This window comes from Phytophthora cinnamomi (genome assembly GCF_018691715.1).
Source record: "Phytophthora cinnamomi strain GKB4 chromosome Unknown Contig27, whole genome shotgun sequence".
NCBI classification, from domain to species: Eukaryota; Oomycota; class Peronosporomycetes; order Peronosporales; family Peronosporaceae; genus Phytophthora; species Phytophthora cinnamomi.
The window spans coordinates 1,405,072-1,542,528 of NW_027150960.1; the positions used below are offsets into that span (position 1 = coordinate 1,405,072).

The 137,457-nt window shown below is 58.4% G+C and overlaps 30 protein-coding genes across 31 annotated transcripts; 13 read left to right on the forward strand and 17 right to left on the reverse strand.

The window, feature by feature from the left end:
- Positions 1-3,068: 3,068 nt before the first annotated feature.
- IUM83_04171 (Argonaute4 (AGO4)) lies at positions 3,069-6,899 on the forward strand (the record flags this gene model as incomplete). Its single annotated transcript, XM_067928226.1, has 2 exons — positions 3,069-5,720; positions 5,820-6,899. The coding sequence occupies 2 exons, from the start codon at positions 3,069-3,071 to the stop codon at positions 6,897-6,899; spliced, it is 3,732 nt and encodes a 1,243-aa protein (XP_067793800.1).
- A 1,827-nt stretch (positions 6,900-8,726) lies between these two features.
- On the reverse strand, positions 8,727-10,712 carry IUM83_04172 (Serine protease family S33; the record flags this gene model as incomplete). The annotated part of the gene is made up of 1 exon (XM_067928227.1): positions 8,727-10,712. One exon carries the CDS (start codon positions 10,710-10,712, stop codon positions 8,727-8,729), a length of 1,986 nt encoding a protein of 661 aa, XP_067793798.1.
- Positions 10,713-10,959: 247 nt separating this feature from the next.
- IUM83_04173 (uncharacterized protein) lies at positions 10,960-11,705 on the forward strand (the record flags this gene model as incomplete). 2 transcript variants are annotated; one of them, XM_067928229.1, is made up of 3 exons in its annotated part: positions 10,960-11,245; positions 11,310-11,348; positions 11,449-11,705. In XM_067928229.1, the coding sequence occupies 3 exons, from the start codon at positions 10,960-10,962 to the stop codon at positions 11,703-11,705; spliced, it is 582 nt and encodes a 193-aa protein (XP_067793841.1). The 2 variants fall into 2 exon arrangements, with proteins under 2 accessions (XP_067793841.1, XP_067793842.1); XM_067928228.1 differs by having other exon boundaries at positions 11,302-11,705.
- A 191-nt stretch (positions 11,706-11,896) lies between these two features.
- On the reverse strand, positions 11,897-13,606 carry IUM83_04174 (DEAD-box ATP-dependent RNA helicase 5; the record flags this gene model as incomplete). The annotated part of the gene is made up of 1 exon (XM_067928230.1): positions 11,897-13,606. One exon carries the CDS (start codon positions 13,604-13,606, stop codon positions 11,897-11,899), a length of 1,710 nt encoding a protein of 569 aa, XP_067793766.1.
- Positions 13,607-13,824: 218 nt separating this feature from the next.
- Positions 13,825-18,037, forward strand: IUM83_04175 (CCR4-NOT transcription complex subunit 7; the record flags this gene model as incomplete). The annotated part of the gene is made up of 3 exons (XM_067928231.1): positions 13,825-15,617; positions 17,677-17,703; positions 17,773-18,037. The coding sequence occupies 3 exons, from the start codon at positions 13,825-13,827 to the stop codon at positions 18,035-18,037; spliced, it is 2,085 nt and encodes a 694-aa protein (XP_067793802.1).
- Positions 18,038-18,120: 83 nt separating this feature from the next.
- Positions 18,121-21,536, reverse strand: IUM83_04176 (coronin-like protein; the record flags this gene model as incomplete). Its single annotated transcript, XM_067928232.1, has 4 exons — positions 18,121-18,225; positions 18,293-18,423; positions 18,499-21,428; positions 21,508-21,536. The coding sequence occupies 4 exons, from the start codon at positions 21,534-21,536 to the stop codon at positions 18,121-18,123; spliced, it is 3,195 nt and encodes a 1,064-aa protein (XP_067793801.1).
- Positions 21,537-21,724: 188 nt separating this feature from the next.
- On the forward strand, positions 21,725-23,917 carry IUM83_04177 (PPR repeat protein; the record flags this gene model as incomplete). Its single annotated transcript, XM_067928233.1, has 1 exon — positions 21,725-23,917. One exon carries the CDS (start codon positions 21,725-21,727, stop codon positions 23,915-23,917), a length of 2,193 nt encoding a protein of 730 aa, XP_067793733.1.
- Positions 23,918-24,018: 101 nt separating this feature from the next.
- IUM83_04178 (putative triacylglycerol lipase) lies at positions 24,019-25,326 on the reverse strand (the record flags this gene model as incomplete). The annotated part of the gene is made up of 1 exon (XM_067928234.1): positions 24,019-25,326. The coding sequence occupies one exon, from the start codon at positions 25,324-25,326 to the stop codon at positions 24,019-24,021; it is 1,308 nt and encodes a 435-aa protein (XP_067793803.1).
- Positions 25,327-27,677: 2,351 nt separating this feature from the next.
- Positions 27,678-28,472, forward strand: IUM83_04179 (uncharacterized protein; the record flags this gene model as incomplete). Its single annotated transcript, XM_067928235.1, has 1 exon — positions 27,678-28,472. The coding sequence occupies one exon, from the start codon at positions 27,678-27,680 to the stop codon at positions 28,470-28,472; it is 795 nt and encodes a 264-aa protein (XP_067793804.1).
- Positions 28,473-28,551: 79 nt separating this feature from the next.
- On the reverse strand, positions 28,552-30,105 carry IUM83_04180 (Major Facilitator Superfamily (MFS); the record flags this gene model as incomplete). The annotated part of the gene is made up of 1 exon (XM_067928236.1): positions 28,552-30,105. One exon carries the CDS (start codon positions 30,103-30,105, stop codon positions 28,552-28,554), a length of 1,554 nt encoding a protein of 517 aa, XP_067793664.1.
- A 266-nt stretch (positions 30,106-30,371) lies between these two features.
- Positions 30,372-31,214, reverse strand: IUM83_04181 (Major Facilitator Superfamily (MFS); the record flags this gene model as incomplete). The annotated part of the gene is made up of 1 exon (XM_067928237.1): positions 30,372-31,214. The coding sequence occupies one exon, from the start codon at positions 31,212-31,214 to the stop codon at positions 30,372-30,374; it is 843 nt and encodes a 280-aa protein (XP_067793663.1).
- Positions 31,215-31,252: 38 nt separating this feature from the next.
- Positions 31,253-32,178, reverse strand: IUM83_04182 (Major Facilitator Superfamily (MFS); the record flags this gene model as incomplete). The annotated part of the gene is made up of 3 exons (XM_067928238.1): positions 31,253-31,268; positions 31,357-31,812; positions 31,907-32,178. The coding sequence occupies 3 exons, from the start codon at positions 32,176-32,178 to the stop codon at positions 31,253-31,255; spliced, it is 744 nt and encodes a 247-aa protein (XP_067793662.1).
- Positions 32,179-32,372: 194 nt separating this feature from the next.
- On the reverse strand, positions 32,373-34,502 carry IUM83_04183 (Choline/Carnitine O-acyltransferase; the record flags this gene model as incomplete). The annotated part of the gene is made up of 4 exons (XM_067928239.1): positions 32,373-34,061; positions 34,132-34,242; positions 34,316-34,412; positions 34,471-34,502. 4 exons carry the CDS (start codon positions 34,500-34,502, stop codon positions 32,373-32,375), a joined length of 1,929 nt encoding a protein of 642 aa, XP_067793661.1.
- A 334-nt stretch (positions 34,503-34,836) lies between these two features.
- On the reverse strand, positions 34,837-35,879 carry IUM83_04184 (YdcF family protein; the record flags this gene model as incomplete). Its single annotated transcript, XM_067928240.1, has 2 exons — positions 34,837-35,196; positions 35,277-35,879. 2 exons carry the CDS (start codon positions 35,877-35,879, stop codon positions 34,837-34,839), a joined length of 963 nt encoding a protein of 320 aa, XP_067793830.1.
- A 164-nt stretch (positions 35,880-36,043) lies between these two features.
- Positions 36,044-37,662, forward strand: IUM83_04185 (sporangia induced TRP protein; the record flags this gene model as incomplete). The annotated part of the gene is made up of 2 exons (XM_067928241.1): positions 36,044-37,439; positions 37,529-37,662. 2 exons carry the CDS (start codon positions 36,044-36,046, stop codon positions 37,660-37,662), a joined length of 1,530 nt encoding a protein of 509 aa, XP_067793660.1.
- Positions 37,663-38,022: 360 nt separating this feature from the next.
- Positions 38,023-38,982, reverse strand: IUM83_04186 (serine/threonine-protein phosphatase PP2A; the record flags this gene model as incomplete). The annotated part of the gene is made up of 1 exon (XM_067928242.1): positions 38,023-38,982. The coding sequence occupies one exon, from the start codon at positions 38,980-38,982 to the stop codon at positions 38,023-38,025; it is 960 nt and encodes a 319-aa protein (XP_067793659.1).
- Positions 38,983-39,391: 409 nt separating this feature from the next.
- Positions 39,392-40,880, forward strand: IUM83_04187 (uncharacterized protein; the record flags this gene model as incomplete). The annotated part of the gene is made up of 9 exons (XM_067928243.1): positions 39,392-39,636; positions 39,722-39,751; positions 39,834-39,900; positions 39,971-40,057; positions 40,121-40,189; positions 40,259-40,356; positions 40,424-40,502; positions 40,590-40,713; positions 40,783-40,880. The coding sequence occupies 9 exons, from the start codon at positions 39,392-39,394 to the stop codon at positions 40,878-40,880; spliced, it is 897 nt and encodes a 298-aa protein (XP_067793658.1).
- Positions 40,881-41,265: 385 nt separating this feature from the next.
- IUM83_04188 (uncharacterized protein) lies at positions 41,266-42,695 on the forward strand (the record flags this gene model as incomplete). Its single annotated transcript, XM_067928244.1, has 4 exons — positions 41,266-41,850; positions 41,933-41,977; positions 42,054-42,273; positions 42,352-42,695. The coding sequence occupies 4 exons, from the start codon at positions 41,266-41,268 to the stop codon at positions 42,693-42,695; spliced, it is 1,194 nt and encodes a 397-aa protein (XP_067793657.1).
- Positions 42,696-42,729: 34 nt separating this feature from the next.
- On the reverse strand, positions 42,730-44,368 carry IUM83_04189 (Basal body-orientation factor 1; the record flags this gene model as incomplete). Its single annotated transcript, XM_067928245.1, has 2 exons — positions 42,730-42,737; positions 43,243-44,368. 2 exons carry the CDS (start codon positions 44,366-44,368, stop codon positions 42,730-42,732), a joined length of 1,134 nt encoding a protein of 377 aa, XP_067793656.1.
- A 248-nt stretch (positions 44,369-44,616) lies between these two features.
- Positions 44,617-45,624, reverse strand: IUM83_04190 (sideroflexin-like; the record flags this gene model as incomplete). Its single annotated transcript, XM_067928246.1, has 1 exon — positions 44,617-45,624. The coding sequence occupies one exon, from the start codon at positions 45,622-45,624 to the stop codon at positions 44,617-44,619; it is 1,008 nt and encodes a 335-aa protein (XP_067793860.1).
- Positions 45,625-45,904: 280 nt separating this feature from the next.
- Positions 45,905-47,040, reverse strand: IUM83_04191 (Elongation of very long chain fatty acids protein; the record flags this gene model as incomplete). The annotated part of the gene is made up of 4 exons (XM_067928247.1): positions 45,905-46,226; positions 46,341-46,649; positions 46,748-46,878; positions 46,951-47,040. The coding sequence occupies 4 exons, from the start codon at positions 47,038-47,040 to the stop codon at positions 45,905-45,907; spliced, it is 852 nt and encodes a 283-aa protein (XP_067793861.1).
- A 1,792-nt stretch (positions 47,041-48,832) lies between these two features.
- IUM83_04192 (RxLR-like protein) lies at positions 48,833-49,697 on the forward strand (the record flags this gene model as incomplete). Its single annotated transcript, XM_067928248.1, has 4 exons — positions 48,833-48,911; positions 48,993-49,080; positions 49,241-49,546; positions 49,622-49,697. 4 exons carry the CDS (start codon positions 48,833-48,835, stop codon positions 49,695-49,697), a joined length of 549 nt encoding a protein of 182 aa, XP_067793862.1.
- A 163-nt stretch (positions 49,698-49,860) lies between these two features.
- Positions 49,861-50,610, reverse strand: IUM83_04193 (uncharacterized protein; the record flags this gene model as incomplete). The annotated part of the gene is made up of 3 exons (XM_067928249.1): positions 49,861-50,141; positions 50,220-50,441; positions 50,517-50,610. The coding sequence occupies 3 exons, from the start codon at positions 50,608-50,610 to the stop codon at positions 49,861-49,863; spliced, it is 597 nt and encodes a 198-aa protein (XP_067793863.1).
- A 69-nt stretch (positions 50,611-50,679) lies between these two features.
- Positions 50,680-51,905, reverse strand: IUM83_04194 (Dual specificity protein phosphatase 12; the record flags this gene model as incomplete). The annotated part of the gene is made up of 5 exons (XM_067928250.1): positions 50,680-50,752; positions 50,828-50,994; positions 51,079-51,555; positions 51,627-51,698; positions 51,771-51,905. The coding sequence occupies 5 exons, from the start codon at positions 51,903-51,905 to the stop codon at positions 50,680-50,682; spliced, it is 924 nt and encodes a 307-aa protein (XP_067793857.1).
- Positions 51,906-52,247: 342 nt separating this feature from the next.
- Positions 52,248-53,249, forward strand: IUM83_04195 (D-isomer specific 2-hydroxyacid dehydrogenase; the record flags this gene model as incomplete). The annotated part of the gene is made up of 1 exon (XM_067928251.1): positions 52,248-53,249. The coding sequence occupies one exon, from the start codon at positions 52,248-52,250 to the stop codon at positions 53,247-53,249; it is 1,002 nt and encodes a 333-aa protein (XP_067793858.1).
- Positions 53,250-53,779: 530 nt separating this feature from the next.
- IUM83_04196 (D-isomer specific 2-hydroxyacid dehydrogenase) lies at positions 53,780-54,802 on the forward strand (the record flags this gene model as incomplete). Its single annotated transcript, XM_067928252.1, has 1 exon — positions 53,780-54,802. The coding sequence occupies one exon, from the start codon at positions 53,780-53,782 to the stop codon at positions 54,800-54,802; it is 1,023 nt and encodes a 340-aa protein (XP_067793859.1).
- A 396-nt stretch (positions 54,803-55,198) lies between these two features.
- IUM83_04197 (LRAT-like domain) lies at positions 55,199-56,419 on the reverse strand (the record flags this gene model as incomplete). The annotated part of the gene is made up of 1 exon (XM_067928253.1): positions 55,199-56,419. The coding sequence occupies one exon, from the start codon at positions 56,417-56,419 to the stop codon at positions 55,199-55,201; it is 1,221 nt and encodes a 406-aa protein (XP_067793874.1).
- Positions 56,420-60,598: 4,179 nt separating this feature from the next.
- On the forward strand, positions 60,599-61,870 carry IUM83_04198 (D-lactate dehydrogenase; the record flags this gene model as incomplete). The annotated part of the gene is made up of 3 exons (XM_067928254.1): positions 60,599-60,807; positions 60,882-60,987; positions 61,070-61,870. The coding sequence occupies 3 exons, from the start codon at positions 60,599-60,601 to the stop codon at positions 61,868-61,870; spliced, it is 1,116 nt and encodes a 371-aa protein (XP_067793872.1).
- Positions 61,871-62,855: 985 nt separating this feature from the next.
- IUM83_04199 (D-isomer specific 2-hydroxyacid dehydrogenase) lies at positions 62,856-63,977 on the forward strand (the record flags this gene model as incomplete). The annotated part of the gene is made up of 1 exon (XM_067928255.1): positions 62,856-63,977. One exon carries the CDS (start codon positions 62,856-62,858, stop codon positions 63,975-63,977), a length of 1,122 nt encoding a protein of 373 aa, XP_067793856.1.
- Positions 63,978-89,431: 25,454 nt separating this feature from the next.
- On the reverse strand, positions 89,432-92,556 carry IUM83_04200 (putative transmembrane protein; the record flags this gene model as incomplete). The annotated part of the gene is made up of 2 exons (XM_067928256.1): positions 89,432-89,474; positions 89,567-92,556. The coding sequence occupies 2 exons, from the start codon at positions 92,554-92,556 to the stop codon at positions 89,432-89,434; spliced, it is 3,033 nt and encodes a 1,010-aa protein (XP_067793882.1).
- Positions 92,557-137,457: the final 44,901 nt, after the last annotated feature.

The following is a 137,457-nucleotide window of genomic DNA, read 5'->3' on the forward strand; positions in this document are numbered from 1 at the left end:
TGCGGGGGCTCAAACGCTTGTTTGAGCTCCTCTTTAACACTTCGTACGTGCTGAAGCACGTAGGATCGGAGAGTCGGCGTCCATACGCCCAACTCCTTGCGCGTCCGCCAAGGCAGGACATGGCGAACGCGACCTTCGACAGCGGGTCGACGATGCGTCGAGCCGCTATGGCTGTGTCGAGTTCGACAAGCCATCGGAGGAGAGGCTCGCCCTCTCTTCCCACGTAATTGCTTACGCTCAACTTTAATGGTTGAGCACGCGGTGTCGTCCCTGACGACGCCGTCACTGAGAAGCAGCGTCACGCTGCTCCTTCATGATGAATCCCAGAGCAACACCATGTTGCTCCGTCGGCGATAGCGTACGCAGCATTGTAGCTATCGCCGCTTCTCCAATGACTGTTGACAGTCGTTGGAGGGCCTCCACCCTGGGTCAGACAGGTGGGGGCAGTCAGCGCGTGCAACATGCGTTGCAGGCGTGTTGGAGCTCTCCATGGGCACCTCCTTGCTCATGTGGTTCTCGGCTCCGCGTTCGTACGCCGCGTACGAACGTCAAGCAGTCGGTCGTTGGACGGACTACAAAGTGCTACCAGGTGTAGTGGGTCTAACTTGACTCACTACTTTTGCTTACACGTTGCGCAACGTGTATGAGGAAGCGTAAGTACTTAGTATTTACTTAGGTTAATTATATTTGAATACACAAATATAAGTTAAGTAACAAAAGGATTCCAAGTGACTTAGATTAGGTAAAATGAGAACTGTATTGTTTGTAAATTGATCTTCCTCTAAAATCTGCTAAAAACTGTTTATCATCTATGAAAGGGTTGGCAGCCGCTGGCTGTCAGAGCCCCGCTAATATGCATGTCTCTGATTGGTAGAAAGATGCTGCTTTCTACCAATAGGATCTTTTGGGTATGTGTGGACCACTCACTGTGGTGGTCCACTTCAATGTATCCATTGGTGTGTCTTACACCAAGGTGAGGAAGTATCCAAAACTTTTAACAGATAACCTATCTGTTAAATTCACAAGTGGCTTGCAGCCACTTGTGCGTGTAACCCCGTTACAACTTTAGTATGAGGCACGATATCCAGCTTCGGCACCCCAACCTGCGGCTGGTAAATGCGAGCAGGAATCGGCGTGGAAGGGAAATGTGGCTTCCAATAGAGTTGTGCGAGGTGGCACCAGGACAGCGCAAGAGAGGCTTAAACAGCCTCGAAACGGCTGACAACACAAAGCAAATGCGCAGCTTTTACAATGCTTCTTTGGAGACCGTAATTGAGCAGGTTAGCCCTATTGGTTTCAATGATAAATCTCACCTGAGTGCCTCTGGGGTGAAGCTAGGGTCCCCATCTTGCGACAGTGAATGCTAGAGTAATTAGTCCTCCAGAAGTGCAATTCACGAATGCGTCGAGCCGCCCAATGAACGCTACGTGGAATCTACGAGGCAAGAAATTTGTGGAAGGAGCTATCCTTCGGAACTGGGGTGTTGTGATCTTCAGCAGCATTGGCGAGGGCAACGTAAGAACTTTTGTTTGCAACTTGGTGGGCATGGGAAAAGAGTGCCGGCTGCCCATCGAGGGTAGAAGCCCATTCGTGATTCGCGCGGATCGGAATTGCGGTGTACGACTCGGAGGGCTCATACAAATGTGTCTTGAGTAGCTAAAAGAGCGCAACAAGGGCACATCACAACTTATCATGGTGGTTAAGACAGCAAGTGTGCTGAATCCTACGGCAACATCAAACGAATGTCTGACACTGTCTTGGGAATCCCGTGCCAATGCCTTGTCTCGTCGAAAATTCTCACCGCAAAGCCGCATTACTATGCGAGTCTTTGCCTCAACATGAAACTGGGTGATACGAATGGTGTAGAGCGGGACCTACTGCCTTTCGCGAATACAACTGCTCTATTAGCGGAAACGTGGAGCAAAACCGAAGGTGGTGGCGACCGTCAATCTCATCAATTGTTGCCTCGTTAGATTGTTACTCAGCAAAGCATGTGACGCGTGCGGCAGAGCAGAAGGAGCCTGGTGACATCCAGCTCCTCTCACAAATGCTTCACGGTTTGCTTTTGACGTGCTGCCAGAACACGGGTCAGAAACCGAAGCATGCTATATATTACCGCAGCGGCGCGAGCCAGGATCAGCATTTTGACATTTTGCAAACTGAAATGAATGCATTGCGCAAATCATTCAAGCTGCTATCGGTGGACTGCAAACCTCTCGTTACGTAAATTATGGTGAACAAGCGCCATCACATGTGCGCTTCTCCGATGCACTCGACTGACGACACTTTGACACGGGGGTCGTTGATTCGCATGGATTTGATTTCTACCTATATGGGCATCAAAACACACTAGGCACAGCCGCTCCCTGCCACCACACTGTACTGTACGATGAGAACGCTTTGTCACCCGAAGAAGTGCACCGCCTCACGTTTCACCTAGGATTCATGCTCGGGCGTAGCACACAATCCACGTCTTTCGTTGCGCCAGTATACTTCGCGTGCTTAGCGGCCCGCCGAGCACGCTGCTACTCGAGGGAAGTACCTGATGGCTCGTACAATTACAAACTCGAATTCACAGATACGCACCATTTCATCAAAAACAGAAAGTGTTGTTCGAGTAACTATGCACAGAAATTACGTGAAGTGGAGTCAAGTAGGGTAAGACGGCCTATGCTTACTACGAATGAAGGCAGAGGTGAAGTACTAGCAATGCTGTCTGACGGAGGGTATCTCGATCAACTTATAGCTGAGGAAGGAAAGGTTTTGCAACGCGCTTGCCACTCTTTCACTGCAAGGTCTTAGCATATGCCCTTCAATTTTTTCGATGGATCAACACGTGATCGGGGACGCGTCTTCAAGGGCAGTCAATCCTTCCTGTGATCAACACGTCCCAATTGAAGTAGTGCTCCCGAGGCGATTCCTTTGCTGAGATCGCTTAGGTGTTGTATTATTCCCATACAGTTAGACCCCTGTCCTCTCCCTGCTGACGGATCTCTGTCGGAGAGAGTTTATCGTTTTCATGTTGATTCTTCACCTTCCGGTCACTTTTAAAAACGCCAAGCACACCGATGGGCTACGGGTATGAGTCTCGCGGCAATGGCAGCGACGGGGGATACGGCAGCTCCCGATCGTCGTCTGGGTATGATGATTTGAACCGCAGAGGAAGTTTGGGGGGCGACTCCACTTCCAGCTCGAGCTTGCGTGAATATGAATCAAGTCGCGGTGGCAGCTATGGGTCCGGTTCCGGTAGCTATGGCGGCGGAGGTGGATACAACTATCGTAGCCAAGGCGATTCCTACAGCGGACGCTACAGCGAGTACGGCTACAATGATCGCAATATTTCTTCATCTAGTGGACACGGTGGTGGGCGCGACGATAGTGCTCGAGGCTACGGCGATGGTCGCGATGACAGATCCCAACGTGGTTATGGTGGCAGCTACGAGAACCGCCAAGCCACCGGGGGTAGAGACTATGGTGGCGGTTCTCGCTCGGACAGCTACGATTATTCTTCGTCTGGGAGGTCTGCTGGTAGATACGACCAAGGCCGCTCTTCATATGAAAGTCGCGGATACGGAAGAGGTAGTAGCGGCGGCAACCAAAGTAGTGGATTCGACGGACGCTCGCAGCAGTACAGCGGTGGACATTATGATGGCTACTCGCGTGGAAACCAGGGCAGTCAAAGTTATTGCGGGTACTCTGGAAACGATGGTGGCGCTTTCAAGCGAGAGAACGATGAGCGCAACTACGGAAGCTCTCGCGGCCAACACGACCGCGGTTACGGTGGAAACTCGCACGGAGGCTTCGCAAGTGGAGACACCAGGAGCTACGGCGGAAATGGTGACTCCAAGTACGGTGAGAACCGAGGCCTAGGCAGAAGCTGGGACTCGAGCTCGCACGACAACCGAAGCTACGACGGGAATCGCGATTTCAACTCACGCGAGTCAAATTCTCGTGATAACCGAAGTTACAGCGGAAGTCGTGGTCCCAACTCGCGAAATGCAAATTCTCGTGACAAACGAAATTATGGTGGAAATGGCGACTGGAACTCGCGCGACAACCGGAGTTATGGTGGAAATGGCAGTCAAGACAACCGCGGTAGTGATCGAGACAATCGTGGAGGGCGTGGGGGCGACCGGTTTGGACGTGGAAGCAATCGCTACGGTGGCGGTGGTCGGGGGCCCGTTGAGCGCGGCCCAGGCATTGGCGACATCCACGGCTGTGGCTATGAGTCGATCGGTGACTCCATCATGGACCCGCGCGTGCAAGACTTATGGATAGGTAGGGCTCCTCCGATTGATGTCAACCCTGAGGACCCGGAGCTGCAGATGGAGACGCAGATTTGCCGCCGCCCGGGATTCGGCACGGAAGGCAAGCGGATGAATATGAACGTGAACTACTTCAGCATTTCATTAGACGCCGCACCGCCGGAGATTTTTAAGTACCATGTCGACGTAGCGCACACACCCCAAGACGAAAGCATGCAACGTCACGAGGAGAAAAAGTTGGAGTCAGAACCTCCTCGCTTCCAGCGACCTCTTCCTCGCGCACTCGTACGCAATGTGATCAATGCAGCGCTTCGCCAGTACGAGTCGGAGTTCTGCGGGATCCGAGTGGTGCATGACGGTATGTCGGCGCTGTACTCACCCACGAAGTTCGAGTGGAATTCGCGAGACTTCTTGAGCGTAAATCCCGATGCGCCTACCAATGACCCGCAGACTGGAGATGGCAGACGTCGTAGAGGACCGCGCTCGTTTATCGTCAAGATGAAGCTGGCAGAAACCATCTCGGTCGGAAGTTTGGAGGCGCACTACAACAGCCCCGACGAAAATGTCATGCCAGTTCTCCAATCACTTGACGTGGTGGCGCGACACCTTGGGGCTCAACGTCTCATCTCGGTCGGGCGGAACTTCTTCGGTATGAAGAAGACCCATGAACTCAAGGGTGGAAAGGAACTCTGCTGGGGTTACCACCAAGCTATCCGCGTCGCGGAGAAGAAGCTGCTCATGAATGTTGATCAGGCAGCCACGGTCTTTTACGAGCCTTGCGAGCTCATGAAGCTTGCAATTTCTGCCCTGAACGTGCGCTCCCCAACGGCAGTTCGTGATCTCTCCGAACGAGATATGAAGAATCTTGCGCGGGCGCTGAGCAAGGTTGAAGTCATGCCGATGCACCGCAAGGACCGAAAGCGCGCCATCTTCGGCGTAAGCCCGGATCGTGCGGACCGGACGATGGTCGACATCAAGGGCGAAGCCATGAGTGTGGCCGAGTACTTTTCACGAAGGTACAACCTTCGCCTCCGGCACCCGAACTTGCCTCTCGTGAACGTGGGCAGCAAGAAGGCCGGCCGAGAGAACTGGTTGCCCATCGAGCTGTGTGACGTCGCGCCGGGGCAGCGCTGCCCAAACATCAACGATCTGGACACGGCCGAGATCATCCGCAAGACCAGTCAGCCGCCCAGCGTTCGTCGTGAGACCATCCTTACTCAGATCCGCCAAGCGGGCTTTGAAAATGACCCGTACCTCGCTGCCTTCGGGATGAAAGTGGGCCAGCAGCTCGAGAAAACGGATGTGCGTGTGCTAGACGCTCCCGACGTGCAGTACGCGAACGTGTCGGAGAGACCGTCGGGCGGTCAGTGGAATTTGAAGGACAAGAGGTTCGTGACTGGCGCAGTGCTCCGGAATTGGGGAGTGGTGGTTGATGCCAATGCGGATGCTCGTGAGGTGAACAACTTCATTGGAACGATGGTGGACACAGCGGGGAAATGTGGACTGGTGATGGAGTGTCGTAACCCCCTTGTGATTGATCGGTCTGGCGGCCAGCGTGGGGAGGTGGAGGACCTCATGAAGACCTGCTACCGAGAGTTGGAAAACCGCGGCAACGGACCACCTCAACTGATAATGGTGATCAAGCAGGACAAAGGCTCCGTCTCCTACGGTAGAATCAAGCGCACCTCCGATACAATTCTGGGGATCCCCAGTCAGTGCATCGTTGCTACAAACTTGCGTCGCGCCAACCCTCAGCTCTGCGGCAATGTCTGCTTGAAGATGAACATGAAATTGAGTGGTAAGAACTCGGTCTTGCGTGAGCCACTGCCGCTGGTGAGCTCGTGCCCAACAATTGTGATCGGCGCCGACGTGGAGCACCCTCGCTCCGGCATGGGCTCTCGCCCATCAATTGCTTCAGTCGTAGCCTCGATGGATGCGTACTCGGCGAAGTACATCGGGCGAGTGGCGGCGCAGAAGGCAGCGAACGATATCCAGCAACTCCCGCACATGCTGCGAGATCTCTTCTTGTCGTTCTATCGGAGCACTGATCGTCGTCCCGAGCGTGTCATCTACTACCGGGACGGCGTGAGCGAAGGCCGCTTCTACGACATTTTGCAGAGCGAAATGCGCGCGCTGCGCAGGACGTTCAAGATGCTGTCGGACGACTACAACCCGCCCGTGACTTTCGTGGTGGTGAACAAGCGTCACCACATGCGAGCCTTCCCTGTGGGCCCCGGAGACGTCGATAAGAAGGGCAATGTGGTGCCAGGTACGGTGCTTGACACTGGGGTAGTGAGCCCCCACCGGTTCGACTTCTTCCTGTACGGCCACAGCGGTATCCAAGGCACCAGCGTGCCCTGCCACTACACGGTGCTACATGACGAGAACAAACTATCGGCCGACGACTCGCAGCGACTAACGTATCACTTGGGCTACACGTTCGCGCGGTGCACTCGCTCGGTGTCTTTCGCGACTCCGGCATACTACGCGCACTTGGCTGCAGGTCGCGCACGTTTCTTCCTGTACGAAGGATCCTCGGACACGGTGTCGTTGAGCACCAACATGTCGAACTCGTCCACCTTCGATTTTGCGGGGCTGCACAAGAACATGCTGGACTGCATGTTTTACGTATAGGCGCGTTGATAGCGAAGGAGGCGCCAACGTGGTGTCATATTGTGGTTTTTGGTGTGCGTTGCAGGCGGCGAGTGGTGTCAGCAGAATGGAGGACAGTGAATAGTTGCCGCACAGCAGAAGGCGCAACGCATTGCATGTGAAGTTGTGAGTCATTACCGAAGTATTAAACGTGCTGCAGGGTAATGAAATGACTCAACCAGCCTTCAATAAGTGTAGATAGATATGCACAATGGTCAACCGCCTTTGGGTATGCGTCTCCTCCAAGTACCAATAGCTGGAGCTGCAGTATCGTTTGCTGCACTATCGCAAGCTGCTAGCATCGGCTCCCCTGACGATTTTCTCTTCGGTTCAACGTTAACTCAGGACAAGGAGGATGTTTTCTTGAATGTACGAGAAGATGCCAAGGTGGTTGTAGATTTGGGAACGTCTGCTGTGCCACTGGAAGTGTCTTGGTCACGAGTTATGCATTTGGACCTTGAAGGTTGTCGAATGCACCCCAGCTCGATGGCGTTGCGATATACTATGTAGTCCCTGCTGAGCGAACTGGTGACTAATGGAGCTCAACCTGTTGTGTCGCTTTTCGGTGGGGTCTTGCCCTTAGAGCTGTTCGCGGAGCTGGATCCACCAGGGTGGCTTGATGCGGGCGTTGCGAGCCATGTTGGTGATTTTGCTCAGCTCGCCTTCGAAGAATTCGGATCGACGGTGAAGTACTGGAGCACTTTTGACGAACCTCAGTCTATCACCATGTCCTACCCAACCTCTACGAGGAACGAAGCTGCACGTAATATGCTTCTTCCGCACGATAGAAATGTAGCGCGCTTTCGTAACTTGCAAGCTGCGAGAACCAGTGTGCCTGTTGATGCACGGATTGGAATCGGGTTGGATGTTGTTGGTGGAGCAGCCGGATTCGACTGGATTCTCGGCCACTAATCATCGGCATTTAGCTGATCATCAGCTTGGACAGGTTGGTAGGAAAACTCAATAATTCACTGCGAAGAAGCTGCGCTCGTGAAAGGATCCTCCGGCATGTTCGTATTAGGTAGGAAAGCTCAATAATTCACTGTGAAGAAGCTGCGCTCTTGGATCCTCCGGCATGCTGGTATTATTGAGTCACGAGCATCATTTATCGGGAAACCGCGAAGTGATCGATTGGGTTCGCCGTCGAGACCAACTCGCCGAGATTATGAGGCGCTCCGATTCTCATTGCAGGGGCAAGAAAAATCAACAACGACAACATCAAGTGACGTGCATTCAGCAGATTTGCTTCAATTCACAAGGGAACGTCCTCTCTGAAGGAGGTTGTGGCGGAGTGAGCCCGTTTCGCAACGGAAACAAGGAAACAAGATCCATAGCGAAGAGTCTCCGGCCTCCAACACGCCAGAGATCTCACTTCGAGAAATCACCACTAACAAGTAAGACAAACAAAAATTACGTTCGCTTCCATCTACCCGGCTTGTCGCCTATCAAAGTTCTTCAAGCCGTCCAACCATCGCTTCCTCCTGCCATATTGTGCCACCGCACATTTGGGGCTTACTCTACAAGGTCGATTGTTCTGGAGAAGGGGCTGCAACGAGATCCACAACGTTATGCCGAAGCTTGAAGCCCCAATTATTGATTTCATGGGAGTGCTGTACAGTATTCTGCAGGAAACAGCCTGGTCTCTTAGTGTAATGCTTGGAGTCGTGCTTGCTGGAGCGGGTGCAACGATCACTGTTTCTCATTCATTGGGCATCGAGATACGGCGTTGCACACCTCCAAACGAACGAACCCCATTGCTCGTTTGATAACGCAGTGGCAATGAATGAATCTATTCGTCTAGTGCCGACTTTACCAATCTGAGCTTGAGGTTTCATACAGATCTTGTGAACCGAAAAGTTCCTGCGAATCCACCGTCATGTCGGAGAATTTCAGTGGCTTCAGATCTTCTATACAGCTTGTGTCTACGTTCTTGAGTACACCATTTTCCTTTACATAGGATACCAAAATGAGTACGCCACAGGTCGTGCCGCCGTTGTTCATGGGTGTTGTGAACGTGGTGCAGTGGCCCGCGTCGTCGAAGTTCACCAGCATGCGCTCGCCGCTCATCGTTTCATACTCCAGCTCGCCGTACATACGGCGCGTTTGCAGATCCATTCCGCCAGTCATTAGCAGCGCAGTCACACCGCCAGGAAGCTCGCCAGTCTTGTTCCAGTACTCATCGCGCTCGTACACCAGAGGCCGGGCCTCAGGAAGGTGGATCAGCTCCTGGCATGCGTGCTCACGGCTGCCGGTGAACAGGCAGTAGTACGGGAGGGACAGGTAGTTGTCGGACGCCATCGTGGAGCTTTCATACCACTTGAGAAGCGTCGCCTTGTCGGGAGTCGGGCTTTCCCACATCTCTGAGAACACGATGAGGTAGTAAAGCATATCCGAGTCGTACAGCAACGTCTCCGGCTCGGAGTCACCGAACCCCCCGTCGTCATCGGCAGAGCCGAGTCCTTCAGCGAAGTACGCAAGAGCGTCGGCATCTTGCTTCGTGCAGCGCGACGCCCGATAAATCACCGCGGGGATTGCGATCCGCGTGCGATCGGACATGAGGTACTCGCCGAAGGTAGAGCGCAGCAAGTAGGAGGGTTTTTTGCCGGTCTTCGCCAACGCGTCGGCGCAGGCATTGATCCCCTTTTTGCCGTTGGCCACAGCAGCATCCAGCGTGTCATACAGCGCGTGCACGAACGCCGGAAGGTCGGTTACGCCGGGGAACTTGCTCTTGCAGAACTCGTCGGCCAGGCACGCAGCGAGGAACCTGTCACCCACGACTCCGACGTCATGGTCCCAGTTGGAAAACGTCGACCGTTTCTCCACTGTGTCGCCGCTCTCGGACACAATCCCATCCACCGAGAACCCCTTGACACTGGGCGGGGCGAAGTGCACCAGCCTCTCGACCAGGTACGTGCCGTAGCTGAGGCCGTACACGAAGACGTCCTGGTCGCTCAGCTCGTAGTCGATGATGGCGGCCAGGTCTTTGGCCGCGCTCGTGACCGAGAAGGCCGCCGTCTGGTTGTCGATCTGGAAGCGAATGTCGTCCATGCAGGCGGGCAGCTCGTCCAGGCGGATGGCGGAGCCGCCGGGACTGCCCAGAGCGCCGGCCTCGGCTGCCTGGCACTCGAGCCTGGCGCTGCGGCCCGTGCCTCTGTGGTCCATCGTGTAGACGCTCACCTCCCTGTCCAGCTGCAGGTACATGGTGTCCATGAGCCCCTCCACGCCCGTGGACGAGGCCCCGGGGCCGCCCTGCAGCACCCACAGCGCCTTGGCCTTGCCGCCGCTGGGCGCGGCCGTGGCCTTGACGCGCTTGACGAACACGTCGACGGCGTTGTCGCTCGTGCACACGCCGGCGTAGCACATGGGCACGCGGAACTCGGCGCACTCGTACTGCGGGCTGCTCTTCGGTGCGTGGCCCCTGTTCCTGCCGCCGCTCTGCTTGCGCTGGCCGTGGCCGTGCGTCTCCGTCCCCTGCTGCTGCTGTTCCTGCTGCTCCTGCTGCTTCCAGTCGCCGTGCTGGGCGAAGAGGCGGTCGAACGACTGCTGCAGGAAGGGCAGCGACGATGCCGGAGCTTGCGCAGCGCTGGCGGTGGCTCTCCGGCGTGTGGAAGTGGAGCTGGGGCCGGCGCCAGAGCCGGCGGTCTCGAGGTAGTACTCGTCCGGGTGGCCCCTGTTGGTGCTGTCGCTCTGCAGCGAGCTCTGCGTGCACGGGTACCAGCCGTTGAGCTGCACGGGCGGCTCGGCGGCGGCCACGCTGAGCGTCGCGGCCAGCAGCAGCGTCGGCAGCAGCTTCATCGGTCGATCGGATGTTTGGCGGATTGGCAAGTGAGACGATGGGCTGGTTTCAGCGTTTTGGATCTATATAACGACCGGTAGAGGTCAGGCCAGTATGCGATTGTGTAGAATCAGGTGGGACGGTACCCATCGAGTATAGCCGAGTATAACTGATGGCAGGGAAATATCAGATTTTTTGAGCGATAATCCAGTTGTACCAGTTGGAGCGGTACACTTGGTCCTACCACAAAAGTATCCGATCGGACCGATGGACGTGCCCTCGTGGCACCCGGCGAACCAGAACGCCGATGCGCTGCGGCGGCTGGCGATGAGCGGCGGCGCGCCCGCCAAGCGCTCCGAGTTCACGGTGATGGCCGGCTCCGACGTGGACGCGTCGACGGAGGCGGAGCGGCAGCTGGTGGCCAGGGAGGAGAGCGCGGTGCGGCTGGGCGGCGGCCGCGGCCTGCTGGACCCATCGGACCGCCTGTACCTCGTGGAGCAGCGCGAGCTGGAGCAGGCGGCCAAGGGCCGCGAGCAGCAGGAGCGGGAGGCCGGTACGTTGCGCTGTACTGAGAATTGACATTGCGAGCGGGGGCTCACGGGTGCGCAGCGCTGCAGGCGTTCCGCTCGAACGCTCTGAGGGCGCACAAGGCGGCGGTGGCGCCGGAGATCGCGGCGGTAGCTGCGGCCGGTGGCCACAGCAAGCTGCTGTCTGCTGAGGCGAAGCCCGTGGTGGTCATCAAGGCCAAGAAGCGAGCTGCCGCCGCGGCGACGGAGAAGGAGAAGAAGGACGCCAAGGCGAAGAAGGCCAAGGCCACTGCGAAGAAGAGCCTGGGAAGCTCCGCTGGTCCAAGAGATAAAGCCAACAGGAAGGGTCGAGCATCTGCAAAGATTGATGAAGGTGGAGAGGGTGGCAAGAAGGGTGGTACACCATCGAAGACGAATGCTGCTACCAAGTCTCTGGCGTCGGCGCTGTGGCTCGCGGACTATTCGAGCAGCAGCGACGACGAGTGAGGCAGAAGTGCTGGCACGTGAGGCGCTGCGTGTTGAGAACTGTGCAAACCATGTATTTTTAAGGGCACCTGCGCGCGAGCAGCACGGCGCAACTAATCAAAGCAATCTACAGCGAAATAGATGTCTCCCTCTCTCTCCACCACGTCTGTCTACTTGGTACCTATTCTATCGACGTCGACAGTGCCATCAGCTTACTCGCCGTCGCTGTCGAAGGTGATCTTGGTGGCCTTCTTGTTGACATCAATATTCTTGGCGAAAGCGCCGTACAGCTTGTGCTCTTTCTTCTTGACGTGCGTACCGAACTTGGTCAGGTCCTTTGGTACCTCCTGGTTGCTTTCGCGCAGCAGGTTCACGAGCTCGCCAGCACGAGGCTTGTCGTTGGCGGTGAAGAACGTATGGGCAGTTCCCTTCTTACCACCACGACCAGTACGGCCGATGCGGTGCACGTAGTCCTCAATCGTAAGAGGGAATGAGTAGTTCAAGACGTACTCGACACCGGGGATATCCAGACCACGAGCGGCAACATCCGTGGCGATCAGCAGCGGCACCTCGCCCGACTTGAACTGCTCAACAGCCTCCGAACGCTGCTGCTGGCTACGGTCGCCGTGGATGGCAATACAGTTCCAGCCACGCTGGTGCAGCATACGCTCGACGCGGTCAGCCTCCTTCTTGTACAGAACGAACAGCAGGATACGGTTCTTGCGGCTCGAGTGATATTTCTGCAGCAGTGCGTGAGCACGGGCGTCACGGGCACGGTCGTCAATGACCTCGACAATCTGCGTAACGTTGTGGCTCGCAGCCAGCTCGTCCGAGCCGATGGTCACCTTCACAGGGTCGTTGAGGAACTCGTGCGCAAGCTTCTGAATCGACTGCGGCCAGGTAGCACTAAACATGGCAATCTGACGCTCCGGGTGCGTGCTGCCGATGATGGCGCGGATGTCCTTCTCGAACCCCTCGTCCAGCATACGATCAGCCTCATCCAGCACAACAAACGTCACCTTGGACAAGTTGCACGAGCGCTCCTCCACCAGGTCTTTGAGGCGACCAGGGGTAGCCACAACAACGTGGACACCGTCACGCAGCGCCTTCTTCTGCGTCTGCTTGGGCACACCGCCATAGATGCAGATGCTCTTGAGTCCACACTTCTTACCGGCCTCAGAGATCACCGCCGAACTCTGCATGGCGAGCTCACGCGTCGGCGCGACCACGAGCATGCGCGGACCCGGGTGCTTGGGGGACACCGCGGGCTGGGCCGCAATGTGGATCAGACCGGGAATGGAGAACGCCAGCGTTTTGCCAGAGCCCGTCTCGGCAATACCGATGATATCGCGTCCAGACGCCAGGATGGGCCAGCACTGGCTCTGGATGGGCGTGGGCTTGTCGAAGCCCTTGGTGGTCTTCATGAACTTGGACTCGAAGGTCACGTCGTCGAAGCTGAGCACGGGGCGATAGAGGCAGTTGTTGCCGCTGAGGATCATCTGGTTGGCCTCGTGGAAGGCCGAGACCTCCTCGTTGGTCATCTTGGCCGTGTCCCTGCCCTCCGTGTAGAAGGCCTTCTTGAAGCTTCCGTCCGCGGCCGCCGGCTGCTGGTACGGGCCGCTGGAGAAGTCCGTGTTGGGTGCCGCGTTCTCCTCTTCGTCGTCGCCCTGGCTCTTCTTCACCTTCTTGCTCTTCTTGTCCTTCTTGTCCTTCTTGTGCTGCTTCTTGGGCTTCTCGGGGCTCTCGGCCTCCGCCTCCTCGCGCGCGCGCTTGTGCTTCTTGTGCTTCTTGTCCTTCATCGGTTGCTCCTCCGCCGGGTTCTGCGCTTGCTCGGCGGCGGCGGCCTCCGCGGCCTTGCGCGCGGCCTTCTTGGCCTTCTTCTCGGCCTTGCGCTGCTGCTTGGTGTCGCTCACGTCCGTCATGGTGTCTCGATGTCCGTTCGAGTCTGACGCGAGTCACACAACTCGGCGCATCAAAGCACAGCCAGTGCTTTGAGCAGATGGCTACATCGCAGCACGAATATGTGTGCGCCACACCAGTGTATCCATCCAGGTTTTATACCGAGGTTTTTTCGTTTCAAACGCTTTTTAGGGTTTGGCCGCTCACGCCGCGCGGGAAAACCTAGAGTGCGGACGCCCCCATGGCCGACTCCGACGGCGATGACTCGGGCTACGAGCTGAGCCTGAGCGCGCCCGCCGCGCGCCGCCGAGAGACCATCACTCGCCAGCTGCAGCGCGAGATCCTGCGCGAGATGGCGGCCGACAAGCCGCAGGACCGAGGGCAGGAGCGCGACGAGCACGAGCGCAAGACGGAGGAGGACGACCCCGAGGCGGTCCGCAGACGCACGCTGTCGCCGTCCAAGGCCGCGCAGCTGCTGCAGGGCATGGCCTCCGTCTCCAGGCGCGACACGGTCAGTCCACACGCGCTCAAGGCCGTTCTAGAGCCGCAGCAGGATGGCAGCGAGCAGGTAGAGCAGGTAGAGCAGGCGTCGGAGAGCGGGAGGACGGAGAACGAGGAGCTGCTGGGCTCTCCGCCCGCGTCGGCGCGTAAGACCAAGCAGAGGAGCCCGTCGCCGGGGCTGGAGCGCAGGAAGAGCGCGTCCAGTGACAGCTTCACGGACTGCATGTTCGCGCCGAACCTGCTGGAGCAGGACGCGGCCAGCCGGGCGACGCTGGACCCGGCGGAGGCGGCGTCGGTGGTGGCGGCGCTGCAGAAGGAGGTGCGCAGTCTCGGCAGCTCGACGCTGGAGATGGAGGACACCGACTCGGACAGCGACAACCAGAAGGCTGCGGCTGCGGCTGCGCAGCTCAAGCAGTCCAAGATCAAGGCGCCGACGCCGCTGAGCGAGTTGGTGAACAGGAAAAAGACGCCGCCGTCCACGAAGCAGAGCAAGAACTCGCTGGCTTCGGCGACGGAAGGAAAGAAGAGCAAGCCACCGTCGCCAGCGAAGGAGGCCAAGAGCAAAAAGACGCCGTCGCCAGCCAAGGAGGCCAAGAGGAACTCGCCGCACCCGGCGAAAGAGATCAAAGACGGGAAGTCGCCATCACCGGCGAAGGAGTCAAACAGGATATCTCCAGATCAGCCGAAGAAGCCTATGCGGAAGAAATCGCCGACTCCGACAAAGAGCAACTCCGACCGCCGGGCTACTGTTGACCCTAGCGACGTACTCATGATGCTAGAGGACGACTCACAGCAAGAGGATGGGCGTCGACAGACGATTGACGAAAATGGGTTACTTGAGCTGGCGAATGCACTGGAATCTCCGTCAACTGGTAGCAAGGGCTCAGCGCGTAAGCAAAGCGAAGAAGTTTCGCGCAAGCGAGCTAATGATTCGGATGTGCATGCAGGAAGCCCGGAAAAGCGTGCACGATCGAATAGCGATAATAACCGCGATCAAACGATGGAGTCGATGGAGATCGACTCGCCCGTGCATGCCAAGGAGACGTCGCCTTCAACTCGGCAGGCAGCATCGAGCAACAACCAGACACAAGAGGAACTCCCGTCATTTGGAATCGCAAAAGCCTCGCTGGTTTCGCCCCCTCCAACAGGAACGCGGGCGAGGACTCCGCTGAAGGGCATTTTAAGTGCTCGAAAAGGAAAAAGGAACGTCTTGCAGACAACACCGACCAAATCGGTAAATTTTGGGCCGTCGCAGGGTGCTGAGTTCAACCATGGATCCCCATCTACGTCGATGACTCCCATGCTGGCTAAGGATGCCTCGCGGCGTTACCCATCGGAGCCGCCAGCTTCATCGGAAGAAGAGCCCGACGATGCCGAGACGTCGTTGAACTCGTCCATTCTCGATGAGGCTGATTCATTTGACGAGGAGGAGGAGGAGGAAAGGAAAGAAAGCATCCCGCCGAAGGTTACGCAGGTTAAGAAGTCGGGATTTGACCTGCTGGGGTCGCGGAGAAATAGTCTTATGGCATCCAAGTCAGTTGATAGAAGCCGTCGCCGACAGAGTCTTCGAGGCTATAGCCCGCTCGATAGTCAAACTGAAGCTCGACGACGCAGGCGCCAGACCATCAATATCGCTCGCCAAACTTCGTCTAAGCCAACGCCTTCATCTACTGCTGCGGAAAAGCCTGTTTCGAGCTCGCAATCGTCGTCGTCCGCAAGAAATAACTCGTTTTTACGAGCGACGGACGTGGCCGAGACTAGCCGTATGCCTTATGCAGACTCGTCAGCATCGTCCGACGCTGGAGAGGACATGGAAATCACGGGCGATTACTCAATTGTACTGGGGCGCGATAGTGCAGCACCGAGCAAACCGGCGTCATCATCTGCAGGTATGCCTCGAGATGAGGACACGGCGGAGTTCAGTTTGGGACATCTTCTCGCCGAATCATCCGTGTACGAACTAACCAAGTCCGCACCTGAACCTGATGAGCATGATCTTCCTGGGACGTTGGGTGACCTGGCTAGCGAAGTTGCGGACGTCCCTTCTAGTCAAGATAGCCAGACTGCTGACGCCTCTCAAAGGTTGAACGACCAGGACAATTCACTTGACCCAATTCTGGAAGGCGACGAAACCGTGGCTTTCTCTCGGGGCCAGAGTATGATGAGCCTGGTATCCAGCGACGACAGCGACGAGGAATACGCTGCCCGGCGAAAGTCTGTTAACGTAAACCTGACACCGCAGTTTGAACGGGCTAGTATTAGCGCTGAATCCATGCAAATTTCTCAAGCCCCACCAACACCCGAAGCACTTTCGGTTCCCTTGATCACAATGGAAGAACTTCTTTCATCTGTTACGTTGGACGAAGAGAAGGCAGTCGTGGAGACGGACGGATACTTTTTTGGAGAGGAAGCCGAGTCGACAGACGATCAGATCTCGACGAGTGTCAAACTCGCATGTGCGTATGATACGTGCTTGGACGTTATCAAACGGCACAGTCAAGATATTTCTTCGTGGTCTGCGTCTGTGGCGGAAGAGTTATCATCACTGTTGCACATCAAGGCTCCTGGCGTTTTCAGTTCAGAGAACCTCGATGACGCGGGTCGTGAGGCTATTCGAGAGCTGTATGGAACAGAGGCAATGATTGCTCGAAGTGGTTGGTGTCAGCTGCAAGCTCAGATGGAAAAACAACTGACAAGTAGTTTGTCTCTGGGTGCGGATGCGTTAGCAAATGACGTGAAAACGCTAAAAAGCACAGTATCCAGAGACACATTGAAACGTCAAAAGGAGCTAGCTACGATTAAGGATATGATCGATCGCGAAGAGCAAATGGCCCTCCTGCTTGATGCAATTGAGGAACAGCAGGGGGCTCACGACGAGTACGTGGCTGCTGTGAAGGATCTCGAAAAAGAATGTTCATCGTTGTCGCTAGAGGAATCTGTACTGCAGAGTCGTTTGAAGGTGCTTGAGGGACGGGCAGCGGAACTAGAGCCAGTGACTTCGGCAGCGGCAACACTTTTTGAGCAGGAAGTGTTGGCAACGGAGGAAATGCTTGCGATCCAGGAGAGCATGACTGTGTGGAAAATTAGAGAAGCAACAGCTTCTTTACTCCGCATCAGTGCTCGTTTTGAGGATGTGCTTTTTGACGCAGAGGTCAATGTGGATGTCCATTTGGGATCCCCTTCAACGGGTGGGGCGTCGACTTCAATCAAAGTCAATGAGTTTCTCAAGCAGAGGGAACAGAACACGTATCTCCCTATCGAAGGTGACGTAGTTCTCGTGCTACAGCGGCTACTGCTAGATCCACTTTACATTTCGCGAATTGCTGATGAATCCGAACTGGGAGAAGGAAACGATGGCCGCGTATGCTCCAAGGTTCAGGTTCTCGAGCATTTCATCGTCAGGTCTTTCCGGTTATTAAAGGAGTTACGCGAGCTCTCGACCCATTTTGCAATGCGCTTCGTGCACGATGACAGTACCCTCTGGATTGATTTCCTGAAGTTCCCGTCTACTATAGCGCGTATGAAGGACGAAGGTGCCCAGTTCAGCGTTGGGTTTTCTCTCCTTCCTGTGTTTCCCTATACCGACTATCAGACTGATGTTCAAGTCCCTCACGGACAGGTATGTTCTGGTCATTCTGGTTATCGCCCTGAGTTCATCTAGATTGACTGGCTTGCTGTTTTCATTTAGCTTTCCACCGAAGACGTCACAAAGGAAATCGATTTGGTACCCAGAGAAGCGCCGAAATATTTCACTCGTGTTTGTCGGAGGCTTCACGAGAGTTTTGTGCGGTAGCAAGGACGAGCATAGGTTTAGTGGCAGCGTGCAATGGGCCGTGAGATCGCAAGCCCAGCCACGCCAAGTTATCTATTGTGGAAAAGGGTTACGACGGAGCGGGGAGTGGTACAACATGAGCAAAGAGGACGTCAAACTTTTTTGTGCGGCTGGGTTGTAAAGTATAATCAAAATTGCCGTGAATGTGCGTCGTCTCGTTGGGTCGTGCATCGACGTGCTCGCGTTCACTATGCGTCATTTTGTTCAGTCGTCCCAGTCATCGTCACTGTCGTCCTCTACAGTCTGCGATGCAGAGGGGTTTATCGCAGTATGGTGGTTGGAGTGCAGCGTTGGCTGCGCGGCAAGTGTCTACAGAAATCGAAGCAGCAAAACCCGTCAGCTCTCGCGAATTGTCGTTCCTCCTCAGACCACTTACACTGAGCCGTGCAAACTGTGCAGCTTTCTGGCGCTCCTTCTCCTCCTCTTCGCGCTTGCGGGCTTGGAAGTCCAAGGTCTTCGGACGCACAGGTGTAGTGTCTATCGGCTTCTCGGAAAGCGGCACCATACCTGCAAGTAGCACGAAAAGTGTTAGCAATCTCGATACCACATCGTATTTGAGCGCGGGATACTGCAGAAACATACCATCCGGCCGAAGCGATTCGTATACTGGAGCAATAGATTCGCCCGCAAACCACTGTTCGGCGGTCACTGTTGGCTCCTTCTTGGGGACCAAGCCATAGACATCGTCTTGGAAAAACTCCTTGAGCTTCTGCGCACGCGGGAGCGAAAACGACACGCGCTCAACGACATTGGGCGTCGCTACCAGCAACCGCGCCAACTCGACATCGCGAACATTGCAGGTTGTCTTCGGAAGGAGAGAAACTCCACCGATGGTATCGGTGCCGGACATCATAAATGGTAGGTTCGCTTGCACTGTAGCTGCGACCGGGTCCACTTCATAACTCCAGATGTGACGGCTTCCAGTGCCCACGAGGAAGAGCAGGTGCGAGCTGGCGTCGTACAACGGTAGCGGTGTAGTGGTGCTTGCCGCACTCGCTGCGGGCTCGACCAGCACGGGCACACCAAGAGGCTCCAGCAAATTGCGCGAGTCCCAGAAACTGATCTGCGTCTCGTTGCGCGCGTTGACGCCGACTGTCAGCAGACGCGTTGAGTCTGTCCACGTGACAAACTGCGGCTTACTGCTCTCGTGGCCGCAGCCCATAGAAACCAACGCATGTTCCGACTGACGAGGATCAAACACGCGCACAATTTTGGCTCGACTTGCAGTGGCGAGCAGAGCGCCATCATTGCTGAAGGCCATGTTCCAGGTAATATCGTCCAGTTTGCCTTCCAGGCACAACTTTTCTTGGCCAGCTTCAAGATCCCAGAAGCGCAACGAGAGATCCTGGCTTGTTGAGCAAAGCACATCGGCCGACGCTGGATTGAACTGTAGAGCTCGAAGACCCTTAGTGTGTCCTGACAGCGTCAATGTCGGTGTGCTTGGCGCTTCGAATGCATCAGGTGTGTTTTGCGAGTCCAGAGACCAGAGCTGAATAGTTGAGTCGGTAGACCCTGTCGCGAGCACGTGGTCATGGAACGGGTTGAAGGCGAGGGAAGCTACCTCGGCCTTCTGCCCGTTAATTACTGGCGCAGCTCCATGCTGTGCTTTTCCAGTCGCGCCAAGTTTCTCTACCAGCACGGGTCCGCCTGCGCCAGCAATGGGGGCTGCCCAAAATGTCGCGTTTGCAGCGATCACAGGAGAAGCTTGAGTCGAGAATGCGACGCGCTTGTCACCAAAGTGGAAGACGTCGTTGCGCGGGGCCTCCTTGCCCTGCAGATACTTCAACTTGTGTCCGTACTTCGCACCAAGACGCTGTGCTTTGTCTGATAGCTCGACTACGTCCGCGATAGTCATTGATCCTGCGTCAGTTGATGGTACGTCAGGTGTCGGCGCAGCAGTGGCTGGAGCAGGGGTCTCTTCAGGGTTGTCTGTTGAAGTGTCAGCCGTGTTCGACGAGGCTGGAGAAGACGTTGTCGTGGTGGTAACATTGCCGATAGCAGCAGTCGTGGAGGAGGAGAACGATGAGTTCCACTGCATGGGTGGGGGAGGGGGAGGGGTAGTTTGGACCTTCGGTTCTGGCTCATTCCACTTCCTAGTGCTCGATCCCCAGCCTGTTTTCACATCGGATGCAGTTTTTGATGGTGCATTCGACGATGCCGTCGACGACAGTGCTTGGCCCCAACCTGAAGTCTGCCACCCATTGGCCGCAGGGGCACCGTTAGCTGCTGGTACACCCCAGCCCACCGCTGCGACTGTACTCGTCGCAGGTCGTCCAAACACGCTCCCGGTCGTATCTTCAGCTCTTTTGACTGTCGGGTTGACAACCTGTACCTTGGGCTCCTCATTGAGTCCCTGCTGCCACTCCTCAGCCGTCATCGCGGCTTGAGGCGCCAACGTGTCCGGGTACAAGTCGCTCTGGAACGTATGCGTCGCCTCCTTGCGAGGCACCCGATAGCTCACGACCTCGCAGCTTCCCCCGACGCTGCTCCCACTCGCAGTGAGGTTCAGCACGCGGGCCACTTCACACACGTTGGTATCGCACGCAGCCTTCGGCAGCAATGTCGCCGCCAAGGTCATATTCCCCAGAGCACTATGATCCAGTGCGTGCACGTACGGAGCACGCGCCAAGTCTACCTCGAACAGCCTGGCACTGCGGTCTCCTTTGCCCAGAACGTAGAGCAAGTCCAAGTCCGCATCATACAGCGGGAACAACTGCCCCACTCCGCCGGCATCCAGTCGCTCACGGTGCAGACACTTGGCCAACTGCCTCGGGTCCCAGATTTTGAGCTCTCGCTCCTGCATCCGGTCGCTTCCACACGTGACAAAGTGTTGGGTGCGGCCGCACCACACCACGCTCAGGTGTCTTTTGCCCGTGTGAGCAGCTTCAATCACTGGAGCCGACGCTTGGTCTGTTCTCGGGTCCAGCATCCGCACGGCCTGGTCCTGGGTGGCCAGCACCATGGCGCTGCCGTCCCAGCTCCACGCCGCACTACTCAGCGTTGCGTTATCCCCTACCCCCACTTCCCAACTCAACTGCTGCGTTTGCAAGTCATAAATTCTGAGAGACCCGGGCCGCGAGTACGTGGCAACAACCGAGTCCGCGGACGGGTGTGGCGCAATTCCAGCCACGATCCCCGCAGTTGCCTCTTGCGGCAAAGTTGCCGCGGGGGTCACCAAATCCGCCGTTAAGGGCTCCGAAATGGGCAACTTCCATATTTTAACGGTGGCATTGGCGTCCCCCGCCGACAGCAGCAGCTCCTCGTGGAACGGCGAGAAGCTCAGCGCCGTGACGCGCCCCGTGGGGTGCGCGCGCACCAGCGGCGGCGTGGCGAGCGCCTCCTTTCCCGTCTGCGCCAGCAGCTTGACCTGCACGGCGCCGCCGCCGTCCATCTGGTGCGCGAAGGCGAAGCTCGAGGCGGTGGCGGCCAGCACGTTGCCGTCCACGGCCACCTGCAGCTGGTCGAAGCTCTGCTCGCGCGGCAGGCGCTTACACTCCACATTGCGGAACTTGCTGCGTAAACACGTATTTTGTTTAGAGATAAATATGGGTAAGCTGTTGCCACGGAAATGAACCACCACCACCAGCGCACCTCGTTCGGAACGCGAATCGAGGCGCCATGCTGGACGAAGCGGAGCGAGAGGGGGGGCAGCAAAAACTGGGATCAGCTTCAAGCGCAATACTACGTACCATGTAAACCGCTGGGGTGGTGTTAACCACACGAACCATGTGGTTATGGTCCCCACACCAAACTTAACGCGGGCGTTTGCAGCCGTACGTCAGTCGCGTCCAGCACCACCGCAACTGCCATGCTGCGTCGCTTGTGCCAGCGCGCGGCAGCCTCGCAGCCCCGCGCGCGCCTGGCGAGCTCCTCCGCTGTATCCGCGGACGTGCGGCCTCCCAGGCGCCATCAAAGTCTGCGCTGCAGCAGCCCGCGCCGCCACTCGGACGCGAATCGGACGCCAAAATTACGCTATAAGGATAAATACGTGAACGCGCTGCTGTCCCGTAAAACGTCGCCCGACAGCTTCGTGTTCGCGTGCCGCGCGCTCCGCTGCCAGGACGAGACCGCGTTGCTGGCGGCCACCGACCCGCGCGCCTGGAACCAGGCGCTGCAGCGGCGGCTGGACGCGCGGGACGAGCGCGGCGCCGCGGAGCTGCTGGGGCTCGTGGCCAAGTTCGCCCCGGAGAACGCGAGCGAACCGGTGTGGGTGGACCTGTTATTTACGGTGTTGCGGCAGCGGTCGTCCCATGCGTTCCGGTCGGACGAGATCCACGCGCTGCTGGGCCAGCTGAGCAAGCGATACGGCCCGCGCTTCGTGGCGCGCGTGCTGGTCCCAGTTGTCAACGGCTGCGCCAACAACAAGTTGCTGGCGGCGGCCCAAGAGCTGCTTCTGTACCAGCAGCAGCTGTGGCCGGAGATCCGCGCGTCCGACGTGGCGTTGAATTGCCACGAGCCGTTGATGCCGCCGCCAGTGGTGGGGACTCTGCTGGGCCAAATGACGGCGGACAGGCAGTTCGAGCAGGTGCTGCAGCTGGCAGAGCGGTACTTGGCCAGTTCGGAGTTCGACGCGGCGAGAGATTTCCAGCAGCAAGGCTTCCTGGAGCTGTTCCAGGCGAGCGGCGAGACGCAGCGCAGTCCCAGGAAGATTGTGCGCGCGTACTTGGACTACGTGGAGCGCGCCGTGCGAGCAAGAGACGGAGACTTCGAGGCGGTCAAGGAGCTGGTGCTGGAGCGAGGCTTCGCGGCTGCCATTCAGTGCTGCGTGGCCACGCAGGAGTTCTCGCTGGCGCTGCACTGCTATGCGGCGATGGAGAACACGCGCGAGAAGCTTGTTGGCTGTGAGGAGCTGACGACGGATTTGAGCGACAGTGAAGAGAAGTGTCGTGTCGTGGATGAAGTGATCCCGGCCGACGAGAACGTCTACGTGAACGTGATGAAGGCGTGCATGGCTCTCAAGGACTTCTCAACGTTGAAAGAGGTCTTCCGTGTGATGGCGACTCGCGGTGTCGCCCGCAGTGCTGGTTACGGATCGGCGATCCGTTACTGCCATAAACACTTGGACCCGAACTTCCTGGAGGAAGTCCTGGACGAGGTGGTTGCGACAGAGGAGGAGCTTGCGGGTGCCTGGATGCTGGAAGTGGAGAACTATAACGACGCACTGGGCTGCTATGCGGCCACCAAGAAGTTCGAGCTAGCCAAGGAGCTCTTCTCGCAGATGCTGAGCAATCCGTTCATCAAGCCCGACCACATCACGATGCTGGAGATGGTGGAGAACCACCGCGACGCCTCGATTGAGGAGATTTATAACCTCATGGATGCTTTTCTCGAGTGGAAGCTGACGCCAAACCTCCAGGTCTTCACGTCGCTGCTGTCTATCTGTATGCGGAGGCGTGAGCTGGGCGATGCTACAGCACTCATCGAGGCGATGGAGCAACACAATGTCGTGCTCGACGTCAAGGCGTATACGTCGGTCGCTTTCATCCACGCGTCTCACGGTGACCTGAAAGCCGTGGTGGGTGTCCTGCGCGATATGGCTAACCAGGACATTGCCACCGACACTATGTTCTTCGATTATGTCATTAACGCGCTGTACGGATCATGCGGAATCGACATGTGCTTCTCATTGTTCCGTGAGCTGAGCCAAGAAAACTTGCCCATTCCGGAAGGGCTGTACGTCGCGCTGATCGAGTTGGGCACTCAGATCGGACTGATTGAACGTACGCTGCATATTGCGTACAACATGGAGTGCGAAGGGTTCCAGCTCACGTCGGATCAATTGCACGAGTTGATGATGCGGTGCCAGTCCGACACTGAGATCTCGGAGTTCGTACGGACCTTCTCTCTGTTGCACCAAGGCACACAACCCGAGACGCCGCGCTTTGAAGTGGAACTGTACGAAGACCTGATATCAATGCTGACGCAGAACAACCGCAAGAACGAAGTCGCGAAAGTGCAGCAGCTGGCCAAGGCTGCAGGACACGACGACCTGATCCTCTAGAGATGGCGCACTCCAGGCTTATTTACCTATAGAACTGTGGTTTGACTCTTATATTTGAGTGCATTCTAGCGATGGTGTTGTGTAGTGCGTACCAGTTCGTTCTAGTATCCGACGCCTACGTACGTCTCGAGTTGATCGAGCAAAGATTGGTAGATCTTTTCGTTGGCGTTGACGGCCCAGGTGAAGTCCATGTGGCTGAAGTCGCTGATCCTCACGTCGTAGACGACCGTGGACAACGGCATCGCGTTCCGGAGCTTGTCGATGTCGACGGCAGTAGCCAAGATGTCGTTTTCGCCTCGGAAGAACCCTGTGCGCGGGTATTTGATGTTGGCGACAGGGAACGCCGGCGGGTCGAAGGTGCCGTATTTGGCCTTGTTCTTGCAGATGTGCCTGGAGCAGAGCTTGATTCCAAGCAGGCGGAGACAGCTGCAGCCGTAGTTGTACGCAGAGAAGGTGTCTTTGCGGATACTCTGGGCGTAGTGCGCCATGTTCTTGACGGAGGTTCCCGCCGGCATCTCCGAGAGGTACACCCCAACGCGTGACGAGTTCCAGTTTTCAGAGTCGCCCGACACCAGAGCAAGAGCAGTCTCACACAACTGAGGGTCCAGCGTGCACGCCGAAGCTCCGATGATCTCCTGCAGCACCTCGTTCTGCGAGAGGAACTCGACCTGCCCCAAGATCTCGAAGATCTTGTCCAAGTAGATCTTCGCCACGAACTTGAGCGCCTTGGCTTTGGTGTTGCTTAACCAGGCAACGGGTGCCAGCGCCGCGAAGTACGACACGGACTGTGCCAGCGTCTGGTTCTCGGAGAACGCAACGAAAGCTTGCGTCGTGCCCTCGGAGTGGCCTACCAGCGCGACGGTGTCCTGGCCCGAGACTTGCACAACGTGGTTGAGCATGGCTGGGAGGTCGAACCTGCCCATGTCTTGCCAGCTGAAGTCCCAGAACTCGTCGTCCTCGGTGGTGTACTTGACGTGGTGGTCTGAGTACGTGTTGCCGCGATTGTTCCCGAGCCAGACGTCGTAGCCGGCGTCCGCGAGCACGAAGGCGAGACTTTGGTTCCGGAAGTTGCAGACCCACGAGAAGCTGCTGTCGAGCAGGCCATGCTGCACCAAGATGGCCGGCTTGTTGTCAACCGCAGCCTCACCGGATTGACTCTCCGCGTACGACTTGGGCAGGCGGTGCAGCGTGAGGATATACCCGTCCGCCGTGGTCACGTTGTGCGTCTCCGCCGCGTAGCCGCGCGCTTTGATGAGCTCCACGGTGGACTTGCCCACATCCGGGTCCAGCCTCACTTCCTCGACGTCCGCAGCTTGTTCGAGCGAGAGTACGACGGGTGTCGTTAATGCGAACAGTATTGCACACTGGAGCAGGAAGCGTGGGGTACGCAGAGAAGAGCTCTGCGTCATGGTAGCGAACACTGGAGTGTTGCTGGGGAGCTGGAACCGCGCGTGCTCGGGGCAGTGGAAATCCCAGACTGGAGCGGGTACGGTCTCAAAAGTATTGTCGTTGACACAAGTGCATGCAGATGGTTGAGCAGCGACCATGATCTGCAGGCGTCAGTCATTGCCGTTGGTGTACAATAGTTGCAGTGGTTCCATTGGCGGTCACCAACGTGTGGAGTCGAGAGCACTGGGATACAGAGGGGACACGACGACTTGCACCGAAAGCCGCGACTACCGCGAGTCGAGGTACACACTGAAGGCGGAGTGGTATGCTCCACGGCAGCGTGAGTGTTAGACGCGCTTGTAATGCCTACACATCCGACAGACTGCAATTTGGCGTCGATTGTCTGTGCCAACTCAACTCACTCACGTGAGCCTAGCGGTGTGACGCCTACATTGTGAGCACCGGATCGGTGAGTTTCTGCGATTCAAGAACCGAGACAACTCGGACGGGTTGCGTGCGATGCGGACATTGTGAGTTCACTGTGCGTGGCAGCAGCTCCGCCGGTGCCGTGGTCGTGAGGCGGATTATCACATGCAATACACAACATTCGCTTTTGACCGCGGGGTGACTAGGAGCAGCATCGATTGATGCTAGTTCTTTATGCCTCTATCGAGGTGGAGATACCCGTCTCACTATCAGAGTCTAGACTTTTAGGCCAGCGCTTGTCATCCTGGAGCGTCTTCTTCGCGGTGACGGTGCGATACACGCCGAGAGCCAACACGCAGCTGTTGATAACGAAACAAACGCTGCCGAGAACGTAATACGTAACAGCTATGTTCGTGTACTGCGCGCCATCGTCCGTGCGGTTGATGTATTCGGGCAAGTAGAACCAGCTACCGACGATGAAGCACAAGGAGCCAACGAGTGTGCTGAGCGCTGCCACGGTCCCCCAGCAGAAGATGTTCCTGATCCTGAAACCAGAAATGCGCGGGTCCTCGTGAGTGGTGCAGATGAAGAGAATCTCTACAACAGCACCGAAGCAAAACAGGATGCCCCGTTGATGAACGCCCAGCACCCGAGCTCTGGAGACTTTGGGTACCATGACGGGAGGAAGTAGAGCGCGCCGAGGACGAAAATCGAAGCTGCCATGTAATTGCACAAGGCGGTGAACGCGCGGAGGACTTGACGCAGCTGCGTGCCGTGGTTATAGCGGATGTTCTGGATGAAGTCGAGGTTGGCACCCGCGAAGAAGTAGAGACAACCGATCACGAAGCCCCAACTGGCAAACAGGACGGCGTTGCCGTTCCATTTGGCCGCGTACTCCGGATAGAAGTAAATAGAGCCGAGCAAGAAGAGCAGTGATCCTAAGAAATACGCCATCGCGCGCGACACCTCGAGTCACTTTTCCCACGTTTCGAGCTGGTGGTTTCCGGAGAGCAGTACCTGCGGCTCGTGCTGCGGTACTATCTTGACCATGACTTCCATTTTGCGCGGACTGTTGTTTTGCATGATGTGAAGATGGTTTATGGAGGGTATGCTTGATCACTTGGGCCACGAATCCAGAAACGAGTGAGCCCATGACGCGCGAGTTACAAGTTTAGAGCAGGTAAGACTGTCTTGAGCGCAAAGTTGAAGACCCAGAAACTAAGCGAGACCAATAAAAACTCGCAAGCTGCTTCTCAAAATTGCTGAACTGGTGTCAAGAGATCAAGCTGTGGCATGCGACAGCCTGTTGGCCCCAAAGCAACAATCTGCCGTCAAGAGATCTTGCCAGTCGGCAGATCGTTGGATCTTGAAGCGATCGAAACAAATGTATCGACTGTCGAATCCAACACGCGCAACCTAAACGCTTTGGAAAACCCAGACTGGCGTGTTGCATCGGAACGTGTATTTGAGGATATCCGAGACCCCGCACTGAATGCTCCTGTGCAATAGCTGTCGAAAAGTACATGTATCCATGTATAAAGTGCCAATCCTTAAGTGTCCCGTAACTGTGGCAGAGCGGATATCATGACCGCGTACAGCACGCGAGTTGCTGCACCAGCGGACGCTGAACCTCTTGTCCACCTCCAGCTGTCACCCTGTCGTCCGGGTTGCCAACAAATTCAAGACAAAAAGCTTTCAATCTTCCGACCTTGGGTCAGCACGCAGGTCGTGTTGCTTGATCTGCTGACTGCGTTCCGGCGTGTTTTGGTTGCCCTCGCGTGTCCGCAGAGCTCTGCAGGGCAAACACGGCTTTATCCCCAAGGTCTCCCTCCAACAATCCCGTCTGGTCCTCTCGCGTGTCATGTTCCCTGTTGTCCCAGCCTAATTAGTAAGCATTCATTGCTGAATTTCTCGCCCGACGACCGCACCACCGCCCACAACCAACATGCCAGGAATCACCCCGCGGAATTCGTATTACTCGCTGCAGATAACCCCTCGACTGCCGGCGCCGGAGGTGCTGCTTCCGGAGAACCACCAGCTCGAAACATGGGAAAAGTGGCTCGAGGTGTCTCGCGTGTTGGCCTATTTCGTGGGCTCGCTGCTCTTCCTGCTGGGCTCCATCTACTTCTTCCCCAAGTACTCGGTCGCGTGGAACGGCAAGGGCGGGCTCTTCGGTAGCTGGGACTTCGTGATCGGCTGCGTGCTCTTCTGGGTCGGCGCCAACCTCGACTTCATCCAGGCTGTCCGGTACAACCACCGCACCCTGCTGCGCCAAGTGCTGCGCGCGTTCACCGCGCTGTTCAACTACATGGCCACGTCGATTTTCATCCTAGGGGGGCTCTACTTCCTCCCTTCCTGGTACACGAAGGCGCCGGAACTCGGGTGTTGGGCATTCATCATCGGATGTGTCCTCTTCTGCATTGCCGCCGTTGCAGACGTCCTCTTTATCTGCATGACCCACGAAGACCCGCGCGACTCCGGCTTCCGATGCAGGAACATGTTCTGCTGGGGGACGCTGGCGGCGCTCGGGACGTTCGTCGGTGCGCTGTGCTTCATCATCGGCAGCTGGTACTACATGCCCAACTTCATCAACCGAGTCGATGAAGGCACGCACTACATGAATACGGCCATTACGTATTACGTGTTCGGCAGCATTAGCTTCATCGTCAGCAGCACTGCGATGGCCCCCGACGTGTATCGGGCCATTAATGTCAGCAGGACCGACAAGGTCGAGAAGTAAGTTAATTGAAAGTGCGTGTTGTATGTGCGCGAAGCACAATGTTCCCTACAACTTCGAGCATCGAGCATTTGAGCTTATCCTAGATCTCTGCTGGTGCAGTGAACACGAACCCTCCCTTCCTTTGCCGTCTTTTGACTGCCACCATGGCCATTGCCCAGAGAATCACCGCCCAGACCATCCACAGCACCGACAGCAGCATGAAGTTTTTCAGTCCGTTCTGGTCCTCGCTGCACAGCGGGTTGAGCACTGCGTCGCCGTTGTCCTCCACGGTGCCGCAATTCGGGGCCCATTTGTCTCTCACGATGCCCATGACAATCGGCGCTGGCACGTCTCCAAAGACGTGAATGATCACTGCGTTGGCCGAGATGGCCATCGATCGCCGCGAAGACGGGAACAGCTCGAGCACAGCCACCATCTCGGGCCCCCACAGCGCACACATGCAGAAGAGCGCAATGGTGAAGCACGTGAGGAAGGCGCCTTTACTGTCTGAAATGAAGCACATGATGAGCGCGAACACCTCGGCGATGGTCACGTAGAAGAAGAGCGACGAGACGGCCACGAAGCACCTCTTCCCTGGCACAGTCGTGTGCTTCGTGTATCGGTCGAGCACGTAGCCGCCGAGCGGGGTGCCAATGAGACTGGTGACAGCCACAATGCCCCCGAAGATCAGCGACGCCGAAGTCTCGTCGGAGAAGAGCCCCAGCCCGATAAACACGTCCGGTCCGAACGCATTGAATACTCCGAGCGTGAACGTGTACGCTCCATGGGCCAGCACCACCAGCAGGAAGGGGACGTTCGAGAGGATCTCCCACCACGTCTGCAAAAAGGACTCGGCGCCGTTGAACTCCTCGGGCGACAGCATCTCGGCGCCGAGTTTCTCTTCCAGCTCGGCGGGTGACAGGTCCGCCCCATTCCTCTCGACGGTGTCGTGAGACTCCCGGGACAGCGACAACACCTCGCTGGCGAACTCGTTCGTGGACACGAGCGGCTTCCTCAGCGCGACGGCGTCGTCTGTCGGCGGCACGACGTTGAGCTGGTCGGGCACGCAGCACAAGCAGCAGAAGACCAGACACGCCATCAGAATGGCCTCAAGGTAGAACGCCCCCGCCCACGTCAAGGGCGACTCGGCGAACAACGAGCCGTACACGAAGCCGATGGCCGTGCCCACGATGACCGAGGCCAGGTAGATCCCCACGTAGAACGACCGACGCGTCGGTGGAGCGTGGCGATCGATGAACGGCGGTGCCACGCATTGGAACGAGGCCTCCCCGACGCCGCTCACCACTCGACCGACGATCAACAGCGCGTAGCTGTTGACGTGCTCCGAGATGGCGCAGATCACGATGGCCACGATCCAGATACTCGTCCCCAGCGCAATGATGCGGAATGGTCGATGGCTGAGCGCGAAGTACCCGAAGACGATGGACAGCACCGAATGGCCGATGATGAAGGCCGACGATAGCAGCCCGAAGTACACGGACTGGTCCGTGACGGCCACGCCCAGCGACGAGGTGATGAAGTGCCGGAAGCTTTGGGGCGCTCCGGGGATGATGCCCCGGTCGATGTAGTTGAGCAGGTTCACGAGACACAGCAGCACGATGAGCCCCTGCGACTGGATCTTGCAGGCCTGCATGGTGCTGGCTGGCAATCACGTGACAGCCGGCGCGCCGATCGAAGAGTGACGTGAGTTGGGGGGAAGTGCGCTGGCCCCGGCGTGCATCGCTTCCGGCGGTAGCAGGAGGAGGAGCAGTCAATGTCAGGACAGCTGTGGGATGGCTCAGTTGAAGCTGTCGATTAGTCCGGCGGCCCTGATCTGTCCGCGTTGAACCTGCACTTGGCTAGACCCGGCGCAACGTTCAACATGGGCAGGAAGGCGTGCTTATACGTGTACTTGTCTGTCTAATACTCGGCCGGCGTGGTGAGCTCGAAGCCACCGTGCTGCTGTCTCCGCTTGATGGCGACCGCTGCTAGCGCCCAGAGCAGCACGGCCCAGAGCATCCACAACGTCGAGAGCAGCATGAAGTTCTTGAGCCCACCCTGGTCCTCGCTGCACAGCGGGTTGAGGTCGGCGTCGCCTTCCGAACCCGCGACGGCCCCGCAGTTGGGCGCCCAGGCGTCCCACACGACGCCCATGACGGTCGGCGCCGGGACGTCGCCGAAGACGTGGATGATCACGGCGTTGGCCGAGATGGCCATCGAGCGGCGCGACTCCGGGAACAGCTCGAGGATGGCCACCATTTGCGGCCCCCAGAGCGCGCACATGCAGAAGAGTCCGACGGTGAAGCACACCAGGAAGGCCGCTTTAGCTCCTGCGAGGAAGCACATGATGAGGATGAACACCTCGGCCAGCGCCACGTACACGAAGCTCGACACCATGGCCACGAAGCAGCGTTTGCCAGCTACATTGGTGTCTTTCGTCTGTCGGTCGATCAGGTAGCCCCCTAGAGGCGTGCCTAGCAGTCCACCCACGGCCACAATGATGCCGAATACCAGCGACGCCGAGGTTTCGTCGCCGAACAAGCCCAGTCCGACAAAGAGGTCGGGGCCGTACGTGTTGAAGACGCCCAAGGTGAACGTGTACGCGCCGTTGCCCAGCACGAACAGCAAGAACGGGGTATTGGAGAGCACGTCCCACCACGCGCGGAAGAACGACTCCTTCCTCACCGCCAGCTCCGGAGTCGACCGATGCGACGCCGGCGACATCATGAACTGCTCCACTCCGCTTGCATTCATCGACCGCATCTCGCTTGGAAGCCCTTGAGTCGACACAAGCGACTTCCTCAATGCAACGTCGTCCTGCGGAGGCACGACGTTGAGTTCATCCGGCACGCAGAATAAGCAGCAGCACACCAGAAACACCATCAACACCGCTTCGAGATAGTACCCGCCTGCCCATGTGAGCGACGAGTCCGCGAACGCCGAGCCGTAGACGAAGCCAATGGCTTCGCCCACGAACACCGAGGCCAGGTAGATGCCAACGTACAACGATGCACGCTCTGATGGGGCGTGGCGATCGATGAATGGCGGTGCCACGCATTGGAACGAGGCTTCACCCGCCCCACTCAGCACTCGACCGACGATCAACAGCGCGTAGCTGTTGACGTGCTCCGAGATGGCGCAGATCACGATGGCCACGATCCAGATACTCGTCCCCAGCGCAATGATGCGGAATGGTCGATGGCTGAGCGCGAAGTACCCGAAGACGATGGACAGCACCGAGTGGCCGATGATGAAGGCCGACGACAGCAACCCGAAGTACACGGATTGGTCCGTGACGGCCACGCCCAGCGACGAGGTGATGAAGTGCCGGAAGCTCTGTGGCGCTCCGGGGATGATGCCTCTGTCCAAGTAGTTGAGCATGTTGATGAGGCACACCAACACGATGAGCCCCTGTGACTGGAACTTGCAGGCCTTCATGTTGATCGAGCGGATACCTGCCTCGCTGCCTATCGCGTAATGAGCAACGCCGGACTCGGACAGAGTCCATCACAGACAGCACCACATAGGCACCTCGGCCGGGGGTCCCGTGCGTCTCCGTGTAGCCATTTCCACGAATGCACGCTGCTGCAGCGCGAACGAAGATCGAGAGCCAATGGAGGTCTGCCACGCCACGATTCTGCTCGGAGCAGACTGCTGATACCGTGGCTTCCATGTGCGCGTTGCACCGATGGGCTTCCTTTGGCAGATCTGCATCGGGGTCCTGCATTTGATGCTCGAACACTGACATGCTCTGGTAATATTTGGCGACTGCAAGTTCTTTTCAACGTTATCCTAGAAGCCGATTCATGAGTTGTAATCGCGCGACAACTACTAGACTAGTGACGAAATGAAGAGCGCTTCAAGCAATAATCATGCACAATCGACCAAGGTAACTGGCCGCAGTTTGATCCGTGAACCAGCTCAGATCTTGCACATAGGGTTTGCCGGCTCGTGGTGGCGCTCGACAAGTCCATAAATGTCCTCGAACGCCTGGAACAGAGCGCGTTGGAACTCTGGTGCAGTGACACGGGGGAGTGGTGGGCCTGGGAGTTGCTTGTCACGGTCGCTTGGGTCGAACGAAGTGATCATGAAGGCGAGAAAATCGTTTTCGCAGCCGTAGCAGAGCCCGATGCCGTGGGGTAGCATCGGCACGAATCCGCCCCATAGCCACGGATACCCGGATACATTGCTCGTGGAGAGCACGAAATTGCCACCTCCCCCGCTCTTTGCGTAACTCGGATCGGCAAACAGAGCAGGTGGAGATCCCGTCTTCTGCATTCCTGCAATCTGCAATCCGAGTAAATGGCGGTCGATACCATTGCCAGATAGTGCTTCAAGCGAAATCTCTTTGTGTCGTGCCATCGCGCGCTTGAGCTTGTCCACGACCTCTGATTCATCGACACCAGGTTTGTCCTGCACCTGAAGCCATGCGAGCACCTCTGTTGTCACCGTGCGAATGGTTTCCGTGCGTCCTTCGATAAACATGCGAGTGTGCCCACTTTCATACGTTGGCACGACGCGACCAAAAAGTCTGTAGCCTGCAAGCTGAATGCCCATTTGGACGAAGGTGTCGGGAAACAGCTTCACCGTACGCAGTTTGGTCTTGCCTATGGATTTGTTTCTGACTACCACCATACGCAATTTGGCTCCGTCGCGCTCAAAGTCAACCAAAGCTGCTGGGATTGTGTTTGCCACGATCTCCTGAGGTAAGTGCCAGCGCAGCAATTCCGGCGGAGTCAGGAACTCCAGTGAATGGTGACGGCTCTCGATGAACGTCTCATAGCCGCCATCGCGGTTCAAATAGCGCTCGCCTAGCCAGCGAAACATCGACTGGAGCACCGTAGCGTCTGCATTTGCGTGCTCCATGTTGGCCCCCACTATGCCGTTGGCAAAGACAATGTACTGGAAGCTCTTGTCAAACCAGCGGTTGCCAGCGTTTGAAGCGGCACACTGTCGTGCTAGCTCCGACGGTGTTTCGGGAGACGCTGACTCCAGACACAGCGCAAAAAGACTCGATTCAATATTTTCAAGGCTGCGCTCGTTTAACTGGTCGAACTCGACCAGAGCTTGTCGCGCCTCGGCCCACTTGTCACGCCTCATCGCCGTCAGGGCCCCCACAAACTGTGGCGAGTCATCTTCGTCGAATGTGGCACGCTTCCCAGCAGAAAGCGCATTCAAATACGCGGAGTGCCGCAGAATATGTAAGAGCTGCACCTCCAAGTCCCCAATGGTCAAGATCTCGCCCTCAGCATCGTACACGCGCAACATGAACACTCTTCCTTCGCAAAACACGGTGATGTGTCGAACGGCGGCGGGTTCCACGCGCTTGAATCGGTCAGTCGGCTTCTCGGGGATACGACAAGTCGAGAATAGCCGTCGGAACATGTTCATGCAGAGTACATGCCCTCCCATCGTCTCCGGCGGCACCAGTTCGCGTTTGAGTCTCTCCAGATATTCGCACGTGTAGCGCACAGTCTCGGCAGCTCGTCTGGCCTGGGACACGGGCCGCTCAAAATCTTGGAACGAGCCGAAGCCTGTCACCATATTCACGAACAGAGCGTTGGGCGTCGGATCGCTTAGATAAGCCACTTGTTCCCACCATTCCGCCATCTGCAAGGCAAGCAAGGGCCTTCAGCGTATATTCCAGTTGTGATGCTTCAAAGTGGTTCGTGGTCCTTACCCAGTTATCGTGCTCTTTGGCACGTTGCAGGAGCTCCGCCTGCAGAGCTTCGCCTTGACCTCCAGGCTTCTCGAACTCTTCCACGATCTGCTTGGTCTTCTCGAGCTCCTCCTGTAGACCGACAATTTAAGTGTATAGGTAGACTTCGCACTGCTCCTTTTGTTATCGTAGTAGTTCTGCAAACCTTGGTGACGAGTGGCTCCAGCGAGCGCAGATACTTGTCCAGCGTAGCGCGCAGCGGGGGCAGAGGCAGATGGGGCAGCGACGCCTGCAATGCGTAACTGGAAGACACCAGTGAACACTAAAGGCAAATAGTAGAGACTAGAACGGCATACGCACGTCGAGGGGCTGCGAGTTGGGCGAGGTGTCATGGCGCTGATCTTGAAGAGAATTCGGGTGTGCCTTTTGGCTGGCGAAAGCAGGAATGACAGTCTGTTCCAACTTCAACGAGGTGGTAGACGATCTCAAATCGTTCGCTGGGATCCGTTCTTCGCAGGTGTTGACTTCCATTCGACTGCAAGTTCATTTTCAACTAAGAAACAACCTAATGCACATAACTACTTTGCTGCGCGGCGAAAGAAGGCGTGCCAGTATGTCACCTGTCGCCTTGGTTCAGCAATTCGGCGCCGTTCGTGGAACTTGACTCAGCAGCACTCGAGTTTTAGCAGCCTAGCATCGGCCGGAGTGCTGTGGCGTTGCAGCCCCCTACGCTATAGGGGACGCGCTGGGCGATCGACTGCTCGAGCTGTCGGCGCTTCGGGTGCTCGCGATGGAGCTGCGGCGCTGCTTCTTCATCGCTCGGAGCACGTCATCCAGCGGCTCTCGCACGTTCTCCATCAGGCGCAGCTCGGCTGCCTCGCGGTTCGCGCGCTCTGCCTCACTCAGCACGTCAAAGGCCGTATGGTACGCCACGGTGAACGTCATGTCCGGCACGGCCCCCAAGATGCTGTCGACGATGAGCTTGACACGCGGGATCTGGAAGCTGGACGTGACGACGTGCACGCGCTCGATGCGCAGGTGCCGCAGCGACGGGATGAGCTGGATGACGTTGTCAATCACCGTCGTCTGCAGCAAAACACCAATAAAAACTCTTAAAAACCAGAGCGAGTATCCCCTTCACACCAGCAAAAAGGCTCCCCACTCACCGCGGAGCAGTCCATCATGATGTGGTGCGGCGAGATGCCCGCCTCCACCAGCTCGTTGCGGATGGCCTCGGTCTGCACGAGGCCCTCCCGCTCGTTCTCGCCTCCCGTCGGCACGAGGTAGCAGAAGGCGTTGGCTTGGTGCTGCGCGTAGGCCTTCATGGTGTCCCAGTAGAGCTCGGCGGCCCTGGCGATGCGCGTGGCGCCCAGCGGCGTGAGGTTCCCGCGCCGGTCGAGCGCGTCGCCCAGGATGAGGATCACCTGGCTGTCCGTCGTGGCGTGGAAGGCCACGGCGTCGGCGTCCTCCGGGATGCTCTTGAGGTTGGGCGACACCGCCGGGTGGCGCGGCGTGTGGCGCTGCGGGTACACGCCGTCCAGCATGAGGCCCTCGCGGAAGAGGTCGAGCCCCGCGGCGGCCAGCAGCGCCAGGCTGTTGCTGCGGCTGCCGTTGCGCGGCTTGGGCTTGCGGCGACTGAGCCTCGAGCCGCCCAGCTTCTTCTTGCGGCCGCTCATCGAGTCCAGTGGCAGCACCGTGCCCTCCATGCGCGGGCAGGCGACGTCCACGGTCACATTGGACGGCCCCGCGCTGCGGAAAGTGGCCGGCATGGGGGCAGAGAGCGGCAGATCAGGTCGCGCCGAGGTGAGCTTGAAGAGACGCGGAGAATGGTGGCCTGGGGTGCGCCACACCAATATGAAGGCCCTTGTACCATGATGCTGGTACATCGCGAGGTGATCTTGAAGCGACGCATACTGACGGTGCCATTGACACCATGACGGACTTCGACGCGCTGGACCAGGTGGACCCGTTCTACATGGCGCTGCTGCGCTCGCGCCAGCGGCGGTTCGCGGACTGCATCGACATTTGCACGGACATCCTGGCGCAGAACCCGTACGACCAGGCCGCGTGGGTGACCAAGACCAAGGCCATGACCATGCAGAACTTCATCGACGACTCGGAGCTCGAGGAGGACGGCGCGGCCGACCTGCTCATGGACGACAACGTCATGGCCTCCATGCCGCGGCCGGGCACGTCGCTCAACCGGCCCAACTCGCGCGCAGGCACGGGCGACCCGAGTCTGCGCCCCATGACGTCCACCGGCCGTCCGCTCAGCGGCTTCGCGCGGCCCGGGACGAGCTCGAGGCCGGGCACGGGCAGCATGTCGGTGGACCGTGCGCTGCAGGGCAACCGACCAGGCACTTCCCGTCCAGCGACGACGCTGGGGCGGCAGGTGCGGCTTGGCACGGCGTCCATGCAGGCGTCCGACTCGGGCGTGTTCATCGACGTCAACCGCCTCGACTTCAAGCGGTACGCCAAGCGGCCGGCGATTGCCAAGGCGCTCGTGGACTACCTGCTCTACTGCGAGCACAACCCGAGGAAGGCGCTTGAACTCGCGGCGGAGGCGACAGTTGCCGCCGACTACAAGGACTGGTGGTGGAAGGCTCGTCTTGGTAAGTGCTACTACCAACTGGGGCTCTTCCGAGACGCGGAGAAGCAGTTCGAGTCGTCGCTGCGCAACCAGGACATGGTGATCACGTTCTTGGAGTTAGGCAAGGTGTACTTGCGTCTGGACCAGCCTAACACGGCATTGGACAGGTACGAGAAGGGTAAGACCAAGTTCCCCGGGGACGTCCAGCTCTTGGTTAGCATTGCGCGCGTCCACGATATGCTCAACGACGTGGAAAAGAGCGTCAGCGTGTACAAGGAGGTACTGCAGCTGGATGCGTCCAACGTCGAGGCAATCGCGTGCTTGGCGTCCAACTACTTTTACACAGATCACCCGGAGGTGGCGCTGCGCTACTACCGGCGCCTGCTTCAGATGGACGTGAACACCGCCGAGCTCTGGTGCAACATCGGACTCTGCTGCTTCTACGCGTCGCAATATGACATGACGTTATCGTGCTTTGATCGCGCGCTGTCACTTGCCTCGGACGACTGCATGGCCGACGTCTGGTACAACATCGGCCAAGTCGCCATCGGCATCGGCGATCTTGGGCTTGCCTACCAAGCTTTCAAAATCGCCGTGTCCGTGGATAGCAACCACGCCGAATCGTACAACAATCTTGGCGTACTCGAGCTGCGCAAGGGTAACCTCGACCAGGCGCGAGCCAATTTCCAGCTCTCCGAGACGCTCGCGGACTTCATGTTCGAGCCCAGCTACAACCGCGGTAAGTCGTGTATGCTCTCTGCTTGTCTGTCATGTGAGGTTCCTCACGGCTCTGCTACGATTTGTGTTGTCTGCTTCAACGTCGGACAGCGCTGCTGGCGTACAAGGTCGGCGACTTCCACGATTCGTTCACCAAGGTCAATCGCGCGCTTACAACGAACCCGACGCACAGCGACTCGCTGGAGCTCAAGAAGCAGCTGCAGCAGTTCCTCACGTTGCTCTAACTGGTCTGGAACAATGCACAAGAGGGCAGGACAAGGAGACGCACGAAATCCGCAACAGCCAACACAACAACCAACTAAATCGTGCATATATGAAGAATACCGTCATGCCCTACCTCGTGAACAAAAAGGCCTGGGAGACAGAGAAGTAGGGCAACACCTCGTCAGGCGAAATGACACTAGCCAGAGCCCTCGCACCTCCGTCCACAAGCTGCTTCTTGTCCTCGGATTGACCACCCACCTACCCTACTACCTACCTGCTTCGCTGTTCCGGCATTTCTTGCTTTCTGTCCTCCTCGCTCGCTCGCTCGCACCCTCGCTCTTCTTCCTCCCGGGCCGCCACTCACACCTGTCCCCACTCGTCTACAGGAAGTAGTCGGGCGTGCGCTTCTTCTCGTTGAAGCTGCTGTCGCGCGGGGCTGGGTCGAACTGGATGAACTTGCACGTCTCGTATACCTTGTCTCCGTTGCGGTCGGCCATGACCTCGTCGATCTCCATGAGCGCGGCCTGGTTGCCGCAGCGGTAGCAGTAGTTGGGCGCGCTGAAGATGGTGACGACGCCGCGGTTGTGGGTCCACTGGTAGCCCTCCATCACGAGCTGGTGCGCGCGCGCGATGAACGTGAGCCCGTTGCTGCGCTTGAACTGCTCCGTGATGTCCTGGCCGAACGTGTAGCCGGCGCCGCGGGGCGAGATGCCCCATCCGCAGCGGTCGTCCGGGTCGGACCACACCAGGTCGCACATGGGGCCCTCGTGGGGCACCTCCTGCACGCGGTCGAGCGCGCGCGCGTGGTCCAGCGTGTCGATGGACGGGGACAGACCGCCGTGCATGCAGAAGACGCGGTTCTCGATGAGCGCCGTCATGGGCAGGTGGTCGAACAGGTCCGTGAAGTACTTCCACACGTTGGCGTTGCCGTACTTGCGCAGGCACTCGTCGTAGAAGCCGTAGACCTGCGTGATCTGGCGGCTCTCGTGGTTGCCGCGCAGGATCGTGATGCGCTCGCGGTGGCGCACCTTGAGCGCCACGAGCAGCGCCACGCTCTCGAGCGAGTAGTAGCCGCGGTCCACGTAGTCGCCCATGAACAGGTAGTTGGTGTCCGGGCAGGCGCCGCCTATCCGGAAGAGCTCCAGCAGGTCGTAGAACTGCCCGTGGATGTCGCCGCAGACCGTCACGGGGCAGCGCACGGGCTGCACGTTGGACTCGCCCGCCAGGATCTCCTTGGCCTTCTGGCACAGCTCGTAGATCTCCGTCTCCGTCAGGTTCTCGGCGCGGCGCAGGCGCTCGATCTGCGCGTCCAGCGCCTTCATCTCCCCGCGCGAGTCCATGGTCGTCTGCGAGCGCTTGGTGGTTCTTGGTGTGGGAACCGCCCCCCCCTCTGGGAGGCTGGCTTGCGAGATTGGGGATCTACACCCTGTCACAACGCATACGCTCCGCCAATGACAGTGCAGATACAAGTATAGAACACAGTTTCGACCAATGCCATCAAAAATAAAAATGTAGGATGCAGTCTACGTGCTGCGTGCAGTGGTGCCAGAAGCTAGAGGCGATAAGATGCGCCAGGTGCAAGCTGCAGCACGCATTTCTGCCCAATGAGACGCGAGTTGAAGAGACCCGGCTAAGAATAGGAGCTGCAACGGGCGTTGACACTGGCAATAGCAGCTCGCTCGGAGCGAGTGGCCTGCGCCGTGTCATTCCGGCAGAAACCACCCGACAGCGGAGGAGCAGAGCGAAGACATGTCCAGGAAGCACCACTACGTGCCCAAGCGCGAGGCCACCGACAGCTTCGAGGAGCTCTCGGCCAAGCTCACGGCCGACCTACGCAACCACGTGCGCTTCATGGCCGACTACCCGGTGCTCTCGGACGACTGGATCCAGATGGCCGAGCAGATCGGCCGCATCGGCCACATCACCGAGATGGAGCGCCAGCTGCCCAAGAAGCACGACGCCACGCTCTGGGAGTGCGAGGAGATCGCCCTGCGGTCAGTGCGGACGGCCGAGCTCTAGGCGGCGTTGTGGTCTGTAGATGCTGGTGCTAACGTTGATGATCTACGTATTTGTATGCAGTTATCTGCTTGAAGACGGGAAGTTGAATCTGTAGGTGTCCAAAAAGATTGAGATTTTTTCTTCCTCTGCACACGGCACCGGTGCTGACGATGGCTGGATGACGCTGTCGCAGGTGCCTGCGCAATCTCGTGGACTACAATAACTACCTCAAGCGCATGATCGAGCGCGGTCCTGTCAAGGTCGGATATTGCGGTGAAGTTTTGTTGCAGCTGACAGCCATGGGGCTTACTGAGAGCTTAATCGATGCAGACCGAGACGATGGCGACACTAGAGAAGTTTGAGCACGGCATGGGGCTCACATTGAAGAATGCGTGGCTTCACGCCGAGGCAGTGCAGGTGAGGATACGATGTTTTTGGGCGAGCAAGATGACTTCAGCTGACGCTCTTGTCATGCCACAGACTACTGATCTTCCGCTGTTGATCGAGTATATCCACGATATTTTAATCTATTGCCTCGAGCGCCCAGACGTACGTGTAGCTATGGTGGCTTGAACTGTCGTTCTGAGCACTAATCCTCATGGTTCGACGTCTGTGCAGTACCTACCAAACAAGAAGATGGACAACTGCCAAGAGGTCACAGTCATTCACTTTTTGCTAGGACTGTGCAGGCAGCTCGACTCGATCGATGAATCACGGTAAGGAGCGGTTGCTGGCACGAGTAGAATGAAGCAGGTTGTCACTAAACTGTTGTGCTATTCACAGAATCATGCCGTTGTTCGCTGAGAAGCGCATTTTCGCGCTGCTGGCGATGCATTTGAGTTCTCACATCAATCTTTTGAACGTACGACGAGCTGCTGCCAAGCTTTTTGTCATACGAAAGGATGTTCACTATACATGCTGACTGTGTAACGATTATTCGTCTTTGTAGGCTGCGGATATTGCCGTGGGCGCCGAGGTACTAGCGCTCATCTGCAGTACGGAGGACTTTGACTCTCACGACGACTACTACGTCGACTCCCCCGAAGCCGAGTCCGCTCTGCTATCCCTTTACGGTGCGTCTCAGTGAGTGTATGCTTTGTTTCGATCTACAACCAAGTTCACCGTTCCACCTCACGCTGCAGACGACTACCTCGAGGAAGCTACGGAAGACCTCGACACACGCAAACGATTGCGTCCGCTGCTCGACGCGGTTCGACAGCTCAACTACAACCGCAAGTAGCTCGCTCTCCGAACAAAAAACATCACACACAACCCGTCGTCGCGTGTGGGGAGGGATCAAACACCGCATCCTAGCAGCCACAACGTCGCTCCATCCCCTCACCAACGATGACTATATTGCATACCAAACCATGAAATGAATCCACGCCTTGAAGTTGTCCCTGACTCGTCACATGGCGGCGTTCCTCCATCTGGTACACTGTACCAGTCCCATCCACCGCCCACTAATCAGGTTAGATTTGCGCTTCTGAATCGAACGCACCAAGCAGCACAGCCAGAAGCGTCGCCGGACTTGCGGCCGCGCGCGGCCTCCTACCTCGCCTCCTGCACCCTCCTGCAGCCTCCCGCCGCCCTCCAGCCGCACGCACAGCTGCTGCACCCGCGCCATGATCGCCGTCGCCGCCGCGGGCAGCAGCAGCACATACGAGCCGACGGTGTACACGCTGCTGCTGACGGGCATGTGCCTGCTGCTGGCGCTGTTCCTGCTGACGCGGCTGCTGGTGGCGCTGCGCAACAGGAACAAGCTGTTGGCCTGGTCCACGGGCTTCCACGTGCTGTGCCTGCTCTGGACGGGCGTGCGGGCCGCCTACTGGATCATCATGTCGACGCAGTCGAGCATGCGCTACTTGACGCTCTACCTGCTCTACTGGTCGCCCACGCCCATCCAGTTCGCCAACTTCTCGCTGCTCATCCTGTTCTACATCCAGGTGCTCACGGGCCCGGACTGGCGCTCGCGCTGGCGCAACGTGTGCCTGCCGCTCTACCTGCTGCTCACCATGACCATGACCACGTTCACGGTCGTCTGGGCCTTCAACTCGTCCAACGACATATCCAAGGCCGCGCGCCGCGGGGACGAGTACGACCAGGAGTTCTCCCGCGTTTCCGACGTCAGCGTGCAGCTCAAGTACTCGGCCTTCTCCTTCTTCCTGCTCAGCGTGCTCTTCGGCTTCTTCGGCTGGAAAATGGCCAACGTGCGTGCAGTTGACGAGGACGGTAGTAGAAGGAGTGGCGGGCTGATGAAGCGTGTGTCTATAACATATTATGTTGCTGCAGGTGGAAAGCTGGAAGCGAAGGAGATTGTTGATTTCGAGACCACGGGTAGGATTTTCGTGCCATATCCACAGTTGTTCCATGTGTTGTTCTGACATCTTGTTTTTTTGCGTGGTGTGAGCAGAGCCTTGCGGTAATCAACTCGCTGTTGTGCGTTATCTTCTTCACACGAGGAATTCGGGATCTGGCCACGTCTCAGAGTTGGTTCCTAAGCATATGGAACAACCTGGACATGAACGGCCGCGTGACGACGGTCGCCTACTTCGTCTTCTTCTGTTTTTGGGAATTCCTGCCCACAATATTGCTGCTCTGTTTGATTTCGTCGAAGGCTGGCGGCGTGGGAGGTAAGCGACGAGGATGCGATTGCTGGAAGAGATTGGGAATTGTCAAGAATGAGCTAAATGAGGTTTCTCGTCGTGTAGCTCCAAAGCATGGGCCTGCGTCGCAGAAGCTCCCCGATTACGGCATTTTCCACATTATTAACACGGGCGAGGGCAAAGTGTTGGCTGCCAGCCCACTTGGCGCAAGCGCCTACAGCTCCTATGGAACCCGTACAGAAGGCTCAGTTGGAGGCTTCGATCGAGAGCCCGAGCGTGAGCGTCCGCGGTGGACGCACGGGGGTGACCTCTTTCAAGACCCCCTACGCTACGACTCGGATGATGGACCGGTACCTTCACCACGCCACTTCTCGGATAGTTACAATAGTGATGCAAGCAACGGCAACTACTACTACGAACGAGTACCAGGTTATTCGTCGGGAATATAAGTATGATTTAACTGTGCACGTAGTTTTGATCAGCCTAGTCGGCTACAAGCAGCACAAAAGGAGTGTGCAAAATGCTTGACGCAATGGTAAATCTATCTGCCTTTACTTGTGTTTGCTCTAGTCGGTGCACGCGGGGCGAGCGGCATTCCGCTCAGCGACATACTCAAAGAGTCTTCACCCATTGAGTAACCATCAGCAGTGCCTCGCCCGTTTCGTTCTGAGTGTGGCTCCGTGGCGAAGTAAACGGCTGTGGAGCGGTGCTTTTCTCTTTGGTTTGGGCTCCTCGAGTGTTTAGGCGGTGTCTCGATCGTTTCCGGTGGGCTATCCTGCATGTCGACGAAGCTCTGTGAACGGTTGATTTTTGCAAACACGAGACGGAGGACTCGTTCACGGTCTTCCCAGCCGAGCTGACGTAAATCCACCTTCTCGGTAAAATGTTGAGGTGGGCCAGGAGGCATCGAGTTTTGCCGAGGTGCCGGGCTGTTTGGTGACGTGAGCTTTGGGAACCGTAGACTGGGTTTGATACCATTCGAACAATTCACCTCACGATGGTAGTGTTCGACCTCGCTGTCGAGTTTCTCTTTGCGTTCCCGTTCGATCTCTCGCTTGACGTGTTCGAGCGAGTCAAGGAAGAATTGTTCAACGTCCGTGCGCTGGTTCAAAATCGTTTGAGCTAGTCGCCTCAGGTTTCGCAGCTCACGGTTCTTGAGTCGCAGCAACTTTCGTAAGCCTTCAACGTCCAGCGTCAATTCCTCGCGCTCTCGTTCATGACGAGCAGCATGAGCATGAGCATCCCAGGACGCCGCAGCCAAACCCGCACCAAGTTTTTGCTCGGCCTCACGCAGACTAGAACGCAACTGAGTGAGCTCTCGAGCTTGTCGTTGGGCCTGTTTGGCAAACTCGGCCTCTTTTTGAACCTGGAGTTGCAGCTCGATGTTCAGGGTCTTGGCCCGAGCTTCGAACTGCTGCTTTTCTCGCTGCAGTTCCTCCGTCATTTGCAGCTGAAATCGTAGCTCCTCACCCATGCGCTTGTTGTCCGTCACGATCTTTCGAGTGTCTGCGTCAAGTCCATTGCGCGCGTCCTCTTTGGCCTGTTGTTTGACAACCTCAATCTTTTTCTCGTGTTCCTTTTGCAGGCGAGCCTTCTCCTCAAGGAACTTTCGTTCGAGAGCACCGGACGTATCACGTGCCTGCTCTCGCTCCAGCGTTAATTGGGTCTCGAGGTCCTTCAACTTGGTAGCGATGCTGTCCTTCATCTCTCGAAACAGTTCCAGCTGATGGAGCTCTTCGCGCAAGTAAAATATCTGCTCAGATGCAGCCTCCTCTTTTGCAACAGCTTGTTGCGTGAGGTGCTGTCGCTCTGCATCGCGCGCTTGCTGCATCTGCTCGAGTGCCAGTGCATGACTCAACCGCGCCGCGGCGAGTTCTTCGCCCAGCTTGGTGAGCTGCTTGTCTCGGGTCTGGATCTCCTTCTGGAAGTAGGCCACGAACTCGTGCGTTTCCTGTTCGCGTTTGTCGTGCCTCGCACGCAGCTCCGCATCTTCATCCTGCAGTTGTGCTACGCGGGCTGCCATCGAAGCCAACTTCTGCTGATCCACCTGCTTGTTGAACAGCTCGGTCGCTTCATTGGCTTTTGCTGAAACAACCGCGGCATTTGGTTTCTCGGCCTCCATGCTACGCTCCACAGACATCAACAAACTCAGTGTCACGCGCCGTCACTGGCGCCGCAATGAAAAACTATCCTTGGCCTGCTTGTCTGGTTCCGAGGAAGCACTCAACATGGGACTATTTTGGAGGTGACCAGTATGTCTTGAGGCCGGCCTGGAAGAGAAGCTCCTCGGATGACCACATGAGCTTGAGGTGTATTATATCAGTCTTTATGGTTGCATTCCCCCACATTGTCTAAGGTTGGACGACGCCATCAGATGCCTTTGTTGTACGTCACGACGCGCACCGGTTGTCCGTCCTGCTTGCGCGTCGCGTGCTGCAGCTCCGGTTCCAAATACGTGGCATTGAGTTGGGCCGTCTGGCGGAATAGGCCGAACGTGAGCGGCACCGAGAATTGAATCGCGCAGCCCACGAGTCCCAGCAGCGTCGGAACTCGCAGCCACCGCGTCTTGGGCCTCGTGAACAGGCTGCAGTGCCCCTCGATCCTCGATATCACGAGCGGCGGCAGCAACAAGATGGGCGCCGCGGCAAAGATTCTCCCCGCGGCACAGGACGCGACCGCGAGCGCCCCGCACCGCCTCGACTTGCCCACGTAGTCTCCGTTCTCGTCGTACACGTGGACGCCCTTCACGTACTCGCTCTGCCGCATGACCGCCATGTTGAGTAGGTCCGCCGCCGCCACGGCCGCAAAGGGTCCCATGCGCGCGACGGCGGGGGCCCACTTGGCATCCGTCATGCGGCTCGCGAGGCGCCGCACGCCCAGCGACGCGCCTACCGAGCTGGCCGTGGCCCCCACGTAGGCCGCGAGGCGCTGCTGCGCCGTGTCCTCGTTGGAGGCGTTGCGGTTGGCGTAGTAGTGCAGTGCGTTGTACGTCTGGTTGAGCCACTGCGCGAAGACGGTGGTCTTGGTGCTGTTGGCCAGCAGCATGGCGCCGTCCATGACGACGTTCATGGGCACGATCATGGACGCGCGCAGCGGCGCGAACACCGGCTCGCCCGTGTCCGGGTGCAGGATGGCGTGCGTCACGTACTGCGCGTGCTCGAGCGCGGCGGCGTCCACGGGCTCGCCGCGCCGGTGCGCCGCCACGAGCTGCTGCGCGTCCTCCAGCGCTTGGCGAGACGTGAAGGCCGTGCGGAAGTCCAGCATGTAGAAGGTCTTGCGCACGCGGCCGAAGTACGTGTCCTCGTTCGGGTCCGCCAGCTTGATGTGCGTCTCCGGCGCGCGCACGGCGGCCGCCAGCAGGTCCTTTTCGCCCTCCATGGCGCAGCAAGTCAAGGGAGGAAGGGGGCAAGTGCTCGAGTGGCGATGGCCTGATGAGCTGGTCGAGCATATTGGGGGGATGGGCGCCAAGCTGACGTCGACCTGCGTCGACCGCGTGCAACTTCAACTTGGTGTGCGACTGGTGTGGCGCGCGCGCGCAAAGTACGGCACAAAAAGATCTTGCCGACCGAGATGGGTGCATCGATGCGGGTATCAATCAAGCTTCTTATCATGCGTTGGGTGGGGCAAACTACTACTACTTCAAGTACAATTCTGGGGCTTACTGGGTCTTCTTGGCTGCGGCGGGCTTCTTGGCGCTGCGCAGCAGGTAGCGCTCGATGAAGAACTTGAGGAAGAGCGCGAAGTAGCTCGAGTACATGATGATGCCCCACTTGAGGTTGTCCGGGTCCACGCTGCACGTGGCGCCCTGCTTCATGTAGTACACGTTGAGGCCGCACACGGCGACGCCTACGCCCATCTGGCTCAGCTGGAAGATCGTCACGAGGCGCGCCCAGCGCGGTCGGTAGCCGCACGCCGTCAGGAAGTAGTAGAAGTACATGATGGCGTGCACCGAGTAGTTCATGGCCACGAAGTACAGGCCGCTGCACCCGTAGAAAACCACCAAACGAGTCAGCACAAGGAGCAGAGAGAGAGAGAGAGAGAGTAGAGCGAGCAGTGCAGTGCACCACCAGAACGTGGACAGCGGGGTCACTCACCTAGCCGAGAGCGTGGCGAAGGCGTGCCAGCAGAAGAGCAGCACGGTGATGTGGTGGTACCAGTGCAGGAAGATGAGCGGCTTCTTGCGCAGCACGATGAAGGCCGTGTCCACGAGCTCGGGCACCTTGGAGAAGATGAAGAGCATGACCCAAAGCGCCACGGGCCCGTGGCCGTAGTGCGGCGTGGGCGGCGCGCACACCGAGTGGTACACGCCGCGGCGGTAGATGGTGTTGATGAGGAAGGGCACCGTCCTGGAGGCGCCGATGGCGCTGAACACGGCCAGCGCCAGGTTCCAGAGCGCCAGCGGGCTGCAATTGAGCACAACAAGGTCAAGGCGTATCCATCGTCAGTTTCGCGGCGGCATACAAACTCCAAGAGAGCGAGAGTCAGTCAGTCGGCAACGTACACTTTGAGGTTGAAGGGCTTGAGGTCGCGCATGACGCGGCGCCCGGCGAAGCACAGCACGCAGTAGGCGGCGCACAGCGCCACGGCCATGGGCAGCGACTCCTTGCAGAAGCCCGGCTCCCACGAGATGGCCTGGCAGCAAGGAAGCAGAGATTATTAGCGCGCCGGTTCAGATCGAGGCGATCGAGGTAGACACGCGCGCACCCAGTCGCGCTCGAGCTGGGACGGGTACATCCAGCGCAGCGCCGGCACCTCGTCGTGCAGCTTGGGCGTGCGCGCGAAGGTCGTGTCCATGCTTTCTTCCTTTCCGCGGTCTCTTGCTGCTGCTGCTGCTGCTGGCGAGGCCTCCGAGGGTTTTTGAGTTGTGCGACGCTCTTCGGCTCGCGGCGCGCCCGTTTGTGCTGCAACCGCCTTCCTTTGGCCTTTGCCGACGGGTTTGGAGCATTTTTCGCAGAGCTCACCCACTGCAGGTGGAATTTTCCGATATTTCCGAAAAGCATACTGGACGCAGGTCACCGTTCCCGACAAAGGCGGCCCGATTGCGCGCCAGCATTCGTTACAAACACGACATGAACTGCAACCTGCACGCGGACAGGCCAGCACCGAGGCCGCCCGCGTTCGGTGCTGGGGCTGCTTGGCTCGAGCCGCACGCAGCTGGGGATGGCTGCACGCGCTCAGCGGCGGCACCCGCATCGGGAAATTGCATGTACATCTCGTCAGAGCGGACGTGCGGCTCGGTCGTACCGCGCGGAGGTGGTCAGCAAGAGCAACATATCTTGCTTGGGTGACCGCGCTGCACATGTATTATGTTGTACACACTGTCGAAGCTGCTGACTTTGCACGTCCAGCTGCATTGGCATTTTTCCTGACTGAAATGCACGACTGCTGCAGTTGGGCGCGCCAATCAATGGATTTCGCGGGCCAGCCGACTCGGTTGGACATGTACTTGTATGAGCATGTATGTGTAGCCAAGCAGCCATGTCAAGCAGGACTCGGCGAGCGCAAAGCAGGCGCGCGACTTGGCGCTGGGCGATGCCACTTTCCCTCCTCTCGGGAACGCGCTCTCTGCATTTCGCACGCATTTTGCCTGGCAAGGTTGAGAGATGCTTACGGTCCTCGCCTGCGAGCTGATGTTGTGAATAGTAAACAGCCGTGCTGCGAGCAAAGCCAGCGCGCCTCGCATAGCGAACGTAGTTGAGTCTTTACGCACAGAGGAAAACTTACTTGCACACGTGCACAATTTTCGAGAGAACGAAGCGCTGAGGTCTACTACTTAGTGAACAGGGTGAGCACAAGGGTCATTCACCGACCTCGTCGAGGCGTGTGCGAGTGCTCGAACTCGATAATTTATCTCCATATATTGGGTTAGTCGCGGACAACGTCAGGTCCACTCACTTTGCTCCGCGATGACTCGCCCTGGACTGGTCGCAGTGGACATTTTTGTCGCTGCTAGCAACCGGTACAGGTAGAGGTTAGCGCGAGGAGCTACGATCGGGCATTTGTTGCCGCTTCTTATCCCAGCAAAGTTTCGAGAACCATAAAACGTAGCGATTAACAAACCTACCTTTTCGTGACGAACCTGTGACTTATGCCAGCAGAATAAGACGTGTCTTCTCACTTTGGCGCAGGTGTGCGGCGAGCACTCGATGCATGCACGAGAGTGCCTCGAATTGATCCTTGCCGCCTCAGATTACACCTCGGTACATTTCTGTCGCACGTGTCCTGCAAACTATGTACGTAAACGTACACATCCTACACCTGTCAGGAGTTATATCAGGAGTTATATTAATACGGTATGCGAGTTATATGCGAAGCGCCGCAATATGTGTGAAAAGACGGCTCCGACGAAAATGACGCGGCCGTCGGCGCTGGCAGTGCCGCCGCTGCTGCTTCTTCTCACGACGTCGACGCTGCTGCTGCTGCTGCTGCTGCCGCCGCGCCACCATGCCCAGGCCCAGGCAAGTGCGCGCTCGCCTCGGGCGGAGAGAGACGGAGGGCGTAAACACATCGTCTGCTCGCGCGGATGATCAATTGGCTCGATTGATCATCGCGGCTCGGTATCTGCTATGCACGTCGTTCGAGTGCGCTGACTGACGTGGCCGGCGTGGTCTGGTTCTGTGTGGCGGTGAAGGTGGCGCTGCCGAAGGTGCGCCAGGTCTCGGCAGGTGAGCGCCTCGCCGCTGCAACGCGCGACACGCCCATTGCCGAAGTCGCCTGCCACTGACGCTGCCGCCTCTGTGGAGCAGGATGCCTGGCTGAGCAAGTCGAGGCGTGCCGTATGGACTGCCCCGTGCAGTACCAGGACCCGCGGCGCTACATGTGTCCGTGCTACAGGTAAGTGCGCGACTGCTGCTGCTGCTGTTTCTTGCTCCAATGCGTGCGTGCTGGCGGTGGTGGAGATGTCCGGTTGCGCGGTGCGACCACCGCGGGCCGCAACGTGCACTCCTTCTGCGCGCGGTATCTGCGTTCCTGACGATGGGCTTGTGCTCCGCAGCAAGCTGGGCCAGTGCCTGGTGCGCATCGGCTGCAGCATGAAGCAGCGCGTGGACGTGGCTGCCTTCTGCTCGCGGCGCGGTTACTGCAAGGACGGGTACTGCGAGTTCCGCGCCGGGGACCTCACGCCGCGAGGCGACACCCGCCCAGAGGTCTTCGAGCTCACGTCCGTGGAGACGCCCGGAACGCCGTGCGTCGACAACTGCTGTCCCTCGTGGACCAACTGCACGCAGAACGCCTCGATGCTGACGATACGGACGCCCGGACGAATCTACCGGGAAGAGGAGGTGCTGCTTCCGCCTCGAGAGTGAGTTCTGTGAGCAAGTGGTGCGTGCTATGGTCGAGTTCCTACTGACGTTGATCTGGTGTGGTCGTGTTGCAGAGGTGACCCGAGACTGGGCGTCAACCAGAACTATGATCGAATGCCGTACAGCATACCGCTTGCGAATCTCCCGTAGCGGACAAGTTTGCATTGCGAAAGGAGCACTGGCCAGGCTCTCAGTGGTTGAAGGTCGGTTAATGGCTTCCACTTCTATTATCTCTTTCATATGTGAAATCCGCGATTTGCGAGAGTTCCGGTGGTCCATGCACAACGCAAGTCTTTACAACCTTATGTGCATGCTACATGGCGCCTACGGTCCATTGTGCTATGAAGGTATCAATTTCTTCGCTTGCTTGGCACAACCGCGCAAAGTCTTCGTAAGCGAGGGTCTCGTGCTCGCCGTAGAGAGCCTTGGTCAGGTCTTCGAAGAACGCTAGATGCGGCAGCTCCTCAGTGGAGGTGGCAACAATGCGCAGCAACTTCGCAGCGCCCACAGCGACTGTCCGGAACAGTAAAGTTGCTTCGTCCGCCACCATCAGCCCCTTGCGGTGCGTGGATAAGTTGAACAGCTCGAAGATCGCTGTTGGTCGAGTAAGATGCGTTAATCGGACTGCGGACTAGCGCTATCTATGCGAGGGCATGCTAAAGCAGCACAGACCGTTTTGTTTGGCATCCCGCGATAGCTGTGGGGCCACTAGAATGAGACTGGCAAAGAGCTCGCACGAATCTACTGCGCGTCGGTTCTTGAGGTCAAATACAGCAAACGCCTGCACGATTGTATCCTTTGCGACGCTAGGGACAAGCGCTTTCAGTTCGTCCACGCCTACGTGGAACTCGCGTTGGGACAGAAGGGTGAACCGTTTGGTGGTTTGCTCATTGACTGCAGCGGGAGCACATACGAATCAGCAAAAACGAGCGGAAGCTGTTGCAGGTTAAACATGTTGGCGCCACGCACTCGTTCGTGCCACCTCCAGCACAGCTTGAGCATTCAGCGAGGGTGAATTGGCCAAGAGAGTGCCAGCGTTCGCGCTGCTAACCGCCCCGCCCATGCTGTGATGTGGCGCGTGAGCCGTCGCGGCGGCTGTTTATTCGTTCCGGTGGTCTGGCACAGGAGAGTCTCACAACACGCGCGTCTGTATTCGGCTCGGAACCAACTGAAACGCCGGGGTAACGAAGCACTTGCAGTTGCATCTGAAGCAAGGGTGTCATGTGAGGTTAGTTATCAAGAGAAACTCACTCGAACACTGATTACTGTGGGAAACGTACTTGACACCGATCCAGTTCCACGAGCCCAGCTTGGCCTTGCACGACGGGCAGAGCAACTTGCCATCATTGTTTCTGACGAAAGAAGGTTCCTTCGTCATCCACTGCATGGGCTCTACGAAAATCCCAGCGCAGGGTCCGCTGGCCGTGTCCGAAGTTGTGTGGGATAACTACGCAACAGAGCACACAACGACATTTGTCAACCTCCTCCTCAATAGTACAAGGCTAAACGAGAGAACTCAAACTTGGCGCACCTGATTCCTCGTCGTGCCCAGAACGTAATTGCACTTCCTGCAGCACAAGGAGCTTCCTGGGCGTGTGAGCTGCGGAGTAGCAACAATATCGGGCGTCCCCATCTTCATCCGCTGTCGCCGCGCCACCATCGTGCGCAGCTCGGCGTGTGCAGGCGTGGCGCCCATGATGTCCGGGTCGTTCCCCATCCTCTGGAAGAGCTCTAGCTGGCGCAGGAAGCCCGGGTTGATCGAAATGCACGGCCGAGCTTTCTGCACCACGTCGTACGCCTCCAGCAGCGTCAGACTCTGCGTCGCCATCAGGAACGCCACGCAGATCGAAGCGCTGCGCGACTGGCCGTACACGCAGTGCACAAGCACGGCTGTTGGCGCCTCCGGCCGCATCAGATGTTTCCTGAGGAACGCGATGCTCTCGTCGAAGTGCGGCAGCAGCAGCTCCTCCTCCATGTCCAGGATGTCGATGAGCAGCGCGTCGCACGGCTGGGCCAATACACTCCCAGTCAACGTCCTTGCAACCCGTAATACCATTGCAATTACCCCATTGCGGCTACCTTCTCGACGAGGTTGCCGGTGCCCAATGAGATGACTGCTTGGACGCCATTGGCTTCCAGGAACGCCGCGTCCTGTGCAAGAGTCCGTCAGTGAAGCAACGTCAAGGGCTACGATCTTGTCGCGCGTGATGTATTGGTTGATACCTGGGCTGCTCCAGCTTCGCCGAGGAACAAAGGAAGGCCACCGACACGCGCCGCCTTCGGAAATCCCTCGAGCAGCGGGTGGTGGTGCTGGCGCTCGAGCAGCAGGCTCACGACGGGGAGCTCCGCTTGGGGCATGGCTACTGGAGCGTAATGCGCCGAGTGTCTCAGTCGTCACAGTTAGACGGCCGCATCGCTGTTGTCGACGTTTTAGCAGCAGGGCTAAGCTTTATTAATCAACCTAAACCACCGACTTGCCACTAAACGCATTGCTTGTCATCTGTAAGACCGGCGCTGCGTTTCTCTGCAAAAGACGATCGTTGAAGCAAGGACGCCAGTGGATCCAAAGCGTTGATACCTTTGACCTCATAGTGAGGACAAGTGAGCCCCCTGCTTGTCGGTCAACAACTGGTGCTGCGTCATTCTCATTCCTGAATTTGCCTCGAGTCGAGCAACAGCCCACAACACCCACCGCCAGCCATGAAGATCGCCTTCTTCTCCACGCACAGCTACGACATCGAGTCGATGGAGCGCGTCGCCAAGGAGGACGGCATCACGCCCGCCCACGAGCTCAAGTTCTTCACCCCGCGCCTGGACGCCACGTCCGCCAAGCTGGCCGAGGGCTGTGAGGGCGTCTGCATCTTCGTCAACGACGTGGCCGACGAGGCCGCTCTGCGCGTGCTGGCCGCCGGCGGCACCAAGGTCATGTTCCTGCGCTGCGCCGGCTTCGACATGATCGACCTCAAGGTGGCCAAGGAGCTGGGCATGCCCGTCATCCGCGTGCCGGCCTACTCGCCGTATGCCGTGGCCGAGCACGCTGCGACGCTCATGATGACGCTGAACCGCAAGATCCACCGCTCGTACAACCGCACGCGCGAGCAGAACTTCCGCCTAGCGGGTCTGCTGGGCTTCGACCTGCACGGCAAGACCATTGGCGTCGTGGGCACGGGCAAGATCGGCGCGCTCTTCGCGCGTATCGCCGCTGGCTTCGGCTGCAAGGTGCTGGGCTACGACGTGGTGCAGAACCCCGAGGCTCTGAGCTACGGCGTCGAGTACGTCAGCCAGGACGAGATCTGGGCCCGCGCCGACATCATCTCGCTGCACTGCCCGCTGTTCCCGTCGACCAAGCACACGATCAACGCCGAGAGCATCGCCAAGATGAAGGACGGCGTGATGCTGATCAACACGAGTCGTGGCGGCCTGATCGACACCAAGGCTCTGGTGGACGGCCTCAAGAGCGGCAAGATCTCTGCTGTGGGTCTCGACGTGTTCGAGGGCGAGGGTGACTACTTCTACTCGGACCGCTCGGGTGCCATCATCGCCGATGAGACTCTCGCTCGGCTGTTCACGTTCCCGAACGTGATCATCACCGGCCACCAGGCCTTCTTTACCAAGGAGGCCCTGGACAACATCGGCCACACCACGATGGCCAACATAAAGGCGTACGAGGCCAAGGAGGAGCTGGTCAACGAGGTCAAGTAAAGTCCGCCGTCAGTTCGAAGTCGATTATGACTCAAAACACTATGAAGCAGAGATTTTTTTGTCTGCTGCGATTTCAATTTTTCTAGTCGTTGAATAAGGCTCAGAAACAGGAGTACAACTAAAATGGAAATACAACTTTCCTCTTGGTGTTGCAATGCGAGACTTTCGAGTGAGACGAGCCCGGTCAATGATGTTGTTGAAGTCGTTGAAGTTTTGGCTCGCTTCAGCTCGATACCGCGAGGGTATGATGGATGAGAGCCAACGTCAGCGGGTAACATGTTGCAGTCAGAGAAGGTGAGGCAGCAGCGCTACCAAGAAATGCGGCTCCGAGAAGTAGTGTGAGACCGGATGAATCATCGCGGCTGGACAGGATCTTTGGGACCCTGCCAGGGAGAGCCATCTCTCCCTGGAGCCGAACTGCCTGCCGGCTAGAGCGAGCTCAGTCCAATTCTCTCTCTCACTCCTTGTTTCGCCAGGAACCCCACAAGCTATTCGCCAACGACCAAGCAACTACCAAGCTCTTCGACACCATGCACAACGCGCAAAACTCCATCAAGATCGCCTTCTTCTCGTCGCACAGCTACGACGTCGAGTCAATGGAGCGAATCGCCAAGGAAGACGACGTCACCCCCGCGCACGAGATTCAATTCCTGACGCCACGCCTGGACGCGGACTCCGCCAAGCTGGCCGAGGGCTGCGAGGGTGTCTGCATCTTCGTGAACGACGTCGCCGACGAAGCCGCTCTGCGCGTTCTCCATGCTGGTGGCACTCGGGTCATGTTCCTGCGTTGTGCTGGCTTCGACATGATCGACTTGAAGGTCGCTAAGGAGCTGGGCATGCCGGTTATCCGTGTCCCAGCCTACTCGCCGTACGCCGTGGCCGAGCACGCAGCGTCACTGATGATGGTGTTGAACCGTAAGATTCATCGCTCGTACAACCGCACCCGTGAGCTCAACTTTCGTCTGGCGGGCTTGCTGGGCTTTGACGTCCACGGCAGAACGATCGGTGTCGTCGGGACTGGCAAGATTGGCGCGCTCTTTGCACGTATCGCCGCTGGTTTCGGCTGCAAGGTTCTTGCCTACGATGTAGTGCAGAACCCCGAGGCCTTGAGCTACGGGGTTGAGTACGTGTCGTTGGATGAAATCTGGGCTCGCTCGGATATCATCTCGCTCCATGTGCCTCTGTTCCCAAGCACCAAACATGTGATCAACGCCGAAAGCATCGCTAAGATGAAGCCTGGTGTGATGTTGATCAACACGAGCCGTGGCGGATTGATCGACACGAAAGCCTTGGTGAACGGGCTGGAGTCGAAGAAAATCGGCGCCGTTGGCCTTGACGTGTTCGAAGGGGAAGGTGACTACTTCTACTCGGACCACTCGGGCACCATTATCGCCGACGACGATCTTGCCCGCTTGTTCACGTTCCCGAACGTGATCATCACCGGCCACCAGGCTTTCTTCACGAAGGAGGCGCTGGACAACATCGCGCACACGACGATGGCAAACATCAAGGCGTACGTGGGGAAGGAACCGCTGGTGAACGAGGTCAAGTGAAGCGTGACTTCGTGCCGTGGCTGTCAAGCTTGAATCAAGCAGCAGAAGATGAACAATGAGAATGCATGCAACGTGGAGGAAGGATGTTGAAAGGAGAACGTACCGTAAATACGTGTAGTTAGGGGGTAAATACTGTTCACCGAAGAAAATCTACTACATGTGCTTCGAAGTACACTTTGTTGGGGTTCATCATGGTGAGATGAAATCATCGACTTCAGGTCACAATGTCACGATGTCTTGTTCGGCCTGCTTTCAGCCTAGGTTTGTGGTGCTGCTCCAACCAGGATAGGCTGCGGTCTGCCACAAGCTCGTAATGCGTGTCCCGATGCACGTTTACTTGGACAACACCACGCAACCGAGTGGTGCGAATAATATTTTATCCATAAAATATGTTCATCACGCATTCTCAGGCAGCGGGGGCAATGCCGCCACCGCTGCTGCTCGTTCGGTCGTGGGGGTTGCGGTGGAGGATGTGGGCGACGACTTGATGAGCTCGGCCGCCTTATAGTCCCGCATGCTCTGCGACTCCGTGTACTGGATGGACTTCTCGTGGTTGTACGTGCGCGTGACCTGGTGGATGTCCGGCGGCGTGTAGGCCTCGGCCTCGCCTTCGCACGCCACGAACTCCACTCGGGCCGCGTCGCCGCGCATGCTCACGTCCAGCAGCAAGCCGTCTTCTCGTGCGCCTACGTACCGCCTGTGCTGGTTCATGCTTCTCAGATAGCCCAAGGTCGAGTACTCCCACGTGAGCCCCGACTTGCCGCGAACGCACATGGGCTCCTTCATGCGCAGGTCGCGGAAGCAGCTGAAGGTCGAGCGGCTGAACATGTAGCAGCCCGACTCCTCGTGGAAGAAGCGCACGCGGATGCTGTTGTAGCCGCGGGCGTAGCACTCGAGGAGAAACGCCGTGCGGCCACACGTCATCGGGTCGTCCCCCTGCGGCACGATGCCCACGGTTCCGTCGGCCTGCACCTGCACGTAGTGGTTGCCCTTGACCCGGAGGAACACGCGGGAGCCCGAGAGCTTGAGCACGTTGCTCACGACGGAGCGCGAGATGGCCTTGATCTCCTCCACCTGCTTGACGAGCGCGTCCACGTCCTCCTTGGCGAGGCGCTTCTCGAACGGCACGCGGCCGCGCACCTTGGTGAGCGTCTGCTTGCACCACTGCTCGCCGGTCATGCACCAGTGGGCCGCGTGCTCGCAGTTCTGCGTGAAGATGTTGAAATCCCCGCGGCCCAGTCCCAGCAGGAAGCGGCAGCGCGAGAGCACGACCTCGGGCAGGTCGGCCTTGCTCAGGTGCACCTCGCCCCAGCGGGACAGCACCTCGCGCAGGCCGGACGTGTGGTACTCGACCAGGCGCAGGTGCTTCTGCTTGCGGTTGTCCAGGAACTCCTCGAGCGTCGAGATGCGGAAGCACGAGTCGGCCTGCGCCTCCTGGAAGCCCTCGAGCGGGCTCCACACGTGGCACACGCGCACGTCGGCGGCCGAGGCGCCCGAGGCCCAGACGATGCCGTGGTGCTGGTAGGAAATGGGCCAGCGGCTGTAGTCCCAGATGCACACGTGGTCGCCGGGCCGCAGCGACGCCACGTTCAGCACGCGCGTGTACACGCCGCCCATAGTTGGCTGGCTGGCTGTGGGTGTGGTGTGACTGGCTGCCTCTAGCTACGCGCCCGTTGGCGGATTAATGGCGGGGCTGCAGCGGCAATTAGAGACCACTGAGGAGGCTGGCGACGGCGACTGGCGCGCGTCGAGCAGGGGAAGAGGAAGTGACCGATTCTGCGGCACTGCTCGGCGGATGGGGCGGTCTGACTATGTGTCTTTGTGTGGCGCGGGCGCTTAATTCGGGGTCATTTCGCGATAACGCCCCTCTTTTGAGAGATTAAGGGAGCCTTTGGCTCCGTTTTGGGAGACTGTACCGTTCAGCGGAGCCTGCCTGCCTATCTGCACCGTCCTCGCTAACGAGGGTTCGTTCCCGCGCCGCGCTGAGACACGAGCCCCATACAATCGCCACACAACCGGAGCACACTCATCCGCAGCTTCAAGCCTCGCTCGTTGAGGCGGGGGCAGTCTCGCTGGTTGGTGGCCCGCGGCCCAGCTGCCGTGTGCAACCCCGCGCTGTCAATCAGCGCTTCAATGCAGGCGGCTTCATTTCCGCCGTCGTCGCCGTTTCGGCCGCGAAAGGCGGTCGCGTGGCTGAAGCAGCCAGCATTTTGCCGCTCGCGCCGTTGCTCACGGACCGAATATCCTGCCTCGCTACTATTAATAATAGCGCCGATGGTTATGGCAGTGCTTCAGGCTGATTATTACACCTGATACATCTCGCCGAGAATGGGGAGGCGGCACCGGTGCAACCCCAGCACCTCTAATTCACCCGGTCGACAGCTCGCGTCTCTTTTTTTTTTACGCCCTGCACTGTGCCCAAGGCAAAGTACAGTCTTTTGCCTGAATAAAGAACACCTTATATATATTCAAAGCCCAAGATCATCGGACTATACAGGCAAAATGCTTGAGCCTCGAAAACAGCAAAAAACTAAATTATGTTAATTGAGAATGAAGCTGATATCAACCTTACTAAGCAGACCGGTATCGATGTCCTCGGTTTGTGGTCTGTGATTGGCGGAATCGTTGTAGATACCATCTAATTGGCGGAATCCCAAGTTCAACCCTTCTTGTAGCAGTGCAAGTGGCTACAACTTCAGTAACATCAGAAACAGAAGGTTATCAGATTCTACCTGTTCTTTATTCAGGCAAAAGACTGTACTGGTACACTGTAGGCAATCTGATCCTCGCATAAAATTAGTTGCTTAATACAGTACATGAACGCCATGCCGTGCCAGTTGTCACCAAACCCCGCAGCAGAGAAACAACCTATTTTTTAGGAAATGGGTGTCCGCTGGACTGTACTTGGATGCAAGCGCATTGCTAAGACCAAGCCAGACCGAGGTTTGTCAGGAACCTCTCGGAGTTGCCAATTACTACAGTATTAATTGGCAGTATACCTAACAGCCTGGCTCGGATCGACCGAGATGGCTATCTTCCTCACCGCCTGCATGGGCCAGTCATGCAATAACTGGGGTGGGCTTATTCGAAGCTCGTCGAAGAATGTTGCAAACAGTATTATAATCGAGAAATACCACTTAAAACGGTTGTCCGATCATCACGGGGCACACGGGCGACGCCTCTTTATAGCGGAGTCTATACGAATGCTATGGGTTGCCAACAGTCGTTCCGTGTTACTCCTGAATGGCCCTTGCCGACATCGACTGCAGCAAGCTGTCACTTGCCGATAATGCCTGTAACGTAGTGTTTCAGTAGCATGACTAATTGACTGAGGGCTATTGCCTAATAAATGTCGAGTTTTGTTGGGAAAACTAACACTAACTGACTGCAATGAACCTCGCTTTGAAACGAAGCGAAGAAATGTCGAGCATTATTTCATTTTGAAGATTACAAGCGCAGCAATGTATCGGTAGCATGCTATAAAGGACAGGGTGATTAACTCGTGTCAGGCTAAATGTTTCTTTACCCCCACCCCATGAAGCAAGCGCTTTTGATGAAAGTAGCACGGGACTTGCCCCCTTTTAAGTATTGTTGCCAATCGGGTGCATATCCACGCTTCAGTAACATCTATACTGCGACTCACGATCTTGATTTACTTGAGTTGTAGGGTTTTAAATGGACCGTCAATCGTTTTGTGGTAGGTTGGTACAACCGGTCGGCCACAGGAATGTTCATCAGACGACTCAGATTCTGAGTGAATCGCCTCATTATTCCTTTAGTGCATTTTTGACAACATCCAGATTTTTGCGTGCTACTCAACTCTCTTTGACTACATATGTACATTAATTAAGTTTTTTTTTTTTACTAAAGTAAAATGAGTCAGACGTGCTTCTCCCGAAGCTACTTTGAAGTACTTCCGACAAGAGGAAGTAAAGCTGTTAGGATTACCTGCGTAGTGACAGTATGTATTGAGCTGATGGTTGTGTTTTGCCGCCATCGTAGATCTGCGCTTTGACCGAGCATACAGAAATCACGCCATGGTCGGTAGGGACTTCAACTAACGCTAAAACCACATAGCTCCCGTTGTACTAGATCCAAATCAATCAACACGTACAGCTCAGTCGGCGTGACCAAAATATTAGTAAGAAAGACGTAAATCAAAGTTTCAGATATATCACCGTTCGTATATGATTGCAATCGCTACACGTAGTCCCGCAACTTTTCTTCCTGGGGGTTGCACCCCCAGATCCCCGCGGAAGAGAATAACTCAGAAGTCGGGGAACGAAGCTGTTACCTGGAACAGGAGATGGTGGTGGTGGGGCAGCTGCTGAATAGCGAGTATTAATAGTTGACACAGCGTACATTATGCCATTGTGAACGCAAGTGCGTCAGTGTTATTCTTGTTCATCAGTAAGTAAACAAGTAAGTTACTTAAATTGATAATACATTCCTTAATGGTTCGATTATTTTTGCCCATGCAAGATCAAGCCTCAGGCCATCGTGCACAGACTCGGCAATTTAACCGGTCCTTCGGAGTCTGCTTGATCAACGAGCTCGCATTACTCAGCAATTCGCCAATGTCCACGCGATTGCAACAACTCACGGTACTGTGGAATGGATGAGAGAGTAAGACGCTTCAAGAATATCTCGCTTCGTAGCCAATCGAGCGCTCAAGACGCGCAGATAACACCGATTACGTTGAGCACGCACAGAGTCGAGAAGACGATAATTGGAGCGACGGCGGGGGAACCAAGTGATTTAGTAAGTACATCGATAATGATGACACCAAGTCAAATACACCGATAAAGAGGATGCAAAGGCCAAAGACAGCACCATACGCTGCGAATATGGCGTACATGTACGTTGAGTGTAAGCAGCACGGGCATTCCTACTGCCTTGGCAAATGTCCACAAACAGCGAATTGGCCTGCTGCTAATTCCGACCCAGCTACCTATTGCCTAGACGGAGTACATGCATACCGTGTTGTAACACACAGCGCATCGTCGTCTGCAGACTTCATCAATGAGCGATACGTTAACTTAACGTTGATCAGGCGACACTAATGCATGTACATGTGTCGCGCTTTGAAGCCCCTGCCGCGTCTCTTTGAACCCTGCATCAAACACCGCGCTTAGTGTGGCGGACAGCTCGGCATCCTGCATCAAACGCCATTGTTTACATTTGCTGATCAACTCATCAACTCGATAGAGTACTGCTTCCATCACCAATGCTGGCACGAAAAGTAATGACCAAGGACCTGCATGTTCGTATTAATAATAAATTCACCACCCAGTGCGGGGTGAGGCACCTTTCACGTCGTACCCCGCTACCTTGATATGCTGCAGAGACTGAGTTGTGACCACCGCTGACAAGCGAGTTCAACAACGAAGTAGCAGCAGACACCACCCTGACCCACTTGTTGCGTGGCAGCAGACGCATCGGCACGCGCAGCTTCAAGCGCGTACTGCCTCGAATCAGAGGCCTTCAAGCGAGAACGGAGCATGCGAGCGGCATCAAAATAATGAATATCCCCGAGCCGCCAACGACGATACAAGTCGTCAAGGTCGCAGCGGGGCCAATATCACCGGGACATGCTCCACCGGAGGCAGCCAGCCGTCGCAGAGCACCGAGGTTGAAGCGCGCGGGTAGCAGGTCAGAGCCGGGCTAGCACTCAACGGCGCGTCAGCCGGATAGACACGCAGCGAGATACGACGTTGACGTATCTTCAGCGCACCTTTGATGCCCTGCTTGTCCATTAGCGAAAAGTCCTCAAAGCACCAAGGAGTTCCCGACAACATGATGCAGCGCTGCGTGGCCTCGCTCGGCCGCCGCCCGGGCCTCTCGATGGCGCGCCGGTGGCTGCCTGCTCTCGCGCAGCGCGACTTCGCCAGCGCTGCCCCGCGCAAGGGCATGCGCATCGGCTTCTTCTCGGCGCACAACTACGAGATCGACGCCATCAAGGCGCTGGCCGACCACGCCGGCATCGTCAAGGACAACGAGCTCGTGTACGTTCACTGCGTGCACGCGTCTGCAGCTGAGACCTTGGTCAGGACTGATTTGTCTGCATGGCTCACCGCAGCTTCTTCTCGAACCGACTGACGCAGCAGACCACGCAGCTGGCCGAGAACTGCGAGGGCGTCTGCATCTTCGTGAACGACGTCGCCGACGCCACGGCACTGCGTCGGGTGAGACTTGTTGCTACTGGGCGTGTGCCAGTGTTAATTTATGGGCTAACCGGTGCACCTGCTTGCTACGTACCCACTGAAGCTCCATGACCGAGGCACCCGCGTGCTGTTCCTGCGTTGCGCGGGCTTCGATATGGTGGACCTGGAGGCGGCCAAGGAGCTGAACATGCCGGTGGTGCGCGTGCCGGCGTACTCCCCGTACGCGGTGGCGGAGCACGCCGCGGCGCTGATGATGACGCTGAACCGCAAGACGCACCGCGCTTTCAACCGCACGCGCGAGCAGAATTTCCGACTGACGGGTCTTCTGGGCTTCGACATGAACGGCAAGACTGTCGGTATCATCGGCACGGGCAAGATCGGCGCCATCTTTGCGCGCATTTGCAAGGGCTTTGGCTGCAGAGTCCTCGCGAACGATGTGGCCGAGAACCCGGAGGCGTTGAGTTATGGAGTTGAGTATGTGCCGCTGGAGGAGATCTGGAAGGAGGCCGACATCATCTCGCTGCACTGTCCGCTGTTCCCGAGCACCAAGTACGTGATCAACGAGAACAGCATCAAGCAGATGAAAGACGGCGTGATGATCATCAACACGAGCCGAGGGGCTCTGATCAACACAGACGCTCTCGTACAGGGCATCAAGTCCAACAAAATCTCAGCGGCAGGACTGGACGTGTTCGAGGGCGAGCAGGGCTACTTCTACTCGGACCGCTCGGGCGAAATCATCGTCAACGACATGCTGGCGCGGCTGTTCACTTTCCCGAACGTGGTCATCACGGGTCACCAAGCTTTCTTCACGGAGGAGGCTCTGGACAACATTGCGCGCATGACTATTGCGAATATTGCTGCGTACATTGCCAACGAGCCGCTGGTGAACGAAGTGAAGTAATGGAAAGGCGGGATGCGGACAGTTGCGGATCGACATAACGTGCATCTAAACCTCTGTACTTGGTGGCGTGAACGCACGCAATGTAAAGCTTTGACTTTAACTGTTTGGGTAGTGCTGAGGGGAGGGTAGCCATAAGTGTACGCGCAGCGCAGCAACATCGACATACCCTTCTCTAGCCATGAGCACAATAAAATGCCTGATTACAGTACACCAGCCCTGGACACCTGATGCTTGCCAAGAAGAAATCATCGCCGGTCTTGTTCAATCAAATCTGCGCGCCGTACAGAGAGAGTTCGGATGAACGACACAACCCACGTCGCAAAATGAGTTTGGCCGCAAATTTGGCAGCCATGTCTGCGCTCGAATTTGCCCAGCTCCTCGTTCGTCTGCAGCCGGGAGCTCGATCGATGCTGGGAGGGGCTCCGTCGGTGTCTGGGCTTGAGCCGCATTGCCCTGCTGCTTGAGTCCCTCGTGTCTCTGGCGTTGTCTCGCGGGCCGCTGCCAGTACCGCGGGCTGCATCCAATCCAAGTGCTAACGATCTTGGAGTCGGTGCGTGCTGCTGCACAGAGAGAGCGCTGCCTGCACACTCGCCTCTGGGACAGTCTTTCGGAGTCCAGTCGTTCATGCCTGGGCATCTTCTGCCCGCGTCCGATTTTAATCCAGCGCGCGTGGCGAGCTGCGTTTTTATATTGTTCTTGCGCAGCTCCACGCTGGGCACGGTCCGCCATGGTGCGCGTTTTAACATGCTCGGTTGGTGGCAGTTCGCAAGTCGAGCGTCGAGCAAGCAAGCGACGTGGAGAGGGCCGCTTGGCGTGACGCGCCGCACAAGTGACCGTCCGTCCGCGGCATCACCTTGGACCCAGTATGGTCCAAATGTTCAAAGATTTTTGTTGTGCCCCATACGGTGCGCGTCCGTTTCATGAAAGGTCCACCGCGACGTCAGAAACGCAAAGAAACGCGCAGCTGCCGAGCAAGCAGGGTCAGATGCTGACGTCTGCTGCGCCCAAGCACCAAGATTCGAGCCGCGGCGATCGAGTGCAGCGACCCAAAGCTCATTCTTCCTTTTGCCAAGAACACCTCATCCCACCACCACCAGCCGCCACCATGCAGATCGCCTTCTTCTCGTCGCACAGCTACGACATCGAGTCGATGGAGCGCATCGCCAAGGAGCAGGGCGTCACCCCCGCCCACGAGCTCAAGTTCTTCACCCCGCGCCTGGACGCGGACTCCGCGAAGCTGGCTGAGGGCTGCGAGGGCGTCTGCATCTTCGTCAACGACGTGGCCGACGAGGCCGCTCTGCGCGTGCTGGCCGCCGGCGGCACCAAGGCCATGTTCCTGCGCTGCGCCGGCTTCGACATGATCGACCTCAAGGTGGCCAAGGAGCTGGGTCTGGCCGTGACTCGCGTGCCGGCCTACTCGCCGTACGCTGTGGCTGAGCATGCCGCGTCGCTGATGATGACGCTGAACCGCAAGATTCACCGCTCGTACAACCGCACGCGCGAGCAGAACTTCCGCCTGTCGGGTCTGCTGGGCTTCGACGTGCACGGCAAAACCATCGGCGTCGTGGGCACGGGCAAGATCGGCGCACTCTTCGCTCGCATCGCCGCTGGCTTCGGCGCCAAGGTGCTGGGCTACGATGTGGTGCAGAACCCCGAGGCCCTAAGCTACGGCGTCGAGTACGTGTCGCTGGACGAGATGTGGGCCCGCGCCGACATCATCTCGCTGCACTGCCCGCTGTTCCCGTCGACCAAGCACACGATCAACGCCGAGAGCATCGCTAAGATGAAGGACGGCGTCATGATCATCAACACGAGTCGCGGCGGCCTGATCGACACCAAGGCTCTGGTGGACGGCCTCAAGAGCGGCAAGATCGGCTCGGTCGGCCTCGACGTGTTCGAGGGCGAGGGCGAGTACTTCTACTCGGACCGCTCGGGTGCCATCATCGGCGACGAGACCCTGGCCCGCCTGTTCACGTTCCCGAACGTGCTGATCACGGGTCACCAGGCCTTCTTCACCAAGGAGGCCCTGGACAACATCGCCCTGACGACCTTCGCCAACGTGAAGGCGTACGTCGCCAAGGAGACTCTGGTGAACGAGGTCAAGTAAAGCACTCTATGACTTCGCTTCGATAGCCGGATACTTCAGTCAGTATCTATCATAAATGCACATGTCCACTTTTCCTAGACGACGCATTGTTTGTTCGCTGCATTTGCTACTACTACTATTATATGACGTGGAACTCGAACTTGCTGTCACTTACTGTATGCTTTGTGGTAGTTGGCAATTGCGTTATGGATCGAGTAGTTCGAAGATTGGACGCCTACCAAAAGTGGTCTAATCACTCGACATATCTGCTGCAGATATGTCGGTTCTTATTTCCGAGTATGTCGGCTTATCCTAAATTTGCTCCACCATAAAAGACATTTAGGTTCATCTCTGGTCGGTCTATTTAGTCCCCTTCAACCACTGATGTGATACAATTGCCTATGTACCCGGACACTTCGTTTAGGACACTAAAACATGCACAATCCATCCAGATATCGCCCCCACTTGAAGTTCGCTTGAAGTTCGCCATTTCACGTCGGGCGGGAAGCTACGCAAGAGAAGACGAGATGAGCGAGGAAGAGGACACGATGCTGCTGCTGTGCGAGGCGTACCTGCAGCACAACGCGAAGCTGCACGACGCCCGCCGCGACGTGCACGGCGCGTTGGTGGAGGAGGCGTGGCGCATTGCGGTGCGCACGCGCCACTACCTGACCTCGCAGTGCCTCGACACGCCCTGTGAGGCCGCGTGGATGGCCTTGTGCACCAGCGGCCACGACCTCAACTCCCTAAATGCAACTAGTCTCACAAGGTACTATATAAATATATCGCTCATTGTGTACACTCTGTTGACTAAATTTGATACATGCATGCGCAGAGCTGCCTTCCACCAGCTTCTTAGTCGCTTTTCGAGCTTCTTCTACATCCCAAAACCGTCGACGACAGGTCGCCCTCCTAAGCTACGCTATCACCACCAGGCACTTGGTCTCGTCCTATGCTTCTACGTAGGCTCCATGGAGCAGACCACCTTGTGCATGCTCTTTGGTGTGCCGCCCAGCACGTTGTCGAGAACGCTGAAAAGGGCGGAGGAGGCGCTCTCTAAGGCGCTGGATGGCTACGCACCTGCGCGCATCTCATGGCCTTCGCCTTCTCGCCAGACGCAGCTGGTAAAGCTAGTCGAGGCGCGCGAGCCGCTTCTGAAGCATACGTTTGACTTCATAGACGGCAAAAACTTCCGCGTACGTATGAACTCTGTAAATGTATTAGTTTGGTTACCAGTTTGCTAATATTGTTCTTGACGTACGGTGCAGGTGCAACAACCATCTAGTGCTGATCTACAAAACGCAATGTACAACGGCTGGCTGCACTCAGTCTTCGTCACCGGGACGATCTGTTTCGCAGCCGACAGCTGCATCATCTGGTGCAAGCATAATTGCCCGGGGTCATGGAACGACTCCGACACGTCGCTCGAGTTCCGCACGAAGCTGACGAACCCGACGTTCTGCCCGGATGAGCGCATGAACGTCGTGTCCGACTCGGCCTTCCCGTGCTCCACGGCCATGACCGGCCGAATCCTCACGCCGCTCAAGGACGGCGACTTGGACAGGATCTTGCCCTCGCTGCGCAGCTCGACGCTCACGCTGCACAACGCGATCACCTCCGTGAGGCAGGCTGCGGAGTGGGGCATGGGCAGCATTCAAAAGGTCTACAGTCGTCTAAACCTACCGCTACCCTACGATCAGCAACTACGAGGTGTGCGGCTGAACAACATGTTCCGCATGACAAACTTTCGCGTCCGCACCGTCGGAATCTCTGAGATTCGCACCACCTTCGCTAACGACATGGCGATACCGCAGTAGGACGAACGTTCGTGTCTGTAGAAGCTGTAGCTTTGAATTTGAGTAAATAGCATGGATGCTCATCTCAGCTCTGGTATTCTTGATCTATTTGTCTCTGTTGGCTTGGGCTCTGCAAAGTGCCACGGCCTAGCTTGCATGGTAGCAATTGATATCGAGGTGATGTTAGTAATGTCTTCATTGAGATTAGCTGTTGTCGCGGTTGACGTTTTGCTAACGAGGGCTGCTTTGAACATGAAAACGTTACAAATGAGCCGCCCCTCTTGTTTTTGTCTTCTCTACACCCTCTGCATCTGCGCGTAGATCGGTCCTTCTTCGTCAGAGCGCCGATCAGCAGCATTAGCTCCTGTGTGCGAGCACGGACCTCCTCTTTGTCGCGACGCGCACGCTCCTCGATCTCGAGCTTCTCCTGGCGGCGCCGCTCCTCCGCTTCCACCTTGTCCGCGAGGTAGCGCACCTCACGAGCGGCGAGCTCATCGCGGCGGCGCTGCTCTTCCTCCATGCGTCGGGCTTCGGCCTTGCGCTCGTTCTCCTCGCGCATCATCAGCAACATTTCGAAGATGTTGCCTCCCATCGTGTTGGCCGAACTCTCCAGGTCGCTCAACCGTTTCTTCAGTGCCGCTGTCGCTTTTGCAGCCCGGGCACGCTTTGCATTCGCGTAGCTAGCCTCGATCGACCCCTCGGCCTCCTCGTACGCATGCTTGCGGCCGACTGTGTCGCGGAAGTTGGCCAAGTTTCCCCCTCCCAGTCTGCTGGAGGAGTTGGCAAGCTTCGGATAGCGCTGCGCTTCTTGTTGGTCGCGCGTGCAAGTGACCTCTTGGCCTCGCGTACGAGCATCCGACGCCTTGTCGGCGCCAGATGAACCACTCGTCGCCGTTGTCGTAGTTGAACGTCTCGGGTCAGCCACAGGCGGCGCCTTCGCTGTCTTCTTAAGCCCAGCCGAGCGAAGGCGTGGGCTTGAACGCATGGTCACCGGTGCTGGGCGTGGCGTACTCGCAAACGCTTCCAGCCCTTCGTTGACCGCGGCCGAGTCGAGCAGGTCCGAGGAGTCGCTGACGCGGTCGGCGGGTTGCGTGGCCGACGTGCCACTGCTGTCTGCGCCGAAGCCACTCGTCTCGTCGGAGTGTACCGAGTCATCGCTCGCGGTGCTACCGCTCGTGAACTCGGCGCAGGTGCCGTTGTCACCGCCGGTGCCGCTCACAGCGCCACGATCATCGGTGCAGGTCTCGTGGTCGAAGCTCTCATAGCCGTTGAACTCGAAGCAGACGTCCGGCTGCTCGTCCTGCTCCTCCTCTTCGTCCGCGTCGCATCCGTCGTCCTCGTCGCCCCCGTCGTCCATGATAACCACGTTAGCCTTGTCGTCGATGGCCTTCTTCAGCAACATGGCCTCCTTGATGTAAGGCGGCATTTCTTGCACCCCTGTGGGCTTACGGGTGCTGTAGAGCACCTTAAACTTCCGCCGAAGGCTTTCGTAGTCGCGCTCGCAAACGCCACGGCCACGGTTGGCGTTGAAGTGACTCGCGAGGCGCTCCCACTCGTCCTTCACAAGCGGGAGATACTTGGCGACGAGAGCCAGGAGGCGGCGAACCTCGTTCACCTTGTAGTTAGAGCTTCCAGTAAGTTTAGCCATCTGTAGAACACATACGAGCGTGTGAGCTCCACGACGTAGCCAACGCATGCATAGCAGCAGTAGCAACGTACCGGGGACGGCGATGGAGAGCTTGGGGGGAAAAGTAGTTGTGCTCGGAGCGGAGGAATTGGGCGATGCTTGGTAAAAGCAAGAATGACATCTCAAGGAGCCGCGGTGCTGTCGGCGGCGGCCTCGGCAACACCACAGCCGATTGCCCCTCGACGCCACCACCACCAATAAAGCGACAACACAGTGCGCGAGTTCGCGCCCAAACATCGCGCGCGGGAAGGCCACGGCAGACTCGCGTCCAGGCCGCGCTTCGTTTTGGCGCCAAACAAGGCTGCAGTCACTCGATGTTGAATACAAACGTTCCATTTTCTAGCAATGACAGTCAACTTCGACATCAAACATGCTTGTCAGACATGGATTCATGGACTTACTTGCACATGCTCATCACAGTACGCTTACCTATGCAACACATCTCCCCTCATCGCTCGCTACATCTCCTCTGCATTCGCTACGGGTCGCGCGGTGGCGGCACGATTCGCTGCCGCAGCGGCAGATAAACCACAAGTCATCCCCGTAGTCGACCGTGATCTCTTGTCCTTGGAGCACGTCTTCCGTAGTAACCACCACGACCGTCGTTCGCCGCCCATTCGCCACCTCGCAGAATGTAGCCACCGACTCGCACGAGTGATTAACAAACCGCATCAGTCCCCCGAGGCGCCGGGCGTTGATGGCAACGCAAATGGGGTGGCTGGGTGTCTTTGGCCTCTGCCTCATGACGAGGCGATAGCCCTCGTTGCGCGGGCGGTTCTCGGGCGAGACGCTCACGTGCTCGAGCTCGCCCAAGTACTGGCCCAACACCTCGCCGCTCTCAATGTCGTCGGTGGCCACCACAGACAGCTGCCGCGTTCGCGCATTCCTCGCCAAGCGGACCTTCGTCGACTCCGACAGACCGTTCCCGCACATACCCTCGTACGGACAACAGTTCTTGTTGCAGTACAACTGCATCAACGAATTGCGGCAGGTCCCCACTCGGCATGGAGAAGTGCAGGCACACCAGCCGAAGTGGGGCACCGCGGGGAAGATCATGCCGAGCGGGTTGAATTGCCCACGGAGGTGAGCCACGCGAAATGACCACTGCGCGGGGACGAATCGGTCACGCGGCCGAGCGGCACGAGGCTCCGCACGGGTAGCAGGAGGTGGACTCGTCCGCATGAGGCCGCTTGGGTTCACCATCGGCGAAGACGGCGGCTGCAGCTGTCTTCGGCGGCATGCGTACGGACCAACAGCAGCTCGACGTTCCTGGCGGGCGCTGCGACGCTCTCGAAGCTGGGGCCTTGGCCGTGGGCGTGGAGGGGGAGGAGACTGCGGTGTCTCCAGCAGGATTGGAGATGACGTCGTGGGGCTGAGCGGGTTCCGCGTGGGTGGTGGCGTCGACGAGGCGGTGTCCGTCGCTGCCTCGGGCGGGGCTGGGTTCGTGACCGCCTTCGGCAAACGAACACCGTGCTGCGGGGCCACCCACGGCGGAGTCGCGGTCCCCGTGGAGCTGTCGCTCTCCACGGACGTCGTGTTTTTCGCCCTCCGCCGGTCCTTGCTGCCGCTTGCCACGAACGCCGCCTTCACGGCTCTCACCTCGGCCTGGCCGCCGCCTTGTTCCACGTTCGGCGGGGTGTTCTCCTCGTCACTCGAGTCTTGGATGCAGCGGACGCGCCAGTAGGTTGTCGAGTGGACCATGGTTCTTAGCAGTAGAGACAGCAATCAGTATAACTGCCAAATACATACGTGCGTGTACAGGCGTGTACCTTTCGTTGCAGTGGCAGCGCGGCTTGTCACTCAGCTGACGATTTTCGAAAGTGAGCGAGGGGCGCAAAATGAGATATGCGAAGAATTATGGCAGCTTCAACGGCTAGAGTGATGGTCGGCATAGACTATACAAACTTCGAGATCAACGATTAAGATGGGTTCACTGCATAAGTCTAGGGGTAGGGCTGTTTATTGAGACGATTTTTACGTCTCACGAGATTTATATCGCGTTATGCCCCGCCATATCTACAGCAGATATGTCGAGTGATTTAACCACTTTTGGTAGGCGTCCATTATATTCGCATGGTGTAGGCAGACGTTAACGTGCTAGGTGAAGTAGGACATGTGGAGGATTTAGACTCGACCGCATCCGCTCCATGAGCAGTTTGTGCTCACTTTCCTAGTCACTTATTAGGTATGGCTTCTGCATGGGTAGAATGACTGCAACCTGATCACACTCTATACAGTATGTTTAGTACCAGCCTTCCGACCCGAGTGACTTGTATCCGTTGTAGCAGATCGGCTCTGCTGCAAGGTCCGGTACGATGTCGGTTGATTGACGAGAGGTGGCTGCCGCGCCTGCCCAGTGCGTCGGGTGTGGTGCGGCGGGCGTAGCCACGACGGACTCTTACAGCACATACCGGTACTCTTGATGTTTGCCTGTTGACACCGACAGCTGTGAGCCAGTCTATACGTCTTCTTATGCGCTAGCTTCAGCTTCCACCCATGCAGAAGCACCTGGCGCTGCGTGCGGAGGTTACGGCCACGGCATGGACAAGAACAAATTTGTCTGTTCGTGTTGTATGACTCATGCCGCCGCTCTTGCACCGACATTTGGATTGTCAGTACACACAGCAGTGCTCGTCAACCCATTTCGATGGTAGCAGCATCAATTGCACATTAGTACTACAATTTGTATGCTCTTTGTTGAAGTTGCATAGGAAAGCCAAAAGAGGCTGGACTCGCCCGGTGTCTATATCCGACACAAACTCGATTCAGCGAGGCTCGTGCTCGTGCTCGTGCTTGTTGGAAGTGAGTCGGTCAGTCCATGAATACGTCGTCGGGAAGTCCCAAATGGTGTGCCGCTAAATGGTGTGCCGCCACGATTGATACATTCAGTGACTTTCGTGCATTTGTCCCGCGAACTCTACACTGGCAGGTTGGTCAACAAGGACAACACCATCGAAGCCACATGTGCCTGTGATACAGTTCCGCTATGGAGCCATACCCCCGCGTCTATCTGCTGGGTGGCCCACAGTCCAGAGGGCCAGACCCTCTTGACAGCGGCCCAGATCGAGCCAACCGGTGTCGACGTCCTTTTAGCATGACCGCACCAAGTCTGCAGTCATGCTGCTGTGGTCTCTCCTCATTCTCCAATTTGCTCAGTCGAGGTCAGTCCAGTCGAGCCGACTCGAGCCGAGCCGATTATCGTCGAGTGAGCAAGCGCTCTACAAACTATATCCGGCCAAGCTTTCGACTCCAACAAACAAGTACCTCATGTTCAGCAGCAGCAAGATCTTTGCGATGTGCATTGCTGCCGTCGCCGTCTCGAGCGGGGTGCAGGCTGAGAAAGAGGTGGCCGAGACGTTCGGTCTGCTCGGCCTCGGCCTGCTTGGCCACGGTCTCGGGCTCGGCCCCGGCGTCAGTGTCGGTGTTCCGGGCGTGGCGAGCGTCGGAGTCGGTGGGTATGGCCCGGGCGTCGTGAGTCCGGGTGTGAGCGTCGGCGTGCCTGGTGTGGCGAGCGTCGGCGTCGGCCTCCCCGCTGGCGTTGGTGTTGGCGGCCCCGCTGTCGGTGTGGCTCCTACAGTGGGGGTTGGTGCTCCCGCAGTTAACGTCGGCGCGCCGACCAGCGGCGCCTATGCTCCGGCCACTGCGAATGCCAACGCGGGTGGTGCGCCCGCCAATACCAATGCAAACGGCAACGCCAATGCGAATGCGAATGCCAACGCCAACGCGGCCGCACCTCCTGCTCCCAACTCGGTTGCCAACGCCAATGCCAATGCCGGCGCGCCTCCCGCTTCCAACTCGGTTGCCAACGCCAATGTCAATGCCGGCGCGCCTCCCGCTTCCAACTCGGTTGCCAACGCCAATGCCAATGCCGGCACGCCTCCCACTTCCAACTCGGTCGCCAACGCCAATGCCAACGCCGGCTCACCGCCTAGCGCTGTTAGCAATGCCAACGCGAACACGAACGCGAACGGTGGCCCCGGCGGTAACAGCGGCCCGGGAAAGACGACCACGACCACGGTGACTAGCAACGACGGGACCACATCCGCTACGACCTCGAAGACCGTCAGCAGTACTTCGACGAGCACGGCGACCGCCTCTGCGAGCGCGAATGCGAATACGAAGAGCGGGGCGAATGATGACTCGAACGATGACTTGAACGATAGGCCGAGTGGCAGTCCGAGTGGCGGCAAGACGGGAACCGCTGGCGAGAGCATGAGTGCTGGGCCGAGTGGCAGTCCGAGTGGCGGCAAGACGGGAACCGCTGACGAGAGCACGGGTGCGAAACCGAACAGCGGCGGCAAGACGGGAACGGGCGGCGTCAACGCGGCGGCACAGAAGGCGTACCGCAAGCTCCGCTCGGCAGAATGAGCGAGTTGATTCGCCTGTTAGCATCCCCGCGCAGATATCCACCAGAGTGGCCAAGCGTTCGATCCCACTTGCGTGCGTGCGTGAGTGAGCGAGTGAATGCACACGCGCGTGGAAGCGTGTATAATTGTCGATGAGTTTGAGTCTGTGTTCGCAATAAATACAAGTGCCATTGAGACAGCTCATGGTTTCCCAATATCTTTCTTGAATTAACCCGCTTTCCTCGGCGGTATGCTGTACCCGGGGGAGTGGAGTATAACACCGTCTCCAAATGCATGATACTAGATGGCCAAAAGCGACTGTACCGTGGATGCTGTATTGGTAGGCGTTTGTTTGTTTGTTTGGTTGGCTGGCTGGTTGACTGCTTGTTTGTTTGCTTGCTAGTTTGACTCGTGCATATAATGCAGTATAGCACACTTCAACATTGGAAACATAGCAGCATCCTGTTGAAAATCTGCTCGTGTGCAGCGCGTTCAATAATTACAGTACCAGCCTTCCGACCCGAGTGACTTGTATCCGTTGTAGCAGATCGGCTCTGCTGCAAGGTCCGGTACGATGTCGGTTGATTGACGAGAGGTGGCTGCCGCGCCTGCCCAGTGCGTCGGGTGTGGTGCGGCGGGCGTAGCCACGACGGAATCTTACAGCACATACCCGTACTCTTGATGTTTGCCTGTTGACACCGACAGCTGTGAGCCAGTCTATACGTCTTCTTATGCGCTAGCTTCAGCTTCCACCCATGCAGAAGCACCTGGCGCTGCGTGCGGAGGTTACGGCCACGGCATGGACAAGAACAAATTTGTCTGTTCGTGTTGTATGACTCATGCCGCCGCTCTTGCACCGACATTTGGATTGTCAGTACACACAGCAGTGCTCGTCAACCCATTTCGATGGTAGCAGCATCAATTGCACATTAGTACTACAATTTGTATGCTCTTTGTTGAAGTTGCATAGGAAAGCCAAAAGAGGGTGGACTCGCCCGGTGTCTATATCCGACACAAACTCGATTCAGCGAGGCTCGTGCTCGTGCTCGTGCTTGTTGGAAGTGAGTCGGTCAGTCCATGAATACGTCGTCGGGAAGTCCCAAATGGTGTGCCGCTAAATGGTGTGCCGCCACGATTGATACATTCAGTGACTTTCGTGCATTTGTCCCGCGAACTCTACACTGGCAGGTTGGTCAACAAGGACAACACCATCGAAGCCACATGTGCCTGTGATACAGTTCCGCTATGGAGCCATACCCCCGCGTCTATCTGCTGGGTGGCCCACAGTCCAGAGGGCCAGACCCTCTTGACAGCGGCCCAGATCGAGCCAACCGGTGTCGACGTCCTTTTAGCATGACCGCACCAAGTCTGCAGTCATGCTGCTGTGGTCTCTCCTCATTCTCCAATTTGCTCAGTCGAGGTCAGTCCAGTCGAGCCGACTCGAGCCGAGCCGATTATCGTCGAGTGAGCAAGCGCTCTACAAACTATATCCGGCCAAGCTTTCGACTCCAACAAACAAGTACCTCATGTTCAGCAGCAGCAAGATCTTTGCGATGTGCATTGCTGCCGTCGCCGTCTCGAGCGGGGTGCAGGCTGAGAAAGAGGTGGCCGAGACGTTCGGTCTGCTCGGCCTCGGCCTGCTTGGCCACGGTCTCGGGCTCGGCCCCGGCGTCAGTGTCGGTGTTCCGGGCGTGGCGAGCGTCGGAGTCGGTGGGTATGGCCCGGGCGTCGTGAGTCCGGGTGTGAGCGTCGGCGTGCCTGGTGTGGCGAGCGTCGGCGTCGGCCTCCCCGCTGGCGTTGGTGTTGGCGGCCCCGCTGTCGGTGTGGCTCCTACAGTGGGGTTGGTGCTCCCGCAGTTAACGTCGGCGCGCCGACCAGCGGCGCCTATGCTCCGGCCACTGCGAATGCCAACGCGGGTGGTGCGCCCGCCAATACCAATGCAAACGGCAACGCCAATGCGAATGCGAATGCCAACGCCAACGCGGCCGCACCTCCTGCTCCCAACTCGGTTGCCAACGCCAATGCCAATGCCGGCGCGCCTCCCGCTTCCAACTCGGTTGCCAACGCCAATGTCAATGCCGGCGCGCCTCCCGCTTCCAACTCGGTTGCCAACGCCAATGCCAATGCCGGCACGCCTCCCACTTCCAACTCGGTCGCCAACGCCAATGCCAACGCCGGCTCACCGCCTAGCGCTGTTAGCAATGCCAACGCGAACACGAACGCGAACGGTGGCCCCGGCGGTAACAGCGGCCCGGGAAAGACGACCACGACCACGGTGACTAGCAACGACGGGACCACATCCGCTACGACCTCGAAGACCGTCAGCAGTACTTCGACGAGCACGGCGACCGCCTCTGCGAGCGCGAATGCGAATACGAAGAGCGGGGCGAATGATGACTCGAACGATGACTTGAACGATAGGCCGAGTGGCAGTCCGAGTGGCGGCAAGACGGGAACCGCTGGCGAGAGCATGAGTGCTGGGCCGAGTGGCAGTCCGAGTGGCGGCAAGACGGGAACCGCTGGCGAGAGCACGGGTGCGAAACCGAACAGCGGCGGCAAGACGGGAACGGGCGGCGTCAACGCGGCGGCACAGAAGGCGTACCGCAAGCTCCGCTCGGCAGAATGAGCGAGTTGATTCGCCTGTTAGCATCCCCGCGCAGATATCCACCAGAGTGGCCAAGCGTTCGATCCCACTTGCGTGCGTGCGTGAGTGAGCGAGTGAATGCACACGCGCGTGGAAGCGTGTATAATTGTCGATGAGTTTGAGTCTGTGTTCGCAATAAATACAAGTGCCATTGAGACAGCTCATGGTTTCCCAATATCTTTCTTGAATTAACCCGCTTTCCTCGGCGGTATGCTGTACCCGGGGGAGTGGAGTATAACACCGTCTCCAAATGCATGATACTAGATGGCCAAAAAGCGACTGTACCGTGGATGCTGTATTGGTAGGCGTTTGTTTGTTTGTTTGGTTGGCTGGCTGGTTGACTGCTTGTTTGTTTGCTTGCTAGTTTGACTCGTGCATATAATGCAGTATAGCACACTTCAACATTGGAAACATAGCAGCATCCTGTTGAAAATCTGCTCGTGTGCAGCGCGTTCAATAATTACAGTACCAGCCTTCCGACCCGAGTGACTTGTATCCGTTGTAGCAGATCGGCTCTGCTGCAAGGTCCGGTACGATGTCGGTTGATTGACGAGAGGTGGCTGCCGCGCCTGCCCAGTGCGTCGGGTGTGGTGCGGCGGGCGTAGCCACGACGGAATCTTACAGCACATACCGGTACTCTTGATGTTTGCCTGTTGACACCGACAGCTGTGAGCCAGTCTATACGTCTTCTTATGCGCTAGCTTCAGCTTCCACCCATGCAGAAGCACCTGGCGCTGCGTGCGGAGGTTACGGCCACGGCATGGACAAGAACAAATTTGTCTGTTCGTGTTGTATGACTCATGCCGCCGCTCTTGCACCGACATTTGGATTGTCAGTACACACAGCAGTGCTCGTCAACCCATTTCGATGGTAGCAGCATCAATTGCACATTAGTACTACAATTTGTATGCTCTTTGTTGAAGTTGCATAGGAAAGCCAAAAGAGGGTGGACTCGCCCGGTGTCTATATCCGACACAAACTCGATTCAGCGAGGCTCGTGCTCGTGCTCGTGCTTGTTGGAAGTGAGTCGGTCAGTCCATGAATACGTCGTCGGGAAGTCCCAAATGGTGTGCCGCTAAATGGTGTGCCGCCACGATTGATACATTCAGTGACTTTCGTGCATTTGTCCCGCGAACTCTACACTGGCAGGTTGGTCAACAAGGACAACACCATCGAAGCCACATGTGCCTGTGATACAGTTCCGCTATGGAGCCATACCCCCGCGTCTATCTGCTGGGTGGCCCACAGTCCAGAGGGCCAGACCCTCTTGACAGCGGCCCAGATCGAGCCAACCGGTGTCGACGTCCTTTTAGCATGACCGCACCAAGTCTGCAGTCATGCTGCTGTGGTCTCTCCTCATTCTCCAATTTGCTCAGTCGAGGTCAGTCCAGTCGAGCCGACTCGAGCCGAGCCGATTATCGTCGAGTGAGCAAGCGCTCTACAAACTATATCCGGCCAAGCTTTCGACTCCAACAAACAAGTACCTCATGTTCAGCAGCAGCAAAATCTTTGCGATGTGCATTGCTGCCGTCGCCGTCTCGAGCGGGGTGCAGGCTGAGAAAGAGGTGGCCGAGACGTTCGGTCTGCTCGGCCTCGGCCTGCTTGGCCACGGTCTCGGGCTCGGCCCCGGCGTCAGTGTCGGTGTTCCGGGCGTGGCGAGCGTCGGAGTCGGTGGGTATGGCCCGGGCGTCGTGAGTCCGGGTGTGAGCGTCGGCGTGCCTGGTGTGGCGAGCGTCGGCGTCGGCCTCCCCGCTGGCGTTGGTGTTGGCGGCCCCGCTGTCGGTGTGGCTCCTACAGTGGGGGTTGGTGCTCCCGCAGTTAACGTCGGCGCGCCGACCAGCGGCGCCTATGCTCCGGCCACTGCGAATGCCAACGCGGGTGGTGCGCCCGCCAATACCAATGCAAACGGCAACGCCAATGCGAATGCGAATGCCAACGCCAACGCGGCCGCACCTCCTGCTCCCAACTCGGTTGCCAACGCCAATGCCAATGCCGGCCGCACCTCCTGCTCCCAACTCGGTTGCCAACGCCAATGTCAATGCCGGCGCGCCTCCCGCTTCCAACTCGGTTGCCAACGCCAATGCCAATGCCGGCACGCCTCCCACTTCCAACTCGGTCGCCAACGCCAATGCCAACGCCGGCTCACCGCCTAGCGCTGTTAGCAATGCCAACGCGAACACGAACGCGAACGGTGGCCCCGGCGGTAACAGCGGCCCGGGAAAGACGACCACGACCACGGTGACTAGCAACGACGGGACCACATCCGCTACGACCTCGAAGACCGTCAGCAGTACTTCGACGAGCACGGCGACCGCCTCTGCGAGCGCGAATGCGAATACGAAGAGCGGGGCGAATGATGACTCGAACGATGACTTGAACGATAGGCCGAGTGGCAGTCCGAGTGGCGGCAAGACGGGAACCGCTGGCGAGAGCATGAGTGCTGGGCCGAGTGGCAGTCCGAGTGGCGGCAAGACGGGAACCGCTGGCGAGAGCACGGGTGCGAAACCGAACAGCGGCGGCAAGACGGGAACGGGCGGCGTCAACGCGGCGGCACAGAAGGCGTACCGCAAGCTCCGCTCGGTAGAATGAGCGAGTTGATTCGCCTGTTAGCATCCCCGCGCAGATATCCACCAGAGTGGCCAAGCGTTCGATCCCACTTGCGTGCGTGCGTGAGTGAGCGAGTGAATGCACACGCGCGTGGAAGCGTGTATAATTGTCGATGAGTTTGAGTCTGTGTTCGCAATAAATACAAGTGCCATTGAGACAGCTCATGGTTTCCCAATATCTTTCTTGAATTAACCCGCTTTCCTCGGCGGTATGCTGTACCCGGGGGAGTGGAGTATAACACCGTCTCCAAATGCATGATACTAGATGGCCAAAAAGCGACTGTACCGTGGATGCTGTATTGGTAGGCGTTTGTTTGTTTGTTTGGTTGGCTGGCTGGTTGACTGCTTGTTTGTTTGCTTGCTAGTTTGACTCGTGCATATAATGCAGTATAGCACACTTCAACATTGGAAACATAGCAGCATCCTGTTGAAAATCTGCTCGTGTGCAGCGCGTTCAATAATTACAGTACCAGCCTTCCGACCCGAGTGACTTGTATCCGTTGTAGCAGATCGGCTCTGCTGCAAGGTCCGGTACGATGTCGGTTGATTGACGAGAGGTGGCTGCCGCGCCTGCCCAGTGCGTCGGGTGTGGTGCGGCGGGCGTAGCCACGACGGAATCTTACAGCACATACCGGTACTCTTGATGTTTGCCTGTTGACACCGACAGCTGTGAGCCAGTCTATACGTCTTCTTATGCGCTAGCTTCAGCTTCCACCCATGCAGAAGCACCTGGCGCTGCGTGCGGAGGTTACGGCCACGGCATGGACAAGAACAAATTTGTCTGTTCGTGTTGTATGACTCATGCCGCCGCTCTTGCACCGACATTTGGATTGTCAGTACACACAGCAGTGCTCGTCAACCCATTTCGATGGTAGCAGCATCAATTGCACATTAGTACTACAATTTGTATGCTCTTTGTTGAAGTTGCATAGGAAAGCCAAAAGAGGCTGGACTCGCCCGGTGTCTATATCCGACATAAACTCGATTCAGCGAGGCTCGTGCTCGTGCTCGTGCTTGTTGGAAGTGAGTCGGTCAGTCCATGAATACGTCGTCGGGAAGTCCCAAATGGTGTGCCGCTAAATGGTGTGCCGCCACGATTGATACATTCAGTGACTTTCGTGCATTTGTCCCGCGAACTCTACACTGGCAGGTTGGTCAACAAGGACAACACCATCGAAGCCACATGTGCCTGTGATACAGTTCCGCTATGGAGCCATACCCCCGCGTCTATCTGCTGGGTGGCCCACAGTCCAGAGGGCCAGACCCTCTTGACAGCGGCCCAGATCGAGCCAACCGGTGTCGACGTCCTTTTAGCATGACCGCACCAAGTCTGCAGTCATGCTGCTGTGGTCTCTCCTCATTCTCCAATTTGCTCAGTCGAGGTCAGTCCAGTCGAGCCGACTCGAGCCGAGCCGATTATCGTCGAGTGAGCAAGCGCTCTACAAACTATATCCGGCCAAGCTTTCGACTCCAACAAACAAGTACCTCATGTTCAGCAGCAGCAAATCTTTGCGATGTGCATTGCTGCCGTCGCCGTCTCGAGCGGGGTGCAGGCTGAGAAAGAGGTGGCCGAGACGTTCGGTCTGCTCGGCCTCGGCCTGCTTGGCCACGGTCTCGGGCTCGGCCCCGGCGTCAGTGTCGGTGTTCCGGGCGTGGCGAGCGTCGGAGTCGGTGGGTATGGCCCGGGCGTCGTGAGTCCGGGTGTGAGCGTCGGCGTGCCTGGTGTGGCGAGCGTCGGCGTCGGCCTCCCCGCTGGCGTTGGTGTTGGCGGCCCCGCTGTCGGTGTGGCTCCTACAGTGGGGGTTGGTGCTCCCGCAGTTAACGTCGGCGCGCCGACCAGCGGCGCCTATGCTCCGGCCACTGCGAATGCCAACGCGGGTGGTGCGCCCGCCAATACCAATGCAAACGGCAACGCCAATGCGAATGCGAATGCCAACGCCAACGCGGCCGCACCTCCTGCTCCCAACTCGGTTGCCAACGCCAATGCCAATGCCGGCGCGCCTCCCGCTCCCAACTCGGTTGCCAACGCCAATGCCAATGCCGGCGCGCCTCCCGCTTCCAACTCGGTTGCCAACGCCAATGCCAATGCCGGCGCGCCTCCCGCTTCCAACTCGGTTGCCAACGCCAATGCCAACGCCGGCTCACCGCCTAGCGCTGTTAGCAATGCCAACGCGAACACGAACGCGAACGGTGGCCCCGGCGGTAACAGCGGCCCGGGAAAGACGACCACGACCACGGTGACTAGCAACGACGGGACCACATCCGCTACGACCTCGAAGACCGTCAGCAGTACTTCGACGAGCACGGCGACCGCCTCTGCGAGCGCGAATGCGAATACGAAGAGCGGGGCGAATGATGACTCGAACGATGACTTGAACGATAGGCCGAGTGGCAGTCCGAGTGGCGGCAAGACGGGAACCGCTGGCGAGAGCATGAGTGCTGGGCCGAGTGGCAGTCCGAGTGGCGGCAAGACGGGAACCGCTGGCGAGAGCACGGGTGCGAAACCGAACAGCGGCGGCAAGACGGGAACGGGCGGCGTCAACGCGGCGGCACAGAAGGCGTACCGCAAGCTCCGCTCGGCAGAATGAGCGAGTTGATTCGCCTGTTAGCATCCCCGCGCAGATATCCACCAGAGTGGCCAAGCGTTCGATCCCACTTGCGTGCGTGCGTGAGTGAGCGAGTGAATGCACACGCGCGTGGAAGCGTGTATAATTGTCGATGAGTTTGAGTCTGTGTTCGCAATAAATACAAGTGCCATTGAGACAGCTCATGGTTTCCCAATATCTTTCTTGAATTAACCCGCTTTCCTCGGCGGTATGCTGTACCCGGGGAGTGGAGTATAACACCGTCTCCAAATGCATGATACTAGATGGCCAAAAAGCGACTGTACCGTGGATGCTGTATTGGTAGGCGTTTGTTTGTTTGTTTGGTTGGCTGGCTGGTTGACTGCTTGTTTGTTTGCTTGCTAGTTTGACTCGTGCATATAATGCAGTATAGCACACTTCAACATTGGAAACATAGCAGCATCCTGTTGAAAATCTGCTCGTGTGCAGCGCGTTCAATAATTACAGTACCAGCCTTCCGACCCGAGTGACTTGTATCCGTTGTAGCAGATCGGCTCTGCTGCAAGGTCCGGTACGATGTCGGTTGATTGACGAGAGGTGGCTGCCGCGCCTGCCCAGTGCGTCGGGTGTGGTGCGGCGGGCGTAGCCACGACGGAATCTTACAGCACATACCGGTACTCTTGATGTTTGCCTGTTGACACCGACAGCTGTGAGCCAGTCTATACGTCTTCTTATGCGCTAGCTTCAGCTTCCACCCATGCAGAAGCACCTGGCGCTGCGTGCGGAGGTTACGGCCACGGCATGGACAAGAACAAATTTGTCTGTTCGTGTTGTATGACTCATGCCGCCGCTCTTGCACCGACATTTGGATTGTCAGTACACACAGCAGTGCTCGTCAACCCATTTCGATGGTAGCAGCATCAATTGCACATTAGTACTACAATTTGTATGCTCTTTGTTGAAGTTGCATAGGAAAGCCAAAGAGGGTGGACTCGCCCGGTGTCTATATCCGACATAAACTCGATTCAGCGAGGCTCGTGCTCGTGCTCGTGCTTGTTGGAAGTGAGTCGGTCAGTCCATGAATACGTCGTCGGGAAGTCCCAAATGGTGTGCCGCTAAATGGTGTGCCGCCACGATTGATACATTCAGTGACTTTCGTGCATTTGTCCCGCGAACTCTACACTGGCAGGTTGGTCAACAAGGACAACACCATCGAAGCCACATGTGCCTGTGATACTGTTCCGCTATGGAGCCATACCCCGCGTCTATCTGCTGGGTGGCCCACAGTCCAGAGGGCCAGACCCTCTTGACAGCGGCCCAGATCGAGCCAACCGGTGTCGACGTCCTTTTAGCATGACCGCACCAAGTCTGCAGTCATGCTGCTGTGGTCTCTCCTCATTCTCCAATTTGCTCAGTCGAGGTCAGTCCAGTCGAGCCGACTCGAGCCGAGCCGATTATCGTCGAGTGAGCAAGCGCTCTACAAACTATATCCGGCCAAGCTTTCGACTCCAACAAACAAGTACCTCATGTTCAGCAGCAGCAAGATCTTTGCGATGTGCATTGCTGCCGTCGCCGTCTCGAGCGGGGTGCAGGCTGAGAAAGAGGTGGCCGAGACGTTCGGTCTGCTCGGCCTCGGCCTGCTTGGCCACGGTCTCGGGCTCGGCCCCGGCGTCAGTGTCGGTGTTCCGGGCGTGGCGAGCGTCGGAGTCGGTGGGTATGGCCCGGGCGTCGTGAGTCCGGGTGTGAGCGTCGGCGTGCCTGGTGTGGCGAGCGTCGGCGTCGGCCTCCCCGCTGGCGTTGGTGTTGGCGGCCCCGCTGTCGGTGTGGCTCCTACAGTGGGGTTGGTGCTCCCGCAGTTAACGTCGGCGCGCCGACCAGCGGCGCCTATGCTCCGGCCACTGCGAATGCCAACGCGGGTGGTGCGCCCGCCAATACCAATGCAAACGGCAACGCCAATGCGAATGCGAATGCCAACGCCAACGCGGCCGCACCTCCTGCTCCCAACTCGGTTGCCAACGCCAATGCCAATGCCGGCGCGCCTCCCGCTTCCAACTCGGTTGCCAACGCCAATGCCAATGCCGGCACGCCTCCCACTTCCAACTCGGTCGCCAACGCCAATGCCAACGCCGGCTCACCGCCTAGCGCTGTTAGCAATGCCAACGCGAACACGAACGCGAACGGTGGCCCCGGCGGTAACAGCGGCCCGGGAAAGACGACCACGACCACGGTGACTAGCAACGACGGGACCACATCCGCTACGACCTCGAAGACCGTCAGCAGTACTTCGACGAGCACGGCGACCGCCTCTGCGAGCGCGAATGCGAATACGAAGAGCGGGGCGAATGATGACTCGAACGATGACTTGAACGATAGGCCGAGTGGCAGTCCGAGTGGCGGCAAGACGGGAACCGCTGGCGAGAGCATGAGTGCTGGGCCGAGTGGCAGTCCGAGTGGCGGCAAGACGGGAACCGCTGGCGAGAGCACGGGTGCGAAACCGAACAGCGGCGGCAAGACGGGAACGGGCGGCGTCAACGCGGCGGCACAGAAGGCGTACCGCAAGCTCCGCTCGGCAGAATGAGCGAGTTGATTCGCCTGTTAGCATCCCCGCGCAGATATCCACCAGAGTGGCCAAGCGTTCGATCCCACTTGCGTGCGTGCGTGAGTGAGCGAGTGAATGCACACGCGCGTGGAAGCGTGTATAATTGTCGATGAGTTTGAGTCTGTGTTCGCAATAAATACAAGTGCCATTGAGACAGCTCATGGTTTCCCAATATCTTTCTTGAATTAACCCGCTTTCCTCGGCGGTATGCTGTACCCGGGGAGTGGAGTATAACACCGTCTCCAAATGCATGATACTAGATGGCCAAAAAGCGACTGTACCGTGGATGCTGTATTGGTAGGCGTTTGTTTGTTTGTTTGGTTGGCTGGCTGGTTGACTGCTTGTTTGTTTGCTTGCTAGTTTGACTCGTGCATATAATGCAGTATAGCACACTTCAACATTGGAAACATAGCAGCATCCTGTTGAAAATCTGCTCGTGTGCAGCGCGTTCAATAATTACAGTACCAGCCTTCCGACCCGAGTGACTTGTATCCGTTGTAGCAGATCGGCTCTGCTGCAAGGTCCGGTACGATGTCGGTTGATTGACGAGAGGTGGCTGCCGCGCCTGCCCAGTGCGTCGGGTGTGGTGCGGCGGGCGTAGCCACGACGGAATCTTACAGCACATACCGGTACTCTTGATGTTTGCCTGTTGACACCGACAGCTGTGAGCCAGTCTATACGTCTTCTTATGCGCTAGCTTCAGCTTCCACCCATGCAGAAGCACCTGGCGCTGCGTGCGGAGGTTACGGCCACGGCATGGACAAGAACAAATTTGTCTGTTCGTGTTGTATGACTCATGCCGCCGCTCTTGCACCGACATTTGGATTGTCAGTACACACAGCAGTGCTCGTCAACCCATTTCGATGGTAGCAGCATCAATTGCACATTAGTACTACAATTTGTATGCTCTTTGTTGAAGTTGCATAGGAAAGCCAAAAGAGGGTGGACTCGCCCGGTGTCTATATCCGACACAAACTCGATTCAGCGAGGCTCGTGCTCGTGCTCGTGCTTGTTGGAAGTGAGTCGGTCAGTCCATGAATACGTCGTCGGGAAGTCCCAAATGGTGTGCCGCTAAATGGTGTGCCGCCACGATTGATACATTCAGTGACTTTCGTGCATTTGTCCCGCGAACTCTACACTGGCAGGTTGGTCAACAAGGACAACACCATCGAAGCCACATGTGCCTGTGATACAGTTCCGCTATGGAGCCATACCCCCGCGTCTATCTGCTGGGTGGCCCACAGTCCAGAGGGCCAGACCCTCTTGACAGCGGCCCAGATCGAGCCAACCGGTGTCGACGTCCTTTTAGCATGACCGCACCAAGTCTGCAGTCATGCTGCTGTGGTCTCTCCTCATTCTCCAATTTGCTCAGTCGAGGTCAGTCCAGTCGAGCCGACTCGAGCCGAGCCGATTATCGTCGAGTGAGCAAGCGCTCTACAAACTATATCCGGCCAAGCTTTCGACTCCAACAAACAAGTACCTCATGTTCAGCAGCAGCAAAATCTTTGCGATGTGCATTGCTGCCGTCGCCGTCTCGAGCGGGGTGCAGGCTGAGAAAGAGGTGGCCGAGACGTTCGGTCTGCTCGGCCTCGGCCTGCTTGGCCACGGTCTCGGGCTCGGCCCCGGCGTCAGTGTCGGTGTTCCGGGCGTGGCGAGCGTCGGAGTCGGTGGGTATGGCCCGGGCGTCGTGAGTCCGGGTGTGAGCGTCGGCGTGCCTGGTGTGGCGAGCGTCGGCGTCGGCCTCCCCGCTGGCGTTGGTGTTGGCGGCCCCGCTGTCGGTGTGGCTCCTACAGTGGGGGTTGGTGCTCCCGCAGTTAACGTCGGCGCGCCGACCAGCGGCGCCTATGCTCCGGCCACTGCGAATGCCAACGCGGGTGGTGCGCCCGCCAATACCAATGCAAACGGCAACGCCAATGCGAATGCGAATGCCAACGCCAACGCGGCCGCACCTCCTGCTCCCAACTCGGTTGCCAACGCCAATGCCAATGCCGGCGCGCCTCCCGCTTCCAACTCGGTTGCCAACGCCAATGTCAATGCCGGCGCGCCTCCCGCTTCCAACTCGGTTGCCAACGCCAATGCCAATGCCGGCACGCCTCCCACTTCCAACTCGGTCGCCAACGCCAATGCCAACGCCGGCTCACCGCCTAGCGCTGTTAGCAATGCCAACGCGAACACGAACGCGAACGGTGGCCCCGGCGGTAACAGCGGCCCGGGAAAGACGACCACGACCACGGTGACTAGCAACGACGGGACCACATCCGCTACGACCTCGAAGACCGTCAGCAGTACTTCGACGAGCACGGCGACCGCCTCTGCGAGCGCGAATGCGAATACGAAGAGCGGGGCGAATGATGACTCGAACGATGACTTGAACGATAGGCCGAGTGGCAGTCCGAGTGGCGGCAAGACGGGAACCGCTGGCGAGAGCATGAGTGCTGGGCCGAGTGGCAGTCCGAGTGGCGGCAAGACGGGAACCGCTGACGAGAGCACGGGTGCGAAACCGAACAGCGGCGGCAAGACGGGAACGGGCGGCGTCAACGCGGCGGCACAGAAGGCGTACCGCAAGCTCCGCTCGGCAGAATGAGCGAGTTGATTCGCCTGTTAGCATCCCCGCGCAGATATCCACCAGAGTGGCCAAGCGTTCGATCCCACTTGCGTGCGTGCGTGAGTGAGCGAGTGAATGCACACGCGCGTGGAAGCGTGTATAATTGTCGATGAGTTTGAGTCTGTGTTCGCAATAAATACAAGTGCCATTGAGACAGCTCATGGTTTCCCAATATCTTTCTTGAATTAACCCGCTTTCCTCGGCGGTATGCTGTACCCGGGGGAGTGGAGTATAACACCGTCTCCAAATGCATGATACTAGATGGCCAAAAAGCGACTGTACCGTGGATGCTGTATTGGTAGGCGTTTGTTTGTTTGTTTGGTTGGCTGGCTGGTTGACTGCTTGTTTGTTTGCTTGCTAGTTTGACTCGTGCATATAATGCAGTATAGCACACTTCAACATTGGAAACATAGCAGCATCCTGTTGAAAATCTGCTCGTGTGCAGCGCGTTCAATAATTACAGTACCAGCCTTCCGACCCGAGTGACTTGTATCCGTTGTAGCAGATCGGCTCTGCTGCAAGGTCCGGTACGATGTCGGTTGATTGACGAGAGGTGGCTGCCGCGCCTGCCCAGTGCGTCGGGTGTGGTGCGGCGGGCGTAGCCACGACGGAATCTTACAGCACATACCGGTACTCTTGATGTTTGCCTGTTGACACCGACAGCTGTGAGCCAGTCTATACGTCTTCTTATGCGCTAGCTTCAGCTTCCACCCATGCAGAAGCACCTGGCGCTGCGTGCGGAGGTTACGGCCACGGCATGGACAAGAACAAATTTGTCTGTTCGTGTTGTATGACTCATGCCGCCGCTCTTGCACCGACATTTGGATTGTCAGTACACACAGCAGTGCTCGTCAACCCATTTCGATGGTAGCAGCATCAATTGCACATTAGTACTACAATTTGTATGCTCTTTGTTGAAGTTGCATAGGAAAGCCAAAAGAGGGTGGACTCGCCCGGTGTCTATATCCGACACAAACTCGATTCAGCGAGGCTCGTGCTCGTGCTCGTGCTTGTTGGAAGTGAGTCGGTCAGTCCATGAATACGTCGTCGGGAAGTCCCAAATGGTGTGCCGCTAAATGGTGTGCCGCCACGATTGATACATTCAGTGACTTTCGTGCATTTGTCCCGCGAACTCTACACTGGCAGGTTGGTCAACAAGGACAACACCATCGAAGCCACATGTGCCTGTGATACAGTTCCGCTATGGAGCCATACCCCCGCGTCTATCTGCTGGGTGGCCCACAGTCCAGAGGGCCAGACCCTCTTGACAGCGGCCCAGATCGAGCCAACCGGTGTCGACGTCCTTTTAGCATGACCGCACCAAGTCTGCAGTCATGCTGCTGTGGTCTCTCCTCATTCTCCAATTTGCTCAGTCGAGGTCAGTCCAGTCGAGCCGACTCGAGCCGAGCCGATTATCGTCGAGTGAGCAAGCGCTCTACAAACTATATCCGGCCAAGCTTTCGACTCCAACAAACAAGTACCTCATGTTCAGCAGCAGCAAAGATCTTTGCGATGTGCATTGCTGCCGTCGCCGTCTCGAGCGGGGTGCAGGCTGAGAAAGAGGTGGCCGAGACGTTCGGTCTGCTCGGCCTCGGCCTGCTTGGCCACGGTCTCGGGCTCGGCCCCGGCGTCAGTGTCGGTGTTCCGGGCGTGGCGAGCGTCGGAGTCGGTGGGTATGGCCCGGGCGTCGTGAGTCCGGGTGTGAGCGTCGGCGTGCCTGGTGTGGCGAGCGTCGGCGTCGGCCTCCCCGCTGGCGTTGGTGTTGGCGGCCCCGCTGTCGGTGTGGCTCCTACAGTGGGGGTTGGTGCTCCCGCAGTTAACGTCGGCGCGCCGACCAGCGGCGCCTATGCTCCGGCCACTGCGAATGCCAACGCGGGTGGTGCGCCCGCCAATACCAATGCAAACGGCAACGCCAATGCGAATGCGAATGCCAACGCCAACGCGGCCGCACCTCCTGCTCCCAACTCGGTTGCCAACGCCAATGCCAATGCCGGCGCGCCTCCCGCTTCCAACTCGGTTGCCAACGCCAATGCCAATGCCGGCACGCCTCCCACTTCCAACTCGGTCGCCAACGCCAATGCCAACGCCGGCTCACCGCCTAGCGCTGTTAGCAATGCCAACGCGAACACGAACGCGAACGGTGGCCCCGGCGGTAACAGCGGCCCGGGAAAGACGACCACGACCACGGTGACTAGCAACGACGGGACCACATCCGCTACGACCTCGAAGACCGTCAGCAGTACTTCGACGAGCACGGCGACCGCCTCTGCGAGCGCGAATGCGAATACGAAGAGCGGGGCGAATGATGACTCGAACGATGACTTGAACGATAGGCCGAGTGGCAGTCCGAGTGGCGGCAAGACGGGAACCGCTGGCGAGAGCATGAGTGCTGGGCCGAGTGGCAGTCCGAGTGGCGGCAAGACGGGAACCGCTGGCGAGAGCACGGGTGCGAAACCGAACAGCGGCGGCAAGACGGGAACGGGCGGCGTCAACGCGGCGGCACAGAAGGCGTACCGCAAGCTCCGCTCGGCAGAATGAGCGAGTTGATTCGCCTGTTAGCATCCCCGCGCAGATATCCACCAGAGTGGCCAAGCGTTCGATCCCACTTGCGTGCGTGCGTGAGTGAGCGAGTGAATGCACACGCGCGTGGAAGCGTGTATAATTGTTAATGAGTTTCAGTCTGTGTTGCTATGCATGTAGTGTATCTTGTTGATCTACGGATAGTTGATCGATTTTGCAAATTTGTTCATGATTTGAGCACCAATTCGTCGAGGAAGAAGACAGTCGCTTTCATCGGCGGTATTCTACATCTGAGGAATGGTCATTCCCGGCGTTCTTGCAGAACAAATAGTGCAGTGACTCGTGGCTTTCATATCCTTACCAAGCTTATACAAAGTTTATTACGGAATAGCGATCGTCCATAACCTCCATAACCTCCGTTGAGAAGAAGCCTAGGCTATAGTGCTCAACGAGATTGTTGTGTGAGGGTCTTTTTACTACAGTTGGCAACAATTTGCAATCCTGGCGTGTTTGCTGACTAGCAATAACTCTTTTGATCCCATCAGAATAAAATCCATACGTATCATATATTGAGATGAATTATCAACATGCAAATAAAGAAACCTTTTGTTCGTCTTCAACGCAGTCTAACCTAGCTGGGTCTGGGTTTCGTTGGCCCTTTACTGCCTCGAGGCGCTGGTGGTTTTGTCTCTTTTTCCGCAGCAGCCAGCTCGTCCTCGAGCGTGAAAGGCGTGACCGGGGCTGGAGCAACGGAGCTTGGGGCTGACGGTGCCGCCTCGGATGGTGGGGGAGTAGCAGCTACTGCTGCTGCCACTTCGTCCTCGCGAGGAGACGGGACAACCGTCGCTGTCGGGGCTGGCGGTCCACCACGTTCGGACATCATCTTGCGTCTGATGGGCGATATCGCCAAGCTGTCCGTCACTTCTTCTGACGTGGGCAGCACCGCCGGCGAAAACAATGGTCCGATGGGTCGTCCGCGCGGCGGCGACAGTTGAGGCTTCACCTGCGCTCGGTCGGTCGGAGACACTGTACCCGCTGGGGTGACTGCCGCTGACTCGGATGCTCGAGGACCTCGGCGTGCAAGCACCTTCTTGCGCATCTCAGCTAGCTTCAAAGCTTCGTCAGTCCCCTGTACGTTACCTGGTACGGCTGCCACTGCAGGCTTCCCTCTCGGAAGAGACGCTCGCGGCGGACTCCCTCTCGACGGACTTACATGTAGTGGAGTTGCTCGAGGCGATGACCCTCGCCTGCCCTCGTCCACAACTTCAATAGTGGTGGAGATGGAAGGCGGCTTCGGACCGTTCTCCTTTCCTGGACTCGGAGGACCCCGTATGGACTTCTTGTTCAGCTTGGGCACCACCACGCTTGGCGGTGCAAACGCACTCATCGAGCGCTGCACTGACTGCTGTGCGCGCTGTAGAGCACACTCGTTGGCTTGGTGTGCCTCCATATCTGCGGCATGGCGCTCCACCCCGCACTGTGGACATTTCGTCATACGGAATGGACAATCATGCCGCTCGTGGGCCTCGCGAAGTGCTGCTCGCATTCGCGCACTACATCCAGGCAGCCGACAAGCAACCAAAAGCGGCTGAGGTTGCAGGTCTTGTGCTGCTGCAGATCCGGCGGCACAGCTGTGCACAGTCCCCTTCATCACCAGTTTGCCACACGCGCACAAATTGAGCTGGGACTGCCTTCGCTGCCCGCACTCCCTCGCTAAATGCTCATTCATTTCTATTGCAGGACGTTCGGTCGAGCAGCGAGTGCAGAGGACAAGTCGGAAGTTGCAGTCGTCGCGCTCGTGGTTTTCTCGCTGAGCCTCCGTCACCCGATCTGTACACCCGGGCACTCTGCAGGGGACGAGAACCGGCGGACCGGCTAGCTCTGGTTTGAGCACAGGCCTTCCAGTAGTAGTCCTTCGCCGACTGCACTCGTTAAGCTGGTGAGCTTCCATCGACTCCCGCATTACCATTTTGCCACAGGCACACAGCGTGAGCTGAGATTGTCTCCGCTGCATGCACTCGTTAGCCACGTGGCTATCCAGCTCGCCAGCACGCTTCTCCACGCCGCAACGCGGGCATAGCACGAGTCGAAAACTACAGTCATGCTGTTCATGGGCTTCCCGGCGCGATGTCCGCATGTTGGAAGTACATCCTGGAAGTCGACACAGCACCACCGGATCCCGATCTGCTGGTATAGCTCTCGGCGAGATGGGTCGATCATCTTCAGCGGCTCCGGCGACGCACTCGTGCATTCGATGCAGCTCCAAGGACGGTGTTAGCACCATCTTACCGCAAACACACATGATGAGGCGGCAATGGCTGCGCTCATGCGCGTCGCGCCCGCGGGCTTGCATGGATAATCCACAGCCCGCCCGACATGGCACAATCCGCAGCGAGCACCGTATCGTCTGGTGCTCGGTCCACTGGGTCTCGAGTACGCTTTTGCCGCAGATACACTCGCGCGTGGGTGTTACGGGCGCTACCAGCACCGGTGGAGTCTCCACCACGGGCGGGACTGGATCGGGTTTCGACGGACGAAGTAACTGAACGGGAGGACCCTTCTTGATCGCGAGCTTCGGCACTTCCTCCCTCACCCTGCTGGCTGCCTCGCCTACAATGCTGGCGCGTACTCCTAGCCGAGTGAGATCCGTGAAGGAGTTGTTTCGCTGCTGTCGCTCTTCCTCCTCACTACTGATTTCATCGCCACTTTCGTCTGGATCAACACGACCGACCAGTTCCACCACCTCTTCAATAACGTGGTGTTCTGCGGCCTGGACTTCGACAACTTCAGCCTCAGCCACACCACTTTCATCAGCTGCGGTAGCTACCGGCACCAAGCGTTTCGAGTTTGTCTTTGCAAGCCTGCGCTGGTACCGACGTTCTCTTCTGTCTGCGCGGTGTTTGGCGATGTACCCTGCCATGCCCCCAGCACCGGCTGCAAGTGCAGCAGCACCCAGAGCAATAGGCTCTGAGCTCAAAGCACTAAAGAAGCCCGAGTTTGCTAGAATTCCCGTCGCTACGATAGGCATGAGACCCATCCGGAAGAACAGCTTCAGCGGGTCAGAGATGATGTACGTCAGAGCAATCCCGGAAAACAGTGACGTGACCCAAAGCTGGGCATCCACATGACCGATGGTGAACTCAAACATGATCACAAAGTAGACGCACCAAGAACACCAAACTGCACTGATCGTGTACGACAGGTACACCACCCACTCCGGGAAAAGAGGCTTCGACTGTTGTGCTGGTTGCCGCCGCAGGAAGGCGTTGTAGAGCAACCGCGACGTGCGTCGGATCTTTTTGAGCTGCTCCTTCTCAGCGAGGTATGCCTGACGCTCGTGAAGCGGTAGAGCTGCCACTCGGCGTTCCTCTCGCGCTTCCAAGTAAAGTTGCAATCGCTTCTTCAGTCTCGAAATTCCGCGCAGTCCTTCAATGAGTTTCCTCTGTTCGTGTTTTGCTTCACGTTTCAGCCGACGCTGCTCGACTGTAGCTGCGCGCTGTGCGTTCTTGATCACCTTCCGCTTCTCGATAACTTGCTTTTCGTTGGCTCTTAGAACAGCTTGTGTCTCCTTCTTGACAGTCACTCTGATGCGTCGCTTGTCCTCTCTCACAGTGGCCTCAGCCTTCTGTGCGTTTGTTGGACGCCGTGAGACGCGTCGCACACTTTGTCTCGTCTTGACAATAAGCTCGTTGACATTCGGACCATTGAGCTCAAGCGCCATAACTTCAGTGATACGTCTGTCGAACTCGTTCCCGATAGCTGTGCGTAGCTTCTTCAGTTGGATTTCCGTACGTTGCAGCTCAGCTTGAGCCTTCGCAACAACGACGCGTACATTGGACTGCTGAGCTTCGCAGAACTCGTTGCACTTTACCAGCCACGCCTGCAAAGCGAGTACTACCTTCGTCTCCTCGTCTTCTCCCCTTATTTGTGGTTGGCACTGCTTGCCATCGGTTTCTTGAATGTCCTCGTTCTCTTCCTCCTCCTCTTCTTCCTCCTCTTCGAGAACATCAAGCCGCCCACAAATCTCTGCGATTGCTTCTGCCGACACTGCTGAGACGCGTAGAGGGTCAAATTTCAGCATACTGTTGATTAGAGCTTCACCACCGTTTCGCTTCAACATCATGCATAGCTGGCTCAAGGCAAGTGCTTTGCGTGCGGCTGGATCCATCGCATCTTCTTCTTCTTCATTCTCCTCAATCCGCGTAGGATTAACCAGTGGGTTCAGCATAACAGGAGCTGCAGGAGGCATTGAAGCACTTGACAAAGATGTCACCATAGCCCCCGCGCCTACACTAGCTGTCGAAGAATTGCGTTTAGCACTACTGAATGGCAGAGCACTCAACAAGCGCGTGTGCCTGTGGCTATCTTCAGTATGAACATGTGACTTTTGCTCACGAAGATGCGACTTGATTTGCACAAGCACACCAGCAAGTGGGTCATCATTCCCATCGCCCTCAGCGTATTCAGGTGGCTTCACATCAGCATCTCGATTGTAAAGAGCCAAGAAAATACCACGACAGACTTGGCCCCTGCGCGTTTCGAGTCTATCCCGTCGGGACCCATCCTCACGCTGCGCCCCAGGTTGCTTTAATTTGTCATGAGCAAGTTGAAGCGAGCTCATGTTTACGTCGCGCGCAAGTGCGGCGAGATCCATAGACAATCGTTCCGCTGGCGAGTATTCTTTTGCTCGGCCATACGCGTCTGTCTCCACCTCCACAACGTTGCCTACGTCGTCTTCCACCTGATAGCGAATTAGATATTTGTGCATGCGTCCGGCCTTCTTGAACATCATCGTAAACACAAAGCCCACCGGGAACATGCATACGGTTGTGACAATCGCGGATACGATAGCTGAGCCCAGATTCTTGGAACCCTTTTTCAGTTGGTAGAGCAGTGCATTCGTGAACATTTGACTTGCAACAAGCGTGAAGACGATTGTCAGCCGCTGAGCACGTGAAAAACTTTCGTGATACTTGAAAACGATCGACAGGAGTTTGTGCTGCTGCTTCAAACTGCGTCCGAAGCCAACTACCACAGCACGCGTCTTGGACCGCCAGTTCTTTGCTTGTAAGTACTCCGGTTCATGGAAGAGAGAACGCAGCTTCACTTTTTCCGGCGGTGCTGAACCTCTCTTCATGTGCCGTGATGCTCGCATTGCTTTGCGCCGATCGCGGTAGTCCCAGCGATTCACGTAAAAGATTGCCACGATGTAGAACAGTAAAAAGCCCGCCATGACCAGAATGAGGAGCAAGTTCTGCTGGACATCTTCGGCTGTAACCACATGCGTTACTACGTTCATGAAATTCTCGGTTACGAGACTGACGGACTGTGTCACTTCGGTTGAGAAATCTGTGAGATGGGTGCACTCACAGATCGTGTAAAGGCCATCCTCCGTAGTTCCCGCGGCGTGACAACCATCAGATGACCACTTTCCAGCGTCCAAATCCCAATAGCTACACGTTGGCTGGCGCACAGGACATGTAGCTTCACCTGCGTAGGTTGACCCGTTGCACTGCACTGTCATCGGCTCCGCGATATCGGTGCAGTTGAAATACTTGATGTCGATAGTACCTTCTAGGCAATAAAACGTATAACGCTGCGCACCACCACTCGAACTGTTGCTGCTTCCACTTCCACTTCCTATGGCCAATGTTGACGAACTTGTACTTCCATTGCTGTTGTCGCTTGAGGATAACGTGATGGTGACAAGATTTCGCATCAACAAGCGGATAGGTGTAATCAGGCCGCTCACACCAACTTGCTTTCCGTCGCGACTCACTTTCACGGTCATTACACGCGAGTTGATCGATGTGTTGTCAAACGCGTATGGGTTTTTCGCGAATACATTGGACTGCACATCGATGACAGGATCGTCTTCAACTGATCCGGAAGTACTACCAGTACCGTTAGCTCGGTTCGTCAGATAAGCAGCAAAGCCGGTTGGGATTGTCGTCGACGCAGGCGTATAATTTGCTGCAATTTGAGCTGCTGTCAGAGGCAGCTGCACCTCCTGTCCTTCAAATTGAGAGGCAGTATCACGCTTGCCTACAATTCTTAGGTTTTTGGTTACAAGTGTCACTGCTGCTTCTCCTGCAATCGCAGACGAAAGCATGGCCGTTTGCAGCTTTCCGATTGTGCTTGCAACCTGGGCTGCATGCGCCTTCTGGGTTGCGAATTCGTCTAAACTGTTTGTGCTAGTGCTTGAGCTAGATGGGTTCCCCGCACTTGAGCTTGCTGTGCCCCCAGCACTTGAACTGGCTAGGTTCCCCGCACCTGTACTTGATCCTGTTGGTACAGATGGGTCCTCTGTACTTAAACTTGAACTCGCCCCAATTCCATCCGTAGCCGATCCACTATTCTCATCATCAACCGTAGCTCCGCTAATAGTTGCAGAGCTGCTGAGATCGGAGACAAGATCCACACTACCCTCTCCAGCATCCAATCGCCGAGTCTTCGTAGTTGCTGTAGGCGTTTTCGTGGTTGCAGTAGGGGTCGTTGTTGTTGCCGAAGGTGTGGATGTGGTTGGTGTTGGAGTCTTTGTTGTTGCCGCTGGTGTGGCTGTTGTAGCAGTTGGTGTAGATTTGCTCTTGCTCCCGGAGTTGTCCACCTCCAGGAGATTGGAAATGGTATTCCCCACAGCTGCAGTAGCTGCTGGTGTCAGGACAGGCGCCGCAAGGATGTTGTCCACTACATTCAGAACCAACTTCTGCGAGTTCGTATCGAGAAGTGTGGCAGTCTTCGTAAGGGTCACCACACTGGCAGCTTGCTGCTCCAGTGCGCCCGCGTCCGTCATATCTACTGACACCGATGCCTGCGACATGGCGCCAAGAAGACTTCCAAGCGCCGCACTCTTAGCTGCCATCGCCGCCTCATCTAAGCCACAGTTATCTCCATAGTAACCGCTGTTGCACACGCAAGCCACGTTGCAGTCCAAGTTCGAGGATAAACACCCCGTTGGTTCACGCAGACAATTGCCCTTTCCAGCACACTCGACAGCGTTGGAAGTCGGACAGCTCTTCAGAGCCGTCGGAGCCGGGGTTGAAACTGTGCCACCTGTAGAAGTTCCCGTCGTTGTTTCTTCATTGCCATTCACCATATCTGCCAGCGCGTTAATAGTGTTAAGCACAGTTCCGGGGTCCCCAGTTAGTGCCTCTGCTTGAACAGCGTTTGTTTTGTTTGTTAGATATGCAGCCTGGTCAGCTGCCGCAACCACCATTTGCTTGACTTGAATCTCCTTTGTCACGCGAGTTGTAGCCCCCAGTGCGTCCTGGACGTAAACTACGAGCGTGATGGTGCTGTTGTCACCACCACCTATTCCGAGCTGAGAAACAAAGAGTGCATCTGGAGTAGAAGCACCCAAGGCGACTTCACTTTCTCCCGAGTATGTTGATCCTTTGATATACTTGAACGTGTACTTGAGTGGCAAGTCTTCGTCGACCCAGTCACTTGCTAGCACGGAGAACTTATCTTCAAGCGCGTAGCCGAGAGATGGCGTTACACTCAAAGACCCACTACTAGGCGGGGAGTTTGCCACTACTACTATCGTTGCTGATCCCATCTGCCCTGACGAATCCGTCGCATTGAGCTGGAACGTGTACGAGACGCCCGGTGTAAGTTTCCCCTCGCTCAACAGCATTGTAGTACGATTAACAGCCGGGATCGCAAAGATCGCGCTGATGGTAGTATTTGATGCTCCAACAATAGACCACTCCGTTTTCGTGATAGGAAGTTTGGACACAGCTTTTCCCTTTAGTACCACGCGGTCGTTAATGTTCACCTTTGCAGCCGTTAACGGGTCGATAGAAACCTGTGGCGGTGATCCAGGCATGATTGTAATGAAGACACTGGTCGTGCTCGACCGAGAGTCCTTCGATACAGTGACAGCAAACTTGTACACCGCGTTCGGATTCACGGTGTTGGCCGGCACAGTTATCTTCGCTTTTGCATCTAACACTAGTGCAACTCCAACAGCCGTCAAACACACTGTATCGTATGCCTGTGTAGCCGCGTTCAACGTCGTACATGACCAAGCGAAATACATTGGAAGAGAATTTTGCGGATCATCTGGATCAGCGGACGGGGATGCATCGAGTACCAAGTCCTGTTCGACACCAACTGATCGATTACCGGCTGCAATCAGAGGTGCCAGGTCTGTGCGTGCCACAGCAATCTGCACATCAGCGGTATTGTTCACTTTGGCGTTGCTGGACATTGCCACAAGAAGTCGAAACACGTAATTTATCCCCACAGTCAACGTCGCGGCAGGAAGTTTGAGGATACGTGGATTCGGGCTTGTTGACTTGAACTGAGCTGGCGTGAGATCTCCCGTCACTTGTATCCACGTGAACGTCATGTCGACGCCTGATGACATGGCAGCGGTGCCTGTTGAATCCGTCGCAACGGTTCCAGAGCATGATGGATAACTCGCCGAAGCAGTGATAACAAGCTCGCTAGCTCGATATGCTCCCTGAAGATTGCCACCCTTAATGGACACCGAAGGAAGCGCCATGTCTGACTTTTTGACCACGATCTCGTTTGAGTTGCCGCCCTTCCCGAAAAAGTTGGTGACCACCAGAACAAAACCGTAAGTACCGTCGGCTTCGAGGACAGCCGCGGCAATTCTAATCGTGGCATTATTTGTCGTAGCTGCTAAAGCTAGCAATGCTTTCACTGTATCCACAGAACCTGTAGTGACGCTCGATGAGTTGACGAGCATCCACGTGTACGTCATTGAGCGGCCACCTGATCCCGATGAGCTTGATCCATCGAGGAACAGATCGTCACACATTCCTAGCGACGTCGCACCGCTTATCAAAACTTGGGGCTGTGGTGCCTTATCCGGTGCACTTACAATTATACTTGCTGCAGGTGCAGCCAACTCTGCTTTCGCGGTGGATTTCAGCAAATTTGCTCGTAATGCCAGTGTGCTCCCAGGTACGATTTTGGCACCCTGACCAAACAAAAATCGTATCGATAGAGAATCTGTTTGCCAGGTGCAAGCTGGAGCAGCACCACAGTAATTGGTCGAGTCCGTCGCTGTTGGAATATCGAACACCACACTGCACGCAAAATTATCAGCCGTGAGCGTAGTACGATCCACGGCCCGATCGAACGTAATCGTCAAGCCAACGGCCGTGTCCAAGAATTTTGCATTCAGGATCTTCGGGGGCGGAGTTGTGTCTTTCGTCTCGACGATCGTGACATTCAGATTCGCGATCGCTTTAGCGTTGTACAAAGGATCAGAACTGGAGACAACGGACGAGATGGTAGCCGTGCGATCACCGTCCACCACAAAGTCGTCATCTGCTGCCACTGTAATCGCTTGAGGGACGTTCCAACTCGATGCCGTGAAGGTCACGCTCGTCGGCGACACAACCAAAATCGTCAGCGACGTACTTAGTGTCACGGATACATCAGCCGTCGGCTGTGCCAGAAGCACGATGTTATACGTGTCCGAGAACACTCGCGCTTCAGCGACAACCAATACAGGGGCGGTAGTTTTCGTAGTACCCTGGTATATAGCAAATCCAGAGAAATCATCGTTGAAGACTTGCACTGTAACAGCAGAAATTGGATAATTCGAATAAACCACATCGTTCGAGCTTGTCACTCCGGAGATCGTAACAAGGGCATTCGCATCTTCAAGGAAATTATTCACCGCTGAGATCTGAACACTCTTCGCTACGTTCCAGTCAGTGCTAGTGAACGTAGCAGCCGTCGGCACTGTAATCGCCTTGACGGCGAGATTACTGGTAAATGCGACGGTTACAGCGCTCAATGGTGCGCTGAGCAATGTGAGCGAAAGAGATGCAGTCCCACCTTCTGTGAGGTTGAAGCTGGTTGAGGAGAGCTGAACTGCCGCGAATGTCACCGTTGTGGCTTGGGTTGTTCGCTGGGAAGTACCGGAAACGCTGATAGTTGCCACAACCATAATATCAAAAGTTATTGAGCTCATCCATATCGCAGTGCTCACCGTAACCGTAGGCTGCTGGAGTGTGGTAGTTGATGGTAGTCGATACAATCCTGACGAGGAAATATCGGCCACCATTTCCAACGAAAGGACTTGAGACTGCCACCTGACTTCGATCGGATCGGTCGATCGCGGAACCATGTACACTGTCAGCGATGTTGCATCCAGCTTAGCTTGGTTTGGAACACCTACAGAGACAAGACCAACCCGGGTTGCCTGGGTCCATTGCCCACGAGTGTTCTCCACGACAAGCGTGGGCAAGTCGGCCACGGGTAGAACCGTGAAAGACACTATGATTGAAGTGGCAGCCTCGTCACCATTGCTTGATTCTCGAGAAACCGCGCTAATCTGAAGCTGTGTTGAACCAAACCAGGTCGCAACTGGAGTTAGTCGAATGGGTAGGTTGCTTAACGATATAGACAGTAATGGCAGCGTGAACTTGCTGTTAGCACTGTCTTTGACCAATTGTGCGCCACCAGATACCTCCACTTGCTTAATTGCCGCTCCACTTGGATCAGAAATGACTAGACGGAGTGATTCCGAGTTATCAACATCTGTCAACGCGATAGAGGTGACTGTCAATTCTCCAGGGACATTTTGGTTGACACGAATGTCAGTTGTGCTAATGCGTATCACTGGAGCATCGGCAACAGCGATGATGCTAACCGATACACTCGTGGAAACACGGATGCTTTCACCTGTCGAACTCTCGATACTTGTCACTCCAACCTGAATAATAAAACTTCCGGCAAAGTTCCGGTGAGGGACTAGCGATACGATCCGATTAGAAGCGATAGAAATAGTGGAACTTCTCGGTACGAGCACTACAGTACCAGCAACCGCAGGAGTACTTACTACAACTCCGTCCAATTGAATCCCGTCGAGGTACTGCGGATCAAAACTCATATCCACTTCAATGACCTCTGATCCGTCCCGATCAGGCGTAGACGCTTCAACAATCATGAATGTACCTGCAATATCTTCTAGTGTTGTCACCGACGTACTGTTCAGTACCAGTAGAGGAGTATTGGGAACAGGTGTGACTACCACTCGACACCTTGCAAATGTAGTGACTGCCGAGAGCGATCCAAACGAGGTATCATTGACGGAAACTCTCGACACAACTTCCATCGTTACATGGAAGATTTGCGCTGCGTACTTGCGTGGCACCACTGTAACAACTCTGCTAAGTAAACAGGATGGCTCCACAGCAGGTAGACACGTGGGGCTCTTACTTCCATACAAGTTATAACGCAGATCGCCGACTTTCATATCTGCACCCCACCGTGCGTCAGTTTCTCCTGTTAGCAGTGTCGAACCAACAACCACCGCATCCGTTGCATTGCCAACAATGCAGGCTTGAACGCTGACAAGATCGGTCAGCTCACTCATCAACCCAAAATCGGCCAGGCAAAAGGTGACATTTTGGTTGTCACCAACTTGAAAGACTCGAATTGATTTACCAAAGCCCAGTGCTCCTCGAGCCGCTTCTCCAACCAACTGCAACTTGGCATTCGAAACATTTGTCAGCATCGACTGTCGGAGAATGTCCGTGGCTTGAGTCGTCACTGTTGCCAAAAGTGGTCCTGAATATGGAGTTTTTCCGTCCATAAGGAACCGAAGGTGGGTATCCCGTGTAATGTTGCCAGTTGAATATAGCCCATACGCTGCTATGCCTCTGAGAGTAGCTTTATTCATCCCCATCGGTAGATTAGTGGACATAGAGTCCACAATACTCAATGGAGCAAGCGCCAGTTGACTGGCCATCCCCCCAAACATTGATCGTCCCCATGAGTCATTCGGGAAAACACTATCAAACGTAAGTAAAATCGGCTTCCCTGCCACGACGATTCCCCCGCGCGAAGACAAAGCTAGAGATGATGATGGTGCAACTGACCGTGGGTAAACCAGCACAGGGATATCCAGAATCACAATGCCGTCACCGGCACCTTGATATGCTGTGCGGTTTGGGGCCGATGCAATATCGAAAGGCACAGTCGTTAAGATAGCAAACATTTTCATGTAGCCGTACCAATACTCACGAGGTCGTACACAAACTACATCCTTAAGTGCGTACGGAATCACGTAGAGATCAACGGCACCAAGTGTAAGCGGTGTCATCCGCTTAATGCCCACGTAAATATTAGCGACCTGAGTTCTATTCTCCACATAAAGCAGAAGGTGTTCGCGACTAACAACTTCTTGCAGCACGTCCAGCCTTTGGAACGGCAACTGCACAAATTCATTCCAGTATCCATGAGAAACTGTGCTTACACGCACGACCGGGTCCACCGGTGTCACTAGCACCGTCGCTATCACGGACTTTGTTTTCGCTTCACCAGTTTCCAATTCCGTAGTCCTGACTGTAACATTAACCACAAAAACCCCAACGAAATCGGCTCGAGGCACCACAGTAAATGTTTGATCCACGCGGAAAACAGGCTGTAAGTTCACACGAGGAATAACAACTGTGTCACCACCGGCAAGCCAATTCTCCGATGCATTCGTTCCGTACACGCTCAGCACCGCCGAATTATTTACCGTTACTTGAGTTGTAAGGACTTCGGATCCATCGGTGTCGATAGTCGACCCAAACACTTGGATGGCGACAGCAACCAAAGGTTTCGTCGTTGCGACCACTGGGTTTAACGCCACACTTGCAACATGACAAATTGGACTAACAGTGACCGTAACATCCAGCCCGGACGCACGCGCAACAGCGGCGTTCGACCCAATTCCAGAGACTAGGTACGCCGTCTCGACTGACGTGCTCCAGATACTCAGGTGCAGCTCGCCGCTGTACCCTGCCACCAAACCGATCTCCACATTGCCGCTCATATTCACGCGACCCGCACCGGCTGCCACAGCGCGCTGCGACGACTCGCCGAACACCATCGCAGGCACCACTCCGTCTGCTTTCGTCGAGAACGACGCCACCGACGCGCCAGACCGCCACGACACAGACGTCACGTACGGATCGTACTTGCCCAAGTCAACAACCAAGAACAGCGCCTCAGACCCGTCCGTATCCACCAGCGACGCCGCCACCGAGTCGCACACGACCACGCCGTCTTCCACCGCGGTAAATGTCGTCATCGTCAGCGATATGAGAGGCACCGTCGCTTCCGGCACCACCGTCACGCTTAACGGTGCTTCATAAGTGTCTTCCGAGACGAACGCGCCGCTGCGGTCAATGGAATGCGCAACGAGAGTACAGCCAATGGACCCAGAGAAGTACGACGGCGGGCTCAGTTGCACACTCAGGTCAGTAGCGTTCACGTCACTTTGGTAGACCCCAAGTGGGAGCAGTTTGAAAATGGTCGCGGATAATGTCATATCTAAGGAACCATTAACGGACATGCCACCGACAGATACCTTTTGCCAGGCGGTTCCTGCGCATCGAAGAAGGAGATACATACTTTCGGACCCATCGGTATCGCCAAGTGTCCAATTGCTCACCGTGATGGTGGCGAGGCCGTTCTCGGTTATGGACAGAGCCGCTGGAGAAACAACGAGTCTTGGAGCTTCCGCCACCGGATAAATCACTAGGGCAAGCGACTGGATAGCCACCGCCATTGATTTCCACTGCGTAGAAAGTAAGCAACTGTACACATCTTTGCCACTGGAAGCACGCAGGTAGCACTCAGACGCGAAAAAGTCCGAGCCCAGATCCACGGTAGAAGCTACCACCAACATATCCACGCTCAGGTTCCCCGAAATCTTTGGAATTGGCACCATTGACAATGAAGTCGTCGTAGGTTTGCCTACGCCAGACCCCAGGTGTGTTGAGAAGGATGAAAGTAGGTAACTAGAAATCCCCGTTGCACCAGTAGACCAGCTTTGATTCGAGTTACCACCCAGGACTTGAGTGATAAAAGCGGACGGGTAAAGTGCTTGAACACGATAGTACAGCTCCGCCTTCGTCGGCACCAACGTGATGTTGCCGTAGAACACGCCGCCCTCGCTGATCGACGCGTTGCTCATAGCAACAGACAATGTCGGCTGCTCGGCCACCGTCATGAAATCCAGGATCACAGGGATTGTCGTCGCGTTCGAGCTGCTGAAAGCATACACAGACGCGCGGAGGAAACCTCTCGCGTGCGTCGAGTGGTTCGGACCAGCGGCAATACGCACAGCATCCGAGTCGGCCGGAAGCCGCACTACCACGTACACCGTGTCGTTCAGTGTCTCCTTGCCACTGGCCAGCACCGATGACCCATTCAGTGCCACAGTCAGGTTACTACCGTCCGGGAGCAGCACCTCCAGAGAGAGGTTCACGTCCGGAGCAGTGGCATCCAGATCCGCCACCACGAGCTGCGAGATCCACAGCACCCCAACTCGTCCTCGTACACCCTAGCGCTAGCATTCACCACGCCAAATGTTGGCGCCTGGGCGTGGTTCCACTGCGTTGGCAGCATGCTGTCCACAATCGACGTCGAGAGGACCGTCAGCCATGCGCGCTCTTCCCCACTCGCATCGGCGGTTGCATCGCTTGCCACGAGCTCAGTCGGAATCAAGTTGCTCGTCACTGCCATCGATTGCATCGTGACAGGCAAATCACCGACGTAGTCTGGAGGAGGAAGAACGGCGAAGGTGCCGTTCAGGCTCGTACTCTGCGCGTCCTCGGCCAGCACGAACATGCCGTTCAGTGACCATGGAGCGCCGCCGGCACTTAAATCACTGTGCGCCCAGAACGACGGGGATTGCGCGGTCACCACAGCGTTCGCGTTGACATCTGCGTCGATGAGGAAGGACACGATCTCCGCGTCCGAACGGGACGCCGTGTTCGACGCTTCGCTCTCAGTCACGACGACATCCAGTTCGCGGTTGAACCCCACGTGGATCAACGCTGACCCGTTCGGCATAGAAGAGAAGATGCGAGCGCTCGCCACGGGAACCACCGATATCCGAACGTTTGCTGCAAGAATATACACTTGGCTCCGCGTCGTCGAATGCGCATCCACTGATAGCGCTACAGTCACCTCGCCGTAGTACCCTTGGGCAGGAACCACGCTTACGTTCTCTGACGCCCCGAACTCGAACGACTGGCCCCTGGCAAGCGCGAGCGAGAGCAAGCCCGAGCTGCCGCCGACCGAATGGGGCGCCTCCACTCTCGTGCCGTCGACAAAGACCGCTTCGGCGCGTCCTGCATCCCATGTGAGCCGGCACGCACCGTACTGTAACTCGCCATCGCCAAGCAAGAGAACATCCGTCAGTAAGCTTTCGCGAATACTGCTCAGCGGAATCACAACGGTCGTGTCTTCTGGTCCCTCGAACCACATGTCCAGGGGACTCACATAGTACACAGCGGGCTCCGGAGTCCACCCCACCTCGGCTGTGTATACTGCAGTGGCCACCGTCGCATTCGCAGCGGACATGTTCGTGTAGTACAGCTCGCGAGACGTAGCCGTAAGGGAAATATCGAACTTGCCGGAGAACGCAGCATCCAATGCCACCAACATGACCTCAGCATCAACGATGCCTGCCAGCGTCGACGTTGGCACTGGAAGCGCATATGCAACGGACTCCGGCGTGCTGCTGCTGCTACTGCTGCTGGAGCTGCTGCTAAGATCTGGCTGCAGCAACTGGCTGTTGAAGAACACTGCCAGTGCATCTGGCCTGACCTGCGCTGACAGCTCGACGGACAGTTCTTCTGATCCGTCCAAGTCCTGCAGTCTGATGGTGCTGATTGACACCGTGATTGCTGCCCCCGTCACAGACACTGGCTGCAAAACGGTGGCAACAAGTACTGGTCTATCAGCTACTGGTGCGATGGCGACATCAACTGAAACTGGCAACGTCCTTGCCACTGCGGCGTTCGACCCAATTCCAGAGACTAGGTACGCCGTCTCGACTGACGTGCTCCAGATACTCAGGTGCAGCTCGCCGCTGTACCCTGCCACCAAACCGATCTCCACATTGCCGCTCATATTCACGCGACCCGCACCGGCTGCCACAGCGCGCTGCGACGACTCGCCGAACACCATCGCAGGCACCACTCCGTCTGCTTTCGTCGAGAACGACGCCACCGACGCGCCAGACCGCCACGACACAGACGTCACGTACGGATCGTACTTGCCCAAGTCAACAACCAAGAACAGCGCCTCAGACCCGTCCGTATCCACCAGCGACGCCGCCACCGAGTCGCACACGACCACGCCGTCTTCCACCGCGGTAAATGTCGTCATCGTCAGCGATATGAGAGGCACCGTCGCTTCCGGCACCACCGTCACGCTTAACGGTGCTTCATAAGTGTCTTCCGAGACGAACGCGCCGCTGCGGTCAATGGAATGCGCAACGAGAGTACAGCCAATGGACCCAGAGAAGTACGACGGCGGGCTCAGTTGCACACTCAGGTCAGTAGCGTTCACGTCACTTTGGTAGACCCCAAGTGGGAGCAGTTTGAAAATGGTCGCGGATAATGTCATATCTAAGGAACCATTAACGGACATGCCACCGACAGATACCTTTTGCCAGGCGGTTCCTGCGCATCGAAGAAGGAGATACATACTTTCGGACCCATCGGTATCGCCAAGTGTCCAATTGCTCACCGTGATGGTGGCGAGGCCGTTCTCGGTTATGGACAGAGCCGCTGGAGAAACAACGAGTCTTGGAGCTTCCGCCACCGGATAAATCACTAGGGCAAGCGACTGGATAGCCACCGCCATTGATTTCCACTGCGTAGAAAGTAAGCAACTGTACACATCTTTGCCACTGGAAGCACGCAGGTAGCACTCAGACGCGAAAAGTCCGAGCCCAGATCCACGGTAGAAGCTACCACCAACATATCCACGCTCAGGTTCCCCGAAATCTTTGGAATTGGCACCATTGACAATGAAGTCGTCGTAGGTTTGCCTACGCCAGACCCCAGGTGTGTTGAGAAGGATGAAAGTAGGTAACTAGAAATCCCCGTTGCACCAGTAGACCAGCTTTGATTCGAGTTACCACCCAGGACTTGAGTGATAAAAGCGGACGGGTAAAGTGCTTGAACACGATAGTACAGCTCCGCCTTCGTCGGCACCAACGTGATGTTGCCGTAGAACACGCCGCCCTCGCTGATCGACGCGTTGCTCATAGCAACAGACAATGTCGGCTGCTCGGCCACCGTCATGAAATCCAGGATCACAGGGATTGTCGTCGCGTTCGAGCTGCTGAAAGCATACACAGACGCGCGGAGGAAACCTCTCGCGTGCGTCGAGTGGTTCGGACCAGCGGCAATACGCACAGCATCCGAGTCGGCCGGAAGCCGCACTACCACGTACACCGTGTCGTTCAGTGTCTCCTTGCCACTGGCCAGCACCGATGACCCATTCAGTGCCACAGTCAGGTTACTACCGTCCGGGAGCAGCACCTCCAGAGAGAGGTTCACGTCCGGAGCAGTGGCATCCAGATCCGCCACCACGAGCTGCGAGATCCACAGCACCCCAACTCGTCCTCGTACACCCTAGCGCTAGCATTCACCACGCCAAATGTTGGCGCCTGGGCGTGGTTCCACTGCGTTGGCAGCATGCTGTCCACAATCGACGTCGAGAGGACCGTCAGCCATGCGCGCTCTTCCCCACTCGCATCGGCGGTTGCATCGCTTGCCACGAGCTCAGTCGGAATCAAGTTGCTCGTCACTGCCATCGATTGCATCGTGACAGGCAAATCACCGACGTAGTCTGGAGGAGGAAGAACGGCGAAGGTGCCGTTCAGGCTCGTACTCTGCGCGTCCTCGGCCAGCACGAACATGCCGTTCAGTGACCATGGAGCGCCGCCGGCACTTGAATCACTGTGCGCCCAGAACGACGGGGATTGCGCGGTCACCACAGCGTTCGCGTTGACATCTGCGTCGATGAGGAAGGACACGATCTCCGCGTCCGAACGGGACGCCGTGTTCGACGCTTCGCTCTCAGTCACGACGACATCCAGTTCGCGGTTGAACCCCACGTGGATCAACGCTGACCCGTTCGGCATAGAAGAGAAGATGCGAGCGCTCGCCACGGGAACCACCGATATCCGAACGTTTGCTGCAAGAATATACACTTGGCTCCGCGTCGTCGAATGCGCATCCACTGATAGCGCTACAGTCACCTCGCCGTAGTACCCTTGGGCAGGAACCACGCTTACGTTCTCTGACGCCCCGAACTCGAACGACTGGCCCCTGGCAAGCGCGAGCGAGAGCAAGCCCGAGCTGCCGCCGACCGAATGGGGCGCCTCCACTCTCGTGCCGTCGACAAAGACCGCTTCGGCGCGTCCTGCATCCCATGTGAGCCGGCACGCACCGTACTGTAACTCGCCATCGCCAAGCAAGAGAACATCCGTCAGTAAGCTTTCGCGAATACTGCTCAGCGGAATCACAACGGTCGTGTCTTCTGGTCCCTCGAACCACATGTCCAGGGGACTCACATAGTACACAGCGGGCTCCGGAGTCCACCCCACCTCGGCTGTGTATACTGCAGTGGCCACCGTCGCATTCGCAGCGGACATGTTCGTGTAGTACAGCTCGCGAGACGTAGCCGTAAGGGAAATATCGAACTTGCCGGAGAACGCAGCATCCAATGCCACCAACATGACCTCAGCATCAACGATGCCTGCCAGCGTCGACGTTGGCACTGGAAGCGCATATGCAACGGACTCCGGCGTGCTGCTGCTGCTACTGCTGCTGGAGCTGCTGCTAAGATCTGGCTGCAGCAACTGGCTGTTGAAGAACACTGCCAGTGCATCTGGCCTGACCTGCGCTGACAGCTCGACGGACAGTTCTTCTGATCCGTCCAAGTCCTGCAGTCTGATGGTGCTGATTGACACCGTGATTGCTGCCCCCGTCACAGACACTGGCTGCAAAACGGTGGCAACAAGTACTGGTCTATCAGCTACTGGTGCGATGGCGACATCAACTGAAACTGGCAACGTCCTTGCCACTGCGGCGTTCGACCCAATTCCAGAGACTAGGTACGCCGTCTCGACTGACGTGCTCCAGATACTCAGGTGCAGCTCGCCGCTGTACCCTGCCACCAAACCGATCTCCACATTGCCGCTCATATTCACGCGACCCGCACCGGCTGCCACAGCGCGCTGCGACGACTCGCCGAACACCATCGCAGGCACCACTCCGACTGCTTTCGTCGAGAACGACGCCACCGACGCGCCAGACCGCCACGACACAGACGTCACGTACGGATCGTACTTGCCCAAGTCAACAACCAAGAACAGCGCCTCAGACCCGTCCGTATCCACCAGCGACGCCGCCACCGAGTCGCACACGACCACGCCGTCTTCCACCGCGGTAAATGTCGTCATCGTCAGCGATATGAGAGGCACCGTCGCTTCCGGCACCACCGTCACGCTTAACGGTGCTTCATAAGTGTCTTCCGAGACGAACGCGCCGCTGCGGTCAATGGAATGCGCAACGAGAGTACAGCCAATGGACCCAGAGAAGTACGACGGCGGGCTCAGTTGCACACTCAGGTCAGTAGCGTTCACGTCACTTTGGTAGACCCAAGTGGGAGCAGTTTGAAAATGGTCGCGGATAATGTCATATCTAAGGAACCATTAACGGACATGCCACCGACAGATACCTTTGCCAGGCGGTTCCTGCGCATCGAAGAAGGAGATACATACTTTCGGACCCATCGGTATCGCCAAGTGTCCAATTGCTCACCGTGATGGTGGCGAGGCCGTTCTCGGTTATGGACAGAGCCGCTGGAGAAACAACGAGTCTTGGAGCTTCCGCCACCGGATAAATCACTAGGGCAAGCGACTGGATAGCCACCGCCATTGATTTCCACTGCGTAGAAAGTAAGCAACTGTACACATCTTTGCCACTGGAAGCACGCAGGTAGCACTCAGACGCGAAAAGTCCGAGCCCAGATCCACGGTAGAAGCTACCACCAACATATCCACGCTCAGGTTCCCCGAAATCTTTGGAATTGGCACCATTGACAATGAAGTCGTCGTAGGTTTGCCTACGCCAGACCCCAGGTGTGTTGAGAAGGATGAAAGTAGGTAACTAGAAATCCCCGTTGCACCAGTAGACCAGCTTTGATTCGAGTTACCACCCAGGACTTGAGTGATAAAAGCGGACGGGTAAAGTGCTTGAACACGATAGTACAGCTCCGCCTTCGTCGGCACCAACGTGATGTTGCCGTAGAACACGCCGCCCTCGCTGATCGACGCGTTGCTCATAGCAACAGACAATGTCGGCTGCTCGGCCACCGTCATGAAATCCAGGATCACAGGGATTGTCGTCGCGTTCGAGCTGCTGAAAGCATACACAGACGCGCGGAGGAAACCTCTCGCGTGCGTCGAGTGGTTCGGACCAGCGGCAATACGCACAGCATCCGAGTCGGCCGGAAGCCGCACTACCACGTACACCGTGTCGTTCAGTGTCTCCTTGCCACTGGCCAGCACCGATGACCCATTCAGTGCCACAGTCAGGTTACTACCGTCCGGGAGCAGCACCTCCAGAGAGAGTTCACGTCCGGAGCAGTGGCATCCAGATCCGCCACCACGAGCTGCGAGATCCACAGCACCCCCAACTCGTCCTCGTACACCCTAGCGCTAGCATTCACCACGCCAAATGTTGGCGCCTGGGCGTGGTTCCACTGCGTTGGCAGCATGCTGTCCACAATCGACGTCGAGAGGACCGTCAGCCATGCGCGCTCTTCCCCACTCGCATCGGCGGTTGCATCGCTTGCCACGAGCTCAGTCGGAATCAAGTTGCTCGTCACTGCCATCGATTGCATCGTGACAGGCAAATCACCGACGTAGTCTGGAGGAGGAAGAACGGCGAAGGTGCCGTTCAGGCTCGTACTCTGCGCGTCCTCGGCCAGCACGAACATGCCGTTCAGTGACCATGGAGCGCCGCCGGCACTTGAATCACTGTGCGCCCAGAACGACGGGGATTGCGCGGTCACCACAGCGTTCGCGTTGACATCTGCGTCGATGAGGAAGGACACGATCTCCGCGTCCGAACGGGACGCCGTGTTCGACGCTTCGCTCTCAGTCACGACGACATCCAGTTCGCGGTTGAACCCCACGTGGATCAACGCTGACCCGTTCGGCATAGAAGAGAAGATGCGAGCGCTCGCCACGGGAACCACCGATATCCGAACGTTTGCTGCAAGAATATACACTTGGCTCCGCGTCGTCGAATGCGCATCCACTGATAGCGCTACAGTCACCTCGCCGTAGTACCCTTGGGCAGGAACCACGCTTACGTTCTCTGACGCCCCGAACTCGAACGACTGGCCCCTGGCAAGCGCGAGCGAGAGCAAGCCCGAGCTGCCGCCGACCGAATGGGGCGCCTCCACTCTCGTGCCGTCGACAAAGACCGCTTCGGCGCGTCCTGCATCCCATGTGAGCCGGCACGCACCGTACTGTAACTCGCCATCGCCAAGCAAGAGAACATCCGTCAGTAAGCTTTCGCGAATACTGCTCAGCGGAATCACAACGGTCGTGTCTTCTGGTCCCTCGAACCACATGTCCAGAGGACTCACATAGTACACAGCGGGCTCCGGAGTCCACCCCACCTCGGCTGTGTATACTGCAGTGGCCACCGTCGCATTCGCAGCGGACATGTTCGTGTAGTACAGCTCGCGAGACGTAGCCGTAAGGGAAATATCGAACTTGCCGGAGAACGCAGCATCCAATGCCACCAACATGACCTCAGCATCAACGATGCCTGCCAGCGTCGACGTTGGCACTGGAAGCGCATATGCAACGGACTCCGGCGTGCTGCTGCTGCTACTGCTGCTGGAGCTGCTGCTAAGATCTGGCTGCAGCAACTGGCTGTTGAAGAACACTGCCAGTGCATCTGGCCTGACCTGCGCTGACAGCTCGACGGACAGTTCTTCTGATCCGTCCAAGTCCTGCAGTCTGATGGTGCTGATTGACACCGTGATTGCTGCCCCCGTCACAGACACTGGCTGCAAAACGGTGGCAACAAGTACTGGTCTATCAGCTACTGGTGCGATGGCGACATCAACTGAAACTGGCAACGTCCTTGCCACTGCGGCGTTCGACCCAATTCCAGAGACTAGGTACGCCGTCTCGACTGACGTGCTCCAGATACTCAGGTGCAGCTCGCCGCTGTACCCTGCCACCAAACCGATCTCCACATTGCCGCTCATATTCACGCGACCCGCACCGGCTGCCACAGCGCGCTGCGACGACTCGCCGAACACCATCGCAGGCACCACTCCGACTGCTTTCGTCGAGAACGACGCCACCGACGCGCCAGACCGCCACGACACAGACGTCACGTACGGATCGTACTTGCCCAAGTCAACAACCAAGAACAGCGCCTCAGACCCGTCCGTATCCACCAGCGACGCCGCCACCGAGTCGCACACGACCACGCCGTCTTCCACCGCGGTAAATGTCGTCATCGTCAGCGATATGAGAGGCACCGTCGCTTCCGGCACCACCGTCACGCTTAACGGTGCTTCATAAGTGTCTTCCGAGACGAACGCGCCGCTGCGGTCAATGGAATGCGCAACGAGAGTACAGCCAATGGACCCAGAGAAGTACGACGGCGGGCTCAGTTGCACACTCAGGTCAGTAGCGTTCACGTCACTTTGGTAGACCCCAAGTGGGAGCAGTTTGAAAATGGTCGCGGATAATGTCATATCTAAGGAACCATTAACGGACATGCCACCGACAGATACCTTTGCCAGGCGGTTCCTGCGCATCGAAGAAGGAGATACATACTTTCGGACCCATCGGTATCGCCAAGTGTCCAATTGCTCACCGTGATGGTGGCGAGGCCGTTCTCGGTTATGGACAGAGCCGCTGGAGAAACAACGAGTCTTGGAGCTTCCGCCACCGGATAAATCACTAGGGCAAGCGACTGGATAGCCACCGCCATTGATTTCCACTGCGTAGAAAGTAAGCAACTGTACACATCTTTGCCACTGGAAGCACGCAGGTAGCACTCAGACGCGAAAAGTCCGAGCCCAGATCCACGGTAGAAGCTACCACCAACATATCCACGCTCAGGTTCCCCGAAATCTTTGGAATTGGCACCATTGACAATGAAGTCGTCGTAGGTTTGCCTACGCCAGACCCCAGGTGTGTTGAGAAGGATGAAAGTAGGTAACTAGAAATCCCCGTTGCACCAGTAGACCAGCTTTGATTCGAGTTACCACCCAGGACTTGAGTGATAAAAGCGGACGGGTAAAGTGCTTGAACACGATAGTACAGCTCCGCCTTCGTCGGCACCAACGTGATGTTGCCGTAGAACACGCCGCCCTCGCTGATCGACGCGTTGCTCATAGCAACAGACAATGTCGGCTGCTCGGCCACCGTCATGAAATCCAGGATCACAGGGATTGTCGTCGCGTTCGAGCTGCTGAAAGCATACACAGACGCGCGGAGGAAACCTCTCGCGTGCGTCGAGTGGTTCGGACCAGCGGCAATACGCACAGCATCCGAGTCGGCCGGAAGCCGCACTACCACGTACACCGTGTCGTTCAGTGTCTCCTTGCCACTGGCCAGCACCGATGACCCATTCAGTGCCACAGTCAGGTTACTACCGTCCGGGAGCAGCACCTCCAGAGAGGTTCACGTCCGGAGCAGTGGCATCCAGATCCGCCACCACGAGCTGCGAGATCCACAGCACCCCAACTCGTCCTCGTACACCCTAGCGCTAGCATTCACCACGCCAAATGTTGGCGCCTGGGCGTGGTTCCACTGCGTTGGCAGCATGCTGTCCACAATCGACGTCGAGAGGACCGTCAGCCATGCGCGCTCTTCCCCACTCGCATCGGCGGTTGCATCGCTTGCCACGAGCTCAGTCGGAATCAAGTTGCTCGTCACCGCCATCGATTGCATCGTGACAGGCAAATCACCGACGTAGTCTGGAGGAGGAAGAACGGCGAAGGTGCCGTTCAGGCTCGTACTCTGCGCGTCCTCGGCCAGCACGAACATGCCGTTCAGTGACCATGGAGCGCCGCCGGCACTTGAATCACTGTGCGCCCAGAACGACGGGGATTGCGCGGTCACCACAGCGTTCGCGTTGACATCTGCGTCGATGAGGAAGGACACGATCTCCGCGTCCGAACGGGACGCCGTGTTCGACGCTTCGCTCTCAGTCACGACGACATCCAGTTCGCGGTTGAACCCCACGTGGATCAACGCTGACCCGTTCGGCATAGAAGAGAAGATGCGAGCGCTCGCCACGGGAACCACCGATATCCGAACGTTTGCTGCAAGAATATACACTTGGCTCCGCGTCGTCGAATGCGCATCCACTGATAGCGCTACAGTCACCTCGCCGTAGTACCCTTGGGCAGGAACCACGCTTACGTTCTCTGACGCCCCGAACTCGAACGACTGGCCCTGGCAAGCGCGAGCGAGAGCAAGCCCGAGCTGCCGCCGACCGAATGGGGCGCCTCCACTCGTGCCGTCGACAAAGACCGCTTCGGCGCGTCCTGCATCCCATGTGAGCCGGCACGCACCGTACTGTAACTCGCCATCGCCAAGCAAGAGAACATCCGTCAGTAAGCTTTCGCGAATACTGCTCAGCGGAATCACAACGGTCGTGTCTTCTGGTCCCTCGAACCACATGTCCAGAGGACTCACATAGTACACAGCGGGCTCCGGAGTCCACCCCACCTCGGCTGTGTATACTGCAGTGGCCACCGTCGCATTCGCAGCGGACATGTTCGTGTAGTACAGCTCGCGAGACGTAGCCGTAAGGGAAATATCGAACTTGCCGGAGAACGCAGCATCCAATGCCACCAACATGACCTCAGCATCAACGATGCCTGCCAGCGTCGACGTTGGCACTGGAAGCGCATATGCAACGGACTCCGGCGTGCTGCTGCTGCTACTGCTGCTGGAGCTGCTGCTAAGATCTGGCTGCAGCAACTGGCTGTTGAAGAACACTGCCAGTGCATCTGGCCTGACCTGCGCTGACAGCTCGACGGACAGTTCTTCTGATCCGTCCAAGTCCTGCAGTCTGATGGTGCTGATTGACACCGTGATTGCTGCCCCCGTCACAGACACTGGCTGCAAAACGGTGGCAACAAGTACTAGTCTATCAGCTACTGGTGCGATGGCGACATCAACTGAAACTGGCAACGTCCTTGCCACTGCGGCGTTCGACCCAATTCCAGAGACTAGGTACGCCGTCTCGACTGACGTGCTCCAGATACTCAGGTGCAGCTCGCCGCTGTACCCTGCCACCAAACCGATCTCCACATTGCCGCTCATATTCACGCGACCCGCACCGGCTGCCACAGCGCGCTGCGACGACTCGCCGAACACCATCGCAGGCACCACTCCGACTGCTTTCGTCGAGAACGACGCCACCGACGCGCCAGACCGCCACGACACAGACGTCACGTACGGATCGTACTTGCCCAAGTCAACAACCAAGAACAGCGCCTCAGACCCGTCCGTATCCACCAGCGACGCCGCCACCGAGTCGCACACGACCACGCCGTCTTCCACCGCGGTAAATGTCGTCATCGTCAGCGATATGAGAGGCACCGTCGCTTCCGGCACCACCGTCACGCTTAACGGTGCTTCATAAGTGTCTTCCGAGACGAACGCGCCGCTGCGGTCAATGGAATGCGCAACGAGAGTACAGCCAATGGACCCAGAGAAGTACGACGGCGGGCTCAGTTGCACACTCAGGTCAGTAGCGTTCACGTCACTTTGGTAGACCCCAAGTGGGAGCAGTTTGAAAATGGTCGCGGATAATGTCATATCTAAGGAACCATTAACGGACATGCCACCGACAGATACCTTTTGCCAGGCGGTTCCTGCGCATCGAAGAAGGAGATACATACTTTCGGACCCATCGGTATCGCCAAGTGTCCAATTGCTCACCGTGATGGTGGCGAGGCCGTTCTCGGTTATGGACAGAGCCGCTGGAGAAACAACGAGTCTTGGAGCTTCCGCCACCGGATAAATCACTAGGGCAAGCGACTGGATAGCCACCGCCATTGATTTCCACTGCGTAGAAAGTAAGCAACTGTACACATCTTTGCCACTGGAAGCACGCAGGTAGCACTCAGACGCGAAAAGTCCGAGCCCAGATCCACGGTAGAAGCTACCACCAACATATCCACGCTCAGGTTCCCGAAATCTTTGGAATTGGCACCATTGACAATGAAGTCGTCGTAGGTTTGCCTACGCCAGACCCCAGGTGTGTTGAGAAGGATGAAAGTAGGTAACTAGAAATCCCCGTTGCACCAGTAGACCAGCTTTGATTCGAGTTACCACCCAGGACTTGAGTGATAAAAGCGGACGGGTAAAGTGCTTGAACACGATAGTACAGCTCCGCCTTCGTCGGCACCAACGTGATGTTGCCGTAGAACACGCCGCCCTCGCTGATCGACGCGTTGCTCATAGCAACAGACAATGTCGGCTGCTCGGCCACCGTCATGAAATCCAGGATCACAGGGATTGTCGTCGCGTTCGAGCTGCTGAAAGCATACACAGACGCGCGGAGGAAACCTCTCGCGTGCGTCGAGTGGTTCGGACCAGCGGCAATACGCACAGCATCCGAGTCGGCCGGAAGCCGCACTACCACGTACACCGTGTCGTTCAGTGTCTCCTTGCCACTGGCCAGCACCGATGACCCATTCAGTGCCACAGTCAGGTTACTACCGTCCGGGAGCAGCACCTCCAGAGAGGTTCACGTCCGGAGCAGTGGCATCCAGATCCGCCACCACGAGCTGCGAGATCCACAGCACCCCAACTCGTCCTCGTACACCCTAGCGCTAGCATTCACCACGCCAAATGTTGGCGCCTGGGCGTGGTTCCACTGCGTTGGCAGCATGCTGTCCACAATCGACGTCGAGAGGACCGTCAGCCATGCGCGCTCTTCCCCACTCGCATCGGCGGTTGCATCGCTTGCCACGAGCTCAGTCGGAATCAAGTTGCTCGTCACTGCCATCGATTGCATCGTGACAGGCAAATCACCGACGTAGTCTGGAGGAGGAAGAACGGCGAAGGTGCCGTTCAGGCTCGTACTCTGCGCGTCCTCGGCCAGCACGAACATGCCGTTCAGTGACCATGGAGCGCCGCCGGCACTTGAATCACTGTGCGCCCAGAACGACGGGGATTGCGCGGTCACCACAGCGTTCGCGTTGACATCTGCGTCGATGAGGAAGGACACGATCTCCGCGTCCGAACGGGACGCCGTGTTCGACGCTTCGCTCTCAGTCACGACGACATCCAGTTCGCGGTTGAACCCCACGTGGATCAACGCTGACCCGTTCGGCATAGAAGAGAAGATGCGAGCGCTCGCCACGGGAACCACCGATATCCGAACGTTTGCTGCAAGAATATACACTTGGCTCCGCGTCGTCGAATGCGCATCCACTGATAGCGCTACAGTCACCTCGCCGTAGTACCCTTGGGCAGGAACCACGCTTACGTTCTCTGACGCCCCGAACTCGAACGACTGGCCCCTGGCAAGCGCGAGCGAGAGCAAGCCCGAGCTGCCGCCGACCGAATGGGGCGCCTCCACTCTCGTGCCGTCGACAAAGACCGCTTCGGCGCGTCCTGCATCCCATGTGAGCCGGCACGCACCGTACTGTAACTCGCCATCGCCAAGCAAGAGAACATCCGTCAGTAAGCTTTCGCGAATACTGCTCAGCGGAATCACAACGGTCGTGTCTTCTGGTCCCTCGAACCACATGTCCAGGGGACTCACATAGTACACAGCGGGCTCCGGAGTCCACCCCACCTCGGCTGTGTATACTGCAGTGGCCACCGTCGCATTCGCAGCGGACATGTTCGTGTAGTACAGCTCGCGAGACGTAGCCGTAAGGGAAATATCGAACTTGCCGGAGAACGCAGCATCCAATGCCACCAACATGACCTCAGCATCAACGATGCCTGCCAGCGTCGACGTTGGCACTGGAAGCGCATATGCAACGGACTCCGGCGTGCTGCTGCTGCTACTGCTGCTGGAGCTGCTGCTAAGATCTGGCTGCAGCAACTGGCTGTTGAAGAACACTGCCAGTGCATCTGGCCTGACCTGCGCTGACAGCTCGACGGACAGTTCTTCTGATCCGTCCAAGTCCTGCAGTCTGATGGTGCTGATTGACACCGTGATTGCTGCCCCCGTCACAGACACTGGCTGCAAAACGGTGGCAACAAGTACTGGTCTATCAGCTACTGGTGCGATGGCGACATCAACTGAAACTGGCAACGTCCTTGCCACTGCGGCGTTCGACCCAATTCCAGAGACTAGGTACGCCGTCTCGACTGACGTGCTCCAGATACTCAGGTGCAGCTCGCCGCTGTACCCTGCCACCAAACCGATCTCCACATTGCCGCTCATATTCACGCGACCCGCACCGGCTGCCACAGCGCGCTGCGACGACTCGCCGAACACCATCGCAGGCACCACTCCGACTGCTTTCGTCGAGAACGACGCCACCGACGCGCCAGACCGCCACGACACAGACGTCACGTACGGATCGTACTTGCCCAAGTCAACAACCAAGAACAGCGCCTCAGACCCGTCCGTATCCACCAGCGACGCCGCCACCGAGTCGCACACGACCACGCCGTCTTCCACCGCGGTAAATGTCGTCATCGTCAGCGATATGAGAGGCACCGTCGCTTCCGGCACCACCGTCACGCTTAACGGTGCTTCATAAGTGTCTTCCGAGACGAACGCGCCGCTGCGGTCAATGGAATGCGCAACGAGAGTACAGCCAATGGACCCAGAGAAGTACGACGGCGGGCTCAGTTGCACACTCAGGTCAGTAGCGTTCACGTCACTTTGGTAGACCCCAAGTGGGAGCAGTTTGAAAATGGTCGCGGATAATGTCATATCTAAGGAACCATTAACGGACATGCCACCGACAGATACCTTTTGCCAGGCGGTTCCTGCGCATCGAAGAAGGAGATACATACTTTCGGACCCATCGGTATCGCCAAGTGTCCAATTGCTCACCGTGATGGTGGCGAGGCCGTTCTCGGTTATGGACAGAGCCGCTGGAGAAACAACGAGTCTTGGAGCTTCCGCCACCGGATAAATCACTAGGGCAAGCGACTGGATAGCCACCGCCATTGATTTCCACTGCGTAGAAAGTAAGCAACTGTACACATCTTTGCCACTGGAAGCACGCAGGTAGCACTCAGACGCGAAAAAGTCCGAGCCCAGATCCACGGTAGAAGCTACCACCAACATATCCACGCTCAGGTTCCCCGAAATCTTTGGAATTGGCACCATTGACAATGAAGTCGTCGTAGGTTTGCCTACGCCAGACCCCAGGTGTGTTGAGAAGGATGAAAGTAGGTAACTAGAAATCCCCGTTGCACCAGTAGACCAGCTTTGATTCGAGTTACCACCCAGGACTTGAGTGATAAAAGCGGACGGGTAAAGTGCTTGAACACGATAGTACAGCTCCGCCTTCGTCGGCACCAACGTGATGTTGCCGTAGAACACGCCGCCCTCGCTGATCGACGCGTTGCTCATAGCAACAGACAATGTCGGCTGCTCGGCCACCGTCATGAAATCCAGGATCACAGGGATTGTCGTCGCGTTCGAGCTGCTGAAAGCATACACAGACGCGCGGAGGAAACCTCTCGCGTGCGTCGAGTGGTTCGGACCAGCGGCAATACGCACAGCATCCGAGTCGGCCGGAAGCCGCACTACCACGTACACCGTGTCGTTCAGTGTCTCCTTGCCACTGGCCAGCACCGATGACCCATTCAGTGCCACAGTCAGGTTACTACCGTCCGGGAGCAGCACCTCCAGAGAGAGGTTCACGTCCGGAGCAGTGGCATCCAGATCCGCCACCACGAGCTGCGAGATCCACAGCACCCCCAACTCGTCCTCGTACACCCTAGCGCTAGCATTCACCACGCCAAATGTTGGCGCCTGGGCGTGGTTCCACTGCGTTGGCAGCATGCTGTCCACAATCGACGTCGAGAGGACCGTCAGCCATGCGCGCTCTTCCCCACTCGCATCGGCGGTTGCATCGCTTGCCACGAGCTCAGTCGGAATCAAGTTGCTCGTCACTGCCATCGATTGCATCGTGACAGGCAAATCACCGACGTAGTCTGGAGGAGGAAGAACGGCGAAGGTGCCGTTCAGGCTCGTACTCTGCGCGTCCTCGGCCAGCACGAACATGCCGTTCAGTGACCATGGAGCGCCGCCGGCACTTGAATCACTGTGCGCCCAGAACGACGGGGATTGCGCGGTCACCACAGCGTTCGCGTTGACATCTGCGTCGATGAGGAAGGACACGATCTCCGCGTCCGAACGGGACGCCGTGTTCGACGCTTCGCTCTCAGTCACGACGACATCCAGTTCGCGGTTGAACCCCACGTGGATCAACGCTGACCCGTTCGGCATAGAAGAGAAGATGCGAGCGCTCGCCACGGGAACCACCGATATCCGAACGTTTGCTGCAAGAATATACACTTGGCTCCGCGTCGTCGAATGCGCATCCACTGATAGCGCTACAGTCACCTCGCCGTAGTACCCTTGGGCAGGAACCACGCTTACGTTCTCTGACGCCCCGAACTCGAACGACTGGCCCCTGGCAAGCGCGAGCGAGAGCAAGCCCGAGCTGCCGCCGACCGAATGGGGCGCCTCCACTCTCGTGCCGTCGACAAAGACCGCTTCGGCGCGTCCTGCATCCCATGTGAGCCGGCACGCACCGTACTGTAACTCGCCATCGCCAAGCAAGAGAACATCCGTCAGTAAGCTTTCGCGAATACTGCTCAGCGGAATCACAACGGTCGTGTCTTCTGGTCCCTCGAACCACATGTCCAGAGGACTCACATAGTACACAGCGGGCTCCGGAGTCCACCCCACCTCGGCTGTGTATACTGCAGTGGCCACCGTCGCATTCGCAGCGGACATGTTCGTGTAGTACAGCTCGCGAGACGTAGCCGTAAGGGAAATATCGAACTTGCCGGAGAACGCAGCATCCAATGCCACCAACATGACCTCAGCATCAACGATGCCTGCCAGCGTCGACGTTGGCACTGGAAGCGCATATGCAACGGACTCCGGCGTGCTGCTGCTGCTACTGCTGCTGGAGCTGCTGCTAAGATCTGGCTGCAGCAACTGGCTGTTGAAGAACACTGCCAGTGCATCTGGCCTGACCTGCGCTGACAGCTCGACGGACAGTTCTTCTGATCCGTCCAAGTCCTGCAGTCTGATGGTGCTGATTGACACCACAACTGCCGTTTCTTGCAAACGTGTCGATTGTATAGCGGCGGCATCTAGGAGGGGAATTGTGGCTACTGGTGCTATGAAAAGGTTCACTGTCACTATCAGCGTAACATTAGGAAGCGCTCCAAACTGGCGCTTGCTGGTTGATGTTCCCCCAACTGGTATCGATTTGTCTTGGAGAACAGCTTTCAATTGGACGGTTGCATAACCAGAGTAGTAGCGATTCTCTGCTACAAGTTGATATCCATTTGATTGGTCGGCTTGAATTGAAAACGACAGCGGTGTTGACGAAATATATAGCAGAAAGTCTCTTCGGTAAGCCAAATCTTCGAACACGGTTGAAATGAGTTTGTCCAGTATTTCCCCTGGTATGGTAGTGTTGTGGCTCTCATCTCCTCGTAGATCCATCGAAACTGGATCGACTTCCTTAGGCGCAGGCAGCCAATACAGTAATACCTTGATTTCCACCTCCACCTTCATCATGGATGAAGTTTCCGTACAAATGTAGGCAAACGAAAGTCCAGTCACGCCTGAAAAGCCATCAGCTGGAGCGATAGCCACGGAATTGCCTTCAGTAACGTCCTTCCGATCAATAGGGAAAGTCACTTCGTTTTTGCGGTATCGTTGTACTCGACGTGTCATATTACGTCCGTCGACCGTAAAATTCCGTATACCGTTCAAATGGATGTCCCGCAATTCACTGTCAATGATCCACGTTGCGTTACGTTCTGCAATACTTGTGACCATCCCGACGGGGTCTGCAGGTAAGTCAATAGGGGCCTGGTATTCTGCCTCAAACACCAACCCATCCTTAAGTGCTCCAGCAAGAAGTACTCTCGGGTCAAATACTGCACGAACAATGTGCTCAAGCAGCACAGCAACGCGATTTCCGGAATTAACGTCCATCAATGACACGTTGACAGACAAAGTCACGGGTTGCAATTCGCTTTCGCTCCCACGCGGAGCTATCACTAACTCCGAAAATTTCACCCAGGTTGCGTTTGGTAAGTACATACTACTACCAACAGTCCACGTGCGATACCCTTTAGTTCGATGCATAAGCACCCAATTCGACCACTCTAAAAGCTCCAGTCTCAAACTCACAAACTCCACGTCGGCCCCGGTAACTGATTCTGATACCCGATCAAACGCAGTCATAACATAACTCCTTGTGGGCAAATTAAGCGTTTCGTTCGCGAACACTACGGAGTGTACTTCGAACGGACCCAAGAACTCGATGGCATGGATAGTTGGAACGCTGACGTCCTGGGGAGTCCACACAAGGCGAAGAGGGCGCGTCACCTCTACTTTCTCCAGCGAGATAACCTTGGAATGGAAAGCAAATACAACGGTTCCGTTGAAAATCCCTGCAAACATTTTTTTAGGGTGCACCTCCAACCCGTTCAAACTGCCATTCCCACCGTTCGTGACAATAAGATCCCTGGGCGAGAGGAGGGGCGATCTCAATTCCACAACGTGCCCACCGCCATGAACAGCCAACATCAACACCGAACCGAAAAAAACACCACACTTAATCGACTTGGAAAGAGCTGTTCCGCGAAAAATCACTTCCATCGACCAGTACTCCGACCATACCGCCGCGCTGTCCAACGACTCGCCCAGCACATTCAACGCGCTCAGCGGCAGCAGCGCCGGATCGTCTTCTGTGCTCTCCGCCGCCAACGGCTCCAACATCGCCGCCGTCGACACCAGAGATCGAGGGTCCGGGATGCTCCGAACCACGTGCGACACCTCCACCACCACAGCCCGCGACGACACCGAGTCCACCAGCGTCACGTTCGTGGACACCGTCACGGTCTGCGACTTGGCCGTGCGCGGCACCAACACCACCTCGGCTGTCTTCAGCCAGCTCACGTTGCTCGACTGCAACTCGCCAGCCACCTGCCACGAACCGCCGCCGCCGCTGTTGCTGCTGCTGCTGCTGCTGCTACTGCTGCTACTGCGGCTAAACACGCGCTCCAGCAGCACGAAGTCGCTCCAGCGCGGAAGCGACATGCTCACGCTCTGCACCTCCAGCACGGCGCCACTCAGCAGCGCCGACGCACGACCCAGAGCCACCGACACCGCCTGCCGAGGCGGCATCGACACCGTCTCGTTCGCGAACACCATCGTGCGCAGCTCCACCGACAGGTCCAGGTCGCGACGCCGCCACGAGATCGACAGCGGACGCGCCACCTCCACCTTCTGCGCCACGTTGCGCTTGTCGCGGAACACCAGCACCAGGGATCCACGGAACACACCCGCGAACGACGCCACCGGGGACACCTGCAGCACGCCCGCTGCAGCAGACCCATCTTCCGACGTGTTCCGTGCCAGCGTCGCCACTGACACGTTCGACACGCTCGCCACGCTGCCGCCAGCTCGCTCCTGCACTTCCGACGACTCGCCGTCGAGCACCAAGCCGCTCACAGAAGCGCCCACGTCGCGCCCGTGAACTTGCACGTCCACGGACCAGTACTCCGACCATACCGCCGCGCTGTCCAACGACTCGCCCAGCACATTCAACGCGCTCAGCGGCAGCAGCGCCGGATCGTCTTCTGTGCTCTCCGCCGCCAACGGCTCCAACATCGCCGCCGTCGACACCAGAGATCGAGGGTCCGGGATGCTCCGAACCACGTGCGACACCTCCACCACCACAGCCCGCGACGACACCGAGTCCACCAGCGTCACGTTCGTGGACACCGTCACGGTCTGCGACTTGGCCGTGCGCGGCACCAACACCACCTCGGCTGTCTTCAGCCAGCTCACGTTGCTCGACTGCAACTCGCCAGCCACCTGCCACGAACCGCCGCCGCCGCTGTTGCTGCTGCTGCTGCTGCTGCTACTGCTGCTACTATTGCTACTGCGGCTAAACACGCGCTCCAGCAGCACGAAGTCGCTCCAGCGCGGAAGCGACATGCTCACGCTCTGCACCTCCAGCACGGCGCCACTCAGCAGCGCCGACGCACGACCCAGAGCCACCGACACCGCCTGCCGAGGCGGCATCGACACCGTCTCGTTCGCGAACACCATCGTGCGCAGCTCCACCGACAGGTCCAGGTCGCGACGCCGCCACGAGATCGACAGCGGACGCGCCACCTCCACCTTCTGCGCCACGTTGCGCTTGTCGCGGAACACCAGCACCAGGGATCCACGGAACACACCCGCGAACGACGCCACCGGGGACACCTGCAGCACGCCCGCTGCAGCAGACCCATCTTCCGACGTGTTCCGTGCCAGCGTCGCCACTGACACGTTCGACACGCTCGCCACGCTGCCGCCAGCTCGCTCCTGCACTTCCGACGACTCGCCGTCGAGCACCAAGCCGCTCACAGAAGCGCCCACGTCGCGCCCGTGAACTTGCACGTCCACGGACCAGTACTCCGACCATACCGCCGCGCTGTCCAACGACTCGCCCAGCACATTCAACGCGCTCAGCGGCAGCAGCGCCGGATCGTCTTCTGTGCTCTCCGCCGCCAACGGCTCCAACATCGCCGCCGTCGACACCAGAGATCGAGGGTCCGGGATGCTCCGAACCACGTGCGACACCTCCACCACCACAGCCCGCGACGACACCGAGTCCACCAGCGTCACGTTCGTGGACACCGTCACGGTCTGCGACTTGGCCGTGCGCGGCACCAACACCACCTCGGCTGTCTTCAGCCAGCTCACGTTGCTCGACTGCAACTCGCCAGCCACCTGCCACGAACCGCCGCCGCCGCTGTTGCTGCTGCTGCTACTGCTGCTACTGCGGCTAAACACGCGCTCCAGCAGCACGAAGTCGCTCCAGCGCGGAAGCGACATGCTCACGCTCTGCACCTCCAGCACGGCGCCACTCAGCAGCGCCGACGCACGACCCAGAGCCACCGACACCGCCTGCCGAGGCGGCATCGACACCGTCTCGTTCGCGAACACCATCGTGCGCAGCTCCACCGACAGGTCCAGGTCGCGACGCCGCCACGAGATCGACAGCGGACGCGCCACCTCCACCTTCTGCGCCACGTTGCGCTTGTCGCGGAACACCAGCACCAGGGATCCACGGAACACACCCGCGAACGACGCCACCGGGGACACCTGCAGCACGCCCGCTGCAGCAGACCCATCTTCCGACGTGTTCCGTGCCAGCGTCGCCACTGACACGTTCGACACGCTCGCCACGCTGCCGCCAGCTCGCTCCTGCACTTCCGACGACTCGCCGTCGAGCACCAAGCCGCTCACAGAAGCGCCCACGTCGCGCCCGTGAACTTGCACGTCCACGGACCAGTACTCCGACCATACCGCCGCGCTGTCCAACGACTCGCCCAGCACATTCAACGCGCTCAGCGGCAGCAGCGCCGGATCGTCTTCTGTGCTCTCCGCCGCCAACGGCTCCAACATCGCCGCCGTCGACACCAGAGATCGAGGGTCCGGGATGCTCCGAACCACGTGCGACACCTCCACCACCACAGCCCGCGACGACACCGAGTCCACCAGCGTCACGTTCGTGGACACCGTCACGGTCTGCGACTTGGCCGTGCGCGGCACCAACACCACCTCGGCTGTCTTCAGCCAGCTCACGTTGCTCGACTGCAACTCGCCAGCCACCTGCCACGAACCGCCGCCGCCGCTGTTGCTGCTGCTGCTGCTGCTACTGCTGCTGCTGCTACTGCTGCTACTGCGGCTAAACACGCGCTCCAGCAGCACGAAGTCGCTCCAGCGCGGAAGCGACATGCTCACGCTCTGCACCTCCAGCACGGCGCCACTCAGCAGCGCCGACGCACGACCCAGAGCCACCGACACCGCCTGCCGAGGCGGCATCGACACCGTCTCGTTCGCGAACACCATCGTGCGCAGCTCCACCGACAGGTCCAGGTCGCGACGCCGCCACGAGATCGACAGCGGACGCGCCACCTCCACCTTCTGCGCCACGTTGCGCTTGTCGCGGAACACCAGCACCAGGGATCCACGGAACACACCCGCGAACGACGCCACCGGGGACACCTGCAGCACGCCCGCTGCAGCAGACCCATCTTCCGACGTGTTCCGTGCCAGCGTCGCCACTGACACGTTCGACACGCTCGCCACGCTGCCGCCAGCTCGCTCCTGCACTTCCGACGACTCGCCGTCGAGCACCAAGCCGCTCACAGAAGCGCCCACGTCGCGCCCGTGAACTTGCACGTCCACGGACCAGTACTCCGACCATACCGCCGCGCTGTCCAACGACTCGCCCAGCACATTCAACGCGCTCAGCGGCAGCAGCGCCGGATCGTCTTCTGTGCTCTCCGCCGCCAACGGCTCCAACATCGCCGCCGTCGACACCAGAGATCGAGGGTCCGGGATGCTCCGAACCACGTGCGACACCTCCACCACCACAGCCCGCGACGACACCGAGTCCACCAGCGTCACGTTCGTGGACACCGTCACGGTCTGCGACTTGGCCGTGCGCGGCACCAACACCACCTCGGCTGTCTTCAGCCAGCTCACGTTGCTCGACTGCAACTCGCCAGCCACCTGCCACGAACCGCCGCCGCCGCTGTTGCTGCTGCTGCTGCTGCTGCTACTGCTACTGCTACTGCGGCTAAACACGCGCTCCAGCAGCACGAAGTCGCTCCAGCGCGGAAGCGACATGCTCACGCTCTGCACCTCCAGCACGGCGCCACTCAGCAGCGCCGACGCACGACCCAGAGCCACCGACACCGCCTGCCGAGGCGGCATCGACACCGTCTCGTTCGCGAACACCATCGTGCGCAGCTCCACCGACAGGTCCAGGTCGCGACGCCGCCACGAGATCGACAGCGGACGCGCCACCTCCACCTTCTGCGCCACGTTGCGCTTGTCGCGGAACACCAGCACCAGGGATCCACGGAACACACCCGCGAACGACGCCACCGGGGACACCTGCAGCACGCCCGCTGCAGCAGACCCATCTTCCGACGTGTTCCGTGCCAGCGTCGCCACTGACACGTTCGACACGCTCGCCACGCTGCCGCCAGCTCGCTCCTGCACTTCCGACGACTCGCCGTCGAGCACCAAGCCGCTCACAGAAGCGCCCACGTCGCGCCCGTGAACTTGCACGTCCACGGACCAGTACTCCGACCATACCGCCGCGCTGTCCAACGACTCGCCCAGCACATTCAACGCGCTCAGCGGCAGCAGCGCCGGATCGTCTTCTGTGCTCTCCGCCGCCAACGGCTCCAACATCGCCGCCGTCGACACCAGAGATCGAGGGTCCGGGATGCTCCGAACCACGTGCGACACCTCCACCACCACAGCCCGCGACGACACCGAGTCCACCAGCGTCACGTTCGTGGACACCGTCACGGTCTGCGACTTGGCCGTGCGCGGCACCAACACCACCTCGGCTGTCTTCAGCCAGCTCACGTTGCTCGACTGCAACTCGCCAGCCACCTGCCACGAACCGCCGCCGCCGCTGTTGCTGCTGCTGCTGCTACTGCTGCTGCTGCTGCTACTGCGGCTAAACACGCGCTCCAGCAGCACGAAGTCGCTCCAGCGCGGAAGCGACATGCTCACGCTCTGCACCTCCAGCACGGCGCCACTCAGCAGCGCCGACGCACGACCCAGAGCCACCGACACCGCCTGCCGAGGCGGCATCGACACCGTCTCGTTCGCGAACACCATCGTGCGCAGCTCCACCGACAGGTCCAGGTCGCGACGCCGCCACGAGATCGACAGCGGACGCGCCACCTCCACCTTCTGCGCCACGTTGCGCTTGTCGCGGAACACCAGCACCAGGGATCCACGGAACACACCCGCGAACGACGCCACCGGGGACACCTGCAGCACGCCCGCTGCAGCAGACCCATCTTCCGACGTGTTCCGTGCCAGCGTCGCCACTGACACGTTCGACACGCTCGCCACGCTGCCGCCAGCTCGCTCCTGCACTTCCGACGACTCGCCGTCGAGCACCAAGCCGCTCACAGAAGCGCCCACGTCGCGCCCGTGAACTTGCACGTCCACGGACCAGTACTCCGACCATACCGCCGCGCTGTCCAACGACTCGCCCAGCACATTCAACGCGCTCAGCGGCAGCAGCGCCGGATCGTCTTCTGTGCTCTCCGCCGCCAACGGCTCCAACATCGCCGCCGTCGACACCAGAGATCGAGGGTCCGGGATGCTCCGAACCACGTGCGACACCTCCACCACCACAGCCCGCGACGACACCGAGTCCACCAGCGTCACGTTCGTGGACACCGTCACGGTCTGCGACTTGGCCGTGCGCGGCACCAACACCACCTCGGCTGTCTTCAGCCAGCTCACGTTGCTCGACTGCAACTCGCCAGCCACCTGCCACGAACCGCCGCCGCCGCTGTTGCTGCTGTTGCTGCTGCTGCTGCTACTGCTGCTACTGCGGCTAAACACGCGCTCCAGCAGCACGAAGTCGCTCCAGCGCGGAAGCGACATGCTCACGCTCTGCACCTCCAGCACGGCGCCACTCAGCAGCGCCGACGCACGACCCAGAGCCACCGACACCGCCTGCCGAGGCGGCATCGACACCGTCTCGTTCGCGAACACCATCGTGCGCAGCTCCACCGACAGGTCCAGGTCGCGACGCCGCCACGAGATCGACAGCGGACGCGCCACCTCCACCTTCTGCGCCACGTTGCGCTTGTCGCGGAACACCAGCACCAGGGATCCACGGAACACACCCGCGAACGACGCCACCGGGGACACCTGCAGCACGCCCGCTGCAGCAGACCCATCTTCCGACGTGTTCCGTGCCAGCGTCGCCACTGACACGTTCGACACGCTCGCCACGCTGCCGCCAGCTCGCTCCTGCACTTCCGACGACTCGCCGTCGAGCACCAAGCCGCTCACAGAAGCGCCCACGTCGCGCCCGTGAACTTGCACGTCCACGGACCAGTACTCCGACCATACCGCCGCGCTGTCCAACGACTCGCCCAGCACATTCAACGCGCTCAGCGGCAGCAGCGCCGGATCGTCTTCTGTGCTCTCCGCCGCCAACGGCTCCAACATCGCCGCCGTCGACACCAGAGATCGAGGGTCCGGGATGCTCCGAACCACGTGCGACACCTCCACCACCACAGCCCGCGACGACACCGAGTCCACCAGCGTCACGTTCGTGGACACCGTCACGGTCTGCGACTTGGCCGTGCGCGGCACCAACACCACCTCGGCTGTCTTCAGCCAGCTCACGTTGCTCGACTGCAACTCGCCAGCCACCTGCCACGAACCGCCGCCGCCGCTGTTGCTACTGCTGCTACTGCTGCTACTGCTACTGCTGCTACTGCGGCTAAACACGCGCTCCAGCAGCACGAAGTCGCTCCAGCGCGGAAGCGACATGCTCACGCTCTGCACCTCCAGCACGGCGCCACTCAGCAGCGCCGACGCACGACCCAGAGCCACCGACACCGCCTGCCGAGGCGGCATCGACACCGTCTCGTTCGCGAACACCATCGTGCGCAGCTCCACCGACAGGTCCAGGTCGCGACGCCGCCACGAGATCGACAGCGGACGCGCCACCTCCACCTTCTGCGCCACGTTGCGCTTGTCGCGGAACACCAGCACCAGGGATCCACGGAACACACCCGCGAACGACGCCACCGGGGACACCTGCAGCACGCCCGCTGCAGCAGACCCATCTTCCGACGTGTTCCGTGCCAGCGTCGCCACTGACACGTTCGACACGCTCGCCACGCTGCCGCCAGCTCGCTCCTGCACTTCCGACGACTCGCCGTCGAGCACCAAGCCGCTCACAGAAGCGCCCACGTCGCGCCCGTGAACTTGCACGTCCACGGACCAGTACTCCGACCATACCGCCGCGCTGTCCAACGACTCGCCCAGCACATTCAACGCGCTCAGCGGCAGCAGCGCCGGATCGTCTTCTGTGCTCTCCGCCGCCAACGGCTCCAACATCGCCGCCGTCGACACCAGAGATCGAGGGTCCGGGATGCTCCGAACCACGTGCGACACCTCCACCACCACAGCCCGCGACGACACCGAGTCCACCAGCGTCACGTTCGTGGACACCGTCACGGTCTGCGACTTGCCGTGCGCGGCACCAACACCACCTCGGCTGTCTTCAGCCAGCTCACGTTGCTCGACTGCAACTCGCCAGCCACCTGCCACGAACCGCCGCCGCCGCTGTTGCTACTGCTGCTACTGCTGCTACTGCTACTGCTGCTACTGCGGCTAAACACGCGCTCCAGCAGCACGAAGTCGCTCCAGCGCGGAAGCGACATGCTCACGCTCTGCACCTCCAGCACGGCGCCACTCAGCAGCGCCGACGCACGACCCAGAGCCACCGACACCGCCTGCCGAGGCGGCATCGACACCGTCTCGTTCGCGAACACCATCGTGCGCAGCTCCACCGACAGGTCCAGGTCGCGACGCCGCCACGAGATCGACAGCGGACGCGCCACCTCCACCTTCTGCGCCACGTTGCGCTTGTCGCGGAACACCAGCACCAGGGATCCACGGAACACACCCGCGAACGACGCCACCGGGGACACCTGCAGCACGCCCGCTGCAGCAGACCCATCTTCCGACGTGTTCCGTGCCAGCGTCGCCACTGACACGTTCGACACGCTCGCCACGCTGCCGCCAGCTCGCTCCTGCACTTCCGACGACTCGCCGTCGAGCACCAAGCCGCTCACAGAAGCGCCCACGTCGCGCCCGTGAACTTGCACGTCCACGGACCAGTACTCCGACCATACCGCCGCGCTGTCCAACGACTCGCCCAGCACATTCAACGCGCTCAGCGGCAGCAGCGCCGGATCGTCTTCTGTGCTCTCCGCCGCCAACGGCTCCAACATCGCCGCCGTCGACACCAGAGATCGAGGGTCCGGGATGCTCCGAACCACGTGCGACACCTCCACCACCACAGCCCGCGACGACACCGAGTCCACCAGCGTCACGTTCGTGGACACCGTCACGGTCTGCGACTTGGCCGTGCGCGGCACCAACACCACCTCGGCTGTCTTCAGCCAGCTCACGTTGCTCGACTGCAACTCGCCAGCCACCTGCCACGAACCGCCGCCGCCGCTGTTGCTGCTGCTGCTGCTGCTACTGCTGCTGCTGCTGCTACTGCGGCTAAACACGCGCTCCAGCAGCACGAAGTCGCTCCAGCGCGGAAGCGACATGCTCACGCTCTGCACCTCCAGCACGGCGCCACTCAGCAGCGCCGACGCACGACCCAGAGCCACCGACACCGCCTGCCGAGGCGGCATCGACACCGTCTCGTTCGCGAACACCATCGTGCGCAGCTCCACCGACAGGTCCAGGTCGCGACGCCGCCACGAGATCGACAGCGGACGCGCCACCTCCACCTTCTGCGCCACGTTGCGCTTGTCGCGGAACACCAGCACCAGGGATCCACGGAACACACCCGCGAACGACGCCACCGGGGACACCTGCAGCACGCCCGCTGCAGCAGACCCATCTTCCGACGTGTTCCGTGCCAGCGTCGCCACTGACACGTTCGACACGCTCGCCACGCTGCCGCCAGCTCGCTCCTGCACTTCCGACGACTCGCCGTCGAGCACCAAGCCGCTCACAGAAGCGCCCACGTCGCGCCCGTGAACTTGCACGTCCACGGACCAGTACTCCGACCATACCGCCGCGCTGTCCAACGACTCGCCCAGCACATTCAACGCGCTCAGCGGCAGCAGCGCCGGATCGTCTTCTGTGCTCTCCGCCGCCAACGGCTCCAACATCGCCGCCGTCGACACCAGAGATCGAGGGTCCGGGATGCTCCGAACCACGTGCGACACCTCCACCACCACAGCCCGCGACGACACCGAGTCCACCAGCGTCACGTTCGTGGACACCGTCACGGTCTGCGACTTGGCCGTGCGCGGCACCAACACCACCTCGGCTGTCTTCAGCCAGCTCACGTTGCTCGACTGCAACTCGCCAGCCACCTGCCACGAACCGCCGCCGCCGCTGTTGCTGCTGCTGCTGCTGCTGCTACTGCTGCTACTGCGGCTAAACACGCGCTCCAGCAGCACGAAGTCGCTCCAGCGCGGAAGCGACATGCTCACGCTCTGCACCTCCAGCACGGCGCCACTCAGCAGCGCCGACGCACGACCCAGAGCCACCGACACCGCCTGCCGAGGCGGCATCGACACCGTCTCGTTCGCGAACACCATCGTGCGCAGCTCCACCGACAGGTCCAGGTCGCGACGCCGCCACGAGATCGACAGCGGACGCGCCACCTCCACCTTCTGCGCCACGTTGAGCTTGTCGCGGAACACCAGCACCAGGGATCCACGGAACACACCCGCGAACGACGCCACCGGGGACACCTGCAGCACGCCCGCTGCAGCAGACCCATCTTCCGACGTGTTCCGTGCCAGCGTCGCCACTGACACGTTCGACACGCTCGCCACGCTGCCGCCAGCTCGCTCCTGCACTTCCGACGACTCGCCGTCGAGCACCAAGCCGCTCACAGAAGCGCCCACGTCGCGCCCGTGAACTTGCACGTCCACGGACCAGTACTCCGACCATACCGCCGCGCTGTCCAACGACTCGCCCAGCACATTCAACGCGCTCAGCGGCAGCAGCGCCGGATCGTCTTCTGTGCTCTCCGCCGCCAACGGCTCCAACATCGCCGCCGTCGACACCAGAGATCGAGGGTCCGGGATGCTCCGAACCACGTGCGACACCTCCACCACCACAGCCCGCGACGACACCGAGTCCACCAGCGTCACGTTCGTGGACACCGTCACGGTCTGCGACTTGGCCGTGCGCGGCACCAACACCACCTCGGCTGTCTTCAGCCAGCTCACGTTGCTCGACTGCAACTCGCCAGCCACCTGCCACGAACCGCCGCCGCCGCTGTTGCTACTGCTGCTGCTGGTGCTGCTGCTGCTGCTGCTGCTACTGCGGCTAAACACGCGCTCCAGCAGCACGAAGTCGCTCCAGCGCGGAAGCGACATGCTCACGCTCTGCACCTCCAGCACGGCGCCACTCAGCAGCGCCGACGCACGACCCAGAGCCACCGACACCGCCTGCCGAGGCGGCATCGACACCGTCTCGTTCGCGAACACCATCGTGCGCAGCTCCACCGACAGGTCCAGGTCGCGACGCCGCCACGAGATCGACAGCGGACGCGCCACCTCCACCTTCTGCGCCACGTTGCGCTTGTCGCGGAACACCAGCACCAGGGATCCACGGAACACACCCGCGAACGACGCCACCGGGGACACCTGCAGCACGCCCGCTGCAGCAGACCCATCTTCCGACGTGTTCCGTGCCAGCGTCGCCACTGACACGTTCGACACGCTCGCCACGCTGCCGCCAGCTCGCTCCTGCACTTCCGACGACTCGCCGTCGAGCACCAAGCCGCTCACAGAAGCGCCCACGTCGCGCCCGTGAACTTGCACGTCCACGGACCAGTACTCCGACCATACCGCCGCGCTGTCCAACGACTCGCCCAGCACATTCAACGCGCTCAGCGGCAGCAGCGCCGGATCGTCTTCTGTGCTCTCCGCCGCCAACGGCTCCAACATCGCCGCCGTCGACACCAGAGATCGAGGGTCCGGGATGCTCCGAACCACGTGCGACACCTCCACCACCACAGCCCGCGACGACACCGAGTCCACCAGCGTCACGTTCGTGGACACCGTCACGGTCTGCGACTTGGCCGTGCGCGGCACCAACACCACCTCGGCTGTCTTCAGCCAGCTCACGTTGCTCGACTGCAACTCGCCAGCCACCTGCCACGAACCGCCGCCGCCGCTGTTGCTACTGCTGCTGCTGCTGCTACTGCTGCTACTGCGGCTAAACACGCGCTCCAGCAGCACGAAGTCGCTCCAGCGCGGAAGCGACATGCTCACGCTCTGCACCTCCAGCACGGCGCCACTCAGCAGCGCCGACGCACGACCCAGAGCCACCGACACCGCCTGCCGAGGCGGCATCGACACCGTCTCGTTCGCGAACACCATCGTGCGCAGCTCCACCGACAGGTCCAGGTCGCGACGCCGCCACGAGATCGACAGCGGACGCGCCACCTCCACCTTCTGCGCCACGTTGCGCTTGTCGCGGAACACCAGCACCAGGGATCCACGGAACACACCCGCGAACGACGCCACCGGGGACACCTGCAGCACGCCCGCTGCAGCAGACCCATCTTCCGACGTGTTCCGTGCCAGCGTCGCCACTGACACGTTCGACACGCTCGCCACGCTGCCGCCAGCTCGCTCCTGCACTTCCGACGACTCGCCGTCGAGCACCAAGCCGCTCACAGAAGCGCCCACGTCGCGCCCGTGAACTTGCACGTCCACGGACCAGTACTCCGACCATACCGCCGCGCTGTCCAACGACTCGCCCAGCACATTCAACGCGCTCAGCGGCAGCAGCGCCGGATCGTCTTCTGTGCTCTCCGCCGCCAACGGCTCCAACATCGCCGCCGTCGACACCAGAGATCGAGGGTCCGGGATGCTCCGAACCACGTGCGACACCTCCACCACCACAGCCCGCGACGACACCGAGTCCACCAGCGTCACGTTCGTGGACACCGTCACGGTCTGCGACTTGGCCGTGCGCGGCACCAACACCACCTCGGCTGTCTTCAGCCAGCTCACGTTGCTCGACTGCAACTCGCCAGCCACCTGCCACGAACCGCCGCCGCCGCTGTTGCTACTGCTGCTACTGCTGCTACTGCTGCTACTGCTGCTGCTACTGCGGCTAAACACGCGCTCCAGCAGCACGAAGTCGCTCCAGCGCGGAAGCGACATGCTCACGCTCTGCACCTCCAGCACGGCGCCACTCAGCAGCGCCGACGCACGACCCAGAGCCACCGACACCGCCTGCCGAGGCGGCATCGACACCGTCTCGTTCGCGAACACCATCGTGCGCAGCTCCACCGACAGGTCCAGGTCGCGACGCCGCCACGAGATCGACAGCGGACGCGCCACCTCCACCTTCTGCGCCACGTTGCGCTTGTCGCGGAACACCAGCACCAGGGATCCACGGAACACACCCGCGAACGACGCCACCGGGGACACCTGCAGCACGCCCGCTGCAGCAGACCCATCTTCCGACGTGTTCCGTGCCAGCGTCGCCACTGACACGTTCGACACGCTCGCCACGCTGCCGCCAGCTCGCTCCTGCACTTCCGACGACTCGCCGTCGAGCACCAAGCCGCTCACAGAAGCGCCCACGTCGCGCCCGTGAACTTGCACGTCCACGGACCAGTACTCCGACCATACCGCCGCGCTGTCCAACGACTCGCCCAGCACATTCAACGCGCTCAGCGGCAGCAGCGCCGGATCGTCTTCTGTGCTCTCCGCCGCCAACGGCTCCAACATCGCCGCCGTCGACACCAGAGATCGAGGGTCCGGGATGCTCCGAACCACGTGCGACACCTCCACCACCACAGCCCGCGACGACACCGAGTCCACCAGCGTCACGTTCGTGGACACCGTCACGGTCTGCGACTTGGCCGTGCGCGGCACCAACACCACCTCGGCTGTCTTCAGCCAGCTCACGTTGCTCGACTGCAACTCGCCAGCCACCTGCCACGAACCGCCGCCGCCGCTGTTGCTACTGCTGCTGCTGGTGCTGGTGCTGCTGCTGCTGCTACTGCTGCTACTGCGGCTAAACACGCGCTCCAGCAGCACGAAGTCGCTCCAGCGCGGAAGCGACATGCTCACGCTCTGCACCTCCAGCACGGCGCCACTCAGCAGCGCCGACGCACGACCCAGAGCCACCGACACCGCCTGCCGAGGCGGCATCGACACCGTCTCGTTCGCGAACACCATCGTGCGCAGCTCCACCGACAGGTCCAGGTCGCGACGCCGCCACGAGATCGACAGCGGACGCGCCACCTCCACCTTCTGCGCCACGTTGCGCTTGTCGCGGAACACCAGCACCAGGGATCCACGGAACACACCCGCGAACGACGCCACCGGGGACACCTGCAGCACGCCCGCTGCAGCAGACCCATCTTCCGACGTGTTCCGTGCCAGCGTCGCCACTGACACGTTCGACACGCTCGCCACGCTGCCGCCAGCTCGCTCCTGCACTTCCGACGACTCGCCGTCGAGCACCAAGCCGCTCACAGAAGCGCCCACGTCGCGCCCGTGAACTTGCACGTCCACGGACCAGTACTCCGACCATACCGCCGCGCTGTCCAACGACTCGCCCAGCACATTCAACGCGCTCAGCGGCAGCAGCGCCGGATCGTCTTCTGTGCTCTCCGCCGCCAACGGCTCCAACATCGCCGCCGTCGACACCAGAGATCGAGGGTCCGGGATGCTCCGAACCACGTGCGACACCTCCACCACCACAGCCCGCGACGACACCGAGTCCACCAGCGTCACGTTCGTGGACACCGTCACGGTCTGCGACTTGGCCGTGCGCGGCACCAACACCACCTCGGCTGTCTTCAGCCAGCTCACGTTGCTCGACTGCAACTCGCCAGCCACCTGCCACGAACCGCCGCCGCCGCTGTTGCTACTGCTGCTGCTGGTGCTGCTGCTGCTGCTACTGCTGCTACTGCGGCTAAACACGCGCTCCAGCAGCACGAAGTCGCTCCAGCGCGGAAGCGACATGCTCACGCTCTGCACCTCCAGCACGGCGCCACTCAGCAGCGCCGACGCACGACCCAGAGCCACCGACACCGCCTGCCGAGGCGGCATCGACACCGTCTCGTTCGCGAACACCATCGTGCGCAGCTCCACCGACAGGTCCAGGTCGCGACGCCGCCACGAGATCGACAGCGGACGCGCCACCTCCACCTTCTGCGCCACGTTGCGCTTGTCGCGGAACACCAGCACCAGGGATCCACGGAACACACCCGCGAACGACGCCACCGGGGACACCTGCAGCACGCCCGCTGCAGCAGACCCATCTTCCGACGTGTTCCGTGCCAGCGTCGCCACTGACACGTTCGACACGCTCGCCACGCTGCCGCCAGCTCGCTCCTGCACTTCCGACGACTCGCCGTCGAGCACCAAGCCGCTCACAGAAGCGCCCACGTCGCGCCCGTGAACTTGCACGTCCACGGACCAGTACTCCGACCATACCGCCGCGCTGTCCAACGACTCGCCCAGCACATTCAACGCGCTCAGCGGCAGCAGCGCCGGATCGTCTTCTGTGCTCTCCGCCGCCAACGGCTCCAACATCGCCGCCGTCGACACCAGAGATCGAGGGTCCGGGATGCTCCGAACCACGTGCGACACCTCCACCACCACAGCCCGCGACGACACCGAGTCCACCAGCGTCACGTTCGTGGACACCGTCACGGTCTGCGACTTGGCCGTGCGCGGCACCAACACCACCTCGGCTGTCTTCAGCCAGCTCACGTTGCTCGACTGCAACTCGCCAGCCACCTGCCACGAACCGCCGCCGCCGCTGTTGCTACTGCTGCTGCTGCTGCTGCTGCTGCTACTGCGGCTAAACACGCGCTCCAGCAGCACGAAGTCGCTCCAGCGCGGAAGCGACATGCTCACGCTCTGCACCTCCAGCACGGCGCCACTCAGCAGCGCCGACGCACGACCCAGAGCCACCGACACCGCCTGCCGAGGCGGCATCGACACCGTCTCGTTCGCGAACACCATCGTGCGCAGCTCCACCGACAGGTCCAGGTCGCGACGCCGCCACGAGATCGACAGCGGACGCGCCACCTCCACCTTCTGCGCCACGTTGCGCTTGTCGCGGAACACCAGCACCAGGGATCCACGGAACACACCCGCGAACGACGCCACCGGGGACACCTGCAGCACGCCCGCTGCAGCAGACCCATCTTCCGACGTGTTCCGTGCCAGCGTCGCCACTGACACGTTCGACACGCTCGCCACGCTGCCGCCAGCTCGCTCCTGCACTTCCGACGACTCGCCGTCGAGCACCAAGCCGCTCACAGAAGCGCCCACGTCGCGCCCGTGAACTTGCACGTCCACGGACCAGTACTCCGACCATACCGCCGCGCTGTCCAACGACTCGCCCAGCACATTCAACGCGCTCAGCGGCAGCAGCGCCGGATCGTCTTCTGTGCTCTCCGCCGCCAACGGCTCCAACATCGCCGCCGTCGACACCAGAGATCGAGGGTCCGGGATGCTCCGAACCACGTGCGACACCTCCACCACCACAGCCCGCGACGACACCGAGTCCACCAGCGTCACGTTCGTGGACACCGTCACGGTCTGCGACTTGGCCGTGCGCGGCACCAACACCACCTCGGCTGTCTTCAGCCAGCTCACGTTGCTCGACTGCAACTCGCCAGCCACCTGCCACGAACCGCCGCCGCCGCTGTTGCTACTGCTGCTACTGCTGCTGCTGCTGCTGCTGCTACTGCGGCTAAACACGCGCTCCAGCAGCACGAAGTCGCTCCAGCGCGGAAGCGACATGCTCACGCTCTGCACCTCCAGCACGGCGCCACTCAGCAGCGCCGACGCACGACCCAGAGCCACCGACACCGCCTGCCGAGGCGGCATCGACACCGTCTCGTTCGCGAACACCATCGTGCGCAGCTCCACCGACAGGTCCAGGTCGCGACGCCGCCACGAGATCGACAGCGGACGCGCCACCTCCACCTTCTGCGCCACGTTGCGCTTGTCGCGGAACACCAGCACCAGGGATCCACGGAACACACCCGCGAACGACGCCACCGGGGACACCTGCAGCACGCCCGCTGCAGCAGACCCATCTTCCGACGTGTTCCGTGCCAGCGTCGCCACTGACACGTTCGACACGCTCGCCACGCTGCCGCCAGCTCGCTCCTGCACTTCCGACGACTCGCCGTCGAGCACCAAGCCGCTCACAGAAGCGCCCACGTCGCGCCCGTGAACTTGCACGTCCACGGACCAGTACTCCGACCATACCGCCGCGCTGTCCAACGACTCGCCCAGCACATTCAACGCGCTCAGCGGCAGCAGCGCCGGATCGTCTTCTGTGCTCTCCGCCGCCAACGGCTCCAACATCGCCGCCGTCGACACCAGAGATCGAGGGTCCGGGATGCTCCGAACCACGTGCGACACCTCCACCACCACAGCCCGCGACGACACCGAGTCCACCAGCGTCACGTTCGTGGACACCGTCACGGTCTGCGACTTGGCCGTGCGCGGCACCAACACCACCTCGGCTGTCTTCAGCCAGCTCACGTTGCTCGACTGCAACTCGCCAGCCACCTGCCACGAACCGCCGCCGCCGCTGTTGCTACTGCTGCTACTGCTGCTGCTGCTGCTACTGCGGCTAAACACGCGCTCCAGCAGCACGAAGTCGCTCCAGCGCGGAAGCGACATGCTCACGCTCTGCACCTCCAGCACGGCGCCACTCAGCAGCGCCGACGCACGACCCAGAGCCACCGACACCGCCTGCCGAGGCGGCATCGACACCGTCTCGTTCGCGAACACCATCGTGCGCAGCTCCACCGACAGGTCCAGGTCGCGACGCCGCCACGAGATCGACAGCGGACGCGCCACCTCCACCTTCTGCGCCACGTTGCGCTTGTCGCGGAACACCAGCACCAGGGATCCACGGAACACACCCGCGAACGACGCCACCGGGGACACCTGCAGCACGCCCGCTGCAGCAGACCCATCTTCCGACGTGTTCCGTGCCAGCGTCGCCACTGACACGTTCGACACGCTCGCCACGCTGCCGCCAGCTCGCTCCTGCACTTCCGACGACTCGCCGTCGAGCACCAAGCCGCTCACAGAAGCGCCCACGTCGCGCCCGTGAACTTGCACGTCCACGGACCAGTACTCCGACCATACCGCCGCGCTGTCCAACGACTCGCCCAGCACATTCAACGCGCTCAGCGGCAGCAGCGCCGGATCGTCTTCTGTGCTCTCCGCCGCCAACGGCTCCAACATCGCCGCCGTCGACACCAGAGATCGAGGGTCCGGGATGCTCCGAACCACGTGCGACACCTCCACCACCACAGCCCGCGACGACACCGAGTCCACCAGCGTCACGTTCGTGGACACCGTCACGGTCTGCGACTTGGCCGTGCGCGGCACCAACACCACCTCGGCTGTCTTCAGCCAGCTCACGTTGCTCGACTGCAACTCGCCAGCCACCTGCCACGAACCGCCGCCGCCGCTGTTGCTGCTGCTGCTGCT